Below are 144,179 nucleotides of genomic sequence, written 5' to 3'. Positions count from 1 at the left end.
CTGGGAACCAAGGTCAGGTTGAGATATGATGTGCTTTGTGCAGACAGTCAGACTTGTCTCAAGGTAGCGAGTCTCAAGGTAACCTGTGTATAGGCTATGTGACTTTAATCAGCAAAGTGTCTTGTTTATTGTTCAATAACCAATAGATAATAATAGATGTGTGAAGAATAACATTATTTGGAGTGTAAGGATTTGGTGAAGGACTCAAACAACCCAGAAGCCCAGAATTAGATAGCAGAGTGGAGTAGCATTGCACAGTGTTTCACTTGTACTGTAATTCTGTTCTCCTCTATCAGTCTCCAGTAAATGTTCCTGTTTAAGTCATCAGCATTTCCTTTACATTGACAATTTTAACGTGTCAGTGTTAAGCCAGTATAATGTTGATCATCTTAGTTTAGCATGCTAACGTTTGCTAATCAGCTCAAAACACAAAGTGGAGCTGAGGTTGAAGGGAATGTTATTAGTTCTGCAGGAATTTATGACATAAACCAAAGTATTGGACAAATTAATAGGTTTAATCCTCCTGGGGAACATGAATATGTGTACCAAATGTTATAGCACTCATCACACAATTGCTGAGATATTTCAGTCTAGACTAAAGTGTTGAACAGACAGACTGACACTGGCATTTCTTAAGCCATAAGCATGGCTAAAAATACAGGTCTCAGAAATATTTTTACTTTTGAAATGGCTGACATCCCATTTTGGAAAAACACAAAGTGGCCTAATTGCTTAATTTACAAAGATGTTGGGATGATGAGGAAATAGAATATATTTGGCAGCACTTAATCCTATTTGAAGACATTTCAAAGTCATTCCAAATAGAAAAAGTGACTAAATGAGTGGATCAGAGACAGAAATAAGAAATGGACTATAGACTGGATTATGTGTTGATGAGTGTAATAATATCCAAAGGCTTTATTTAAAAGGCAATTGCATTTAAGGCTAATTAACTGTTTTTGGCACAGAAAATAGTCAAGAAATAAAGAAATAAATGTTTGCAGATTCAGCTATGTGCCTCTTTTGGCAGAACACTTTATTCAGTGTGTTTTCTTTAGGCCTGAAGGTTGAAACTTGATGTCACTGCATCCTTTCTTTTTGTATATTTTCCCATCGTCTTTCTGCTCACTGTGAGTTGTAAACAAACTCAGCAGTTCCTTCATCTCGTCTTCCACCACTAAATTGCTTTGGAGCGTCATCCTGTCAGCCGTGAAAATCATTCCTGTGTTTAGATACAGCCTTGTGACATCGGCTTTTAGCACTGTGAGACCAATGAAGCGTTATCGGCTGTCCAGCCTGGTCTTAGAGCTCACAGCTACTCAATACACAGGCGCCAGCAGCGACGTTAGACCACACTTCTTTTTTGAAAAGAGTAAAAATCAACTCTGTTCCTTCTTGAATGTGATCAGTGAAATAAAACAGATTAAACACAAAAAGTCTTTTTGGCAAAATTCTGGAGAGCACATTACGTCCCCTTGAGGACGGGATGAAGGACGTGCTACAGTGCAGAGGCCAATCCGTCACGTAATGTGTCATGGTCCAAAATTCCTCTTTTGAACATTGATATAATAAAAACTCCAGAAAGCCTCCAGACGAGAACTAAGTGAGTAAGAGTTCCTGTTTGAGAAAGTGAGTGTGTGCTTGTGTCTCTCTGTCTGTGTGTGTCAGTGAGCGTCTCCAGGCTGTACAGCAGATAAGAAAGGGCAGTAAGAGGCACCAGGGTATCCATTACTCACTGGATGCCTATGGAGAGCAGGAGAGGCAGCACCTGAATCCAGTTTAATGGTGGAAATGGATGCACAGTCTCCCCGTGGAGTAATCCCCTTTATGGCCAACGCTCACCTGTGATATATGGAAAGAAGACAGATGCCAGCGAGGGAGGCAGTGGGACACAGAGGTGATTGAACAGATTCTTCTGGGTGATGCGGAGGCCGAGCGTAGTTTTGAACTCATGCCATAGTCCAGGGTCATGCTGGGGGTGATTGAGTGCTGCTACGCTCCCATAGGAGAGGAGAAGGATGAGAACTTATTTTCAGTGAGCCAACTGGAAGTTGCAATCTTAATGGCCATACCTCAAGCCAAGGTTGCTGCAATACACTCGGACACCAGCCTGCACTGCAAAAAATGCAACTGCCTTGAGTCACGGAAAACCACCAAGCACACTAACAGTAAATTGTGTAAAGTTGTAACACGGTATCCCACTGAAAAGTTGGAGCACTCATGATTGAGATAGTAATAAAAGTTAAGTGTAGGTAATAAACACAAAATGGAAAGGTGTGTATTGCTCATTGTGAAGAAAAACAAACTGTTAAATGGACAAGAGTTGAGATCCAAAATGTGTTTTTGATGTGTAGCTGTTGTAGTGAAGTAAATGTAATAATTGGCCAGAGGGTGGTGTCAGAATAAGTTCTGGCAGCATGAAGCTGAAAGGTTTATTAGGTTGTGAGCTTGAGTGTTAAGGCTGTGCTGGGCAGTACAGTATTACATAGTTTACTTGTGTCAGCATGGTGTAAGAAGAAATGCTAACAAGTGCCGTGTGAGGTTTTTCAAAAACATGAAAAACAAACTAGAGATATGTAACCAATACAATCTTTTTTCAATTTTAGGCATGTCTTTACAGTTTAAAGACTGCCTCTAGTCTTAGATGTACTGTACTTCAGTTGGACTTTCACTGTGCAGAATGATGTATGTGCAGAGTTTGACAATGGATGAATGTTTTCATATTCATCTACTGAAGCGGGGGAAGTTTCTCTCGGCTTGTACCTACAAGCAGGATTTGTGACATAAGGACTACATAGTTTGGAGCCAATCCTGGTCCAGTATGCAAGTTACTAAAGTGAGATGTGGAAATGTGAAGCCTCCAGCAAACATGCTGAGAGTGGAATTTTCATTGAAGTACAATCAAACCTTTTTGGAAATGAAAACACATTTGCATTTTCAGTGATGCTGGATTTTTTTTAAATGTATGTTTTAATGTCTGAAGAACATGTCTGAAGAAGATCTTTAAACATAATCAGTGTTTTGGTTTGTTAGCATGCTAACATTTGCTAATTGGCGCATTGCAAGTAATGTAAAGCTGAAGCTGATGGAAATGTCCAAAACCAAAGTAGCCAAACTAAAATTTTGATCTGATGATGACTCTAAATGAAAAATCAGGAAATTGTCGATCTGATCTGTCTGATCAATCTTCATGGCAATTAATCCAGATGTTGAGATATATCAGTCTGGGCTAAAATGGTCTCTATATAGCCTGCACAGGCAGATTTTGCACATATCTAATAAACGTTGCTTTTGTTTTTTGGTATAAATCTTTGTGGAGTGTTGTGCCTTTCCTTTATCAACACAGAAATGAATAAACGCTTCCAGTTGTTGTTTATCTCAATGTGTGTTAGCATTTCTGACCATATTACCTCATAAAGAATTTATAATAAGGCAATATAAAATATAACGATGAAGTGGGTGTAAAGACTCCCGCCTTCATGCTTTCTAAATATTGACAGACTACTGTAGGATTGCAATAAAGGAAATGGCCGTAATATTTAATGCAACTGGCAAGGTCCTGCAGTCCAATTCAAATTCAGTATGAAATGAAAACTTATATCCATAGTCAGCCATTCATGCCTGTGTTGGTGCATGGTGATGAGAAAACAGACAAATGAGCCTAACTGTTTAATAATGGATGTGTTTACACCATACCTGCTTTACATTTGCAACCTGATGACAATAAAAACTTTATATTGAAAAACTGATAATATTTATAATGTCAGCGCTATCAGAAGTAAATCAAACACTAACCACACACACACACACACACACACACACACAGACCTTGTTGTTAGTGGTTATGATCTGTCACAGGGCCCCCTCTTTCACACTAGAGCGTAGGGGGAGTCAGAGCACGGAGGACTCATCTACCAAGCTCTTTTATTGCTTTATTGCTTCCTCCCAAAGAAAAGGAGCACAAAGGACTGTAGAGCCCCCCCTTCCCCGACCTTCCTTCAGCCCCCCGTGGGCCCCCCCCTGCTGTGAAGAACAGGCCTGCGGTGGGCAGGAGGTCTCCCCTTTCTGAAGGTTGGCCTCTGAATAGTTGGCTGTGGTCATCGTTATCCTCCCAATTAACACTCGTTTGTCTCCAGCGAATTCAATTAGAGCCATATTCATGAGTGACCAGCAGGGGAGGCATGTGTGTGGGAGGGTGGGTCACTTCCCGACACCACATCAGAGAACTTTAGGTTGGCTCTTGTTCAGTCAAGACTTCCATACATATGCGAGGTAACCCCTGTTTCTGTAGAAAAGAACAAAACAGTGAGGAGCAAAGGATCATGCAGAGTTTATGATAAATAGAGATTAAAGAATGTCATTGAAGAACATGAAAGCAAGACAGAGAGATTTTTACCGTGAGAAAAGATACTACTGTTGTTTGCCATTTCCTATAATAAGCTACCGTATCTGAATTTGATTGGCAGTGAAAGTTTTAGACTGCTGTGCCACAATGATTTTGTAGGTCATGGTCTAGCTTTGTTCAGAATTTTGGTGAAAAAGTTTTTTTTAGACATTTCATGTACTATATTTCTATGTCAATCTGGTCCCACACACTGAAATATAAATTCTGTTGAAAGGATGGCAACATGTAACCTCGAGCTCTAAAGAAGACTTAGGCTCAGTGCAGTTTCACGTAAAGTCAATGGAAAGATGTAACCATATGCAAATTCAAAAAAACAAAAAGTCTCTGCAGAAATCTGAGTTCAGATGGAGGATGAGCTGAACACACAGTCACACAAACGTCTATGCATCCGTCACTAGCTAGATTAAAGCTATAGTTGGTACACTGGTTGGTTGGGGCGCATAAAACAAATGGCCCAGAGGATAAAAAATGTATTAGCTTTCTGTCTGAACACACCGTAAAGAGTCTACAACCATGCTAGTGCCCCTATGAGCCTTTACTTTAGAACAACTGTGCTTTGAGTCATATCGAATCCTAATGTGAGCGTGCTAACAAAATCACAATGTCAATGCTAATGGTTAGCAGGTGTAGTGTGAACTGATGTGATTTTAATTCTGCAGCCCATACATCAATAGAGAGAGTAGACAGGAGTCCAGGATGTCTTGTATTGAAAAGGTTTATTTGCTTGGCCAAGGAGAAGTGAACGAATGATCAGTACACGTTACATGCCCTGATGCCTCCTTCAATTCTGAAGTTTCTGTCCTTGGGGGATAGACTTTAAACCACTCAGATAATGCCCAAGGTTGAGCCATGCCCATATATACAGAATTTAGTCCACTGGTCTATAGAGAAAACATTGCTTAGACCTCACTCAGGACCTTTGTCCTACATCCAGCACTATATCAAACCTCTGACTCCAGTTGCCTTTACCCCATTCAGAGAAAACAGTCAAAGACATATCTGACCTCGGCTGCTATAGCAACACTATCAGAATGCCTCCTGTTGTCCCCAAAAGGAGCAGACTCACTGCTTACCACTATCTCAAGGGGAGACAGTGTCTAAACCTATCATTTGGTGAGGCCTTGCTATGACCGCAAAGCCTAGTTTGACCCAGTGCATATTAATGATGGAAAATTCCCTAACAGGAACTATGTTCATTAAGTTTAGTGTATTAGTATGCTGTCATTTGCTGTTGGATATCTTTGGTAATAAATCAAAGTTTTGGACTAATTAAAAGTTTTACCTGATGATGATTAAAAGTCACCAAAATATGAATAAAAATTTATCTGGGCAAACCATCCAATAATTCTCAAGACATTTCATTTAAAACCACAAATGTCAACCTCATGGTAGAACTAAAGGAAAAATCTGTGAATCACCGAAGTCATTAGTCATCATCTGAGAGCTATGAGAGCCAACCCATCCACTGCTGAGGTATTTCACATAGTGAAAACTATGGCCTGCTGGTTGGATCTAGCTTTCATTTTAATCATACTTTAAATGTCTTCTTACATTCTGTCTTGATGGCTTTTATGTTTAATGTATAGCACTTGTTGAAATGTGCTATACAAATAAACTTTACTAGCCTTGTCTAGATGAAAAGTACAGACCATGACTGTCTGTACATGAATTTCACGGCAATCCATCTAAAAAGGTGTCAAGATATTTCAGTCTGGACTAAAATGGTGAACCGATTAACAAATCAGCATTCCCATCCCCAGTGACGCGCTGCTACTGTGGTAAAAAAAATGTCTCTTTTCACACAAATTTAACTCACTGTTAACCTTAAACACAGGCAGAGGAGGAAAGACTTATGAAGCTAAATGTGTCTTCTGTATAAAAAAAACTTCTACATGCAAGATATTTTTGTGGACTAAGTGGAGGCATGTTAGCTGACTGTGGTGTAAGACAGCAGTGCAGAGCGAAAATGTTCCCGCTGAGTTCAGATTTCAGTCTGGTGTCTCTGCCTCTGCCCTCGGTGCCGCTGTGTAATGCTGCCCTCGCATGCAACGCAGACAGGATGTGTCAACAGATAAAGCCAAATGAAACACATCTGTCCGGTAGTCTGGACCAGCTTCTCTGCGGTCAACGCCGTGTAAGCACAGGGACACACTGCTCGCGCTAGCAGCTCCAACTCTCGACCCCCTGTCTCCATAGGGGGAAGAAGACATTTCTGAGTGGTGAAGTAGAATGAGTGCTTATCCTTCTATGTCTGACACTTGGGGGCGAGGACGAAATCAGATAAGATGTCACTGAGACTGAGCAACTCTGACGTTTTCATTGAGAGGCCTAGCTGCTGCTGCTCTACATGAACCACTGGATGGGATCAAGTTATGAGTTTTCACTTTCAGTCCTTGGCTTAAATCAGCTTAGATAGGTAACATGAATCAAAACATGCAGGGAGTCAGTGTCAAGTTGTTGTGAGTTTGACCACTTCTTCACCTACGGAACGCCTTCAGCTTCATTTCCTTGGGAGTATATGTGAGATTTGTATTCTGCAAATATATATCTTGCACTAACAGTACCTTACCTTCAACTACAATAATGACAAGGCAGACAACAAGCTGTAAATACAACACAAACTTATGATCATCTTTTAAGCTGAAGTCACAAACTTCTTCTCAAACTGTTGCCTATTCAAACATCCAGCAGAAGATTGTATTTGACCAACTACATGATCATTTGATAATGGAATTTTAATCAATTGACTTGGGTGGGCCTCTCTGGCACAGTGCTTCACTGGTTTTGCTCATACTTGTCAGAAAGAAAATGTTGTGTTAGTTTAGACGACATTTGAATGACTTGAACACAATGTTCCACAAGGACACATTCCAGCTCCTTTTCTTTCTTTTTTTTAATACATGCTCTCTCTGGGCAACATAATTAGTCAAATAACAATATTATGCTGATGATACACAACCATATATATGTGTTGCCAGACAGCTCCAGATCTTCAAATGCTCTTTTTACTTGTCTCCCTGATATCACTGATATTATATGTTTAAAAAAGGAATGAGCAGAAAACAAAATTAAAACTCGTAACTTCAAAAGCAGAAAGGCAGAGACGACAGCCAAAGTTTCCCAGCCTGTCCAAGCAAATTAAAACACATTTTACAGATCTTGGAGTGATTTTAGACTCAGATCTTTATTTTATTTGCCATTTTAACAAGGTTGCAAAAACATATTTTTTTCATCTGAGGAAAGTTGCCACAATTATGACATTTTTAACTCAGAGCGATGAAATGCATACTTTTATGACAAGCCAGTTAGATGATTGCAACACTCTTTTTACTGGTCTCCCTGAAAGTCTTTAAGATAATGACACTGCAGCAGCGTTTTGATCAATACAAGAAAAGATCATATTACCCCCCTGCTTGCATCGCTGCACTCACTACAGTACCTGTCTCTTTTAGAATTGATTTTAAGGTCTTTTTACTGATCCACAAAGTCTTATATATAAACTAGCACCTTCATAAATGAGCAACTGGTTTTCATTTTATGTCCCAACAAGAACTCTCAGATCTTCCACTGGCGCACTTTTAGAAGTTCCTAAGCTGTCCCACAACAAATCTGGTGAGGCTGCTTTTTGTTTTTTATAGCTCCTAAACTGTGGCACAGTCTCCTCTCTTTAATTAGGCTTTTAATTTAGATTAACTCTGGTATGATTGTTAATGTTTTATTGTATTGTGATCCTACTCTTTTGTTTATCTCTCACGTATTGCTATTGCACCTATTTTTTGGATTATTTTGGGCTGCATCTTTGCATGATAGGTAGTGTTCATACAAAGTTATTATTATTTTCAGAGTTGTGTTTCTGTCTATCTGGCAAGTCATGCAAGCTCAATCTTTACTCTCCTTTCAGCTTTGTTTTTGTTCTCCACCAACTCCTCAGGGAAATAATCTGGCTTTTAAACTGCTAAACACTCCACTATGTTTGCTAGATAGTTGCTAACTTTGTCTGTCATTTGGTGTTTGGCAGGTAGTGTGCAGTGGGAGTTTTTTTCCGCTGAAAACAGCTGCCTCCTGCCACAGAGAAACGACACTGATGAGAGCTGTGAACCAAAACAGTAAACTAGTCGGTTGAAAATCAAAAACAATGTGCTTTAAAAATGCAAGAAAACTCTGAGCTGAGCACAGCTGTCACATCTGTTACATACACATAGTCATTTGACCCATTGTTAATATTCAAAAAATTACAACAGCTTTAAAAAGGATCCATGTATAAAGAATCAGAACCAGGGTGTGGTCATACTGCAGGTTTTTGCTGGCTGTAGTTATTATCTCCACTCCCTTTCACTTGCATGGAGCCATGTAATACTCCAGCACCTAACAGCACTTTTCTGTTCAGCCAATGTGTGTGTGTGTGTGTGTGTGTGTGTGTGTGTGTGTGTGTGTGTGTGTGTGTGTGTGTGTGTGTGTGTGTGTGTGTGTGTGTGTGTGAAGGAGCAGGGGAACCTTGGGAATGTACAGTGGTGTGGTGAGTGAATTCACTTTCCCAGCCTCCTTCGTAAATGTTCTTGTAATTTTTATGAATTTTCCTGCATTTGAATCACACAATGTAACCTTGTGACTGATCCATCTCTCATTTCACATTTCTACAGTGTTTTTAACTTTTTTAGCTTGCCCTTCTTATTCATCTGTCTCCTTCTCATGTACAAATTGTTGATCTTTTCATGATGGAAGCCACATCTCAAAGATGTACTGTACAACGAAGCACCTATACTGTATATTCTCCTCAGTGATTATAACTACTGTAATGTATTATGTGCATATCTTATTATATAGTGCAATATTTGTAATGGCAGAGCTGTGTGACTGTTAAGATATGCAATAAATAGAAAGGGCTGAGTGGTCTGTTTAGGCTGCTTCCTAATGGCCTCATTCAGACTGAAGGATGATCAGGTTCACTTAATGTGACACTGAACTAAATCATCATGCTTGGCAAATTCTAAAGATATGATATAGTTGCCCTCTTAGAGATGGGTGTGTTTGATCATGTCGTTGTGTGTATACTTGTACATGTATCCATGCTTGAATGTTAAGCAGCCTTGGTGCACATTCATGTCATTAGCTTTCAGAGTTCGAGTGTGTGTGTGTGTGTGTATGTGTGAGGTCTGCAGGCTTGGAGACCCCTTCGGCCTACAGCCAGGGCACACAGGCCATTGTGTCTCCTGAAATCACCTTCATGTGGAGTGACTTTTTGCTCCACTGGTGACAGGGCAATCCCACTCTTCATTTAATGGCTCATAATCACTTCAGAATAGTAGTATAATGATTGCACTAAATTCAAGCTGAAGTGTTTAGGCCTCTTGTCTCTGGGATACAGGGCAGGCCTGGCGTTGGAGTGGGAGAGTTCCCCCACTGAGTCCAATGCAGCGGGCCGACAATCAGCTCATGTCTGCACTATTAGAAATGATCAGTAAAAACAGAATTTAACGAATTATATAAATTCTAATGTATATTTACTTTCAGCAAATGCCAAAATAAAGAATGACAAGTTTGTTTTCCAGAAATAGGATCAGTTTGGCTTCTTTTTACTCACGGCATTAAAAATCACGAATTGCATCCAAGAAATGAAATAATTTTGCCCAGTGGAATATAAGTGCCCTGAGACTAGAAAAGACGAGACAGTTTTAAGAGGCTGGAAAGTTTTATATTACTTTTTATGAAAACAAATATATTTCATTCTGAGAGACAGGCCTCCTGTGTTGTGCTTCTCTATCCTATAAAGCCCGTATTTCAGTATTTCTCAAATGTAACAAGGCCAGGATGTTTTAGAAAAAAGAAATAAAGACAGAAACAAGGCAAAAAAAATGTTCTTACAATGTTATGCAACTCCTCTTTATGTAGAGAACACACTGTTTGAAACCACCAGATGTGATTCAGCAGATGCAAAAGACAATCATGGTATAGAAGTGAGCCATTTCCTCTTTAACAATTAAGTTACTCTGCACTTTTTGTGGCTTAATAAGCTTCACTGATGAGTTCATTTATGTTCAAGTATGAGCTCACTCCATTGTTGGCGCACATGCAAACCAGTCAAAACACCAGGAAACTGGCCCAAAAACAAAAACAAGCTTGTGCTCTGACTTTTGGGGGTGTTCATGGGATCACACACCATTGCCGCTTTCTAAAGGTCACAAGGTTTTGGAAAAAAAGCCCATCTGGAGGAACCTATGACACAGGGGTGCAGAATATCAGGTAACACTTAGGTTGTATTTTTCCTACAAGTGTCAACTTTGGAAATGTTAAGCTCTTGTACGTGTGTATGTGTCTGACAGGGTTTCATATCTTAAGTTCCCAACAGGGTTGTCTTTGACTAACACATTACTATGTGGCTCAACCAGCATCACACTGTAGAAATGTATTTAAAAGGCGGTTTCTGCGGGTACAAAAATGTTATCTGCACTACCAATATTTTTGAAATGTTATATATCTTTATTTCTTTCTTAAATAAGCACTAACTCTGTAAAACAATATGAGCAATCTCTTTATAAATGTTTCTTTTATCTCTGTTGTGACAAATAGCTTTGGTAGCTGTGACAGCGAGCAGCTGAACAGGACACTTTGATTGTATGGAATTAAATGCAAGCAGCTGCGGGGCTAATCGAGGGATATGCCATTTGGCTTTAATTACTGAAATGTCATGAAAGAACCACACTAGCACAGTGGAGTTGAAAGAAAGGGGAAAATAAAAGAGCACATGAGAGAACCTTGCAGAGGTTGTCTCATGGAGATTTGTAGAATGTAGGAAAAGATCTGGGGTGTATGATTGGAAATGGAGAAAACCGCCTCTCCGTTCTTCTTGTCTTTCTTTATGACCCCAAACTGAGATGTTTTATGAGGTTAATGCATTCATTGTTCTGAGATGTACCTTGCTGTGCTGCAGCTTAAAAACATTAGTAAGAATATCATGTTTTTTCATGAATTATTTCACTGAGGGGTGGCCTTCAAGTTCACAGGAAAGGCACAGATCAGTTTTTTAAAAGCACCGTGGGAAAGAATGTCTTGTAGGCTTTGTACTCCAGAAATAATAGCTCAACTAAAGAAGATTATGCATGTAGCGCAGCTGTAATAAACTGCGTAGCTCTGTTCTGTGTTCCTGTGTCACCCCAAGATTGTCTCTCCATCAAAAACCTGATCAAAACCCTCAATTTCCTCCCTGCCAAAACATAGGTTATACATGATAGAAAGGTCGTATGGGAAAGAAATAGACCCAAAAAAAAAAAAAGTATGGCGTGTGAAGTTAAACAAGTGGGATTGTGGAATTACCCTTAAACAGATGCAGTGGATTAGGGGTGGAGCAGGCCACACCCGGTCAGGCACAGACTCATTACTCTTGATTGATTAGTGTATAATTAGGTTGGTCACTGATCACTGGTTGACAAAAATACACATCACATCCTGTGCAGTGTTGACCAACAGGCCACAGAGTATAAGGACGCAACAACAAACGGCTTCTATCCACACAGTAGCCTTCAGAAGGGTAAAAGTCATGTCTCTAAGCTTTCCCTTTTCAGACATGACATTTACCAAAGCGCAGGGGAATTCCATGTGGTTTTCTGTTGACAGCTGTAAGTGGGCATGGATCACGTAATGCTAAACAATGCTACTCACTGTTTCATGGCGGTGACTCAGTGCCAAGGTAAAAGGGTGTCAGATAATAGATAAGGATTCTGACCACGCTGAGAACATGTAGACCACAGATGAATGGTGGGTATCGTGGTTTGAATGTCCAGGTCAGTTCACAGTGTTGAATGCAATGATTCAGTGATGCTGGAGTGTCAAGTGTAGGCAGCTGCGTCACAGCTGGTCACGGTTTCCTCTATAAGAGTTGTGGCTTTGGCAGCCACTTGTGCAGAATGGTTATTGTGAGGGGAAGTAGGAGGAAAGGTTGACCACCCTTTCCAAACTAAAGCACAGTGCTCTTTTCTTAAAAATCAGCTTTTTAAAAAAAAAAAGTTTCTTTCTGTACTTACACACCCAAGTCATGCCATCCCCCGCTTTCACACGAAACCAAGCTGTCGTCACCAGCGAGGCCGTTCTTTCCTTTCTGTCTGTCACACATAGCCGGAGGTTAACCAGTCGGGTATGAGGGTTCCTGTGGGCCCAAATGGCAGGTGAGGTCCCGGAGAGCGCTGAAACCCTGGAATCCAACATCATAAATTAACAAATGGTTTAAATGTGTTGGACTAACAAGACCATGTGACCAACTGGAGTTTTCCACATTCCTCCTCAGAAACTGATTCCATATTCGCCATGAACAGGTCGAGCTTTTATTGCCAAACATAAACCATAGTAATGGCTCACCATTTTACTATACAGTATATCACCCATATAAACATCTTCAAAATAAACCTTTCAATGAATTCATGGGGTTAAAGTTACAAAAATGTTTCCATAATTAGATTAAATGGTTAGCATCTATGCTCAGACTCCAGTGTGTTCAGAGTAATGTAGCCTCATGCTTAAATTGAGACTTGCTGTATTTACTTTTGGCACGAAAGATAAAAAATGTTGATTTTTTAAATTGGCTAATCTCATAAATGTAATGCACATTCTAGGATTCCTGGGACAGAGAAACCACTGCATACTGTAGGTGTTCAGCAGCAAATCTGGAAGCTCTTATGAATCATTATTTCTATGAATTTATAAAACAGTTGCAGATTATTACTGCGTAGAATCAAAGGTGCAGAGATTCCCATACATTTTTAATGTAAAGCTCTAGATGGAGGACTGGGGCCTTGCGGCTAACGTGTAAGAAGTTAAAAGAAAAAAGGGGCAAACCACACACTCACAGTTCATCATGACCCTCAGTTAATTATTTCCTCCTTTACAGGCATGAATGTCTTACTGACCTTCTTGCACCCCCACTATTTGAGTACTCAACAACGGCACCCTGTAGTTAACATTATTTTTTTCTATGTGTGTGTATATTGTGACCACGGTTAGAAAAAAGAAAAAAAAACACACATCTCTTCCTTTTCTCCAGCCAAGTTTGTAAATCTATCAGTGAAGTATTTCAAGACCCCGCTTTGTTTTATGGCGGCTACATTTTCTTGCAGTCTCCTCTAGCTAACCTTGTCCTTACTTCCTGAAAACCAACCTTAGGTGAACAGACATTCCACATAATCCAGGGGGTCCAGCCACTTGCACCAAACACACATGCACATGCACACACTCTCACACACACACACAGTCGTGTTTCCATCACTTCAGAGGACATTACAATACAGTGATGCCATTCGGAGACTTATCCAAACCTTAACAACCATCTGCAGTGCTGAGCAGTATACTTTAATCAAATACTCATGGCATATTAATTATGTGACTTTAATCATTACTTAACAGCATAACTAATTAGCTATGTTGCAGTGCTTCGATTTCGTTACTCAGTCCAGCTACTTCATACGATTTGATATTTTTGGGAAATATGCTTGACCCTCTGGCGGAGAAGTCAATCAGAAGATTGATACTACCCATATTTGTCCTTAAAATATAGTATAATGGTACAGCCAGCAATTGGCTAGCTTAGTTTTTTGCAAAGCCAGGAAACTGTCCAGTGGTTACAAAATCCACACACCACAACCTGTAAAGCTCACTAATGAACATGTTATACTTCGTTTGTTTACTCCATACGAAACCCCCGGAAATTCCACTTTTCTTACAGTGCATAAAACATAAAAACAAAATTTAAAACCAAGTCATTTTGCCCAACTATTTCTTGGCTATGAGCAGTTGCAAAGTTACCCAGACTCTCATTTTGGGGGGTGCTGACCATCAACAGCTAGCTTAATTTTAGCCTCAGTCCTTGCACTGAATTTACCCTCAATTTTTGGTTTACCACAGGTGGACGTTAGCAAGCCAGCTACAGTAAGAACGCAAAACATATAAATATGACAAGTTTTGAGTTACCAGAAGTCACATTTCTCCTTTTTCAGCAGTGGCTTAAAGCCTCTCCACACCTCCAACCCCGCTAAACTAACACATCTTGGTCTCGTCTGTCAACTAAATGCAAAAACCATACTAATATCAACCTTTCATTAAACTCCACATAAGACAGCTAAGCTAAGTAATGGATAGGTAATAGACCTTTTTCATAGAATAAATGATGACATGTTGCTGAATGATGGTGTAATTCCATTTAGCTGCTTCAGTTTTAGGTCCTGGTATTGGTCATGCTGAGTCAATGTCTCACTATCATGGCGTTTTAGCAGCCTTGAATATTATTATTACTATTGACAAGTCAAAATGTCTGCAGTGAAAAAGGTCAATTACAAAATTGTAATCCCTTACACTGTTCATCACTGATAAAGTAATGCAGCCCAGTAAAGTCCTACGCTGCACATTACACACATTTGTATCACACAGTTACTTTATCAAAGCTGCAAAGATGCACTGTCAGAGCTAAAACATGAGCATAAAACACACTTAAATACACCCAGTGGGCAGTCAGCAAACAGACACATATTCAAGTAAACACAACTGTCTAGGGTCTTTTGGCAGTAATTCAGCAAATGTTCCCCAATTCCAGCACTAAATTGTTTCTAAGCCAAGAGTCAAGAGCTCTGTAATAGTGAACCTCTTTGGTCATGCAGCCTATGAATGTAGATGGAAAAAAAAAAAAAAAAAAAAAGAGGGAATAAATCTACTGTATGCACTTCATCCTGCACGTGTCCCACAAGACATACGATACTCGCAAATCATAGAGTGAAACAATGTGACACACGACTTTAATATCCCCTCAGTGACAACACATGGGAGCGTGATCCGAGAGCCTCACAAAGCTACGAGACCCGCACACTTTGCCGTTGAAACCTTTAGCGGCTATTCTTGTCTCCAGCGCCATGTAATTAAGTTCCTGTCGTTCTCCGCTCTCAAACATTGCTTAACATCAACGGAGGCCTAGCTCGTTAATTAGTTCCAGTGTGCGTTCACGAGCCGCTGCTCTCAGACGCTGAAATGAATCTACTCCCTCTCTAAGTAAGCACGGTGGTGGAGAAAGGAGGGTCATAAATGAAAGTGGAGCATCAATCCTGAGGATGCGATGGGACGGAGCCCATGTCACGTTAATGAAGAGAGCAAGGCAAGCCAGTTGTAATGCTGGCACTGACTATGGATGTGGTGACTTTCTTCATTAATGTTTCTATCCGTTCCTTTAAAGTTTTTGCATGTAATTGATTGTTCTCCAACAATGTAAGCAGGAACAAAAAAAATCTGTTAGGTGCTTTGAATTTCTATTTTTCGACAGCTTAAATAAAATGTGGTACTTTAAAATCTTTTTTTTGTATTTAAAAGTATTACAAACTATTTGTTTTTACTATTGTTAGTTTAAAAATGCTACTGTATGATACACACAACAAGTAAGCAAGGTTGTGTGCATGTTTTTTTTTCTGGGTGGAAGATATGCAGTGTCGTATCCATATTTGACATGAATCATATGTGACAAATCTGTGATGCGATGTATGGTATAGGTAGAAAGATGAAGTTCCTCGGCTTTCATCTTCAGATGCAATTACCACGCTATGGATGGGCAGTGCTGATTAATGCAGCCCGGTGATATACGGCACCACAAAATGGAAGGGCATATTTATGAAGTCCTTTAATCTCCCTTGACAACAGCCTCATATGAGCCAACAGGCTCATCTCCCATGGCCACATTAGGCCAACTGTTCTCCTCTCTGCCATGAATTACTGCTGTCACCTGTCGGAGATTTCACAGGACAGCGCCTCATTTGAGGTCAATTTCTGTCTTTCCCAGCAGATCAGCGGGTCCAGCTGAGAGGCAAGCCGATAGAGTTTGGGATTTTGAGGAGTGCGGATTATAGGATCAAAAGGCAATGGCGCTAATCCCTCCCCGTTATTAAAGATGATAGCACTATAAATGACAACACATGCAAAACTTCTCTCAACTCCAAACTCTTGGTAGCGTATGTAAGTACTTAACGGAACCAGGCTCAAGGGATGGGGCCGCCTGCAAGCTGGATTAACCAGGAGAGATGGGATGTTGATCCTATAGTTACTCTCTCAGTTCCCTAAGTTTCTTTTTTCACTGTCTCTTTTCTCTGGGAGGAAGTGCATGACTGTATGTGGAATGAGATGGAAATGCAGAAGCAGCAGTGAGTTTGTGGGAGCTCCTGTCTTCACTGTACACTACAATTATCTCCAGAAGCTCAGGAAGCTAATTGGAAGAGATGTGGGATAAATCCCAGCCTGGGGGAATTGTGCTAATTTTCCACTTTCAGCTGACCTAATAAGAGGGCCATCCACTGCCACTGGAGTGAGAGAGGGAGAGAGAGAGAGAGAAAGCGATGCCTTTCTCGTTCTCTGTTAACATGCATAGTTAATGACCCTCACACACTGCGATCTGACTACACAACGCAGATTATATTACATCTTCTGCGTTTGGTGCCTCCTTTCACTTATACAAGCATTCTGGTAATTCCCATGTGCATAAGTGCGTTATTTCTGGGAATTGAGCCCAGCACCTCTCCAGCTGAAACTGCCCTCATATTACTTTGTCCAATGAACATCCCAAACAGCACGGACACTCGCTTCACGGATTCCTCCTGAGCAGTGAAGTGTGCACAACCACAGTCAGGGCTCCTCTGTGCATATGACAAATCTAATCCTGCTCCTTCTGAGTTCTAACAGGGAAGTCTCTATTCAGACACGACCTTAATCACATTAACCCCCTTATTTCCACTGTGTGCCAGACCTGCAGCTTGAACTTAGTTCCAGGGTTCCTTACAGTTTCCACGGTGTTGGACTAAACCCAAGCTGAGGTTGTCCAAGAATTCAAGTTTCTCTACACCGCCAAGTTTATAAGCCACAATGTGTCACAGATTTTTTTTTTAAGCTGCTGCTTGATGGACACATAAAACAAATAATTATAGTGAGAAGAAAGAGTACTAATGTAAACTGACAATAGTGGAAATATAGAAAACAAAAGTTCATATTTTGTAATAAAACACACACAATACACAGTTATATGTATCTGTATTCAATAAACTGCTGCTATTTTATACACACCACTTGTTTGTGGTTATCTGGCTGACCATTGTTGTTGCCCATAATGAAACTGGGCAAGAGCAACGGATCTGTCCCAGTTTTGTCCACACAAACACTCTATAATGTCACAGTACTGGTCACACAGTCCTGCATGCATCTAAAGTTATTAATCTATTCCATTATTTGATTCCAGCCAGCTGCACCAGCTGTTCCCTGTACAAGCGGAACCTCGTTATAACATACAGTTAGTGTTTAGTAAATTGCAAGTCAAGCATTATTAAACCGGACAGCATACAACAACGGACATATTTTTTATGACAAGAATAATTGTCAGCAGCCACTACACGACATGCTACTTATCAGCTAAGGTGAGAGAAGAGATGTGATTATGAGATTAGGAAGTTGTAGTGGTAAAAAGTTTTGACACTTAAGTTCTGATGAGATTTCTGTCTTAATCATACACTCTCTAACAAGTTGCCCAATTAAACAGATAAATTGTACGGTCCATTAATGTAAATAATGACTTCCTTTTCAAGGATATTGCCATTCATTCATATGTAATTCAGCTTTAATGAACTTGAGTAACACGAGGGGAAACAGAGGAAATGTCGCCCACAAAAACAAAGAATTTGGCTACGGTAGTAAACTTGGGTTTTTGGTGAGGAAAAAAATGTGACAATGACTGTTGGAAATCGATTGTTTTAAATCAACAATGATGTTGCCATGCCTGCGTCTGCTATTCTACTGATGCACTCACTGTTATTATAAATGGCTCTGCTCCGTCAAAAGTGGGACCCTCAGAAATGAATGGATTTAAATTCAACAAATCAAGAAACGTTGAATCCAAAAATCACTTCAATTTCCTTGCTGCATCTGCAAGAGTTGTTTTTTGCTTTTTGATCAGATGCAACAGTTGTCTCTTCAGACTTATAAATACAGTTCAGTCAGGGAAGATACAAAGCTGACGTGAATTCAAAAGTTTTATTTGATAGTCTTTGGCATTGACTGTGTCGATTAAATGTATACATTGTATATACATATAGGAATGGAGCCCTATAGATAACATTCAATCAGAGTCCCCCCCCCAAGGGAGTCTTACACTGGGGGTTAAACACTGGGGGCAGCTGGGTAGTGGAGGTGCTTTAAATATTCCTCAGCTAAGATGATCATTGGATGAAAGGAAAGTCCATGCACAGAGCCCAGTGAAATGACTGGATGATAGCTGAAAGGCAGCTCAGTGTGATGACGAAACAGGCTGACAGCTATCTTCCTACGTACTTGAACTTGAGCTTAAGCTTCATTAAGCTGGTGCAACTCTTTCCAGAGCTTTTGACCCATAATGGTAAAGCACTGCAAGGCCACCAAACTCCTCCTTACCACCTGAACCTTAATCCCACTAGTGTAACCCAAACAACATGTGATTACAGGGTCTGTCATGGCTTTGGATGGCTCAGATCATGGGATGTACTTGATGTTAGCAGGAAGAAGCTTTGAAGTCTTTCCGAGAAATTAAAGATTTGTCAGCTTTGATAATCATTTTCCATTGAACTTGTCATTATAGTTTTATGAATAAAATGAAATTGTATTGAATATTTCTGTTATTTTTCTTTTATTTGAACTTGAAAGCTTGAAAAATACTTCACACGCTTCAGTTGTCTGGACCTTGTCATGTCATGCCATGAGGGTTTCCTCTTCACCTTCCCTTTGTTATTCTCAGTATTTCCATTAACTTCTATCACACTTTGGAAAAGAGTTATAGTATTTTGGAATAATCACAAGAAACAGGAGACCCCTGAAACACCCTTCAACAGATGCAAGCAATGACATGCAAAAGCCGTTCCAGAGGCCAGCTCATAATGCCTTTTAATGGTCTTGTTTAACAAGCAAGGGAAGTGGTTTACCCCCATTACCCACAAACCCCGAAATCTTGCCCAGCCAAGGACAGGGATATCCCAGAGTTCAGTGGGAGCAGCATCAATCTCCTTGTCCCCAAAGACATGTGCTTAATTCAATAGAGTGGGCTCGACAGAGATCTGGACCGTGTCAGAACTTGCTAAACACACATCACGCTGCCTTTGCTTTGCTGGCTTGGCCAAACCACTCGCACTAAACTGAAACGCCACTAGAACAATCTACTGTAATTAATGTTTTCTTGAGAGCAGTCTCAGCACCACTGAATAAATTTATCGAATCATCCCGCACGCTGTCTGGATTACCACAGAGGAACTTCAAACACTTAGATGGCATTATTCCCAAAATGTCATCTGAGTTTGCTCCACAGTGTGACAGAAAAATTTCATAGTGCAATAGATTTGAACTAAGACTAAAAATGTGTGATTGCATATTTTTGGTTTCTAGAATTAGAAAAACATAAAAACTTCTAGTGAAATCATTTTTAGTGTTTTGTTGAATAAATCTCGGCTAGAGCTGTTAAAACCTTCACTTAGCAAACAATAAAAATAGACACAATAGAATCACACAAGATTCAAGGGAAGTACACGTGATTTATATATTTCCACAAAGCCACCGTCTCTACCTGGTACTTCCCAGGAAATACAATGTTAATGTTAATTGTAAGTGCCTTACAGTGCAGCTTTAGTTGCACTCGTTCATTTTAATTGTGCATCGAGTTTAACTATTCCAGCACACCCACTGAATTTTCACATGATCTCATGAAATTTCCTAAATGTTGCGCAATGTCTTATTATTCCCATACATGCTTTATGATAGTGGTCTGACAAAACAATTCTTTTTCCTGTAAAACTGCAATTTCCAGTATCAAGAGTGAACTTTTTATGCTTAACTATAAGCCAACGCCAATGGCAAGAAGTCCCAAAAGTGTAATGGATGTTTTTTTTTTAATTTACAGCCACTGAGCTTGGACATCAACATATTAATCTCCATGACAACTGAGTGAACTCCATCCACTGATGAAAACTTGGGGGGGATATGGTTGAAAGTTTTGTAACAAGCTACTAAGTGGAGATTGTTTTGTCAAACTGCATTTTTGCCTGACAATGCAGCACACACACACACACACACACACACACACACACACACACACACACACACACACACACACACACACACACACACACACACACACACACACACACACACACACACACACACACAAACACACAACTGTGTTTATCCTCAGGCATATCAAATTATGTCTATCAGAAAGTTCAGGCAGACACAGTATGTTGATGATCTCAGAGGTTCAGGTAGAGTACGAACATATTTTGCTGCATCTCTACTTCTAAGAGGGTGTTAAAAGTTACTATTGGGATATAAAACTTGCCCCATAAATACCCCTTCACACTAATCCATCCTCAGAAATGCTGAAGATCTGAATTGACTCACAGTTTAAGAAATGACGTGGCATATAGTCAAACTCAGCTGTCCAACACCTTGCTACATTCACAAAGGATATAGCAGTTTGGAGTTCAACTTTTGCAATATCATCAGGGTAAGACCTTGCTTTTAATCTTTAGCCAGGAAAGGCATGTACAAATACTGCAAATGCTTCAGCCCACATCAAGTGATACCATACAGACTCACAGGCAGGTGGGGCTGGCACCACACTGTAGCTACGCTTTGATGCTGACTGGCATTTATGAGTGGAGTTTATACATTAAATGCTTGTCAGTTCACATCCTCCTGTTCACGGTCTGCCTGGCGGGTCAGGTCCACCTTCACTGCACTCCAGGAAGACATTAAATGTTTCAGAACAAAAATGGCTAAGAGGGGCCAGACCTTGCCCTGGGTCATAGTAATAAATGTACACGTGTATGTATAGTCCAGGTCTGCACATAAAGAAAATGTAGCACAGATCTTTAGGAGACAAACAGGAGAATCAGGGTAAGAAGTTAAATTCTATTATCAATATTTTTGTATAAGCAAGACTGTGAGTGAGGTGAAAGGAGGTGCTTGTAGTGAGAAACCCATCTTTTAAGTAATTGTTTTGGTTTTTCGGTCTGCAGTTTTACTGTTAGGTTCGCTCTCACTGCTCTCATAGTTGTTTAGCCGCAGCGAGCAGCTGTTTTCAGTGAAAAAGCTCTAAAAATCCAAAGTATGCCACATACCCAGCACCAAATGACGGGCGGACCAAGTTAGCAACTAGCTGGCAAACATAATGGAACGTAGAGCCAGATATTTCCCCTCAGCATTTGAGACCACAAACAGAGCTAAAAGAAAAGTGAATATTGGACTTGCTAGGTGGAATGAAACATGACTAAAAATGAATGCTAATGTTGCTCTGTATCTCCTGGATGTGTAAACAGGCCACTGGTAGCTAGCAAGTTAACCATACCAATTCAAAAGGTTTCTGCTGCCCCCGAGAGACAAAAATGTTTTCATTGTGGCTTTAAGGAAACGTGATATTTACGGAGATGCATCTGTTTGCTTTCATGGGGATAGTTAGATGAGAAGAACAATACTAGTCTCATATTTCTCTGGTAAATATACAGCTACAGCCAGAAACCGATTAGCTTAGCTTAGCATAAAGAGCATGGTCCTGTCTGAAGTGACAGATCTGTCTACCAGATTTCAAGACATCTAATAGGCTGTGATGTCTGACCATAACATGCCATTTTTACACTTTTTTGTGAGAATTAAACAAACAAGATATAACATTTTAATCAATGACCTTTACAGATAGTTAGATTTTTGTTACATAGAACACAGTCAGGCTAGCTGTTTCCAGTCTTCACTCTAAGCTAAATAGCGGCTGGTTGTAGCCATATATTTACCAGACAAATTAGACAGTGTTACCTTTTTTCTCTCAGCAAGAAAGCATCAAGCTAGCTATTTACCAAAATGCCAAACTATTGCCTGAAATGTGTTGTCAAGCCTAATGAATGACTGTAGATGGGAAAGTTCTGCATTTGACCTGTGGGAGTCCATGCTGCTCTTCTTTTTAGAGCCAGTGGAAGCAGCAAACCAAATCCAGTGTTTAATACTTTGTCCCAAACTACAAACGTCTTGGTTCAGCTTCACTGAGCAAAATAACATAAAAGCCAAGAGTTCACACTGCTCATAATCAGTGTGAGATTTTATAAACTCACGATATGCTTCCAATATGTAATATCCGCTCTGCTCCAAGGCAGCAGAGAAGGAAGGAGACATTAAAAACAGTCCCCTGTGGTTTCCTATAAGACACTCTGGACATTATTGCATTGTGTGCTGCTTTCCAGAGAAAATGCATTATAAAAGAAGCACCCCAATCCCTATTTCACTACAAATTAAAATGGTTTTAATGCTTGTGTATTATTTCATCTATTTGTGGCATTTTCATCAGGATATTGGCAATTACAGCACCAGTGTGCATGCTCACCATTCAAAATCTAAAGCATTTTGTGGTTCCCAGTAATTTCCTGCTTCCAGTGCAAAACTGAACATGCAATACTTGTTATATTCAGTTGAGTGTACTTTGACGTGGGAAACTGGATACAGAGGATACAATTCTGCTTATCACCACAAGTGTTTTCTAGAAAACACTATACTTCCATTACACCTATGCGTTTCACATTTCACACGCATAACAGCTCTCCTCTGTCTTGCTCCTCTCATTTGTCTCCTCTCTTCCTCCCATCCCTCCTCTTCCCTCTATCTGTCATGTTAACGATCCTCCCATTTGGGGTTCCTGATATCCCAGCTCCTCTCAGAGGATCCTGCTTGGCAGAAATAGAGTTTAGAGCAGCAGAGCTGTTTCCTCATTGATTTTGGATCTGACCTTCCTGTAACCTCACGTAAAACAATCGCCTGTGTGCCCAAAGTCCCCCCACAGCAGGAGGAGACCAACCAGCCAACTGCAGAGACAGTCAAACATAGAAACAAGCAAAGAAAGGAGAACTTTATCACACTTCCCTTCTGAGAGTAGTGAAAACACACGGGACACAATAGGGTCACACAACCTGAGAATAGGAATGGCTGCTCCATCCCAGAGCTGGTGGATCCCTGCTTGGTGTCAGTCAAAAAAATAGTGAATTCATACAACACAAGTAGACTAAAATTAAGTTGAATAGTAGGGGTTCTCCTCCTCTCATGGAATGAAAGATGTGCTGTATTCCCAGAGGAAATATATAAATTAAGCGGAGGGTAAAGAGGTGAGCCAGGAATATCCAGCTGTGTATTGGCCTGAAAAGCGTGACAGTGCCAAACCAAAGATGACAGACATCCTGTGGGTCATTACTCTGTGATTAAACACTCTATGTGCTAGAAGTCAAATCTGAAGGGGATGGTGAGGGTGGGGGGGGGGGGGTGAATACAATTGTAGCTCAGATGCAGTAAAGATATGCAGTGTGACCAGTGATTGCCCTCCTCCTTCTTGAACCCTACACTTCAAAAGTCCTTTCCCTCATGAAGCACTCACTGTAATAAATAAAGGTGTTAGCTCACCTTTTCCATTTGCAGCGTGCACTCAGCTCACCTTTACCCACATCTGTTTCTATGCTGCCATGTTATCACGGTCCTTGACCACGGTAGGGAGCTCGCTGCATAATAGAGATCACAGTGATGGATGAGCTGGAGTTTGGAGAGACCTCTGGAAAGAACTTTGTATCCTGCTTATGAAGTCTGACAGGAGTCCAAAAAGTCCTGGAGAGAGGCAGGAAAGGTGAAAACCTCAGACTGCAAAGGTTATAATCAGAACAAACCTAACTGCTCATTTTCTCACTTTTCCAGGGATTAAATGTTGTATTGCGCTACACGTGGCCTACACTGTGGATGTCACCAGCATCAGCAAACTGCACCACAAAAAATGTTATAACTACAATCTTGGTACTGTGTTTCTGGTTCAGCTATTATACACAAACACACATCTGCACGTCTCAATAGGAAGTCATTAAATTGTACCTGATGGAACGGGTTCTTTTTAAGGACACAGTCTTCTTTTTAAAGCACTCCTAAACTTAACTTTACTTTCCTGTTGTTGAGGTGAGACATTTTTTCCTCTTAAAGACTTCTCTTCACTGTGTTCACTTGTGTGTGTGTGTGTGTATGTGTGTGACATTCCTTTGCCCCGTTATTGTTGCAGCTCGTGGTCGTATTAACAATGGCGGGACAATGACTGGGACAGCTGTTTAGACTGTGTCAGCGGTGAAATACTGTTGCAAGCGAGGCCTGCTACTTGTTACGCACACAGATATATTTCATTACAGTTTTCAATGCTGACTGTCGTGTGTTTACCTTCATTGCCAGAGACTGTCTTATTGAAATCATTAAAGGTACTGATTCTTCTCTGGACCAGAAGGCTCATTTTTATATTTCCAGCTGGCTTACTGGAAACAGATTCTGTTTTTGAAACGGCTCCTCTGAATGAAATGCTGATATGGACCACACCAGTGCACTGAACATTTACGCTGGGTAAAGAGAACACAATTATAGCGTCACCTATTTACTGTAACATATGCAATCATAAATGGACACTTGTCAACAGTAACACAATATGAAGTTCACAAAAGTAGCATTTATTGCATAGATATAGTGTTGTGTTGCATTATATTGTACAAATGTTGCCTTTATTGTGCCCGTCGCCTGCAGATATGCTCAATTTATATAGCTTAAAATCAACAGAGAAGTTCATTTACATAGTAGTAGATGTGTCCATAGACGTATCTAAAATAGTTACATGCTATAGCTGAGGTTCACATTTATTGCTTCTCCTCAGCTACCCGAGTGTAATTTCTGCTTTTGTATAGGGCCTCGCTAAGGCTGTCAAAGGTCTGTAATGAGAAGTATTAGCCTCCTCACTGCTTGTTAATTGCTTTTCTTTGTCAAAAATGAAGGGATGGGAAATGCTCACTCGGCACATAAGAGATAGCATCTACTCTTTTTTTGCCCGCATCTGGCGTGCTGCACATGCAGTACTTTTGTCACTATTTCTCTGGGAACTACAGAAGGATCCCCTCCGGCCTGTGACTACGAGACAGTTAGCAGACAGACTTAGAGACAGTTAGCATTAGTAATGTGGTAAATCATTAATGACTACAGATAATCAGGGGTTTTTGAGAAGTTGGAAAGCTGGGAGGGGAGGGTTAGGAGTGGATCTAAACAAGACATTCCAATGTCTTATCAAGGGCGGGTCATGTGGCTGTAATGTGACGGGTGTGGAGGGAGGGGTGGGACCTTGACACAGAGATGCCCTTACCCGCGGCACAGTGCAGAATGTGAAAGTGTCTCCAACCTTACATAATGACAGCTCTGGGGTTAATGGTGTCATGGGTGTTCATATCTGTCATAACTGAGTGATATCTCATGCAGGTCATGTCATTAGTGGCAGTAGATCTATCAACAGTGTGTTGATAGATGTTAGCGAGTGAGTAGCTATGTGTTTGTATCTAAGAGGGTAAAAAACTCCAGCTAGGGTTCCAGTGAGTCATTTTAGTTTCTGCTTAATGTTTTCTAACCTTTGCTACTAGCTCCAGTCAGTAGCAAAGGTTGGAAAAGTTGCTACTGGTGCTCTGTCATGTGTACTTATTACTTGACGTCATTTTAATATATTTTTATCTGCATTTATAGGTTGAAAACATTTTAGAGGATTTTAGTAAGCCCCAAGCCATAAGTGTAAATTAGCTCAATGCTAACATAAGCATGCATATGATGACCCTGTTTGTATGTTGCTGTTTGGCTAAGTTAACTGTGTACACCGTTTTAGTTTAGCTAACATTTGCTCATTAGAGCTAAATGTAAGGTGCTAAAAGGTGCTAGGAAAGCTAAGGGATCACCAAGGTTATTACAGTCCATCCTGAGTGGACATGAACATGGGCACCAAATTTTGTGGCAGTCCATCTAATACTTGTCAGGACATTTACTACAAAACAAAAATGTCAACTTCATTGCACCAGAGAAGGATTCAATAAATCACTAAAAGTTTCATTCAGCAGCGGCCACGAATGTCTATACATCATCTCAAGGCGATCCGTTCAACAGTTGAATAGATATTTCAGTGTGGACTGAAAATATATCAAAACAAAGACAAGGAGGACACATTCTGAGCACCTGCTTGTCCTTCAAGTCAATCATTCTTGGATTTCAATATCTCGAATGTCCAAGTTAATTTTTGTCTTCATTTATTTTTTATTACATCTTATCTCTCCTGGGACTTGGAACCGTGTTTAGTCCACAGGTATTTCTGGCCAGGAGTAGATAAATACACTATCAGAGCCAAAGATAACAGGCGCTGGCTGAAGCCATGCTCCTGCTCATGCAGCTCAACCGTTTCATTGGTTGAAAGAAGTTTGCTGTAAATCGTTGATTAAAGGAATAAACTGTAGTGGTTGTATTTATTGCCGCACTGTGCTGTAACATCTGCTTTTATGGAGGCCACCCGCACGTGTGCGCACACACACATGCACGCACACACACACACATGCATACAAGCGTCATAACCACAGAAGGCCAAGTTTACCAGGCTTTATTTAGAAGAGTGTGTTCTGTAGATTTTTAGCAGTCAAGCAAATAAACCTCAGTTTGCTCATCTGAACTGGACCTCCCTGTCTGATGAATGAACCTGTGCAGAGAGTGCCAGGTCTGAAATTGGAGTTCATTAAAGAACAGTTGCACTCATAATCAAGGGCTGGAGATGAGGATTGTTCAACAGATTTGAGACGATTTGGTAATAAGACTTCAGGTAAAAAAAAAACAAGTTCTTCCTTATAGGACAGAGGAGATGGGCTCTTCTTCTACTGTAGAAACACAAACAAATCTACACAATATGAAGAAGGGATAGTGGTGTGCTTGAGAAGTCTTCATCATATAAAACTCAAGAAAAGCACAGGTGTGCTTGAAGAAAAGGGTCATCACATATAAGGAAAAACAAACTTCAGGCACTCATGTCTGGAGCAGGAACAACACTAGGACAAAGTTTAAAAAGCCTTTATTCAAAAACATGGTTACTTACTCTAAAAATGACCTTAATGATCTTCATTGGGGTACAGAAGGGTAAACAAACATTTTATAAACTTGTCACCCAATCCTGATTGATGAAAGAATACAGACAGGTGCAATGGATCATAATGAGAAACCATATTTAAGATGAAATCTACAGAACAGAATACTTGCACTGGAAAGAACATGATGACCTTACAGTTGTAAAAAGGCTATTTTTAAGAGAGCATGTTTTGTTCCTAATAATACTTGACTATGATAAAGGAAATCATGTTCATCTATTTCCCTTTACCACACTGACCACTCACCACCCTTTTGCTTCCTGCCACCCATTCTTTTTCCACTCCACCCTCACCTCGATTTGTTTTTTCCTTCCCTCTTTCTTTCCCTCTCTCTTAGCCCTTTCCATTTCCTGTCTTCTTTTCCATCCTCTCCCTCTCTGTTCTGCCTCGCTTCAAGACCTTTTTCCACTGCAGTCATATCACCTAACGCTAATGAGGGTTTTAATCATTTATACGGAGGAAGAGAGGGATATCACCCAGTGGCATAGGATACTGTGTCTGCAGAAAGAATAGAAAGAGAGAGAGAAAGCCAGAAAGAGAGAAACTTGCCACATACTCATTTGCACACCACAAAAACAGAAATATACCATCATTTAGACACACCCTGTTTACGGCTGCTGAATCTTGACAATTTACCTACAACAGAGAATTTATTTAATAGAGAATTCTTTGTAAGCAATGTACTGTAGGCTATCTTTCCATTTTTCTGATTCCCTTAGTTTACTTACAAACAGGATTATACCATTAATTCCTTCTGCCCTCTTTAACAGAGTAGCTTGCCAAAGAGACGACCTGAGGGCGTGATGGCAGATAACAGTTAAATGAACAGGTGTCTGAGTGGAAATGTAACACCATGCTGTCACCCAATTTGCCCTAGCTGGGCCTGGCCTGCAGTATTTATGCAGTATAATATGTGTGTGAGGCTTAAATCCATGGAGATCATCCAGGCCCAGACGCCATAGATCCAGAGCCAGAGCAGCTCTAGTGGCCCCTGGGCTCTTGTAAAATTAAAACTAGTTGGAATGTTGATGCCTCGCAGAGTGAGAGAGCTGGATCTATGGAGCGGCTCTGCTGGGACCAAGCTGGCGGGGAACACCTGTCTCTAGATTGGACTGGCCCGCAATCTCTGAGTCTACGTCATAAACATGGTGAACTAGGAACATGGAGCGTTTCAAAGCTTAAAGAATATGACTAGCAATTTCTATATTTTTCTTGACTTTACAATGTACAATGTAGCACAAAGTCAGGAGAATGTGATATGTAGCACAAGAAGCCAGCAAAACACTGTAAAAACTGTAGTTCTGCCTTACACAGAACTACTCTCCAGGGATAGAAAACATGATCGCTGTTATTAGTCTTTGGAGCCGTTTCTAACCAAACTGTGTTCGCCATATTCTTTGTGGTGAAGGAACATGCCACCCAGTGCGGCGGTGTGGTTCAATGAGGTGACTTTAATAGTTTTTGGACAACAATATTGACTGTAAGAAAAAACAGAAAATCGCCATTTGTGTTAAGAGTCCAATATTTCTCATAAGTGGAGACCAAAACAGAGCTAAAAGTGAATAAATGTCGGACCTGCATTCATCAGGTGGCTTAAATCAAGATTCCATGGTAATATTTATAAGGTGGTAATATGTCAATTTTGCATGAACCACTTCTTGCACTGCCCCCAAGTGGTCGAACAAATCAATGACTGTAGGTTTTGAATGCAAGACTCTTACATAAGTATCCTTAAATTGTGGTTTTACTACTTTCACTTTAGTAAAAGATCTGAATATTTCTTCCAGCACTTTGAGCTGAAATACAGAGAGAACAGATGAGTGCAATCTGTACATTGATAATCCCGGAAGCTGAGCAGACACGGCTTCATTGGCTTCAACAATTGACACATTTTCCACTGCTGTCGGGAGTGCTTCTGCCCTTCAGCAGTTATTGATTCCTGTAATTCTGCTTTTACTACTTTGGGGCTCAACATCATTTATTAACTTCCCACAAATAATGACATCTGCACACTGCAGAAATAGCCCACACGGCAACGCCAATAATGATTTAAAGCTGTAACCAGGGCAGAAAATATTTAAAGCTCAATTTATGTCTGTTTTTCATGGGGGGGGGGGGGGGGGGGCTTGTTGTGTTTATTATGTCACATTCTTTCACACGAAGTGAAAAGGCGGGAGTTTGGGAGTCCTTGCGTCCATTCAGTGGGGCATTACCATGTTCTTTGATGGACTTCATTGGGCCCAAAGGAGAAGGACGTAACCCTGTTTATTTAAATGCACAGCTTTGTGGGCCCTTAAATGCTGCTCTGTCTTCATTCCTCAGTCACTGTGCCTCCTTTCACGGCAAAAAACAAAAACCTTTGACCTCTTTTGTCTGCTTCATTTGTTGGCCCTTTCGATTGCAATCTTTGTCCTTCATAGATTTCTCAATTTAACAATTTTCCAGTAAAATGAGGTAGTTTCTTTTATAGACCTGCCTTTGGCTTTCCTGGCTGTGCTTCTGTGTCATTCTGGTGGGAATCTGCACCTAAAGACCTCTTTTGCTGTGATGTTCCGATGGGAATGCTTGCCCAAGTGACATTGGCATAATAGATTTCAGTCTTCCTGCTTTCTTCCTTCAGCTTGTTACAATTAAAACGGTAAGCAAAGACACAAAACAGATTCTCAGCCAAGCAGTCACTGGGTCTGGCCAGCTGTTCTTATTCCAGATAATGGCAGGATTAACAAATTCAGAAAGGACCATTATTTAAGATAATATTGAGCCCTTTCTCAATACAGTGCAAGCTTGACAGGTCAATCTCCCCATACTCTGGAAGATTATATTTCATTGCACAAAAGAGGTTTTAAACGTCTTAATTCAGCCCTCGACTTACTCCTTTTGTTGATTTTCGAGATTCGAAGCTCTCAGTCAAATCACTTCAGGGTAATTTATGGGTCACATCTTAAAGCAATGACACTGTAAGTGTTAAACTTTAAAAAGGCAGTTTTATGTAAAGTTTTTATGCAGTTAAGTTTAAACATTTATCAGTTTAAAGCCTATTTATTCACGTCCACTCTGTCGACCCTGCTCAGGTTAAAAGAACTGCCAGTGCTGTTAGATGTTCCTTAATACTTTGCAGTTAATGTGTTTGTGTGTTGCTTTGGATGCTTTATGTATCTGGGCAGAGCCAGTTCTGTTAGTGTCAGTTTATGAGCAGCTTTACGAGCTGGTCACAGCTCTGCTTGCAGAGAATGATGGAGAGGCCTTGAACAGTGCCATTGACTGGGCTAACTGCAGGTCGTCTACAGCCAGCTAAAATCAACACCAGTATTATACGCTTTAGTGAAAGACCTGCCAGTAAAACACTTCTCTGAGAAACACTGTTGAGGGCAGTCCCTTTGCGACTGCTAACTTCCTTCTTTCTGTACCAGCATTGCTGTCAGCAAAACTCTTTAACAACAATACGTGATATACTGAAAATGCCAGTACAATATTAAGACATGAACGAACACATAGGAGAGAGTTTGGCCAACTCCCTGTTTTAATGACCAGTACATCCAACAACCCTTGTGACACACGCCAATTTGGGTTTTGGAAGAAAATATGGTCTCCTGAAAGTGCCTTAAAAATGTGACCCACCACAGTGCGGGCGTAAAAAAGCCAATGTGAGGCAGAGACAGAGACAGACAGGGAAGTGTGGTAATATGAGGTGTTTTATGATACCGCCAGGGATAGCCTGATAATAGTGAAATATTGTAGCAGTGCTGGGGCCAGAAATTCAGCCTTCAAGATCCTGGGCAGTGTTTCTCTTAACAGGATCATAAATTAGTTTGGCAGGTGGGTTCTAAACTGCAGGCCACACAAGACAAGAGACAAGGAGAATTTAGCTTTTAAGTTTCAGACGAAAGCTAATGTGGTGGTAATTAGCCTCATTAGTAATATCTTCGTCTACGTGGAACATGTTAGAGAGGCTTTAGCTCAGGCAAGATTAAAGAGGTCATTATAGACAGAACTATTTGTGAGTTTTGTTATTACACCAAAAATTACACCAAAACACACTTTTTATATCTCAAAGAAAGACAAGATGTGTGACCTTCTCAGTGAAGATATGATTGGACTGTGTGTGTGTGTGTGTGTGTGTGTGAGTGTGAGTGAGAGAGAGAGAGAGAGAGAGAGAGAGAGAGAGAGAGAGAGAGAAGGGGACAGTTTTAGTAAACCAAGGGCTCATAAAATCACCAAGATTTATATGGAGTGAACAGTATGTCCAAAAACCACTTCTGAGTTATGTGTCCAACAGAGACTTGTCCTCAGACACAGAGCAGGGAGGGGCACCAGTAAAATCCAACAATCTGCTTTGTGTTTCAGTTCACCCGCTCGTAGCCTCCTAGTGGCAGCGTGCATTCACTTACAAAACTTAAAATTTAAAAAATCCTCAATAACGCATTTTCATGGTTAAAACATACAGAAAATATGTATATATGGTAGTATCACATATATACAGAATATCATAGATGTATAATGAAATATACATACATATTTGCATTATGCAAAGGGTTAGGTCTATTGCAGGAATTTGCTGGCGCAAGCAACACATTTATTGTAGAGAGATGAATTGTTTGTGCCATGTCAGTGCTGTTATTATATCAGACACAATTATTTTCAATTTCATTTTCATTTTAATAACATGGCTTTGGAAAATAAAAACTAGCAAAAAATAGTCTTCAGTGTCACTAGTTTATTTTCATTCATATTTAATGAAATTACATGAAACATAAACAAACAATAATTTTAGTCGAATGCAAAATAAATGAAATAAAAAGATGAAAATATTCCATGGTGGACATGGTGTTTCGAAATATTTGATTTAAAAATGGGTTTTTCTTGCTGTCTTATCACAAAAAGAAGGATTTTCCATGAGGTGGAAGGGTAGAGTCTCCTCCACAGGTGTGAATGTTAATGAGACTCACTTCTGTGTCTAACATGTGAAACACCTCCCTGCTGACTGTCCAACACATCATAATCATATTTTATAGGACTAAATAACTAGGAAAGTGATTACCTTGCATAACAGTTCATCACTAAATAATGATTAACTTAAACATGAGATATGAAACTGCTATGTTAGAGTATATAGTGACATCAGGTTTAACAACTCCTCCAATGTCAGCCTCATTGAACAGTATACTGTTTTGGTGCTGACTGTATGTTTCATTTACCACTTTTTAAGCATTTCAGATTTGACACAATCTTCATCCTGTGGTCTAACACATGGGCTCCAAAATGTTTGTAAGCATATTAATCTACTTTGCTGTTTCACAGAGCATTGATACAATTATGGATGTCCTGTTTTTGAGGGGTTGCAGTAAAATTAGATCACTGAACTGCATGTGCACCTTCACACTTCACACCAGCCAGGTTATTTGGGAGTGTTAAGGTCCTGATGAGAAACACAAATTTATCCATGCTGCAGTACCATGTTACCAGAGCGTGCAGCTGTCCAGCTGAACTTTGACTTGAGGTTTTGGATGAAGACCCTCCCTCCAAGTGGAGGAGATCATCTTTCTGAGCATAAATGGAAACACAATTTACATAAATGTTTGTTGCAGAGGGTTTGTCCAGTTAACCATCTATCATCCACTTTCTCATTTAGATTGAGATTTTGTGGAAAATCACATTTCCTGGTGCATTTCACTTGAGTTCACTGAGGACACAGTGGAATTTAATCAGTCACAATTTTTATTCTTTTTTTGGCTCCCAGTGACCACAAATTATTCAAGTAAATAATTTTAGGTCTTTAAAAACAAATATTTGGATTATATTTAGATTTAAGCAAACACGCCAGTTTCACCAGACCATACAGTTAAGTTATCTTCAAGTTTGCATGACATAGAGTTTTTAAAATTTTTATCAGTTGTTAGATTCCTCAGGAAGTCATTAGACATATTTGATCAAGTACATGATGCACATTTAGAGGAGATGACTGCTGGCACAAGATTCTCAAGATAACTCATAATTATACACGTAAATAGTACAAAGTGTGTTGTAGAACGGTGGACATGCCCGCGCTAGATAGATAGGTGGGTGTGTGGTGTGCAGAGTTCATGACAGTGAGGTGGAGCAGGTCACAGGGAGGTCAGTAGGACTAGCTTGGTGGTCTGCAGATGCTGAGAGTGACAGTTAAGACCGGGGATCTCTGAAGCTCAGTGACGGCGCGGGGTTATCGCAGTCACCATCGCACACTTCCCAGGTTCTGGTGACATGTTATGGCTATCACTGACAGCGGCTTAAAAGCAAGTTACATCAAATAAAAGGACTGCAGCCATGCATGTAAAAGCCCTTTGCTGCAACATATGAGCCAAATTAAATCTCTGCTCGGTTTATTTTCTGCTTGAGAGGCTCAATGTTATTTTTGCGCACATTAGCAAAGGTTAGTAAAAATTACATGGTTTGCAAGAGGTAAATGATATCTGATCAAGAATTATGTGAGGTTTGGATCTGATTGGCTAAATGAGGGATATGGTTTGGGGTTGCGGTAAGTCTATTCTAATTTAAAATTGGTGCACACACATGCAAATCGCACACATACACATCAGCTGAACCAGATCCAGGAGGTTTGTCCCCACTATTTGAAATCCCTGGGACTTTTTTAAGTTTGTTCCACCGACTAAGAATGAGTCATTGGCCTCACAATGGGCCACAGTGACAACCCGTCCTCCGTAGAGCCCTGATAGCAGGAGAATGCCACTCTGGGAGGGTTTAGATGCTTTATATTCTCTCCACGCCGGGGTCCTAACCCCCTGTGTCGGCCCCCTCACCCCTCACCTCCTGTCTCCTCTAATGTGGCTTTATTGACTGTGACACACTGAGCATGGAGACGATGACCAAACAATTAAAAGTGCCCCCAAAGGAAGGGCCATTAGAGTCACAAACCATTCCACAGGCTTTGTGCGCTTAAGCATGTGTGTGTGTGTGTGTGTGTGTGTGTGTGTCTGTGCGTGTTCCAACAGTGTGACAATACACAAGCATTAGTGGACAAGTGAGGCGGGTAAAATTCCTCTCACCACACCATCCCCCACCAGCCCATGAATATGAAACAGAGTTCTTAGCTTCCTAATCTAAACCAACGCCACTTTGGACACTGCTGTGGTGACCAAACATGTCCTTGCTTTTGGCTGAATTATCAGGAGAGCCCAAGAGATCAAGAGGATCGTATGATCATATAGTTCTATTGTTAGTTGATGAAAGTAACTCAACCCTGAACTCTTTAAACCAACCATTTTCATAGTGTTCTTTCCTAAGATTACTTTCCGACACATTCTATTGCACATCTAAGCCTCCATAAACTGGGTTATCAGTGAAATCAAGCTCACTAAAGCTCAAGCAAACATTGCAGAGATCAACTGGATTATGATGAATTTCAGTCTGGGGTGTATTCAGCTGCCACGTAAAGCTCACTCTCTGCAGAGATAGATCTCTAATGAAGAGGGAGGAAACAACAGCAAATGGCTAATGCTCTTAAAAAAGCGCATGAACGCACACACACACACACACACACACACATACTTGCATACATACAAAGATTGTTACTGCAGCATGTTCCTGTAGGTTTCGAGGGCCCTAATCTTGTCTTTGCTTTACTTCCAGATCTGGTTCTGTTCTGTCTGCAGCATGTAAATGTGAAGAGAAACTCCATAATAAGGCTGCTAATGGTCTGTATGACCTCTGACCTTGAGTTTCTGTTAGGGTCTTCACAGGGCCACAGGCCAGCCACATAATCGCTTCCATGAACTACTCATAGCCCTTTCAAATGTGACTTTTAGCCCTGCTGGAGAGCTAAATGTTAATTTTGTGAAATGCAGCTAATGCTCGCCTGTCACTTGTCATCAGGTTTGATTATGTTCGTGAGCTGTTGTTTGTCCTACTTTATTAGTTTATGCTGCGATGAAATGATCTGTGTTTCATTATGACCTCCTGGAAACAATCCTGTCGTCAATTTAAGCATGGGTTTTGCACCCACGGACACACACACGGACATGCACAGTGCAAACAACATTGAAAAGGATGAAAGTTTAAGAGGGAAGAAAATAATTTTTCTGGTGATATAACAACAGACTTCACAGACTATTTGTCTCTGGCTTGCTCTGATTTATTCTGTGTCTGGTATTTAAAAACTCCATCAAAGAAAAAATCATCTGGGAGGAGGGTGTTTAAATATCTTACCTATTCAAGTCAGTCTTTTCATTAGTGGCCATCTGTCCAATAAAATTTTAAACCAACATCTTTGTATCCAGATACACTTTCAGTAAATTTCATCTGTGTTAAACTTTTACCAGATCCCCCCCACCGAGACAATTTCATTACAGTTCTAGATGACATCAGGCCAAAACAACTGGCTCTTTTATCTTAGTTAAGAACAGTATCAATTGGATTTGCTGCCTTTAAAGAAAATTGGAAGAACATGAGCCTGAACAGAGTTAAGCCTTGAGAGGCATGGGCATGGTAACAGGTATGAAGAATTCATTTTCCCTTTGTGCATGTTTTCATTCACATAGGAAATCATTAACTTATGAAAACATTCTGCTCTTTTGTGTGTTCTTCATCTGAGTATTCACAGGTGAGCCACGGATGTAAAGTCTGAGGTCATTAAGAGAACAATTTCTGTTGCTGAGCATTAAAGTTTTGAAATTAAATATGAATTCATATGTAAATATGGGTGCCAATAGGTCTAACCATTGGTTTAGATATTGTACATTGAATTTCCTTAACAAAGGGTTAAATTACTACACATAAGGTGAAAGGGGTTGTAGTGGCCAACCCACAGAAAATCATCATCTGATTTTACAGTTCCAGTCAGTTGTCAGAGTGTTTTTGCATCATTCAGCTCATTGTTTTTGTTTTAAGGCCCACATTTTTTCAGTTCTGGTTCACTCTCACTACTCTCATAATTTCCAGTCACTGTAACCCCAGTGCAAACCTACCGTACACTATCTGCCCAGCACCAGAGGAGATGGGGGATGCAAGAAAAACAAAAAGGAGGATGACTATGGTGGCCAGAGATACGACTCCACTTGAATGCTAATGTTGCTGGTCTGCTGGATGTGTAGATAACCTGATTATTAGCAACTTGCACGCAAATAGTTTTAACGAGCATGTTTAAAGTGATAGTTCAGGTCCCTTAAGGTATTTGCCTGTAATGACATTGATGTGAAGACTAACATGATAGAACTGCAGCAAACAGGTTCAAGCTAAATATTTTAAAGCAACATTAAGCAATTATTCACCACTAGAGGGCAAACCCTGAAACACTGTCTTCTATGCAGTACCATTTATATTTAGTTTTTACAGCTAACTTGTTAACAAACAATTGCTAGCAAAACGTACTTCAGGCTCTTATCTTAGCAACTACTGAAAAAAATGAATCTTTAGCTTCTAAAGTTAAAGGCTTAACTTTCCTGAGTTGAGACCTGCCAGAGAAAACATGCAGCAACTAGTTGGCGTGTTTTGTAGCTTAAAGTGTTTGCATTAGCTCATCTTATGTGGCTGTGACGCTAGCTAACTGGAAGTTCTCCAACTATAGGACTCAATGCCTGATCTATCACATTACACACACCTGGGAAGACAAAGATTACTATAGGAAAAGGCTTACAGTGGATTCAGAGGTTATACCTCATACCCACTCGGTCATTACCTTCAATGTTAATACTCTGTTATTAGAACAAACAGAATTTAAGGTTTTTTTTTGAGGAACATATTTTACCAAACACAATCATTCATTTATAATTAGTACATCATCAGGACACAAAAAACTCAAAAACATATTTAAATCACAGATTACCTTGATTAATTAATACACAAATTAAAATAACCTCTACAATACAGAAATCTTGTTTAGACTTACCCACTACTACCATCTACTGGAGACTGTTGTGGTATTTTACCCGTCCATCACACTGTTAGAACCACCTGCAACGATGATCGAATTAAACCGGGGTGACCTTCTTGAGTTTCTAGTTTTGGTGCCACAATCAGCACTATACAAGGAATAGAAACCCTGAATACGCAGCAGAAAATTGGTTGACGTGAAAGAAAAACTCCCAATTACATTCTCAACACGCCGCTCAAGAGGATTGTTACTCCTACATCCAAACATGATCTCAGAACACTTGTGTGAGTGCGAGCGGGTTTAGCCAAAAACCAAGAGCAGACGGACAATAAAACAGCAATTGTGAGCCACACGAACACAGGAGCTGCTAACTGTGATGAGGTCAGGCCTCTTTGGACCTTCTCCTATTGCCAATGCCATTAAAATGAAAATCTAAAGAAAAAAGTCTTTCCCCAAGCCTCATAAATATGGACTGTATAATTCAGAGCTCAAATTTCTTCTTAAGGCATCAAAAATTAGGACCCGCAAGGTCAGTGTTTGCTCTATAGCTAAATGAGGCACGTTCTGCATAAAGCAATATCTCAAAGTGACATTTTGAGAGCACATTTTAAAGCCCTCACATGTTAGAGAAATACTGAAGTTTAATAACTTTAAACTTAATGAAACACAATCTGTTTGCACCTGCTGTAAGTTTGAGGTGTCAATGAATTGTAGTTTAAAAATGAATTTAGTTTATCTTTTACGTAAAGTGGATTTAAATTGATTTTTTAAAAACACTTTCATTAGTTGTATTATTATTGCTTTATATCCTGTACAAGATTACATAGAGCAATAACACATAAGTGGATGGTGGTGTTGTGAGGGCTGATGCCTTTTGAGACAGTGCCCCCCTCTGGAATAACTCAGAGAAATCACCCAAGACCTTAAAGTCTCTACAGGTCACACAAACACATATAGTATCTTTGTAGTCATGTACATGTGCATATGACTGTTGAAAAGTGTCTTTTACTGTTAAACATTAGTATATTATAACAGGTGCACATCTGTGGATAGCAAAAGTCAATGCGATTGAGAGCTATTACAAAATAAATAGCCCTAACTATCATAATAAATCCAGTGTTTTAGTGGAAGTTGCTGTTCACACCTTTCCCTCCCTGGTTATAGAAAAGATTAATACTACTCATAGTAGGCTATAATTTGGAACATCTGCTTAGCGCTAAAGAGGATGTGGATCCTGTCATAACATTCCTCAGATCGACAGCGTGGCATTCCCTAATCAGATGACTCCATGCACGTCCACTGGGATTTGAAGAAATTTCCAGTCTCTTCTCCTCACACCCAAAGACTTACATAACCCCAGAAGAATCTGCCTGAAAGGGATCCTTACGGAGACAAATGGCCGCAACAGGTCTTATGTGAATTCTGTCTAAAGGAGCCAGACAAAAACCAGAGACGCCTTTAGACAGACAGCAACATCCTGGACTCCAGAAGTCCAAGAGGGAGTCTGCACCTGCTTTCAGGAGCTGCATTGTACTGGACTACTACATATGTAGACCAGGACTAGCTTCAATCAGGGCTACAAAGTGAATACTCAATAGGCCTACATCTAGAAAGTTTTACATCTTTAAATTAGATAGTTTTAGGATATATGTTTACTATCTTTCTTTCAAAGAGTCAAGAAGGTCGATATAACTGTTATATTTTTCCTTTAAATATGACGCTAACATCAGCAGCTGGTTAGCTTACCATAGCATAAAGATTGGAAACAGAAGGAAACAGCTAGCCTGGCTCTGACAGAGGGTAACAAAATATGCCTATCAGCACCTCTGAAGCTCACTGAGTAACACATAATGTCTCCATTGTTTAATCTGTGTAAATCCGAAGTCTAAGAATTTGTGGAGTTACATGCTGGACTATTTCTTGTCCAGTGACATCCTGGAGTCTCTGTTGGTTTGACCTTATTGTGTTAACAATACTGTGAGCTTCAGACTGGAGATACTTGCTTTTTAACCACGTGATAAGGAGTTATTCACATACTTTTCCTTGTATCTTGCATGTTACTGGAGGATTCCACTAGAGGGCACACATTCTGTAAATTCAGCTAAAATTTGATAACACACAGTCCTCAATCCATTTTTCCAACATTTTCCGCCATGCATGGATTTAACTGTCATTTATTTTTTGCGGGTTTCCATATCAACTTCAATTGCTGTTGCTGCTGGCCATGCTGACAGATTTACTGACCCCTGACCCTGTCATAGCCCCATACTGCCCCTTCCATTATGTATGTATTGCATGTGTGTTGCGGAAATGCATAGTCAAAGCAAGTATAGCTCAGGCCTTAGTGTTTTATTACCTCTGGACAAAGCCAGGCTAGTTGTATCCCTCTGTTTCCAGTCTTTATGTTAAGCTAAGCTAACCATCTGCTGGCTGTAGCTTTATATTTGAAACATGGACTTGTATCACTTCTCTCATGTAACTTTCAGCAAGAAGTCTCATACACTGATTTCCCATAGCATTGAACTATTTTGAATGCTTTCTTCATAAAAACCTTGCAGGGTTGTCCTTTGCATAACCTTTCTGAACACCGACATGCTGTTTAGTATTGAACCCCTGCACTGCCACCAACCAGTCCACAGCCTGCACACCTTTTTTTATCAACCATTTTGGTTGTGGTACTGGCACCAAGCCGCCCAGACCTCAGCCCTTGTCATCTCTAGCGTACACAGAGGAGAGTGGTGAAATCACTAGCACATGGGCCCTAACACACACACACTCAGTTTGTGTTTGGAAAAATGGCATGCTCAGTGCCACACGCCTGACCCCTGACGTACCCAGACTATTCTTTAAAAATAATAAAAATAAATCCACCTGGGAAACATGAGATGAATCTGGAGATATTTAAATATTTAGAGAACAAATCTAGAGTCTGCAACAGTTTGTAGCAGTTTCTGCTGTACAAATTGTGGATGTAGCAGCAGAAATCTAATACAATGTATGTATGTGTGTGTATGTGTGTGTGTGTGTGTGTGTGTGTGTGTGTGTGTGTGTGTGTGTGTGTATGTTTGCTGGTGTTTGAGTGGATAGTGTTCAAGTGTGAGAGCATGTGTGAATGCTTACATGTTACACAGAGAGCTCTTTGTGTGTCACTCTAAACTTCAGGAGGCACCAGCAGTCAGCGGGCTCCAACTTTATGTCAGCAGCTTTGTGACAATATTTATATAATGTTTGCATAAAATTATAAATATACAGGTGTATTTACCTGTAAGGACGAGGGAGCTGCTCTTTCCCATGTCGTCTTTGAGACCAGGCACTGTGGAGGCGGTGTTGGACACATCAGCGCAGTGATTTGTATGTATTTGTTTAAGCCTCAGGTTTCAGGTTGAGCTGAGTACGTGTCACTTTCATTAACACGTTGGAGCTGCCGGCCATGTGACTGCAAGGTCACCTAAGACTTTCACTTTGTGGTTGCCAGCAGGCTTTAGTTTTTGCAGGCAAGAATAAATACAAGAGATTTCAGTCTGGAATAGCTTGATGTATATCATGTCAGTATTTGTAATTTAGTCATTATCCAAAAGCAAAGTTTTATTACTGTTATTGTTCTCTTCATTTATCGTTTGTTTTCATCAGTCTGGTATTTTTCCTCCATTTATCTTCATTTGAAAGCCCTGTGTATTTTATTTTATTTTATCTCGGTAATACAATCAATAAAGACATTGTTTGGGGGAGAGAAAAACCCAAATGTGCATCTGGAATGGCCTTCTCACTTCAGTGGCCTCAAAGCTGCACTATTAGCGCGGTTGCAAGAGATTTATGAACTCCTCACATCTCAGTATATTAAACCAGTGCCGCCTACCAATTTGCAGGGGTGTTGCAGGTGTCAGTTGGAGTGTGAGGTGAGCTCAAGCTGGTCAATGGCCCCATTATGAACCCAATATGTTCAGAAAAGTAAAAAAAAGAAAAAAAAAAAAAAAAAGAGGCTCTTGCCCATGATTGAACTACATCTGTTCAAGTATACAAACATGCTGTAAAATCATCCAACATAGTAGCCTATACATGACCTGCACACATGAAAACCTGAAAATGGTTAATACATCTGAAATGTTTCAGTAGCAATGCTATGTTTGCACATGCATACGAACTCAAAGTGGCACAGATGTTTGCAAGGTTGCAGACAATGATGTTGGTGTAGTTTGTAGATGACTCTACAACCATGCTAGCATCTGTACGAGGATGCACTTAGGCACTGCGGTACTTTGAGCTACCGCGCCAGCTCAGTACGCGGGGGGGGGGGGGGGGGGGGCTGAAAACCGATGGCGATGACGTGCTGCATAGTAATAGAAAACGTATGCAGCCCAACTGTCTTATCTAAGCCACATAGATACACCAATACATAAGAAACAAGTTACAATAACATACTAAGTAAATATACCTGCCTTACTAACACAACGTTCATTGTAACCCGACCATTAAAAAACAGATGGAATCCCGAATAACCGCACTAGCCAATCAGAAGCAAGAAACAAGCCAGGTAACCCAGAGCAACATAAAATCAGACGGCGCTGATCTGACATGTCAACAACATATGATCAATAACCACATTGCCAGCAAACATAAACAGTAGCAACAATACAAATGATAAAATAACCAGCTCTTACCTTCAGTAGAGTGTTTCAGGAGAGTCTTAACAGCATCTCCTTCCATTCATCTTTGAATTTCCGACTGAGGTCATTCTCAAATGCCAGCTGGATGAGATGGGCTTTCCGTCTATGCAACATGCTGTGTCTGTGCTCAGGACGTGGAGAATGAGTTGTCCTCTGGTAAACCACACTGCTGTTGCAAGTGCGATGACGGGCTCTCCGCTTCCGGTGAACCCAGCTCAGAGGCTGTGGGCAGCGGCGCGGCCTGTTCACTCTCCTTGCTGCGTGGCTGAAGTTCCCGCTGCTTCTTTCGACATACTTGGCCTCGGCAGGTGCTTCTCGGCTTCTCCGGTGCTCCTGCTGTCATGCTGCAGGGATGCCGACGGTGTAGTTTCTGGCCTTTTCAGCCATTTGCGAATGTCCATGCTGAAAGAAAATACAGCTGCTAGCTTGGGCTTGACAATCTGTTCACCAGACGCGATGAACGTGATTTTGTCGCGCAACAAATGAGAATCTGTTGCGCTGTTGCTTGAATTTTGACGTGACCATTTTGTGTACATTAGCGTCATCGCGCCCATTTTCACTACACAACAACAACTCGTTTTGTTTTGTTTTTTTTCTCGTTGCAGCGAGATGATGCACCCACGATCTTACGTCCATTTCTTATATACAGTCTATGCCCACGATGTAACATAAGCTGTGTGATGGGTGAGGTTAGCTTAAAGCGACTGTCACCTTTCTTGCATTTCACACAGTGGATCCACAACACACTCTACAACAGACTCTCTTCCGGGTGGGGGTGCGCGCGCGATTACGTAATGCGGAAGGGGAAAACAGGCAGGTCGCTCGGCCAATCACATCACTCGGACGGAATGATATGATTGGTCAGAGTTTTCCACAGAATATTATGAGAGTGGAATAATGATTAGTTTCTCTGCCTGGTGGATCTCTAACATTTTAGAGTGCGATTACCTTATTAATAGCATTTTATCCTAAACAAAAAAATGTAACAACGGTAAGGGTAGCTTTAAGGACAAACTTGGAATTTGGATTTGCACAGCTGTTCATTTTGGTTTTAACAAGTCAGTGGAGTTTTTTCCGAGTTCTGGGTTGTTTTGAAAACATCATATACTGAAAACAATTAATAAATACATTTAAAAAAAAAAATTAAAATACTACGTTTTGACTGTACCCCTCTTGACACTGGGACTGTGCTCACAATTAAAATACTAACATGCTAACATTTAGCTGGTATGCTTACTATATTGGGTTACCTTGTTAGCATGATACCATTCAATAATTAGCTATTGCTAAGGCAAATTTAATTAGTTTGCAAGTTTGACGGAAAGTTAGCTGATAACCAAAGTTATTACAACTCATTATAAGTGAGTGTGGCACCGATAGCATTCCATCAATAGTTGTTGAGACATTTCAAAACCATGTGAGCCTTTAGAAGAAAAGTCAGAAGATCCTCACAGTCCAACAATACATTCAGTAGATGGATGGGTGGCAATCTGTCAGAAATTTGTTGAGATATTTTGGTCTGGAATAAAAGTAGTGGATTGTCTGATGTTGCCTATCCTAGAGCCAATTGCTAGTGTCACTAAAAACAAAAGATTACTTAAAAGATGAAATATGCATGTTGAGAACCGAGAACTCTGAAACAGAAGTGTGGCAGCATTTGTTTTTTCCATTTCATTCGATATTTATAATAACAGCATTACAGATTGTTCAAGAACAAAGAGAGTACCGCGATGACAACACATAACTATGAAATATGGAGGGGTAGTGTGTAGGGAGGGCTTCCTTGTTATTGTCCATCAGTCACAGCCAAGTAACTTTAGCCTATGTGGGAGAGAGGATTAAAGAGGAGGACCGTCTCTCAGTTTTCCCTGTCTGGGGTTTCTCGTTCACTACCCCTCTGCTGGCATCTCCAAATGTCTCAGAAATCTTCCTTTGAAAGTAAAATTCAGTAGCATATTTCATTTCAGCTCTGGTAGGTTAGTGTTAAGCACTGAGCTGTCTAATCTAACCCGACAGTCAATTTTGGGGTCGTTAGCCATCAGAAAGTTAGCATTTAAGCGTTATTATGTCGATACCCTTTTGATGTTACGGACCCTGAATTATGAATCTGCTCGGTTCAATTTAATCTCACAATAACCAGGTGGCACTTTGAGAAACCACTGAAAGGTTAGTGCCAAAAAGTGTTAGTCCTAAATCCCACACATGAACGAAAGTCATTTCCATCTGTCACTACAGTTTCAGCTGTTGCAGTGTCAAATTGTGTTCCACCAGCTTTCCATCTCTGTAACAAAATCAAAATCCCTCACAGCGACCCAGATCTGCTCCCTGCTCCTCATGTGCTGAGGTGCTCATTCATTTTTGAAAGAATTAAGCTGCTTCTCACAAAAATTAATCGTCTTTACTCTCCTTAATAAAATGCCTTTATCACATCAGGTCTTGCAGCTGAACCCACGTTTGATTTGTGAGTTAAAGGAGCAGAGATAATCACAGAGCCTATGTCTTACATGACCAAAGCACTTTGTGTTTATGGGCTTGTGATGCAAGCCAGTGCAGCAGGCTAAACTGTTTTTAATTTGACCAACAAGGTTTTAGTTAGGGACCTGAGGAGTAGGCAAGAAAGGGGGAGGTAGAGGGGGTAGAAACAGCAATGAATCAAAGTGAAAAGTGTCACCGCAGGAGTCTCAAGGTGACCAAATGGAGTCGATTACCAGTAAGAACTCACTGTTTCTGGACTGGCCGGCGGGGGTTCGAGGTGTTAAGGTTGGATCATCAGACAGAGTGTGAAAGATGATGGTTAAATATACAGAAAAACAGAAAAAGAGACACTCCTGTTAAGAATCAGTGAAACTCCAGCTGCTCAGCCCAGACGGGGACTAAGTTTATTTGGATTTAAGTTTCCTTCATCTGCCAGTTATCAGACAGGGATGTAATTGCCTTGTTATGAATACCTCGTTCTTTACTTCTACTTTTTGGTTTGGTTGGCTTGAGGTTCCATAATACACAACAGAGACATTTGTATTAATTTTGTAGTTGTTCTTTCCTGTTAAAATGACCTCACCATTATTCTACAGAACAAGACACTTGAGAGCAAAAACATTTTTGGCTTTGATTTCAGCCCTGACTTAAACCTCAGAAGAACAACCTTAAATATCACTTTTCATTTGTTAACCGCCCTGCATGAGCCCAAAATGACCTAAACCTGACAACTGCAGCCAAGTCGCTCCAAATGTAAAGTGACATATCAATATATAACAAACAGAATAATAGAAATTATGTTTAACATTCCTTTAATTCTTCATGTGTAGTGTAAAAAATGACTTTGGCATTGGACACTCATCTGTTGGGGTCCTATTCAGCAAAGCACTTAACCTCCTGTGAGGCAGTGTCCAACAGAGAAAGACTGTGCAGCAAAGTGTGAAATAGGGCATTGCAGAAAAAAATACACTCACTCAACTTTTCATGGCTGAGCAAATGTTTTTAAAAGTACTCAAGGCCGACATCTGCTGCAATAATTAGATTAAACCCATCCCATACATCCCAACTGAGAAGAACAGCAGCAATAAGAGCAGAGCAGAGAGTCTCAAGTCTTGTATGGGAAGAAGACTGCATGTCAAAAAATGTGATCCGAAAGTGCTCGCCAACCTGAAGGCTACAATTTTGAGCAGAGCTACTAGCAGACATAATCATCCCTGACTGGAGCCTTAAGGCAGACTTCACTCTGCTTCTCCATCACCAGCACCCATCCTCTGCAAACACAGGATGGTACCAAAACAGCCAAGAGGAGCAAAACAGGGGTATGGAAATAATCAGAAAAATGAAAGAGAATCATTGAGGTTGGTTACGAAATATCATGAAACCAATGAAAATGTACTGATTAAAGGAACAGTTTGACATTTTGAGAAAATACATGTATTCGCTCCGGCTCATTTACAGCTCCTTTTTCTGTTTATCAATACACATTGTCCCTGTCAAATAAATACATGAAAAATGAAGAAAATTGATACCATTCTCATGTCTGTATGGTAAATGGGAAGTCCCCACCAGCAGCTGGTTAGCTTAGCTTAGCATAAAGAGAGAAAACCAGTGGAAACAGCTAGATTGTCTATGTCCATACATTACCTACAAAACCACCTACCAACACTTTTCAAACATAGCATACTAAAAGCAAAAAAAAAAACAACCTATTAATCAGTGAGTAGAGATTCTGGTATGTATATTTGTTACCTCTGGACAGAGACAGGTTAGCTGTTTCTTCATTTCCATTTATTGAGCTAAGCTATCACCTGAAGGTCACCTCGAGGCTCCCATGGCTCCATTTGTCATACAGATATGAAAGTGCTACATATCTTCTCATCTAACTCTCAGCAATAAAGTGAATAAGGATAATTCACAAAATGTCAAAGTGTTCTTTCAGTAGAACTTCTGCTCTTATAGGTATACGGTATGCACTGTGCGTTCAACCAAATAATATTAGGTTCCCTCATCATATTTTTCCTCTCTTGGGGTGAAAGGTGATATCATGAACTAACTCATGAGACGCTGCATGTGCAATGCATTTATTCAAGGCATTTTATACCTTCTATCAACTCTATATTCTTCTTTTTAGGGACTGGAAACTGAATATTGGCTACTTGATGTGACAGAGTAGTAAAGTGTGATTTATGTTTCAAAGGTCTAATTGGCAGGATTTCCTCTGTCTCCAGGCTATACTAGTCAGATTTCTGTCATATCTAAAAACCTTGGGAGACTTGGCCTTAAACTGTGCTGGCTGGTTGCAGATAATTTATCTCTGTCTTGAGCTACTGCTGAATAAAGAGCAGACCTGCTTCTGTGGCTAACTGTATTTCTCTTTGGAAATATCGATTTACGAATTTCAGCAGAACAATGTCTAGATGGAATTTTTTTTTTTTTAATAGAGAAAAAAAAACAATAAAAGGGTTATAAATGCAGTCACTTTAGGAACAGCTCATATAATTTTATCCCAAACTATATCCATTCATTCAACCATTTAACCATAAAATCCAAATATATTATGCTATAAAATATTATGTACTGTAATATGATACAGAAATGATTTCCTCGAGACATTTCTGAAAGAGCTTTGCCTGGACTCGTCACTTTTTAGCTGTGCTGGTGCTGTAGCTCTCTGGATGTTGGTCAGTCAATCAGTTCACTTTGATCTACACTGAAATATCTCAGTATTAGATGGATTGCCATGAAATATTTCACAGACATTCATGGTCCCCAGAGGATGAATCATAATAACTGTGGTGACCCCCTGACGTTTCTTCTTGCGCCATCATCAGGTTGGCATTTGGGGTTGGAAGTGAAAAGTCTCAACAACTGTCGAATGGATTACCATGAAATTTGGTTCAGACATTTACATTACCTTCAGGTAAAATTGTAATAATTATGGTGATCGCATAACTTTTCACCTAGAGGTCAGGTCAAAACTAATTTTCCCAATAGCCTACTTTAGCTTATGAATATTATAATATATAACTAAGATGGTGCAAAGGTTATACCTGCTGGCATTGTCATTGTGCACATGTTCTTAGCTCAAAGCACAGAGCTTTTAAAATGTGTAGTCAGTATGTTTTTACCATAATCATACTGAATGCTCTTACTATAAATGAAAATGTGTAATGTACAAAGTTCTTCGCCTTTTTAATGACATAAATGTCTCTTTAGGGTTCTGTAAAAAAAAAGTTTTTAAAAAGCACAGAAGAAATCCAATATTTTCATTTAGAATAAAAGTGCTATTCTAATGTTGAAATAGTTTAAAGGTGCCATTGATTATTTTTTACTGTTTGACTTCATAGAATTTATTGTTTTACACACTCCTTCATAATAAATGACAATTCCCACCAGAGTGACCAACGGTAAACAGCATCAGCGCTTTATTCATTGTAAGCTGTAACTTTTGCAGCTCTAATCAGAATTATTCACAGTTCTGTCATTGCTATGTTATGCAAACATACAGCACATGCCTGCCCCTTAAATCTCCATGCAACATCTACTGTAGGGAATTATCTTAACGCAGCGAGAAAACAAGCAAAGACTTTTTAGCTGTTGAGGCAATATTGATTTGATTTGCTTCCTAAAAGGGGAAATTTATAGATGCACGCTGTCCTCTCCAGAGAGCGATATTAGTTTCCCTCAGGACGAAAGGATACTGTCTGAGCGAGGCGTGAAGAATTGGGTCCAGATTCAGCAGGAGCGTGGGCCCCTTCGTGAATGTATAACATGTTATTAAAAGGGAGAAAGTTGTTACAGGACTGTTTCTCTTGAAGGTTACCCAAAGCTATCCAGTTCTGTGGTCATAGGAAGAAAATTTATTTCTCGCAGTACAGCTAGCACCAAGACAGCTGACGACACTAAACCCTCATCTCAGTTTCTCGGCCTTCTTCTCCTCTTTCTACGGCTTTCTTCTTCTTGCCACCTCAGCGATACTCTCATTCTTACTGTCACACCCCAGTTTCACTCTGAGAACAGTTTGTTCTGTTTGTTCAGCATGGTGGGATTATTCATCATCTACATTATGTTTTCATGCTTCATGTGCACAAATCCTTTATTGATTACCAACCAAAAGTATTTCATTATGTTTTGTTAGTATACTATATGCGGTGATACGCTGTCTGCTTTTACACTACACTTCCCAGAGATAATGGTTTAATCAGTGTCTTCTTGCATTTTATGTTAATCAGGGTGTGTTATTATTATTATGTTATTATGATCTGTTGTGCTTCTGTCAACTATACAATCCTGCCTTCAGAAAAGCAAACTAAGCACTAAAATTTCACTATAAGTTTCACTATAAGACCTTGTAAAAAGTAGTTTAATCTGATCACCAGGCTGATTTTATAGCTTGTAGTTTGCCCAGTTGTCATAGTACTATAAACACCTTTATAGTTTCAAATGTAAGACATCAGGACTGAGAAACGTGCTAAAAAAAAAAGAAAAGAAAAATTGAACTTCTACAATTTCTGGGCAAAATCCATCTGCTGCGGAAAATCATGTGATACACTGGAAAGCTCCAGATCTGCTACAAAATGGACTGGACTGTTTTAAGGCTGCCAACCTGTCTGCTTTCAATTTCCTTGTCTTTTTTGTGTGTGTGTGTGTGGTGAAGATTTATTATTCCTATTATTTAGTAGTAGTAGTAGTAAATGGTTTTGATATGTCTTCTCACATTACTGTGCTGTGTTCATTTCATCCGCAGTCTGAAAATATGCAACTGTTGGATTATTATTTATCAGAAAATGTACATTGGGTCCAGAATAATATAGTACTATAGCCCATGCTGGAAAAAATGACATTCTGATTCAATGCATAGATATTGCATTTTATTATTATTATTATTTAAATTTCAGGATTTTTCTATTTTTTTTCTCTTAAATTCAGAATATCTAGTTAACCCTACACATCTAGATATTGCAGTTATGTGTTATTATAGAGTCTTTTTTATTCTACTGTGTTGCATAATGGTGTCCTGGGAAATTACTTGTATACACACACACGATGTGTAGTGTATGTACATGGGCAATCTTGTCTAAATTTGTCTCGTTCACTCATTTTTTCGCTTAGTAGACATAACAGCTCGGCACAGTGCAGCTACAGCCCAGCACACTGACTGATGCATCTGTGGAAAAGGAAGTTTTTCCCAGTTACAGTCGGCAGTGGATGCTGATAACAAAGTTCCACAAGTTCAGTGCAAATCTGCGTTTGGGTTGACAGACACAATGAGGAGGTATAAGAGAGCTGAGCTGAAGTTGAGAATGTGTATCTACTCAACAGGCTGACACCATGTTGCAGATACTGGTCCTCCTGCTGCTTCAGGTAGCATATGGTGAGTAGAGGGGTGTGATAAAAGAGGAGTCAAACTGAGCAAAAAAAGTAGCACCATGGTTAATTAATACATAAATGCATATGTACATGCACTCAAATCAAGGTTTTTGTGTAATGTGGCACCCTTTATCATGTGTTTTTAGTTTTTGGCTGTGGCACACCTGCTGTCACACCCAACACCAATAGGGTGGTAAATGGAGAAGATGCTCGCCCCCATAGCTGGCCCTGGCAGGTAACCACCATGTTTTACATTCGCTTGAAGGAAATCTCTTATTTCATTATTTTTTCCGTTTATTCACAGTGACTGTTTTTTCTCAGATCTCCCTGCAGGTGAAGCACGGCAGCCGTTATCATCACACTTGTGGAGGAACTCTGGTTGGACCTCGCTGGGTGCTGACTGCTGGACACTGCATCTGGTAACTAACATTAATCTGTGAGGCTGAAACAGTAGTGGCTTGCTATGTGTGAGCTGTAGCAGACCTTAAGTATAATAATAATTGTAAATGTGCTCTGAAATGATAGAACATATGTGTTTTACAGGCCAGGAGATGTGTACCGTGTGGTCCTGGGAGAGTATGACATGAGCAAACAAGAAGGCACAGAACAGATCAGAGACGTCCTGCGCATCATTGTCCATCCCCTGTGGGACATTGACCGTGTGGCTGATGGGTGAGTTTATTCTCAGGGACAAACAAAATGATGATTTCTCCATTAACTTAGTCTTCCCATCCCCTGTAAGAACCTTGATAAGCATATAGCCATCGATGGTACGGCATGTTAATTTACACCTATTGCAAAGAAAGTAAAGCAAAGCAAATTAAAAAAGCAATGTAAGCAATTTAACCATAAACTGCAGCTTATTCAATGCATTTAATAATATCAGTGAATATCTACTATTTCCTCACAGCAATGATCTTGCCCTGCTGAAGCTGGATAAGAGTCCCATTATGAATGACAGCGTTGGCCTGGCTTGTCTTCCAGAGGCTGGAGAGATCCCCTCCCATGGGGCAGCTTGTTACATCTCCGGCTGGGGCAACCTTTACAGTAATGCCTCTGATTATGTATCTGTCTTCTTGTCTTTTCACTGATCACTGCAAATCACTGTCTTATTAAATTTGTATCAAAAATTGAATGGTGATTCAGGTACTTAATCTTGTCTGCATTGTACAATGATTTATTCATGTGTTGTTGACCAGCTACATTCTATCTGTGTTTCAGCTCACGGCCCCATGCCTGATAAGTTGCAGCAGGCCTTGCTGCCTGTGGTGGAGCACAGTGTGTGCAGCCGCAGTGACTGGTGGGGCATTAACGTCAAGACCACTATGATCTGTGCTGGAGGAGATGTCGTATCTGGATGCAATGTATGTTAGGCACCCATCAAGACTGAACTGACTATCAACATAATCAGCTGCTTTATACTACACTACACTATGTTAATGTCTCTCTGTCTCTTTCAGGGAGACTCTGGAGGTCCTCTGAACTGTATGGGTCAGGATGGTAGGTGGTACGTCCAGGGCGTCACTAGCTTTGTTTCCTCTCGCACCTGCAATGAGGTGAAGAAACCCACCGTCTTCACACGCACCTCTGCCTTCACCGAGTGGCTCAGTGAGGTAAGTTAATCAATACATCCACTCTGTTTGATTTATAGCAACATCTCACCTGTGTGTATCAAGAGGAACAGAATTGTACTGCACTCAAAGTATTTCATGTATAAATAAGTTATAAGAAAATTCTCCCTGTTCTCTCTTCAGGTTATGCTGAAATACTGAGGACCCCTCTGGATCAACTCTGAAAAATAATGTGGTCCCAAGTGCCAGTGTTGTCTTTATCTGGTGTCTGCTTATTTTCAAGTTTCGTATCAGTGTCAGAAATGGAATGAAAAGTCTACCAGTACTAAAAATCAATAAAAGGGTAATAGGATACAATATATTTAAACTGAATTAAAAAGTGAAATACTTGAAATTCCAAGTGTTTTAATTGAATATGCTAATATAACACTTATTTGGAAATGCTTAGAGTCACATCTAAAACTTCATTCATACAGTACCACAAACTGGGGTCTTATGAACTGTTGCGTTTTAACAAAGTCACATAAAAAGACTAAAATCCTTTATGACAAAGCACTGCAGCATGCAGAATAAAAGAAAATCGGCATTTTTCATGTCTTAATAAAGATGCTAGAAAAGTGTAGAAAGACACACCACCCCTGTCTAAATGCACCGTACCACTTGATATTTCATCCTCTCCTGTTGTGTGATAAGGAAAATGAGGAATGGCTGCCCATCAGTGGGCGCGGAGGACTTATGCATCAGTATTTCCTATCAATCACCACCAAGGTCGGCTAAGAGTCAGCCGCAGTGAACACACTGTACGATACATCCAGGTGGGAGCTGAGCTGGAAAGCAGCATTTCACATCAGATAAATAGCAGCAATAGGTTACCTTGATGCATGACCTCAGCAATCTGCTGCATCAGATAACAGCTGCAATCTGAGACACTTTTTCTGACAAATATACAACTAGTTTCCAGTTATTTTACCATAATAGATGATCACAATAACACAATGCAACTGGTATATAAAAAGTTGTGAAAATGTCTAAATTTACTTTTAGAGTATCAATGCAACAAATGCCTATAGAAATAGCATTAACTGTAGCTGTATGCTGAGAACAGTTAAGTTTGGTAGTAAGTACAAAGCTACAATATTAATATTCAGATGATCACATCTGTAATAAACCTGCATTTTCTGCTTGGCATATAGATACATCTATATATTTATTTGTTTATATTTCTATCTCTAATCTGTCTTCATCAGAATATTGCCATTCACACTGAAGAATATCTTGCTTCATATTTAAACACCCTATAAAAACTAATTCATCTTTGATTTATGACTTTTACTCAATTTCACATCTGTAGAGAGAAACACACATCTGCCTCACTAAAAAAACAATAGTCACATCCAGACTCACTTTAAACATGAGAGTTAAAATTCAAGTCTGTGTAAAAGTAAAAACAAACATTATTGGTCTCAGCAGCTCCAAGAGATCAGGCTTTAAATAAATCAGTGCTTGAGAGTTTATAATCTCTAGTTTCAAGTTTTTGGAGAGAATTTTTGTTGTAAATATTGAAGCTTAGCCTTACACAAATACACTATCCACTGAAAGGAATATAATCTGTGGCTGGGTGAAGTTTTGCTTCAAGCATTGACATGAACACAAGCCTTTTGACATTTGTTATCCCCATCTGCTGGTAGATGTGGGAACCTGCTCAAGCCTAATAGCATCACAGCAGCTCCACTCAGTGGAGAGAAAAGGAGCAGAGAGACCATCTACAGTGATCTCCACTACCCACATTTGAAATGAAACATGTGAACCTTAATAAAAAGCCATTCCTGTTTAGTTACTCTTCAATGTCATTACAGTAATGCCATTAGACTTCTGCCACCTAACTAACTCATATGTATATTGTCAGAGTACTGTTGCTCCTGCTGTATTGTAACCTGTGAAAGACAGTGAAATGTTTGAATTCTTAAACTGTTAATGATCATTTTCTCACTTGCACAGTTTCTAAGGAGGGTCACAAGACCCCAACTGTTACTTAACACCACCTTTATGCTTCAGTTCACAATAAACTATGTAACCTATAACACATAGAGTCAATGTGCAGTCATCCACATACAATTTTCTGTACTCCATCAAGTATGATGGACAGTTGTGCAATATCTTTTCTCATTGCCTTTGATATGTTGGATTTTAAAAGAATGGACACTGTAATAGCCTACATCTCACTCATCTTGACAAGAACATTATACATCATTGTGGTATTGTACGAAATCAAGAGATGTGTCATGTTGCATTCTTTCTGAAAATATGAAGTCATTTTGTGTGAGGTGATGTGTTTTCCCGTTATTTCAACACATCCAGATCTCAAACTTTACCCTAGAATCTTAAGGAAAATGGGTTTTCCATGCTGCTATATGTCAGGCTGGGTGTGTTATCATTACTGCCTCAAGATATGCACATCATTTATTCTTCTAAATTTTTGTTTGTTTCAATCTTTTAAACAGTCTCTTTACAGTATGAGGATCAAACCTGTAGAAAGACAGAATGTGTCTCAGTATGTGTATTTTATATCACATCCCACACACACCGTGACACCGTGGTCATAACCTTGATGGCTGCTCAGTCTCACCGCCCTCAGAATCTCAACCAGTTCTAACAGACTTTTATGGTTTTATGGAATACAGCACAGCCCACTAACAATGTAGTACTACAGGGTGGCTGCCGGCAGTAACATGAGGGCAAACTGCTTGACCTCATGTGGACTGTGCCAGCTTGGCAGATAGATGGCATCAACTCAGTGGCCCTGGAGGCAATCATTGACTCTGATACCATAACAATTCCTATAAGAAAACATAAACACTGAAGATATAGAACAGTATATAGGGCAGATAATACAGTATATTGATTTGAACAAGGACAAGAGTGGTATACAGACTTTAAAGCAGATCTTGCAGGTAAATAAGAAAAAGAACATCATGTCCAAATGTATTACCCTAAAATAAAACAATTAAAAATTCTGCTCTTTTAAAAACAAGCTTGTAACAGTTACAAAGTATTTTGATTAGCGTGTGGGCGGACAATGAAAGCAACATTCCAAAGGTTAAAGGTAAGCCTTGGATGAGCTTTCTATCGTATGTGGGTCTCCTGAAGTCACATGGGGGGAAAAAAACCATTGCATCAAGTCTAATGGGTTAGTCAATAAATAACTAGGTGAATTGTAAAATACAGTCACCTTATGATGCTTCTTTATACTTAACTGTGAGTCTTTAGTCTTGTCTATGCATACATTGTGCCACGTTACTGTGGACACATTGTAGAGGTCAAGAACACAACTAGAAATGCAATTAGAACTCGAATAACATGCATACGTAATATTACTGGTCATAAATGCACAGAAGCCTTTGGCACAAAATTATCAGCGATTATCAGCAACTCATGATAAATACATGGACCTGAATATCAACTGTGAATATTAGCCTTAACTTAGTCAACTGCAGCAAAAACTACATTTTATTGCACATTTCTCAAAGAGTCAATGTGAATCGTTGACCTAAGCAGAGCCATGTAGTGTCATACAGTTTGTCAGCACAATTTAATATTTGGGCATCAACTCACACACCAACTAATGTTTTTGTCAATGTATGTTTTTATTCACCCAGATATATGGCAGCTATATATTGCTCAGTTATCTTTCTTTTATGTCTTTTATCTGTAAGATAATTAGTGGCTAATAATTAATCCCACTGCAATGCAATTATGCAACATTTCAAGAAATTATTAAATCATAGTGATTCATAATGATTTATTACACGTAACGACCAATGTCACAACTGGAAAATGTTAAGAATTATGTTGGATGCAATTAGTGTACTGAAATGAGAGATGATATTAGATCAAACTAAACATGTTCAGACACTTTTTAATGTGATGCTACTTGTCATGTTGTTCCAATTATAATGTCTATAAAGTCTTTTGGAAAATTTGTAAATGTGTTTTCTTCTCACTTATCAGAATGCCATAAAATAACACTCAAATTATTAAAAGCATAATAGTTTGGTTGTTGGAGTTAATTCATATTTAAATCTGGATCCAAATTTTGATACATTTTTTAAAAAAAGTAATAGACTCTAGGATCAGTTCTGCTGCTATAATCAATAAAATAAAATATTTGAATTGGTTAAGAAATGCAGTTTTCTACTTTTTTTTTTTTTTTTACTATTGTTGTCTTCTGATAAAACAAATATGAGAGGGTTATTTATTATATTTGTTGACTGTATTTTTGTACCTGTAATGGGAGCGCAGTGTTTTATCATGTTGTGTTTTGAATGTTGGACAGTGGGAAAGTTTTATATATGGTTCACCTAATTTTATACCAGTTGTTAAACACTGTGAACTTGATGTTGCCTGACCTGCCATCAGCTGATTGTTTGTGTTGTAGCCAAGTAGTAAAATATAATGATTGTTGGTTTGGAGCTGTTATTTTGAAGCTAGACAACATAGTAACTGTAGTTAGAGAATATCAGTTTTTTTCATCTTTTAGGTCATATGAAGCAAATCAAAAAGACAGATACATTATGTTTTTTGTTTGGTAATTTGATTTATGTGAGCAGTTATTAAGGAACGCATAGAAATGTGTTTTTAACTGATATATTTGGGTATTAAAAATGAAGAAAAAAAGTTGTAGAAGCTGATATAAGAAATGATTTAGCACATACAGACAGATCCAATCTCAGGTCTAAAACCTGCTCTAGTGACAACAGCAGATTGAATGTATGATGAGTGACTCGTAAGGCTGGAGCTGATTTTCAGAGACTGAAGTCCTTGGAGTTGTTTCTCAGAACAACATATAACCTCAAAAGATATGTGAGTGAGTCTGAAACACCCACGCAAAGGTCCAGCATTTATCATCCAATCAACCACTGCTCTCAAATAACCACTGAAGCAAGTATTCCATACCAAATATGAATGATGATCATTATTACCAATCATCATTAAACATTCCAAATAATGAACTAAATATTAGCTTAATGAGACATAGATCTGCTTTGATTTTTATTCATCTGCATCAACTCAGTGAACCCTTTTTTTTATAAGCCCAGCATTAATGATTTTTTTATTGCTGTTTGAGGCATGGTTCTAGTTTAATCATTAACCATATTCACACCATTTATTTGATATGCAATATGCTATGTTGTTACAGTCAAATCTCTGCTATAAACTTTGATTATTAACTAATATATATGTGCATATACAAGCATCTGTGTATGTGTGTGTGTGTTTTATCTAAAAAGTTGTAAATGTGGGAGGCTGTGTGTGTGTTTGATTAAGAGAGGGAAAAAGATCGAGAGTGTGTATGTATGGCTACCTATGTAAAGAGAGTGAGAATAGATAAAGCAGAGCTAGTTTTATGCATTATTGTAGCTGCTTTAAACAGTATTTATATCACAGTTGAGCTTGTGATCAATTACATATTCGTCCAAATTACAATAAATTGTACATATACTGAAATGACCAACACAGAAAAGCTATTACTTTAGTGGGTCACAGTGCGAGCCTTTGGACTATGAACATTAAAAAACGTGAAGAATTTCGTATGGCCTTGAATGACACAAAATATAACAGAGGATCAATATGATGTTGGCATGGTTCCCAACAGTTTTGGCTTCCCTTGAAATTAGGTAATGGACTTCTAACCCCTGATCAAAGGTTATATCTGCTGTGGAAAATGAGCATGAGTGATGTTTTGAGGAATTTGTCAAGGCCTGAAGAGATGAAGCTATGTATTTCACATGAAAAAAAAGTCAGAACATCTTGGAAAAAGTACACATTATGTTTTGGAACAGGAGTAGGCCTACTTGGTGACCCCCTTATACTTCTTCTTGCAGTCCTTTGATGAGAATAGCACAGTTTAGTGTTTCACTTACAACCACCAGGGGGCAGCGTCTTTGATTTCATCATTGCATTATACACATGTGCCGTGTGTTACACCTGTTGCTAAGAATAAACCATAAATACAAGTGACCTATAATATAAATCTTCCATACACAGGCTAGTTATATATTTCAGCTATTCCACCGTCATCATTAAGTGTTATTAGTGATTCATAACATGTAAAAGAAGGAACGTGTGCTGTATGCGGCAACTGTCCTACTTCTTCTCATCCAACAATAAAAGATTCTGTTAATATTAAGTTTTACAGCAGCTCTTCAATTAATTTAGCCGGTGAGCTTTTATCAAACAGCTCGCCCCACATACAGACTCTTTCTCCAGTCAGTCGTACTCTGCACATGTGTGCACGACATGTGTGCACGACCTTTGAACTGAGAGCAGCGTGTGTGCGCTCTCCTCCGCTCTATAAAAGCAGCGCTCAGCCTCGCTCTGAGCAACAGGTAACCCAGGTGAAGCTCCGGAGAAACAGGTGCGTAGCCGACCATCACTTTCGAAGTGAAGGGCAGATACTCGCGTACTGTCCCGACATGTGAAATTATTGTAATCGAGGAAAAGTTTTAAAACAAGTAATTCTTTTGAGGGTGGAGAGATTTTTGGGGAGTGTGAAATAGAATTGCATGTGTTTTGTTTTGTTTTTTGTTTTTGGGGTTTTTTCGATGTATTCTGATAATATGGTATTTCTTTTTTTTCTGTGCGCTTTTTTAACGTGTTACTTTCATTCTTTCACAGTCATTTTTAGAGATGTAATTCCATTATTGTCGTAATGCTGAGGATGGTTAATTATATTTATTGCGTTTTATAATGCTTTGGAAAAAAAGTTTTTAAAAACTACCTAATTCATGCACATAATTTCCACTTCCAACGCTTGTTTGTTCTTTTAGCAACCCCTCTGCCTCTAACTGTATTATTTTATGAGTTCATGTATATGAAAAAGTTTCATCTGATTTGTAGCTATTTGTTTTGATTTTTATCACTTGTCCAGATAGCCATGGCTCCTAGACCGCAGGTGACTGTGGAGACTGATTCCTCCCACAATCTAAACAGTAAGTCCTTTTTCCTTGGCATACTTCAACTTTTCACAAACTGTATTGATGCCACCTTGTTTTCTAACATTGCCCTTCCTTCCTCCCTCAGATGACAACCCTCAGACTAAAGATTTAGCCATTCTGCCGGCTTACTCCACTGTGGACCTGGTGAATGAAGCTCCAGATGAAAATAATCCCTGGGATATCCCAGAGCTGAAAGACACTGGGATCAAGTGGTCAGGTGAGGCAGCTTGACAATCTCACTGCACAGTGTGGACATCTTTGCAAAACTTGACCCTGATTCAGTATTTTTTTTTTTGTGTTTTCTGACAGAGTTGGACACAAAAGGAAAGATTATGAGAGTGCTGACTGGTATAGTGAAGTTCATTCTTCTGCTTGGATTTCTCTATGTGTTTATCTGCTCTCTGGATGTTCTCAGTTCTGCTTTCCAACTAGTTGGAGGTAAAAATGAATCCATAGAATTATATTTAATATTCTAGGTCATTATTACTACAAAGTGTAGTTGCATCTGCTTATGTAATGTGTATGAGGCTTTTTTTAACCTGAGGGTGTTTGTGTGTGTTCAGGAAAAGCTGCTGGTGACATCTTCCAGGACAATGTTGTGTTGTCCAACCCTGTGGCTGGGCTGGTGATCGGGGTGTTAGTCACAGTGCTGGTGCAGAGTTCTAGCACCTCCTCCTCCATTGTGGTCAGCATGGTATCCTCTGGATGTAAGTATGGACATACTACACACAGAAGATGCATACATTTGCACTTACACCCACAGAAACATAGAGCTATAGTTTATTACATTTTATGAACATCATGCTATTTATATTTTTTCAGTGCTGGATGTCCAGTCTGCAGTGCCGATCATCATGGGTGCAAACATTGGAACATCTGTCACCAACACTATTGTGGCCATGATGCAGGCAGGAGACAGAAATGAGTTCCGGAGGTAAATCAGATCAAACAGTGATACAAATGGAAAATTGCAGTATAGTAGTAGAACAAAACCTCTGAAACTGATCTCTAGAAATGGTATTTGGTACATGTTCAAGAATGTTGTCCCCTCTCACTTCCAGGGCATTTGCTGGTGCCACGGTCCATGACTTCTTTAACTGGCTCTCTGTGCTAATCCTCCTGCCCTTGGAAGTCGCCACAGGTGTGCTGTACAAACTCACCCACCTTGTAATCGAATCCTTTAACATCGAGGGTGGAGAGGACGCCCCCGACCTGCTCAACGTCATCACGGACCCTCTCACCAACTCCATCATTCAGGTAGAGACACTGAAATCATCATGAAATTATGCAACATTAACAAGAAATGTCTTTTTAAAAAATGTAATAAAATGTGTTAACATTTGTCTTCCACTAGCTGGACAAATCTGTCATCACTGGAATTGCTACTGGTGACCCGGAAGCCAGAAACAAGAGTCTGATCAAAATATGGTGCAAAACCAAAACCAACACGGTAAGAAATCAACAAGAACTGCATCACATACATTAATTATCAGTTTGCCACACACTGAACAAAACAGTAACAGTAAAAACATGATAAAGCTATAGTTAGCTCAGGTGTTCTTCTGTTAATGACTGATATTGTCCTTGTTGTATCATGACCACAGTGTTTCTGTCATTAGGTCATACCTTCAAAGCTGTGTAACATTGTGTGTGATCATAGCTGCTTTGATTTCTTAATCATTGCTAATGCATAACTAACGCATTGTTTTAATGCTATTTTTTGTGGATTCTTTTATCTTTATCTAAGACTTTCTGGAATACAACAGTGGAGAACTGCACTGCCGGTGCCATCTGTTGGGAGGAGGGAAACCAGACCTGGACTGAGATGAACATGACTTTGATAGATTACCAACAGAAATGTAAGTGTGCCTCCTTCATGTGAATACCTGAGGTCAAGACAGACGAAAATTCTTTTTACAAAGCAATTAGGTTTACCTGATCCACCAAAGCTCAGTGAAATATGAGCAAGGCTTTCTGCCACAACAACCTCCTTCATCCAGACCCTCTGATGTGTGGACAATGACTACCTTTGAGTTGTTTTAGTGACTCAGCTAGTACCCTCCCTTGACCCCTCTGCCTGCTTAATAGATCTATTCACTCACTGAAGCACCTGGGTGCCACATGACCGTAAAGTATGCTGCCCCCAATTAAAGTAAATGTTGTAAAATCACTCCAGTTTGATAAGATCAGAAAGCTCAGTACTGGCGGTTATACCGTCCTCAGTTATGTTTTAAAACTACAGGGATGTTCTCAGAAAATCATCTATCTGTTTTTATCAGTTCCATTTATCAAAGAAGGTTTGCTCTGAAGTGACTCATGCACATGAGGCTATTTTTATCTGTCACGCACTGCAAGCCCAGAGATGACACTTTAATGCCAACCATCTCTTTGACTTGTCCGTCACAGGCAAACACATCTTCGTCTACGCTAATTTGCCAGACCTGGCAGTGGGCCTCATTCTCCTGGCTCTGTCTCTGCTCATCCTCTGCACCTGCCTCATCCTTATCGTCAAGCTGCTCAACTCCATGCTGAAGGGGCAGGTGGCTGTTGTCATCAAGAAGGTGCTCAACACAGGTAAACAAAACAAACAAAAAAAGCGAATCTCCTGTTTGATAGTCAGCACATCTGCTTCGGTGGTGATGCTTGATGAGCAACACAGGTACAGCCATTCTGTTGCTTCTCCTGGCTCGCTTCCAGGTCCAGCAGTCCTGTTGGGGCGGCGGAGAAAGCTCAGGCACAAATGTACTGTTTTGACAGCGATGCTTGTTTCCTCTGGTCACGTGGTCTTAATGTGTGCAGTTACACCGTGCTCACATCATCAGGTTTATTGCTCACTTGCTGTGTTTCTGTTTGACTACAGACTTCCCCTTCCCCTTCAGCTGGGTTACTGGCTATATTGCAATTTTTGTGGGAGCGGGAATGACTTTCATTGTTCAGAGCAGCTCCGTCTTCACCTCAGCTATAACTCCTCTTGTTGGTGAGTTAACAATTTACACAATAATGCCACTCAAAAAGATTTTTTTTAAATTGACTCCAGGACTTATATGTTGTTAATCTTCTTTCACCAGGTATTGGTGTCATTAGCCTTGAAAGAGCCTATCCTCTGACACTTGGGTCAAATATTGGTACAACCACTACTGCTATACTTGCTGCTATGGCTAGTCCTGGAGAAACGCTAGCTAACTCCCTGCAGGTAATAAAGTAAAAAGTTTCCCTTCTCTACCTGTTTGTTTGAACTGTATTTGCAGGATTTGATCCATATTTGCGGGGATTTGTGAGATCTAACAGTATTTGAATGTCATCTGCTTGTGTTTTTTTCTAGATCGCACTTTGCCATTTCTTCTTCAACATCATGGGTATCTTATTGTGGTATCCGATCCCCATCACCCGGGTGCCCATCAGGTTGGCCAGAGGGCTGGGGAACCATACGGCTAAATACCGTTGGTTTGCTGGCTTCTACCTCATCCTGTGCTTCTTAATTCTCCCTCTCTCTGTTTTCGGGCTGTCGGTGGCGGGCTGGCAGGCGCTGGTTGGCGTCGGTGTGCCCGTCGTCGTGCTGGTGGTCTTTGTGATCATTGTAAACGTGATGCAGTCTCGCTGGCCCCAGCACCTGCCCAGCATCCTGCGCACCTGGGACTTTTTGCCCAGGCCCCTGCGTTCCCTTGGGCCCTGGGACACCATGTTGACCTCGGCCTTCCGCTTCTGCGGCAAGCACTGCTGCTGCTGCTGCAGGTGCTCCAAGTGTTGCAAAGTGGTAGAGGACGAAAAAATACGGAGAAGCAGCATCAAGAGTCTGGAGATGTACGATAATCCAGCCCTGTCACAAGATGAGGATACAAAGGAGGCCGTTAAGGCAACTCATCTTTAATATTAATCCATTAATTGTCTATCTATAAGCTGTACTCAATGCAATAATGTATTTTTTAACACACTTGTAATTGTCCATCACTTCTTAGGTTGTGGTATGTTGATGATTTCTCTTTACTGTATGATATACTAAGCACTCTAGTAAATTGTCACTGACACATACATATGAACAGAAGTTTTGGACACAATGTTATGAAGCCAGGAACTGCAGTTTCTGGGTATGTGACATTTGTTTTATGTTGTTTTCAGACTCACTCCACTGTAAACCAGCACTCTGCCTTCACTCCGAATGTTATGATTTATTTTTATATTTTCATGATATGTATAAAAGAATTTAGATTGTATTTTCAACTTTGAACTTTTAAACTCCCAATGTATAATGTAGCATTTAAATATTATTATCCTTCAGTATTTATAATATTTGTAAATAAAAAATTATGATTTTTAAAGTATGGTTGTATTGGCTTGTTGTTATCATCTTGCCTCATCTGTTTAATGTAGATAATACATGCTTGGTATGTATGGCCTGAGGTCAAAGTTATTTATAGATATTGATAGGCACGTGCATAGATAAACCCCAAAGGTGGCTTGCGGACGTGCCCATGAGGCCTCTTAGAAAGAAAGTGCAATTTTTGTGGAGAGTTTTTATTAATACATAAAGAAATTCCTGTTATTCCTGCTAAATCCAGCATGACAAAACAATATACTCAATACCTCATCTTGTTGAGTGTTGCTGACTGAGAATTTATATTAGTATATGTTAATGTGAACAATTTGCTGCAAGGTAAAGTGACTGTAGTTGACAGAGCTCAGTAGAATGGGACTAGTATTCAGGGGGACTATTATTGTCATTGCACATCCTGAGACTGCATAGATCTATAAAGGGAAATGGATACAGATCAGAAGCCATTACTATGAAAGTTGTTCAGTGGTGCCTGAAGACAAAAAAGGTTGATTTCTGGGTGTAAAATTAGCTACATCTTTCACATTTGTGCAGTCCATACAGCATGTGCATTAAAGATTTCAGCCAACCGAGAAGTTTCTTGAACCAATCTCAGTCATAGGTTTTTAATACCCCTTTAACAGAGTTGCAAAAGTAGTCATTCCAGGTATATATGCAATCAATAATTTGCAAAAATGGCCTTTTATGAATCTGGGCTACCTCTTAAACATCCTCTTCACAGCCCTGGGTTATTGATATGTCATTTTGATCAAGTCATATGATACTTACTGATAGTCCTATTGGCAGTCATGCATGCATTTTGCACAACAGATCAGAGGATTCACTTTTCCCCTGAAGCAAATAGAAGGAAGAGTCTTACTTTCTTATCTGATGTGCCTTTGAACAGTAACTTTGCGATAGAGGGATTTCAGGCTGAAACACCAGACAATGTCACTGCATAATTGGAGCCGTATTTTCCAGGTACCTCTTGATTCCATTATGTGATGCAATTCTTACAGTTTTTTACAATTGTGTGAATACAAAAAATGTTCTAAACCAGAATGATTTTATCACACTGAACACACACATGGGCATATCTCTTCCTGTTGGCTGCTTTCGAATAAAAGGAATGACTGGTTTGTTGATTTTGAAACACGGTATCTAGTTTGGAGTTGAAGTTGGTGGGACACCCTGTATGCACTGTGGTCTTCTGACCTTGTAAGTCCAATTAAAGTTTCTGCTCCTCCCACAACACCCACACTGCTGAACCTGGATGCAGCCCTCCTTGTGTTTATGAGATCCAGAGGCACGAGTGGAATTAATCTGTATCACACGACGCTTAAAACAAAGTGAGGATTTAACCATACATTTTATTGTTTTATGTGTTACTTATTCATTGCTAATCATTACTAACAACCAGGAAGTGTAATTTATTATCACATTGAACAATGTTGACATTGTTAAGTATCTGATTTCAGGAACAAGACTGTATGCCAAAACCTAGTATATGGCTGGATCATGTATGAAATGCTAGACAGAGAGATGCAGTATATTATGTTAGTCAATCTGTAATGAAACTATAATAAAAATCCAATCTGTTACGTATCTTATTTAATAAAATTAAATTTAATATGGATTGATCTCTTCATTTTGATACATTTATATCTACTGAAATGTAGTGATATCTATACAGAGCCGCAGAGCAGCACTGTTGTTCTGTCCAGTTACAACATGAAGCTTCACTTCAACTCACTTCAAACTCATATGGCAGCTGCAATTGTTAGATTTCATCTGTGAGACCAACATTTATCTTCCAAACTGAATTATATCACAAATCAAAATGCTGCAGAGACATTAGAGCCTGTGGTAATAAATCACCAAAGAGCTGCACAGATCAGTTCATCAGATCATGTTCTTGCTAGGATGACAACTTGTTGCCCAGCCGTTAAACTCAAAGTCATCCTGCTAGCGGCTGAGGTGACCGACTGGTCCCACCTGACCAGCTGCTCCTCACATCGCCGAAAACATTGCACCAAACTTCCAATTAGGAATTACTTGGATATACTGACCACATATTGGGAATCGCAATGGTTAACTCCTCACCTGAAAAAAATATTAAAACTTAATAAAGACATATTACCAGTCTTACAGTGAAAATTACAAAATCTCTACCATAGCTGTTGGTTGATGCAAAATGCATCCTGAGATACTGGCTGGCCCAGGCTTTGGGGGCCTCCGGCTGACCAGTGGCATAACTTCATCACTCAGTGACTCAGTCAGTCAGTCACGGACATTTGCATTTGTATGACTGGCCCCGCTGGTGCAGTCAAGCCAAAAACCTCAGTAGGAGTGTGTGTAGGATTTTTTCTATATCAAATGGACCATTTGTTAGTAATTTCAGATCAATCAAGACTGGCAGTGCAAGCCAATTCTTTGTAATAACCCATCTATCGATTCAGCACATATATCTTAATATTTAGTTAGATCATATTCACATACTGATTTAATCAATCAATACTGATTTATTTGCCCACTTTGATGAGGAGCTTTTATTTTGTCACACAGCAATCAATCAGAGTCACAGTTTTCTGCACTGTGTGCATAAAGTCGCAACAGAAATTTACATGCCTTGACATTTTATCTGTTTGAATAATCGTCATACAGATGGATCCATAAGTTTTGTATTTTTGGTCTGACGTTACCCAAGTTGCCAGATCATCTATGAAACATAATTCACACACGACATACAGCACAATTTCAACCCATCTGTCACCACAAACCGATTCAAGTAGCGTGTGCACAGCTGCTCTCTGTGTACGCTGTCTTTCCTCCTATCCTCTGTCATCCTGTGATTCACTGCCTACAGGTACCTCTGGTAGAGAGGAGACTGCCTTGTCTCAGCCAGCAGCTATATTTATAATAATTTGCCAAATTTTAAAGCCACTGGAATCTTGTCTTGAAATAGTAAAAGTACATATATGATATCAAAGTTGACTATCTCATTAAGCATCCACAAAAAAACTAGTAGAAAACCTAGTTCAGAAAAAAGCTTATTTGGCTGCTCACACCATTCTACAGTGTTGTGTTGCCTTGATCAGGATATGCTTGACAGCTTCCTTTCAGCTCAAGTACCATTTTATTCATATTTATTCAATCACTAAAACATTTGGTGGCATGGAATAAACTGCCAAATCTATCAAATGGACTGTATTTGGTTAAAAGCTTGACTAATCAACTAATCTAAAATTATAGGATAGACCACCCAAATCTGTTTTTGTATTTAAGTATACCTCCAGGATAGGGTGACCAGACGAAGTCCCAAATAATTCGGAGCAGTCCCAAATTACAAGCAGTTGTCCCAAATCCTGAATCCTGTCCTATTTTTCCTGAAAATGAACCATGAAGATAATAGTAATAGATAATATGAACAAGCTAAAACAAGAGATTGTGTATGCTGTGAGACTCGCCTCGACTTTAGACACAACTGCTGAGGAGACCTGACTTGTCAACACAGTAATTCTGAAAAATGCTGCAGTGAACACATTGTTGTGTGTTTTGGAGCGCTGCCAAATGGTCATGAATAAATAATAACATAACAACCTGCTGCTGTCACCACAATAAAATGTAGAGGACTAAATTCAAATGAGAGAATTATCAATTAGTCTACATGAATTTGTAGCTCAATGGTTCTTTTAAGCCTGAATCTATGAAAATCTAAGCTATAATTTGTGCTTTTAGTTATTAAAAATGTCTTTAACAGGTATGATGATGTGTTTTCACATGTCTGTTGCACTGATTAGGCTATCATAAATAATTGTCGATGTCATTTGCAGTTTTTGCTAATTTTAGTTTTAGTCTTAGTTTTGTTAACTATAATAACCCTGGTGACAGAGAGTGCAGCCGCCCCTGCAGGAGGAATTTGTGATAAGCTTAGACAGCTTAATGACAAACTTAGCTTCTGAAAAAGTGTTTAAAATGACTGTAACATATGTGTCACCTGTGCGTAATAGTTCATGCATCCACAAAAAGGACACTGTGGATCATATCATCCTCACACCCATCTATTTATCTATCTATTCATATTCCATCTGCATGTGCAAACTGATCTTCATAATATTAGTTCAATAATATCAGTTGGAGTCTGATGTTTTATATGTATGATGTATTATAAATTATTCTATTCATTTGAATCTTTCTGACATTTAAAAGCCACCTGTTTGAGTCATTAGCTCAGTTTCAGCATGAAAATGTGAGTGACAGCTATAAAATGTAACTGGACTTTGTATAAACACTGAGTCAAATGAACTCAGAAATACTAGATTTGTTTCCAGTGAGGTATTATTGAGCTTAAATAGTGACTTTCTGAGGTACACATAACTATTGCTGCTTTTTAAAAATATATATTAGGCCTACTTGTAATCCTGCCCTGGATTTATTCTTAGTTAAGAATAAATGTAACAGAAGTTGCTGTTGTTGTGAGGACAGGGGAGCTGCAGGTAGCCACAGAGAACGAGTCATCTGAAGGATAGGTGACTTCATGAACATCATTACATTAATATATAAATAAATATATTTGTTGTATTATGACTAATATAGTTGTATTATGACTTTCACGTTTTACTGTTAGTTGACACTGAATGTAGTGTAGTGTACTGTAGGCAGCACCCACCACAAACTGTCCTGTCCACAATTTCTTATTTGGTCACACTGGTTTTAGCATTTTCCATTAATTTACATTACATGGTTAGCTTTAGCTTTTCTATGCAAAACTTTTAAGCTTATTAAAACCCTTGTAAGACCCCAGCAGTCAACCCGGCTAACTAGCAGACTAGGGTAGACAACACATCTGTATTTTTATTTAAATAGGCCTATACTCCTGCACCAAGAAGTGTTTTAGCATCTTCCATTCACTTACACAAAACTGTCTGTTACACCTCTGAGCTGTCAACTACATAAATACTATAGATTTAGTTGGTGTTCTTCAATCTGCTAGTTAGCTTAACACAGTAGCTTTTAAACCATGTCAGGCTAATTTGAATTCTCAATCTAGCTAAAAGCAAAGAGAATTGCAGTGCACTGTTTTCCCATGGGGGAGATAATATTAAGTGCTGTGAGGTCAGCTTGGTTGAATAGTCACATTATTCATGTTTCTCCTAAATATGATTGGGAACGTATTTAGTATGTGATTAATGTCCTTGCTTAGCCACACCTAACCACAACCCAGTAATGAGGTAAGGGAGATAGAATTACAGAGCTACTGTATGTTCTCATATTTTTTAGGTTTACTATATGCATATTAGATTCAAAATGACATAATTAAGAGCCAATTATGGATTTACATTTCCAGGGGCTTTATATGATATGTGGTAAACTAAGATAAACAGTTAGACAGAGAGCTTTCAAGTTATTTGCTTAACTAGCATGCTGTGGTTGTGTATAACATGGTGGATAGGATGCTGCAGGCAAAGCAGTTCAAGAAATTGTTAGTGCTTGATGAAAAATGTGCTTTTATAAAATACTTACTGGCTTCTACAGTAATGTGCATTTACAGTAATGTGCATAGTTTTCATTTACTCAAGTAAACACAAAAATATCCCATATTTTGAAACCTAAGTGTTGGCATATATGGTAAAAAATCCCCCCCCCCCCCCCCCTACACGTAATCAAAAAAGAATCCTGTATTTTGAAATCCAAATGTTGGAAGGTATGTGTTTGACTCCTCTGTAAACAAATTTGACCTGCTAAAAGTTATAATAATAAACAGAGATAATCAGTGTGCAATGTAGTTGGTCTGTTGGTTGCTACTCCTCACGTTCAAGATCCTTCACAACCTGGCAACATCATATCTCTCTGAACTTATTCACATCTATACACCCTCTCAAACTGTCTCCGATCATCCTCTGCCAACCAGCTCTTCACCCCATCTACCAACTTAACCACCATGGGGTCAAGAGCTTTCAGCCGATCTGCCCCCCGCCTATGGAACTCTCCCCCACCAGACATTCGCACTTCGGACTCTGTCTCCACCTTTAAATCCCGTCTGAAAACGCACCTATTCAGAGTGGCATACTCTGTCTCACACTAACTATGCAATGTTCATTCTTGTTTATTTATTGTACTAATGCACTTTGTAGTCACATTCATATTTATTCTTTATCTTTGCACTAAATGTTACCTGATTTATATTGTTTGATGTACTGTTGTTGTGTTACATGTGCCTTGTAAGGTGTCCTTGAGTGCTTTGAAAGGCGTCTTTAAATAAAATGCATTATTATTATTATTATTATTATTATTACATTATGGAGTTCACGTGAAGTGTAAACCCAGTTTAATCTTCACTTCTCTTTTGCCATGTTTCCACTTCGACCACAGACACGCATGGTATCAGGTAGTTTCACAAGGCAAAAGGTAAATATAGAGAACAGTGGAGCACTGGAAGCACACATTCAAATACAATGAACATATTTTTCTGTGGAAGACAGCAAATATAACTAAGCCAAAATAAGCTTTATAGTGCAGATTCACCACACACGCTCAGTGCAATGGAAAGTAATACAGACAAAATTATCTCTAAGGGGGGCATATATTTTTTGCAGTTTCAAGACCGCCATGAATATATAATAACATGAAATGACGTCCTTATCATTTTCACTTGAAGCTTATTAACTCTTTAGGTTAGTATAGCTACAGTACTATACAAGCATGTTTGGTGTTTTAAAAAAAAGCAATAAGTATGAAATATAAATCTAGTTATGGTTTAAGGGGAAAAATCCAATTATTTCTCATTTAGGGTGAAAGACTACCAACTTCTTGGAGTTTGAATCATGTACAGTGTTTTAGAACATACCTCCTCAGGGTTTACAAGCTCCTTGTTCTTATGCTCCATTTGCAATAAACTAAATTACCAACATTCAAGGTCACATTAATCATTATGCTTTCATCATTTATATCTTCACTTGGCAACAAAAGGGCTCAACTGCACACAATAAAACCGCTCCAGCTGTAGCAGGATTATTCCAAATTACCATCATTTCACTGTAAAATGAAGAATTAGAACACTTGATTTTTTTCTGTTGTATATTATGTAAAAAGTATCTAAAAATGTTATGACCAGCATGAGATACGGCTTAACAGACTTCAGTGAAAAAAGGTCAACTCACAGACCCTGATTACACTTGGTCTTGAGCAATCAGGTCACAGGTGGACAGCACTAAATACAAGTGTAAACAACTACCTAGACGTATTGTGATCCAATACTCAAACCACTTGCTGAGGCGGTCTGGGATGCATTTGACCACTTATCTTTTGTACTGTGAACCCTAATGCATTCTGATGCATCTCTGACAAGCACATAACAGGAAAATGGGTGGTTGTTTTGATGAAAATGCCAAATGACTTTGACCAGCCAACCTCATGTATACATGTATTTTAGTTCCTGAAACATTTTATTTTTTTAAGCTAGTGAAACTGACTGGAGACATAATGAAATGTAATAATGATGTGCATAGGCTTTTGATCTTCTAGCGTAACTAACATATGCAGTAGCGAAATCTGAACACAGGTGGTCAGCTGGACCCCTTGGAGACGCATGATAGACACAGGTGTTAAAGGCTGTCCACTTGTGTTCATATCACCAAAATACATTTTAAAACCAAGTGTTAACGGCCTCACTCTCACCTTCAGGCCAGAAGCAATTGAGTTATTGTTGTTGATTTTGTATACTAGATCTGAGAGCGGAGGAGCAGCCGTACAATCTGACTCCAAATCCTGATGGTGTTTTTCAATTAACACTGCGGGCCTTTCTCACAGGAGACATCACGAAATGTCAGAGTGACAGCAAGTGTAAATGATAAACTTAATGATGGCTCAGTTTCATTTAATTGGCTGAGTTTCAGTCTCCTGTTATTGCCCATGCTGGCTCACTGTCACACCAACATAGCTTACTGGGACACGGAACGGAGCCATCATTAATGTTATCTGGTACTACCTGTGCTTACAACACTTTGATAAGTCATGATATCAGCTGTGAAAAAGCAATATTAATTCAATTAACTTAACTATTAACTACCAACATCATAATTCTCCCATCTGTATGAGCATTGCAAAAATATGGCTAGTATATATATTTACATAACACAGACTGATGATAAGCCAGATATATGACGTCATATTAAAAGATCTCTAGTGTACGCCCACACAGGGTTATCCATTTACTCTGGTTGATTATAGCTCCTGGTATGTGGAGCAATACTAGAATCTAATAAGGAGTCGTGAGGAGGCATAAATTCTCGGAACACAACCCGGAAAGGTCAGAAATATGGAAATCAAGCACAGTCTGTGCACATTCCCACTGTCATCAGGAGGAGACTGATCAGGCAAAAAAAAAGTGTTAACATGTGTGGGAGTAGATTCCCAAAATAAAATCCTTGTGTTAAAGATAGAAAATGGTGCTTCCTATCTTTTTGGCTTGTGGCCCTTAAAATAAGCAGTGTCTAGTTGGTTCTCCTTGTCATGTTTTAGATGTAATTTTATATGTGAGTTGTTTGTACTTTCAACAAAGAGATGAATCCTCTTTAAATTTCTCAGATGATTTCATTTAAATTAATATTTGAATCCCAAAGAGATTTTAAAAAATCCTATATTTTACTACTCTATTGAACATCTCACGACCACCATATTTATTTTGTGAACCTTTGTAGTGGCCCTGACCCTTAGGTTGGGAAACTTTGGACTAAAAACACTTAACTTATTAACTGAATATAAAGTGGGCAGAGTGAGTACTTTTACTTTTTATACTTTAACTACATCTTGCTGATAATACTTCTAGCTACTAAGTAAGATTTGAAGATATATTGGTATTTTTACTTAAAGGATCTGAAAACTACCTCCCCTGTTGTCTGTATTATTAGTAGATTTGTGTTGCTTCATCTAAGAATACATGTCATCACAGATAAAGTTTTGCACATTTATATTTTTGTATACCTTTTCCTCAGGAACAATTCACCTGGAGCTGGAGAGCATGAGACACTAATATATTTTGTCATGTGTTACCATTGCCAACCAATATAGACCACATTAAATCAAACCTAACATCACACATTTGGTTTGAACATTGTGATAGATTTATAAAAATATCCTGAGAGTATTTTTTTGGTTCAAATCTGGTCATAATATACATAAGCAGACATGTCTAAAAGATACATGGACTTATTACATTCTTGCTATGGTTTCATGTGACTGCCCAGGTAAGGACAGAGGTGTAGTGACACAGTGTCTCTTTGCTCAAAGCATTAACAGCCACATGGCCACCAGTCTGTTGGGAGGCCAAGTTAATCTGATTATTAACGGTAGTACTGATGGTTTTACAGCAGTAGGCAGGCTAGTGTGTAATTACTGGCTGCTGACGGGTGAAGGTCCACTGCAGCCAACCAACACTGAGGACACACAGCGACTGTGGTCAGACACAGCCAGTTCTTCATTCTCAAGGCTATTGCAGCTGGAATGTAAAATATGTAAACTTCAGCAGTGGCTTTGTTTGCTGTTATTGTTCAGACATTTTCAATGTACGGCAGACATTCAGCCAGACAATATGCTGTAATAACCAATTACACCAGTACCAAGGAGGGATTCAAAAAAAGAAAAGTGGAATAGAACACTCAAAATGTTTGTAGGAACTTCTCAAACCACCATTTCTCCTGTTTCTTTTCTCATTTGTTCAAAACCATTAAAATGTACATATTTTTTACATGTCTGTAGTATGATCAGTTGTTAACAAAGGTCACGTTGCAACTACTTTTGCTTATATGACTTGTGTAGAAGGCCCACTCTAGAAATAAGTGCTGTATCTAGCTATATTTCAGTTGAAATATGGTTTAAATACACAAGTGATTCCTCCCACACTCACATATATTCAAACAACTTCCTTCATGATATTGAGTCCAATTACTTGGTATAAAATAAAAAGACCATCAGCTGTATTCAAACTCTGTTAGAAAATGAGACTCTCTCTACATTTTCTAAGTTTATTCTTTTCTATATGCAAGAAGAGTATAAGCTGCTATGCATGTACTGGTTGAGTCTTGGTGCTAATTAAGGGCCCAATTAGCATCTTTTAGTCCTCACGAGAGCAAGCAAAAGCAAACCGTTAAAACTGAATCCCAAAGTTGAACTTAATGTTGTGAAATATTACAGTCACTGTCTGAATTAGTGTTTGCTGGTGAGTATTGGTGTGCATTTGAACTGTAATGTGATGGCTTAAGTTAGGAAAAGATTAAGAATTGTTGAGTGGTTAGAGCGCATGCTACATATGGAGCCAACCCCAGTTCAAATCCCTGCCGGAGGTCCTTTGCTGCATGTCACGCCCCCCTCTCTCTCCCCTGTTTCCTGTCTGTCTAGTGCTAAATAAAGGCGTCTATGCCAGAAAAAAACAAAAAGAATTACATTGTCAGTGACTCCAAATCATTGAGCTGAACAGAATGATTTGAATCATCTTAATTCACACTAGAGCAGGGCACTAATGTTAAATGTATGGTTATTATCAAAATACCAGTTATGTGGTTATCAATATTAGTACTTGTAATTCATTTTTCAAATTTGATTTGTTGTTGATTTATAAATTATGGTGTGGAGTTCTGAAGGCTCTAATTTATAGTAATTCCACTTTATTTTTTTGACTATTTTAATGATATACTTTACTTTTATGAAGATGACACAACAGCTGAATCAGCTCTACTGTGGTATGTCGTTCCTGTAAACTGCTCATAGTCATAGCATTTTATAAGCTAACCACATGCTGCCAGTGATTTCAATGGAAACATTAGATGTTGTATTCAGTGTGGACACTTGATGAGCTATTGTGACAAAGTGTAGCTTACTTTTAGCAGTGTGATTGATGCCTGTTTTCCCCTCAAGGCTTCCCATACAAAGATGCACTCAGTGTGAACAGGACGGTGTGTGCTTAGAGAACATTCAGTACTTATAATAGCAGATAACATTTTTAGGAAAAAGTGGTATTCTGACCTTGAGTCAGTCAGGATTTGTATCATTTCAAACTGTAGATGTTGTGTAAAACAAGCTTTTTCAGCAGAGCACCAGAAACCCTGATAACATACCTGAATCATTTCACAATGTGCCAACGTTCACTAACTCACATTGTGGTGCTATATTTACACACATATTTTATATTCATGGAATTCATCGCTGTGCGCAGCAGAAACTGACCATGAGGGACCTTACTGGCCAGCTAAGGCTAATGGTCAATAGTGAGATTCATTGGTTGCCTGCCTCAAGTGCTGCCAGTGGCGAATAATGTCAGTTGGAGTGTGTGTGTGTGTGTGTGTGTGTGTGAGTGTGCCAATATGCTTATGTCCTCTACTTGCACAGTTATGGTTAAACTGATTATTTTGGTTACTGCGTTGTATGTAGAACTGTGACAACCATTTCTAAAACACAGTCATGGTGCTGAGTTTGGCAAATATATCCTATATATATATCTACTGACATCCTGCAGTTGCTATCCCAGTCCTTAACTGCTGCCATTGTGGTGCACAGAAAATAAGCTTTTCTCGGTCCTGCTACCTGTATGTGTATTTATCTACTGACTGCTGAGGTAGCCTGTTTCACCTAAGATTATTTTCCTCACAGGACCAGAGTAAAAAACTACACAAGTAACTGAACTACACAACCTAAAGTGGTAACACTTTCTAAGCAGTGTATTAACAAATTTAACAAATGGTTTATAACACACTACAATGTAGGTATGAGTAGACATTGGTCCTATTTTAAATAGGACTAATCATACACCTTTCAAACTGTTCTATATTTACTGTATATTCTGGGGGCCCTCAGTTCAGCCTCTGTCTAAAACTGGCTATTTTAGCTCTTGTCTCTTTAAGGCCCTCTTTTCCTGTTTTTTACTCAAATTATAAACACAATATGTGCATGGACAGTGTGAACAAGCTGTGGAAAAACCTTAGCAACAAAGACTTTGAAACAGATGGCCATCTGTGGGTGAGCAATCTGATGCAGTGTGATGGGAAGTAGAGATAACATCACAAACAAATCACTCAGTGTAGGCTGAAGCCCTGGCTTTTGACTTGCAGGGAGCATTCTACATACATTCGCCTCTTATTTTGGAAGTTCATCCATGTTTATCATAGAAATCTGACAACAGTTTATAAATAAGCATATGTCCCTTTTAAATGTTTATTAATGTACATTTACATTATCGATTATATTGTGTTATAAACCATCTATTAATTGTTGTTGGAGAAAGCCAAAGATAGCTTTGGTTGAACTTGTTTAAAGTTGTGACTTCTAGGCGTTGACAAGGCTTTGCAGAGATCATTAGTGCAATGTGTCAAGAAATTTACATGTGCAATTACTCACAAAACAAAAGATAATTACAGTTTATAGCATACATAATTATCTGTATTATCAGCTCATCTCATTAGATAAGTGACTGTGCCAAAAAAAAAACCTTTTGCAGGTGTTGCTTAAGCTATTCTTTGGTCAAATGCACTATAGTAGTATATAATGTTCACTTTGAGCTAATTAAGACAGGCACAGGTACAGGTGCAAGCAAGTATGCTTCATTGTTTGGGGGGTGAACCTGAAACAAATATTTAGACGTTCTAATAAATTCTATATTTTTACATTAGTAGCAGCTTGTTATATTTATGACCTTGTTTTTATTTCCTTTTATTGCTTGTTAACAGGTATATGTGCTATTGTTTAACAGGTTCCTAGATATAGATGCAGACAAAGTCCAGGTCAAGTTACATGACATATATGCTTATCTTAACATTGTACCTGTTTCAGGTGGAAAGGAGCCCCATTTGACAGATTCTCAAGAAAAAACCTGATGATGTATCCATTCAATATGGCCATGTCAGTTGAGGATCTCAAAAGACTGACTGAGGTGTGTGTGTGTGTGTGTGTGTGTGTGTGCATGTTTGTGTGTACTTGTATTTTGAGAACCAGCTGTGAGAACCAATTTGAGTTTTACACCTGTGAAGTGGGGATATATCTTTAGCCATATCTCACTTACTGACACACTTTCATAGGCCAGTGTGAGACTTCAGACTTGGTTTTTAGGGTGAAAGTTAGAATCGGGTTAAAGTTCACTTTAGGGTAAGAGTTAGGCTTTTAGTTGTGACAGGTAAGGTTAGGAGCTAGAGAATGCATGGTGTCGGGGAATGTCCTCGCTAATATAGCTAAACAACCGTGTGTGTGTACTGTACGTTTGTCTAACCAAGAAAGACAAATCACTGACTACCAGCAGCAGTTCACGCGCCAGGCTAAACATGCATGTAACATGTTTTGTTTTTGCAATGCAAACTGAGTGCATACTTTCTCAGACCATTTGAAATGTCACTTACTGGCAGTGATTGGTTGCAGTGCTCATTGTTAACAGTGAGGTAACCTTGACAGACAAAATTGCATGTTACAGCAGCCATGTGAAAAGAAGTGAAATTAAATTAGATGGTTAGACACACTATCATCAAACTCTTTGATTAACAATTACAGAGACTAAATTGCAATCTGCTGTTGTGGAACAGCGCAGGCATGATTGTATGTGTGTACTTTTGTGACATTTGTGCACGTCATAAAAAAACGTGATGGCAGTTAGTTTGAAACCACAAGATGTTGAAACATCCAGAAATCAAATATTAGGCCTTTTCTTTTTCACGGCAAGAAGTTTTTGTCCCTCTGCGTTAATCAAATATTTCCGAGGGTTCAGCAAGTGTTTATTTCAACTAGAAAAGAATGAATATTGTGAAAGCTGTAAATCAACTGAGCAATTCTGTCAGTGTCACGTCTGGTCAAAGTGTTTGCTAGCAATGAACTGAAGTACAGTGCAGTTATTCAAGTTCATATCAGTCAGTGTGTTATCAACTCATTAAGCTATCGAATGGAAACTGAGTCTTTCCATCACATAAAGTAAAACCATTACAGTAAGTCCTGCCTACTTCAGATTGAAATAGTTTTATTGTACGTGACTTGAATCACATAAGAAAAAGTTTTTCAGCACAATATCAAATACTGACTTTAAAACTAAGATTTCACAATTAAGAATTAATTGTACTTGCATGTGGCTGCCTCCATTAACCACTACACATTTCACAACAAAACCTCAGTGGGTTATTTCCTGGCCGCAGCTCAGCCTACTGGTTTTTAGTAAACAATAGTTGGTAAACAAAGTTGGTGGTTTGTGGGTCAGGGTCAGGCGGTTTAGTGTAGCAGAAGCCTCTGTTTGTTTGTTCTGGTGTGTGTTTGTATGTGAGCATGGGAATGGGCAGGTGGGGCTGACTGACTAATAGTGAGAGATGCTTTGCTAAGTGCAAAAGACATCACGCTTGCACTGACGGAGTGCGAGTGCGTGCTCATTCAACAGACGAAATATCTGCAACTTACACAGAGCGCTAGGCATTCTGAAACATTTATGTTGGTTTTTGTAGGTTTTTTTTAGCAATGCTAGCTGTGTGGCTCTTGCAAGTCTACGTCTGCATGTCTGCGGTCAATCAAGACTGATCTATCTCAACAACGACATGGAGTGCCACGAAATTTGTCATGAATTATTGCAATCCTCTGACTTGTCTATCACGACTATCTGAAATTTTACTTTGTCCAATATTCTGGTTCATGACCAAAAAACCTGCAAAACTCAAGACATTATATAGTCAGTATCAGCTTTACTTTGCTTATGTTTTAGTACCATAATGCCTGATTGCCACCTAACACAGCTGCTAGCATGGCTGTAGACTCTCAGCATGTCTTGATTGTATATTACTGAAAAATGTAGTGCTGGAACATTAATTCTTCCTTCCCATAGCATTGATACATTTTTGAGGACCATTAACCTCAACTACAACTGTGTTGACTCAGATTATGTCTAACATCTCCATGTCCTTTTGAGATTCAGTGCAAAGTCACTTTGAGCAGATTTAGAATTTTGTCTTTATAATATCATCCTTAATAGGTAATAAAACATACTATCATATAAACATTACAAAATCATTACATTGCACATGTGTAACAGTATGCAGTGTTTTTGTTTGTTTTGATGGGGACCTTTCCCTTTAAATAAAAGCGACAGAGACAGGAGGGACAGAGATAGAAGAAAGAGGACATCATTATTCAATCCCCAAATTATACACAGACTTCACACCAAGTGCCTAACTGAGAGCGAGCTCCTTGTGGTGCTGTTTACACTGTGAAACTCCTTATTTAACTAATGACAGCTCCACAAATACCAGCCAACAACACTCGCCGCTATAAACTGCACATCATCACAACAGTCACCCGGAGCTGTAAATAACAGTTAAGAACTGAGTAACACTGGCTTTTTCTCATATTTGTTGGCAAACATAGAAACAAAATCCTACCTAGAAATAAAAGGGTTCTGGCATTATGTCATTTTTTAGAGATCAGTGACAACAGCACCACAGAGGGGCATTACTTCTTGAGTAATACCTCCACAAGGGCTGTAAAGGTATGTTTGAGGTGTCCATTGCTATAGTAACTTATCCTTTGAAGCCAGACTTCGCATTGTTGTCTCACATAGTGATGGGTAAAACTGATACTATCTTATCCCATGTATTGACCAGGAGCAGTCACAGACTAAATCGATACCTTCTGAAATTCCATGGCACTGGCCTTGGACAAAACACTGAAGTGCCCCCTGCATGCTGTTGTTGCATGTCCAGTCTCCTGTGGGACACTTATCATCTGTATGTCAGTGACAGAGCCTGGAACAAGCTTTAATAGCTGACCTATTAGGACACAGCTTCCGCTACTACATCACCCAACCCATCCATCACTGAGGCTCCGACTACTTATTTTCAGCTTTTAAATTACAGGCACTGCAGTTTTTGTTTGACAGTTTAAACAGTGTAATGCAACCATCCATCCCATTTCATCTAATAAATAATTAATTAAATTTAATCAAACAATGAATTATCTAAGAAACGACCAAATTCAGAAATATTTCTTTATTGGGCTTATAGTACACATTGGATGAAAGAAGCTTCTCTGTCTTTCCTTGGCACCACCTCTTCAAGACAATATACACTATAGGTCAGACTCAGCATTAATTAAATGAACAGCATGATAAGCATTTTATTTTCTTCAAACAAGACAGTAGAAATATGGCTACTGCAGAAACATTATCAACTCTCTGATAAAAAAAAGCACACTCACATTCTGATCAGCACTTCTCCCCTTCCTGTCTCATAAGTTAAAATGAGTCACATGCATCCCAAACGCAAATAGTGCTGCAACTCATCCGCTAAATGTATGCTCTTACAATATGTAGTGTCTGGGGCTTTTGCTGTGGCTATTGGATCACTGTGCTGGGTATTGTAAGTCATAAGAGATGATAGAGGAGTGTGATCCAGAGAGTACACAGACACACGCCCGACACAGTCACAGCCAAATCGCTGACCTGCCTGAGCCACTGCTCGCCATTCAGTATGGTAAACCCAAGATTTCCTGCCGCTCTGTAGGTCCCTCTTCTGATGCCATCTTGCACTCTATTCAAGTTGACACCATCTTGGCTGACAGATGAGGTCCTTGCCCTCAGTGCAACCGCATGGCGACTGGAATTCATTTGTCCTGTGTTCATTTGCAAATGAGGATGAAAGTTACTTATAAGAGTATTATTCACAGAGTGATTATTAGTAGCAACATTTTTCATGGTGAACAAACATGACAATCTTAGCTCTTTATGCATTACAATTCAGAGCATGAGGTGTTAAACCAAAATGTGAGGAAACTGCACCATCTTGTGGTAAATGCGTGCAAGTGGCCGCAGAGAAGAAGAAACAATTACTCACCAAAACACATCTGCAATGGCACAGTGACAATAATGACAACGACAGACAGCAGAGATGCATATGCCTATTGAGAAATAAGAAGAATGACGTAAATAAATGATCACATTTTCACTCTCAAAATAGCAGTCCTTTGTGTCTTTAATATCTTATTCATGATGAAAGTCCAATTTGCATTTCCACATATTTCAATAATTAAAGGTATATCACACTATCAAAGGAGGTTAATATATTGTAAGAGTGCAGCTTGCAATGTGTTGTTTTTTGTTGTTTTTTTTCTCTTTCTACATGTGCGTTGATTGCCTTATGCTTACCAAGAGGAGCTGTGCACCATTCTGACTCATTTTCCTCAAGGCTTTTCCCATCTGGACTCCAAGCAGAGCTAAAGAACAGGGCGTTACGGTGTCTTCGTCCTCTATCTCCACACATCTTTGAAGACAAAACAATAAAAACTGTGTTACACGTAATAATCACAGTAATGCTCATGTTCATTATTCATTGCTGCGGTTGTTTTCTGGACATGAAAATAGCACCTTTTTAAGATCTTCTCCACCACAATCTTCTGCTCATCTTGATGTGTGACATTAAACAAGCTGTGGACGCTCAGTGGAAGAATGTGCCCTTGTTGTGCCAGAATAACTAGGTTGTACATTCCCTGTGTGTGAGAATGAAAGCATAACGGGGGGCTGATGAGTTATTCACTGAGAAAGTCTCCAAATAATAACAATGTATAATTGTGTTTGCTGTTTTTATTGCAGCGGGCCTGAGCCCATGGAAGTTTAATTAAGTTTATCATAGGGTGATGAGATTACAGCCCGAGTAAATCTGTCACCTGAGGGCTGCCTGTTAAAGCTGCTCTGCTATACATCGATATGGCCCGACCAACCAAGGATAATGAATCTTCTCTTTGTGCGCTCGAGGAATAGTAGTAGTAGTCTCCGATTTTCAGCAGGGCTATAATAAAAAGATAAATACAACTGTTTATCGACCAGATTGACGGGGCAAAGAGAGAGAGAGGTTAAGGCAAAATGAAATGAGAGGAACTCACCGGACGGATGAGGATCGTAGTTCAATACAGAGTAGTTATGATATCTCCAATGACAATCATAACCGAGATTCAGTTCCTGCATTTGGGAGAATGAGTGCAAGGAGAGAAAGAGCACAGCAATAATGAAGGCTATGTTATAAACTGCTAATAATTTCCCTTAGGCTTGGCTTCCTTGTTTTTAGTATGTGACTGGAATTTTGTGCCATATTATTTATCAACTATCTTCACACCGCCAACGATTTTACATTGATTTCTGGACAGTTGTTATTTTGTGTAAGGACAGACAAAAAAGAACAGAGAGAGCGTGCCTTCACCTCACACAGGTAAGCAACATTGCTCTGGGCCAAACCCAGACCAGTTCCAGCTGCCAAAACATACTTCACAAAAGCTTCCTGCCTGTGTGAAATGAAATAACAAAAACATAAAGAGGCTGAGAACTTACAGTAAAGACCAGGGAAAATGATTAAAGGAGGACAATTGAAAAGTAATTGAAATTAATGTCCCTACCAAGAGCCCTGGAGGTATGCTTGGAGGGCCTCTCTGATCATAAATCCAAGGTGTCCGTTCTGTTCACAGACCTTTTTTAGCATTCTGCACAGAAGGATGATGAATGAAGGATGGATGATGAATTATGGAATATAATTTACACCGCATAATCGGGAAAAATATTTTAACACAATCTAAAAATAGTCTCTGATTTGTTGAGGTCATTCTAAAAAAAGCAGCTAAAAGCAGCAGCAGGGGCTTCTTTAAATTCATAAGATACTAGAGTAACATCGGTAAGCAGAATCTCTCTGTGCCAGACAATAATGCACGCACTGTGGCTCTTATTTTTAGATATGCAAATACTAGGTTCTGACCTTGAATTAGCCACTGTCATTGAAATTAGATGCCACTGAGCTGCAGGCAACAGTGCAACAGCCCATAACAAAGCTTTCTTCACCAAGCTAATGAAAGCCTCTTACATCACAGCCCTCTCCGCATCCTGAGACATCCCTTCCAGGCTTCCTGTCGAAAGGTACCAGGCTGCCTCCACTGTTGCGCCTACATGACCGAGCCGAGATGCGCTCAGAAACTGCTGGAATGCAGCTGTCTGTGGATCATGTATAGAATCAGCTGATTGATACATGTTTATAGATTTATTAAATATTTATTTTCATAGGTTGTGGCAGTCAAACCTCATTCCTCCGTGGACTGTCTGGGCTTTTCCCACCAAGATGATAAATTCCCAGGTTAAACATGCCATCATCACTCCCATTTAGCGCTGCTTGTTCAAAGTATTTCATGGCAGTTTTGTGGTCGTTCAGTACAATCCCGTGGTACCAGCCTAAACCATTCAAGGCGCTAATTGAGCCCTAAAGCAAGGAAACAGAAAACCTGTATTCATGCTACAGGAACATACTATAAACACTCAGATTGATTGCTACAAAGTACAAACATACCATTGCTGCTGCTTTCTCCATCAGCTGAAAACCTTGGGTGTAATTTCTTTTCACTCCCCGGCCCTGAAGGAATCAACATCAATCAGTGAATCAATAACTGTCAAAACACAGACACACACACAAACACACACACACACACAAAATATCTAGCGTTCAATTCAATCTTAAAAAAGGTTGAGCTTTTATAATCTCATAGCACCTTCATCAGTAGGATGGAGTAGTCGTACATCGCCGAGGGATCCTTCATCTGCATCGCACTTCTCTCAAACCATTTCACGGCACTGGCAATGTCCTTTGAGATTCCATGTTGGCCCCAGTACAGCATGTGTCCCAGGCGTTTCTAAAGATAATAGAGTGTTTATTAGTCAGCTCTGAACACAACCTCGAAAGGAGAGGGAGAAGTTTAAGCAAGTGCTTTTACATCTGCCTGGCATGCTACATCAGATGTTCCCTATATAACACATACTGTACCTGAGATTCGGTGTCTCCTTGCACTGCTTGAAGTTTCATATATTGGAAGATGTCATTTGTGTTGTGTTTCAGGCTGTTAATATCCTCTTGATTGCTTAGATAGAAGTGTTCTAGTTTGTATTGCTTTTGGGAAGAAAAACAGAAACATTAACATACTCATTTATAACCTCTACAATTAACATATACTACCTATTTAGACGATGTATCAGTGCTAAAATTTCTATGAATATTATTGGTGCTGTTATTACTACTTCTTTTATTACTAAGAATCCATTTTTTTAGATTTGTTCTTAGCATTTTTCTGTCTCATCTCATTAGTAGCTGATGGAGAGATGTTTTCTTTAAAGCCCCTGAAAAGTAGCTACAGTATATCAATAACTTTAAATATTCACGACTCAATATTCTGTCAAGTTGTACTTAAACAACTCAGCTAGTCTGCTTCATCATGGCTGTGTGGGTTAGGTTTGATCAGCTTTGATTGACAGCAGCGTGGAAACATAAGCAAACAACCCACAAGCTGTCACCACATTTTGATTCAAATGTTGCTGATTGGTGCTCAGAGGTAGCACCTTTTTTTTTTTTCAAGAGATCTCGGGTCTCAGCCCACATCAAACCAAACAGGAGGGCTCTGATAAAATAGCACAGGCAGAAATCTCTCATGTGAAACAACCAAAATTGTTTTAACTTCAGCAGAACATTTTGCAGTCATGTGGGACCCTGTTGCTTATTGTAGAAAGCTGACTGAGAAAATTGATTTTCAGGGGGGCCTTTAATCAATACTGGAGGTACATTTTTCTTTATTGTACTCTCATTTACTCTGACCAACAATACGTTTCCAGGTTGGCCATGCATGAATTGGTATAATCTTACTTACTTACCTAGCCTTATCAGACCACAGGATCCAGCTTGCAACCTCTACTCTAGAGACGCAGCTCATTTAAATATTCTAAGAATAAACAGGAAATCAGTCGAAAGTACAGATCCTCTCATAGCGGGCTCCAAAGCCTCCCTTATCTTCGGAGGATTCTCCTGCTATTCATCAGCACGGCTAACTCATTTACATTTTAAAATTAAGATTTAAAATGTACCTATTCTGCTTCGACTCAGGCTTCCTCTGATCCAACTAATCTGACCAACAAACAATCTATTAATCATATTTTGGGGTGCAATTCCTTTTGTATCACTGTTGTTGTTGTTGCGTTTGATACATTATTTATATCATTATGCATTTATAGTTTTATTTTCTGTTCATGTTTCTTTTAAATGTGCTAAGATGTGCTGTATCTAATAGTTCACCCTAAATAAATACCATGACATAACTTCCAATGTATTTCCTCTTGTTCCCACTGCAACTATTTCTACCATCTCCACTATTTTCTACTAAGTCACTATCTGTATCTGTATGTATATAGGAAATGTATTTTATAGTTATGGGTACATACCTTATTTTCATGCATCTTGTAACTGTCAATATTACTCTGTGCCCCAACATTGGAGTAGTAGCTATAAGCCATGTCCATGTCTTTTGGAAAGCCATCAATTCCTAGTGCATGCTTGTACCCTGCTTGCATCAGCGCGAAGCGGTTATCACCGGACGCGCCAATCAAACTATAGACATGACCCTGAAACACACGGGGGTCAATATTATCAATCATCATTTCCAAAGTGACAGTATATATGATAAAGTAACAATTAAGTAACAAGGAAGGCATTGACTCTACCAGTGTTTGATTGACTGAGTTCCCCAAGCCGGTGAGGTGGATCATGGCCAACAAGAGGGACGCTTTGTGATTTCCAAAACAGGAGGACACTTGCAATAATGAAGTTAATTTGGACGTGATTTTAATTTGTGCCTGATCTGCGGCGAACACTGTACCAGCTGCTTGTTCAAACAAAGCACTCCCGAGCTTCTTCATCCCCAGCGATCCTACAGAAAATCACAGCTGTGTTAGTAGTATTATCACTTACACCTACAATATGTGGTGAATGTGATAAACAACTATTTATGACACCTGTTCTGAGTTTTTCCTCATTTGTGAACAAGTACTGAGACAGTGTGCTATATTTAAGTTGTGTTTCCAAGGTCCATGTTTGTCTGCAGATTTTCTCACCAAACTCACTCCACAGGTTTATGAAGTGAGCGGTACAGAAACCTGAAATAAATGTAGAAAGCAATCTGTCACAACATTCCTTCCATACGTACTAGGTCCGCAGGTTATATTGACACCCTTGGTATTAGATCTATATGAGGTTGATCCCTGTAGAATGGTTGCAGCGCCGCTTTAAAAGTACTTGTCATAATAATATTTCACCTGTTTTGATTGGTGATGGGAGGTGACTCTGGGTTACTCCCTTCATGAAAGCAGCTGTAAAAGCTTTTATTTCCTGACACTCCTGATGAGTTTTATCCAGATCTTGTAATGTTGACTTGGGGTTAAGTTGATTTTTCACCTGTGACATGGACAATATTCTCTTTAAACACACTGGGATTAACAGTAATAAAACAATATACAGTCATTTGATAGATGACTTAACACTTTACCTCTTTAGTTCCAAAACGATAGTATTTTATAGCCCCAAAGTACCCACGGATGCCTGGTATGTATTTGCTTCCTCCAATGACAAGGTATCCATCAGTGTCATCATAATGGATACTGTCCCGAAATCTATAAGACATTTAATAACACTAAAGCAAGTGATCATGATCTTTCTGTGTGCTGACATCTATATAATTTCTTTTAGTTCACTGGATATATATGTGGTTTGTATGAGCAACAGTTGACATATAACATAAAGCATCTCTTAAAAAATCCATAAAATGTCTTACTTATATTCGTTTATAATAGTTTCATCGTCCCATGTTGTATCCAGCCGCACCTGAAAGTCAGACATAATAACATATGAGCTCACGATACACAGAAAAAAACCTACTCAGCTGTGAACGACTCCAAATTGCAGTACACACTGCAATCGCCTGGAGTTTCCCAGCTGGAAAGGAACCATCTTTCAGCTTCATACAGCTGTTCCAAAAGGAAATCAAACACTGCAAAGCCAAGGCACCAAATGAAACTCAGATGAGAAAGGATGACTATAAGATCTTGCCTGGAGCTACATTTTAATTTCTATTTCTTATCCCGTCTCCCAGAGGCGCACAATAAGGTTCTATACCTTTGAGTCCTGTATATAACAGTCTAGTCTAATCCATTTCCACAGGGGCATCTTCACACTGGTTCGGAAAGCTTCATCTTCTCCTGTCGTCACACGTGCCTGAATTATGATGTCCCCTACACAGGAGATATGACAGTCATATATTTCACCGCAGGAGACCCAAAGCTCTTTATTAATATATAACACAGTCTGTTCCACAGTCTCACTAAACACACATCATCACTCACAATCATCTCATGATACTTCAATCTAATCCTTGAAACTGGTATCAGGTGTACACACAAGCTACTGTGACCCACCTGTGTCCGTAAGCAACATCAAAACGGAATCGAATGCATTTCTCCCATCAATATGATGGACGATCCCACAGAGCCTCTTGTGACACCATTTCAGTAGGTAGATCCACATAGATATGGTGACGCTGAAAACCAAGCAAAGAAACATGATTTGACATATCATTTCTGGGGCTACTGAAGCATGAGTTTGGATTTAGAATGCTGCGCTTTCTGCTAAAAATGACTGACCTCGCTGTCTGCCAATGACCGTAAATAAAAAGCTTATATGCTCTGGTGAAGAGGCTTCATGAAGCCTGTTAAGTCATTTATAATGATGATAAAGTAAAAGTGGAGTGTGTTCTAACAGCTGCCACTTGAAAGGGAAACAGTCACTGACCTGTGACCCATCAATCTGCTGAGATCAACGCAAACCTCTCAACCACGTATTTAAAAGACATACAGAGACAAGCATATACTGCACTTTTGATTTATCATGTGGTGGTTTGTCACACTTAATTGGTTTTATCGTACACCTCGACAGCCGATCTAAAATATTCTGCAATTTTCAAGTGATGAATATAACATTTGGAGACTCTGATGGACATTTTTTCATGTTGTACAGTTAAGCTTCATACAGAATAAGCTCTGGCTAAAATGGACTAAATGAGAAGTCAATGTGTGAAGTGTAAGTCCAACCTGGGCTGTGTCACAGCATGAAGACGGGCTCTCTCCAGGGCTCTGTCGATAAAAGGCTGGAACCTGCGGACCATTCCAAAGTGCTCACCGGTACTTGCCAGGGGGAACTTTAGCATATCAATTACATCTATGTGCAAGTAAAACAGCAAACAATGTGTGTGTTAGTAACAGTGTCCTCTCCTGAACAAACAATTTTTTCATGCTTCCATTAAAAGGTTTTTTGTATTACAAAAAAGTCTGACCTGACTCATGCGGACACTGATGGATTCTGTTTCTGGTCATCTGCCACATCAGTTGAGCCGACCATGAAGGGCACTCAGTGGGAGGTCTAGTTGGCCGCTCAGAGAGTGGCATTATCTGTAGCACTTTGTAAATCCTCACAATGGCGCTATGGTATGTCCCGGGTTCACTGCTGTCATGAAGATGGTCTAACCAAGCACGAACTGTCACACTCTGGGCCTCCAGAATGTGTCTGTTGAAAAAGCTGTGTTGATATAAAATGGATGGAGGGAATCTGAGCTGCACCTGGTGGAATCTGTTGACTCGGGGTGCACTGCTGATCCATTTCCTCCTGAAGACCACTAAATCTGTCTTCCTTAATGTGGACATCACCACCTCCACGGCAAGCTGACATTGCCCGGAGCATTGATACCGCACACGAACCACTGAGCCATCTACCACTTTGTCAGGGACTGAGTCAAACTCTATGAAATTGTCAGGTGGGCTCTCATCACTCTGGGATGAGGAGGTTGAAATGGTGTGCCCCTGAGTGAAGTGAAAGATATGTAAATAGAATTAGGTGAATGTGTGAGAAGCGAGCATGCTGTACTTTTTAAGTCAAACAAATTAAGTAGGAAACAGAAACTGACAGAACACATATTTTTAAGAGGATGTTTGCTTGCTTAAAGAAAAAATAAATTCATAGAAAAGTCAAGTTTCAAATTTAACCATCGTCATTGTAAATACAGTAAAGTGTAATAGTGTTCCTTACCATTAAAATAACAGCAGTGAAGACACATCCAAGAATAATGGTGTGTAACACCTTCATTTTGCAGCAAGTACTGTGAGTTTCTTAGTTTAAGATGAATTAAAAGAAAAATGACAACGTGTAAGCCTCGAGTTCAAGTCTATCCAATCATCAATTTAAGTTAGTAATGTGTCGAACGATGTTGGCTCTCAGCAGAAGACACCTGGCAGCATAGTTCCCAAACCAGTGTCAGTTGTTTTTAGCATACACCCTTTTGTTACACTAGGATTACCTGATATTCTGGTGTTACAGGTTGAGATATTTGTATGATGCAACTTTAAAGGGCTACCTACCTAAAAGGCTTGGCTAGATTTACTCTGCTGTGTTAGGAGCAAACAAAAATGTTGCTTGATTCATTTCATATCTGATTCTTTTAGACAACGTACCACTGGAGTGATGCATCAAAACGTCTAACTTAATTTGGTATGCTCGAGCCAAGGCTTTGCCATCACCCTGCGTCCTCATTGGCCTACGCCCACGCAAGACTTTGAAGAAATCTGATCTGAAAAACAACCTGATACTGCATCCAAAATTAATTACCCATGGGCTCCTGACTTTTATGCTTCCAAGTGAGGGGAATGATTCATTGCTAAGGGGTTACTTTAGATGACCACATGTAGATGAACGCTGTCTTGTTGTCTATATAAAGGGTGACCCCTGTTTAAAGACATAATCTACAACTCCTGGTGACATACAAACTTTTTCTCAGACAATTGATGGGAATATTTTTGATTGGACTTGATTGAAGACGTTTTCTTGGGCAGTAAATAAGAAAACTGAATCATAGGTCTGAACTGAGTATTCAATGGCTTTACAGGACCTATGCAATTTCCAGGACATCTGTCTGGACAGTACAATCACTGAATCTTCTTCAGCGCCTTTTGGAAAGAAAACTGGATGTAACTATATGTCTAGTTTGCCGTTCAGCAACAGGACAAGTCTGTTTAATTTTTATACACCAGTTGCGGAGTACCTTGATGAGAGTCCGATACAGTTTGGACAAATCAGCAATGTCCAGAGCTCCATCTCATTCCAAGACCCCATCCTGTCGTCTCTCTCCATCCCCACAGGCCTTCCCATTGCTTCCTCTCAGTCTGTGCCTCTGCCTTTCCCCATGGCTCATGGCACCACCACCCTGGCTTTCATGTTTCAGGGTGGTGTATTGGCTGCGGCAGACACTCGTTCCAGTTGCTCTGGCCTCGTGGCATGTCCAGCATCCCAGAAGATCCTGCCCATTCACAGCCACTTAGTGGGCACCACCTCAGGTACTTCTGCAGACTGTGCTCTTTGGAAACGGATTCTGTCTCGAGAGCTGCGGCTCTATCAACTGCGCAACGGACGACGGTTGTCCACAAGAGGAGCTGCCAAATTGCTTTCTCACATGCTTCACCCATTTAAGGGGACTGAGCTGTGTGTGGCTGCCACTTTGTGTGGGTGGGATGGAGGAGAAGTAGATGACCAAGGAGGTACAGAGATTGATAGCCAGAGAGAAACAAGTCAAATGACTGACCCAGGAGAGAGTGTTAGTACCAGTGTTGAAAAGGTTTCATTAGCAAAGACAATAACTCAGTGGTCTTCACCAACGACTAGTGGTCAGAGGTGCTTAGAAAGAAAGAAAGTGAGTTTCTCTGGACCCAGTCTCGTTTACGTGTGCAGTGACGGCACTCGTCTGCAGGGAACACTCTTTTCTGTGGGTTCTGGATCCCCCTATGCCTACTCCATTTTGGACCAAGGGGTTCAGTGGGGACTGACAATGGATGAGGCCATTTCAATAGCCAGAGAGGCGGTATACAGAGCAACACACAGGGATGCATACTCAGGAAACTGTGTAGACATCTATCACATCTCCTCAAAAGGATGGACTCGCAGGAGCAGAGAGGATTTGAAAGAGGAATATTACAGAGAAAAGGAAAGGAGAAGACAAGAGAGGAGGGAGAGACAGGATGTTACTTTGTAAAAGAAATGAAACAAATAAAAATGGCATGGGAAAAGAATGGCAAACATTGGGAGAGTATTTTGGAGAGACGTGATGGCATATTTGCAGCAGATACTAAATTAATGAACAGGACAGGCAGTTGCATCATTCAGGCTATTTCTCAAATGATTTGGGCATGCATATCATTCTCTATAATAAACATCTGATGTTTTGTTTGCGCTGATGATAAAATGCATTCTAACAGCGCACTGCTGGCTGGCATTTTGATTTAGACATTAAAGTCATTATGAATCATTTCAAGTATGTGAGATAATTACAACGAACCCCTGCATGTGTTTGATTCACATAAAAACAAAGAGAAGCAGAACTAACCAGGCAGTACAATAATACATAGAGCGAATTGTGCAAAAATGTAAATGTGTGGAGCAGTTATTGCATGTGAAGGTCATCATGTATTGCTGTATAAGGGAACACATTCAGCTATGGTAATAAATGATAAGGAGTTGAAAATTGATTTGTGCCTGCTGTCAGAACCCTTCTGAAGTTTCTTTGACACTTCAATAAATTAATGAGTAAATGAAATTTTGCTGAACTTGCCTGTTCATTCTGTTTGAGCAGTCTGGTAGTAAATTAAGCATACTAGTAATTATTGGAGTGACAGTGACTGCAAAGGATATTAGGGCAAAAGGTACAGAGCTGTTCATCCTCATCCTCACTCTTCAGCTCTGTCTATTTAAACTTTAGTAAAGGCAGACCAAATGTATTCGTGAAAGGTTTCAAGGGCAAGTCAGTCCACCATATGGAAGGAAACTTTAAGAGCATATGGGTTATGCAATATGTCAAAATGTTGAAGTGGTGCTTAAGGATGTGTTTCTACAAGCTGATATGAGCTTATTTTCAGACAGATAAGTGTTAGTGTTAATGTGTTCATACTGTATGTGTGGAGTAAGCCTGTGTATGTCTCATTCATTGTATGAAATATAGTACAGATATGCGTGATCATGCTCAGCACATCTCCAGTGGAACATCAGAGTGTTGAGTGTCTTCTCAAACCAACTCTAGTGGTATGATTGACTGTTGCTGTGAGAGAAAGTGGGAAAAGCCTCCCATCCTCCCAAACCTCATCCATAATTCCCATCTTAGGAAGTTCATTAATGACAGAATTATTGAGCGAATGGAAAACAAAACAAGTGGAGACCAATTAAGTGGTCCACATTTGACAGCTTGCAGGGACAGACTAATAAGTACAAAGCATGTTCTGAATGGCAGGACAGAATCGTGACTGTAATAAAAGTTTGAGAGCCTGCGAGAAGAACTGTGACTCCAGAGTTCAGGGAGCAGTTTATCATCCTTTGCTTATCCCCTTCAAAGCTTTTTGTTCTGTTATAGCAGTTACAACCCCACACATTCAAACTCCAGCTGAGAGAAGAGCAAACTCCACTGGATTTGACCAAGAACTAAAATATCATACACTCTGCCTTCTAACTTCCATCAGTACATCTGGGGCCTTTCTTTTATCTAAAATAACTTTGAAAACATTTGGCCCAAACAACCAGAAATTCACAAAAACTGTTTCACAGTCCCCTCTCACAGTTTGAGCTCGGAACAGTTTTTCATTTGTAAATCTGTCCCTGCATGTTTTCAAACCCTGAATTGCAGATTGATTACTGCTCAGTGATGTTTTGTGCTGGCTTAGTAGTTTTGGCATTAATGAACCTCCGTACCCAGCTGAGGAGTCGCCTTAGGATATGTTAGCTTGCTTTCTAGTTATATCACCGAACACAGAGGTGTATTAAGTGATATAGAGGCAGACATGTATTTCAAGAATGATCAAGAAACATCAATGTTCGAAGCTAGACTGCACTCTGAAGATGAATGATGCTCACAGCATGTGATTCTCCTGCTGTGCATCAAAAGATCATATTCTCTGCCGCTTTCAAATTTAAAAGTATGAAAAAAACATGTGGGTGGGAATCCCAATGGGATTTGGGATAAAATTTGTCAAAATGCAGAAATATATTAACTTCACATTTAGATTTTTGGTATAAAAATTTAGCAAATACAGACACAGATGTGGATACTAATTTTTCTTGTCTTGTTAGAAGTTGTTGTATTTTGTTTTTTTCCCCAATACAAGATTGAAAATCGGATTCAAGTTTAGACATACTGAGAGTCTTAAATACAACAATGTAGTATACAGCCTCCAAATTATCCATTATTTCCACAAGAAATACATAAATGAAACCATTCAACTCACTGGAGAAAATATCCCATCTAAGTGGAGAACATTTAGTAATTACAGTCTTGTATTTTAGACATGTTGTCAGTGAGAGAACACCACTGCTGAAATTTCCTCTTTTAATGCATTTCAGAGTAGCAATTATGAGGTCTTGACCTGTATGCCCCTGGGTGGAACAAAATGCACACATAGTGAAGAGAAAAGATTACAAAACACTACATGGCTTAAACGCTGATACATGATCCAGCCTTCTAGAAGATACTGGTGTGGCTTAAATGGAAGCTATGAAGCTATAACATGATAATGAGATATTTAAATGGGAAATCCTAAAATGGTCATTTGTTAGTATGGGGTGTCTTTATGCTACTCAGTTACTATGCATGCTTAAAAATAGCAGGCTTTTAGGGTGGCTTTCATTGTAAGATTGTTAAAAACTAATGAAGGGGAAGAGAGAGTGAGGAGAAGAGACACACGGAGAGAGAGAGAGAGAGAGAGAGAGAGAGAGAGAGAGAGAGAGAGAGAGAGAGAGAGAGACTGGGCTAAGGGGACAGACCTCACGTTGAGCTCAGATGAACCTCAGCATCCTTTCCCACGTTGGATCATTTCAGCTCCGTTAAACCAGAGAAGCACCGGAGCAGAGCCGCAAACACACGGTAAGCTCTTTTCTCCTTTCACCGAAGGACTTTTTTTTTTTTAACATTTTTTATTTCTATCTTCACGAATGACTAGTTTATTTAAGTGAAGCGTCGTTCAACCACACAGACGTGACAAGTTTCGTTCGATATCGTTTAGTTTTTCAATTTTGCCGGCTTAGCCACGGTGAGGCAGTTCATAACTGTTTCACTGTCAGTTTGGAGATGTTCGCCAAAAAAAAAGAGAAAGAAACAGAAAGAGAGGTAAACCTTTCTCAGTATGCAGCCAGGAGCATATGTGTGTATGTGTGAGCAGTTGAGAGTCGACTGAGGGAAAGGTTTTTGGAAAAGCAAACCCCATGTTTTGGACGGCTGAACTGAGCGCCAAAGCTTTTGACATATGATACGGATAATGCAGTGCTTTCCCTTCAAATTTTCTGGAACCGCTCGTGCCTTCACACGCGCACATACTCACCTGCCGCGCGCACTTTCACACGGGCACGCTCGCCTGCTAAAATGACAGGGTCGCTGGATCAAACAGCCGACAGCAGTATTTTTGGGACATTGCATTCATTATAATAGTTAGCCCAAGTGTACAAATCACATTAACATGCATCAAGTAGGTCATTTTTCTGGCTTCCTCTAACAAGACAAGGTCACGCTCAGGGCTGTTTTCTCTACTAGATAGGCTAATAAGCAGGCAAGATGTGTGTGTGTGTGTGTGTTTGTGTGTTTGTGTGCGTGCGTGTGTGTGGTTCTGTGTGTGTGACTATGTGTGTGGCTGTGTGACAAAGCCCAAAAAGAGGCAACATGAGCCATCATGTTCTATGAGAAATGTTATTATGTCCTCCTGTTTTTACAATGCAATTTACTGTGGTGAAGAAAAAAAAAATCATCAACAAGCACTGTGCTCTCTTTATCTCAGCCACACACACACACACACACACACACACATACACACACACAAATAGAAACAGACAGGACAGAGCACTTTGTAACCACTGAGGCATTTTCATATAACAAATAAGTACATGGCCAAACACTTGCTCAGCACACTGCTTCCGCTGTGGTTTCATTTAAGCTGTCTGAGTGTCAAACCGTGGCCATAATGAGGTGACTGATGTGCTGAGTACAGTGGGCCTCTCCTCACCTGTCTGATTTGGAAAGACTTAAGCGATGTCTGTGTGTGTGTGTGTGTGTGTGTGTGCACTGAGCAGGAGAGAGCCAGCGAGAAACGCACGAGAGGTCCCCGAGCATTAAGACGAATGGGCAGAAGCCGAGAAAGCAAGAGATGCTGAAATGGAATAGAATCTGTCCACGTCTTGGTCATTTAAGCCAGCCCGGGCTGTACCCTCCCCATGTACTTTCACCACCACCACCACCACCACTACCATCAACCCCCTCCACCACCCCCCCCCCCCTACCTTCTAACTCTCTGCCTCCATCTCCCATTTTTCCCTATGTAGAAGGCCTGACATGCACAGGCTATTTTTAATAAAAATGAAATAGCCTTGTTGCAGTGAAGCGACTCGATGCAGAGTGAAGTGAGACTGAAACAGCGATTTGCAATTTAGAGCTATGTCACCACTCATCATGCCATTCTGAGCCCGGCAACAGCAAATCGTCCTCACGCTTTCATCCTCTATCCCTGCCTTACATTTCACACATATCTCATACGCACTCATAGTCTAAAGACTTCAAACAACCAGTGAATGACATGTACTGCTGGCAACGTGGTTTTGGAGCAAAGCTGGCAGAGAGAAATGTAAGCCGTAAGCTCAGTCTATGCTAATACACAATAGCTCCGGAAGACAAAAGTGTGATGAAGGAACCACTTCTTACATTTTCATAGATTTAAGATGATGACAAACAGATGCATCGGTTTACAGTGGCTGAACATCAAGCATTACATATGGATGACTTGGTATAATTGGTGTGCAAAAAAAGGAGGAGAAAAAAAAAATTTCAAGGCTGAGTTTTCTTTTGAGAAAAAGAAATGACGTAAAGAGAAGAGAAATGACTTCATTTTTTTTCCTGTGATCAAATGCTCAAATTGACTCTCTTCTCAAGCACACTCTTTAGAAAGTAGGTCAGTATCTGTAGAAAAAAAAAAGAACATTGGTTTCATTTTCATGTGTCCCTTCTTTCATATATAAGCATATCAATTTGGATATATCAGAAAATGATTTGGTTCGTATTTTACAGTGTCATCAAAGGCTTGTGAATTCCTATAGGCCTACTATGTGCCCATTTGCATGTAAATGAATCAAAGCACATTTTCACTGTACATTTATTTAGTCAGAAGCACTCACTCATTTATCTCCCTTTGCCACAACGTTGATCACGTGTGAAGTACGGCAGGGAAGTCTCTTCAGTTCTTATAGAATTTCAAAACTTCATTGAGATTTATTTGAAGACCAGTTCTGGTTTGCACCGTGCACGTGTATAAAGGTGCGTATAGATGCCCACACATTTCGATTTGTCGCAGGAAATAGTGAAGCAGAGTGATGGATGCAGCTAAGACTGAGATGGAAAAACTGTGATTACATAGTTTCAGTCTTGTTAAGCTGCTGACACTTTTCAGTACATCAAGTTTTAAAGATCAATGGCCAGGATCTGGCTCAAAACTAATGAAAGTCAGATCATTAAACTTTTGGCAAATGAGGACAGTCATTGATTCAATTATTTATGAGTCTAATTAATCTCTTAAGGGGAACTTCTCTCACCACTGGGCATTGAGGCATGGGGAGACCATCTTTAGGGATGACATCAATCACCTGATGTCCAGGCAATTGTGTGTGACAGCGAACAGTAAAGTACCTGAGCTCCACCTCGTTGCCAGACCCAGAGGCTCCAAATTAATTGAAAAATTTTTAAGATCACACTAAACTTTGTGAGAACGCCTGAATACTCAATAAAAAGAAGCCAGACAGGATTCCTCGTACAGCGGCGGAGAGAGTGATATATATATAACAGCATCTGGTAGGAAGTGATCATCCCTTTTTTAGGAAATTTCTCATCAGACCGTAATGTTCATATTTTCTGTGGAGAAACTCGCAGCTATTTTTTGCAGCAGATGGCAGAGAGTTCAGATTAGCAAACAGAGCCGCACAACAAACAGTATAAAATGAGATCTACAAATTTGTCTCAAAATATCAAACGTCCTCTTTAGAAGATAACGAGGAAGACGTCTGTTTGTCTTCTTCTCTTCTGTTTTTTTTAGCCTTGTATCTTGAAGCGCTTGTTTCCTATTTTAATTTATGCAACTAAGATTAACTAATGATGTCTTCTCTCAGGTGACGCTGTGGAGCATGTGTGCCGCATGTGAAAATGTGAAAAAGGAAGACAACATGAAGACTCAGTCTGAGGAGAAGAAACCTGAAGCAGGATAGAGCAGAAATCACTCTGAATAAACATTTTCTTTTAAAGCAAAATGGACCATCATAAAAACCTGCATGTGATCAGCTACTTCTCATCTATTCATTGAAATAAACTGCTCAGTGAAGCTCAGCAATGGCAGCACATATTGTGCTACTTTTTCTTTTGTTGTGTGACGGGGAAAGGAATGGCATTTCGGTGGCTGCTGGCTTTTCAGAGGAAGTTCAGGATCTGCAAGAACTATCAAGCAAAACACAACAAGTTTTACATCATCCAGAGTCTGTGGGCAGCTCTGTTTTCTTCATGAGAGGCAAAGAAGAGGATGATATAAAACCCCCTCTGAATGTTGCTTTTAAACTAAATGACAGAGAACATAATGATTCTGACTTTAAGAGCATCTTGGCGGGGCAGACAGTCATACTTGAACATCCTGAACCTCCTGTCAAATCCCTAATACCTAAACATAACCCTGAACTCAGCTTGAACCGCGAGAAAAGGAGCAATTTGACTAATGGAGAGGTTGAAGGTGTAATTAACGATCACAGCCGAGCGCCGAGTTCAGAGGAGGAATCCGCTCTCCAGCCGGAGCTCCATTTGGAGACAGGTGTCGGCGTTCTGCATGAGCGGACACAGGAACGCTCTAAATGGGTCACGGAGTCTGAAGGCGGTCGGTCAGGGCCTAAAACGGGGCCCCGCTCTCGCCGCCGGAGGAGCTGGCTCTGGAACCAGTTCTTTGTGATCGAGGAGTACAGAGGGCCAGAGCCTGTGCTCATTGGACGGGTAAGGCCCGTTGTCACAACCTCTCAGTGTGTGCATGTGTTTGCAATTGTTGTGTCACATACTTCATGCGTCTTTTCACAGCCGCCACACCAGCAGCCTTCAGCCCCTGTCGGTGTCGCAACACGGGAAGTGTCAGAGATGATTTAATCCACAACACACCTGAACTACTCCGGTCCCAAGGGTTTACTTGTAGCATTCCACAGCCAGGCTCTCCACACTAATGCAGCTGCTGGCATGCACAGTATACTCAGAGTAGGATTATATCAGCTGTAACGTTAACGGGGAACGCTGCCAGCCACTTTGTAGCGCGCAGTATACTTTATAGTGACAGTCTAGATTGGATTCTTACCAGTGCAGTATACACTTCATAAATGTTTAATCTGCTCCCCTGCTTGTTATTGATACAGTCAGGGGCGGGTTTTAAAGCAATCAGTAGACACACGAGACCGTTCATTCCTCTGCAAGCACAGTCTGGGTGTTGATATTCATGTAATAAAGCCATGCCTGCATTGCGATTGGTTGGGGGGGGGGGTTAGAAACATTTTCTCTTAGAGGCAGCTCAGTTTGTTTGCCAAAAATAGAGAAATGATTATGTCAAATCCATCGCTTGTGGAAGGCTTGAGGTGAGCGATCAACAGTTCAGATCACAGGTGCCTCAGCCCGTACGAAAAAGGAGGGAATTTCACTGCCAAAGCAGGCTGTGCGAAGGCAGATACAAACCCCGGAGGTGGATGTACTGCATGAGTGAGAGGAGGGAAAAAATTCAGATTACAGAGTAGGAGAGAAAGTAACAAAAGGAATTGGAGGAGACAATTTCTCCTTCTTTCTGCTTTGCTTGTACAGGGTGGATACATTTCTTCCCCACAGTGAGAGTGTTTTTCCATGCTGACTGAAGCACAGCAGGACTGAGCCAGAAAATTAGACAGCGAGGAGAGGAGGACTGGATAAAAAAGAGAGAGAGAAAGAGAGGATGGAGTGAGGTGGGGAGGAGGGAGCAAAAGAGCAGGGGAGTGAGATAGGCACAGACTCTGACAAAGATGTCTCTCGTGGTGAAGTGTGGGATCAAAATCGAAGCTAGCTTTAAGGAAGAAAAGAGGGAGAGGGATGTGGGTGTAGGGATGAATAAAAAACCCTGAGTCCCTTATCTAGCAAATTGTAGGGTATGCTATCACGAGTTTCTATAATCCCCAACTTTATCCTCCCAAACACATACACCCCACACACACACACACTGAATGTATACTAATCTTATGTTTTTCTCCTGGTCTCCGCTTGCATGCTTACGTACCGTGTGTGCGAGCATAAACATATGTTGTTAACATGCATCATGTCAGAATATATAAGCACTCTCAAATGAGTCGGTATTAAGCACAAATGCATTCACTAATTCTAATCATGAAGCGGTGAAGGCAATTACATTTCAACACATTTCATGTCACAAAAATTAAAAAAACCAATGCAAAAATATATGTGAAATTCTCACTAAATGTGTAAACAGTCATTGTTAAGATTGAAGCTTTGAGTATGTAAGATCCACAGCACAGCAGAGGTTGTGAGTAAGCCTTGTGTATTATGAACATGTGCAGATGTGCCCTAAGGGTAGAGAGATGTGAAAGTTCCTGGTCAGAAAGCTCAGAGTGATGAAGGCTGAGTAATCTCTTTAGCTTTTCTATTTCTGTATATCTGGCCCTTTACCTATCTAGCTTCCACTAATATCCTCTCTACCATTAAATACCATACAAGTATCTTGCACCAGAGAGGAAAACAGACCCGGGGTGGAGAGAGGGGGAATGAGAAATGTGAGCAGATGGGCTTTCTGTGTAAGCAAAATAAGTTGATGAAAAAGAAGGAGACGCGAGGATTGGAGGAAAAGGTGGTTTTAAAAAGGTATAAGGAAGTCGGGCAGATGGATTTCCAAGAAGGGGAAGGAAGGGACAGATGGATAGAGGAGATAGAGATAGACAGAAAGATTTACAGATGGATACTGGCTGTGTTAGCGGAATGCATCTGTGAACATACATGTAGGACATTTGCAGGGGCCACTGTCCACACTGATGTGGTTTTGCCCTCAACAAACCCCCAATGGCATGTTTGGTCCAGTGAGTTAATTAGCTGTATGCATCAGTACTCATCCTGGTCCCATATGTATCTTCCACACCTGGTGCCATTCAGTGCAGATTCACTGAGCACATTACGTCTTAACATAAATCATCCATTTTCACGCGGTCATGTTTGCAGTACTTGCTAGATAAATAGATGAGCTTTAATTAGACACCTGAATCGGCATGCTGTGACGTCGCCTTGAGGTGTTGCAGTAATTTGCTTGTGTGTGTGTGTGTGTGTTGTTGTTGTTTTTGTATTCCCCAGTTGCACACGGATATGGACAAAGGAGACGGCCGCACTAAGTACATGTTGGAGGGAGAGGGGGTGGGCTCCGTGTTTGTCATCGACAGCAACACAGGCAACATACACGTGACCAAGTCTCTGGACCGAGAGGAGAAGGACCAGTACCGTCTCATTGCTACAGCTACAGACCGTCAGACTGGCCGTGCCCTAGAGCCCTCCTCTGAGTTCATCATTAGAGTGCAGGACATCAATGACAACCCACCTGTCTTCCCCAATGAACCCTATGTTGCCATGGTACCGGAGATGGCCAACATAGGTACAGTACTTGAACAACATTAAAGTTGCACTCCACCCCAATATATGTGATAGCAGCAGCTGTCGTCAGCTTGGATTTAATGGCAACAAGTTTTCACAGCAGATCAGAACATGACTCCAGCTGGATGTTTGAATACGAAGCATCTTGCATCCAGAAGTTACATTTTTGAAAGGAATAACATATATATATTCATAGATTCTGCTTTTTTTTTTTTTTTTAAAGAGGCAGAGTAGATATAATTTAAAGAATGAAGTTAGCTGAATGAAAACATGTCAGACTAGTTTATAAATAGTATCATAAGACATGCCTAGAGGGGATCTTTGCTTTGAGCTGAATGCTAACGTCAGCACGCTTACATACTCACAGTGATATTGCTAACATGCTGATGTTTAGCAGGTATTGTTCACCACCTTATTTTGACATCTCAGCAATTAAAGCTTTAAGTCCTTCTATTTAGCATCTAAAAGCAGTGTGTACACATTTAAAAGGTTTATAACGTATACTAAACACAAATATTGTGCACTTAAAAATAAGACTGTCTCAACTGACTTGCAGTCCCTTACAAGCCATTTATTAGATGTTCATGAATGCTAAATAAGGAGACTTGAAGTAAAGTGTTTCATAGCAGTCCATCCAGTAGTTATTAGAGTAAGATAAATCAGACTTGACTGAAGTGGTGGACCCACTAACGGATCGACACTGGCATAACTGGAGCCAAGCTGTGACTAAAATAAATGACAAGAATCCTTTAAAAACTTCACAACCTGCTCCTGCAGCATAATCAACATCCCCCTTTTCATCCATATTCTCAGTATCCTTGAAACATCCCCCTTTCCATCCATATTCTCAGTATCCTTGAAACAGTCACACTTCAGCCCAAATTTGGCAACTCCACTGCATTTGGCACATCTCCAGAGTTTGGGGTATTTAGTCACATTTTGTCTAAAGGATGAATGTGTGGAACATACTGCATACACGGATAGACAGCAGAGAAGGGGATTATCCTTTTAATCCTACAGATGTAAGTATTTGATATTCAAAAGATAGATCTTGTGTTGAGTATCCATTTGGAATAGTTTATGAACCCGCCTACAGCTTTAACTACCATACTCTGACCCGTCACCTCCTCCCTTCTTTCACAGGCACGTCTATAATCCAAGTCACGGCCAGAGATGCAGATGATCCAACATATGGAAACAGCGCCCGGCTGGTGTATGCCATTACTCAGGGCCAGGACTATTTCTCTGTGGATCCTCAAACAGGTCTGGTCATATCGCCTCACGTGTCCCACACATGACTTATGAGCTGTTTACCATGACATGATTGCCTCTCCAGTTGATTTCACTTCAAACTGTAAATCCCAGTGGTGTGGTTAGATATCCCAGATTATATCTCTGCTGCCATATGTCCACTGTGGATGAGAACACTTTCACATACATTTAATATGATCCGTTCAGATACAGAAGTGGCCCGCAGTCATTTGTTTTGCTCTGTCCCAATTCCAAAAAGTTTGCATTTGCGTCACTTTGATGCTAATTTCAAGAGACGTGGTGCCACTGTGAAATCTGTTGTGATTTTTCCTCCATGTCCTGGCCTCCTCTCCATCAGGCGTCCTGCGGACAGCAGTACCTGACATGGACAGGGAGACTCAGGATGAATATCTGGTCCTCCTCCAGGCCAAAGACATGGGGGGACATTTGGGCGGACTATCAGGGACAACAACAGTCACTGTGAAGCTGACTGATGTCAACGACAACCCCCCTCACTTCAGAAGGAGTAAGCATAACTGTTATCAAATCACCACGTAACTGTCAGCTGCTTTCAATCTCAGGATATATGTGTGTGTTTCTGTGTGTGTTTCTGTGTGTGTGTGTGTGTGTGTGTGTGTGTGAGGGAAGATTAAAATGATGAAACGTCTTGTAATGGCATCTGTGACAGCAGTCAGATTTTTTTTTTTACGTCCTTTGGGTCCAAGTTGTCTTGACAGGTTTAAGATAAGATCTACGGCATTAAAGTAGCTCCAGTTAAACGACTTGTCAGTCCAATATCCTTTTTCTATTTAATGCACTCGCTCTAATCATTGTTCAAAACATCGATTGCAATAGTGTAACCTTTGCCAAGATGACTGGCATTAACATTCATAAAAACACTCCCATTTGGTCCCCGAGGTTCAAATGGACTGTGCCTTGACGTAGAAGAGTGAAAGATCATGTCCGCTCTCTTATCCGAGCTTTTCCCTGTTCCATGCTATTAATATTTCATCTTAAAGTTCAGTGCTTTCTGCTTCAATAGACAGTAAAATCACTGCAGAGTGTGTCTAACACTTTGAGACATATACTGCATTTCTCTATATACTATCTCTCCTTTGGTTGCTTTTTCCCCTCCTTCTTCCCTACTTTCTCTTCCTGACAGCCTCTGCTTCCCGCCGTTCATCTTAATGTTTAAAGCCCCCCTCACCTCGCGTTGATAGATTGTGGTCCAATACAATGCTTTATAGAAGCAATTTAATATTTCCAAATGCCAGCGGTGTGTTATTTATTCACTGGTAATCTGCCTGTGTCTTCCTCCCTCACCGCCTTACTCTAGGTCATTATTTTCTGTTTGACAATAATGCCACTGTTTAAGCAAACGGCTCATTTAGTATGCTCTTTGAATGCGAGGGGTGTGATTTTTAAATGTTCCTAATAATGTGCAGGATGTGAATGATTAACAATCAGCAAGGAAGCGTCGCTCTGATTACATGAAAATATTTTTCTGAGTTTGCAGCTTGTTGCAGTGAAACATCACATGTGCCAAGGAAATGACTTGACCTGCCATAGATCAGTGGCTGCCTTTTCACGCCTGGACAGAATGGAATCCAAGCAAAACAATAATATCAAAACTGATGATTTTAGCAAAGCTTTTATTCACAGTTTAATAAATACAACTCTACATTCATGACCTAACAGTATCGGACAGTAAAATATCAAGTAATAACAATAATACAAAGCTTTATATAGCTCTGCTCAGTAGGTCTGCAGCTAATGATTATGTCATTGATTTATCCGTTCACGTCACATTCTTCATCATTTTCTGTGAAGCTGACTTCTGCACATTATTTGATCTGACCAACCAGCTGTCAAAAACTCTAGTTTAAAGTGAATCTGTGGAGCAGCAGCTACTGTGGCTGCAAGTAGCAGTTACAGAGTAATGTTAAATCATAATGTAACAGTAGCACATCAACAACAGTTTCACAGCAGAATCTAACTGAACTTAGCTACAGTAACTAACTAGCTACCTTATATCAACCACTATAATTAGATATGTTAAATATTCACCAACACAATATATTGTCACTGTTGGCCACAGTCCTTGTATGTCCAAAAATACTTTTACGGAAATTAAAATATCCAATGGATCCAATGTAGTCACAAGCTGTTTTTAATACTTTTCATTAGTTAAATGTGTGTAAAACCCACAGACAGACATTAAGGGTCACCACTGATTTATGAAAATAAATAAAAATGATGAAATATGAAGATACAAGGTTTCTGCCTGACAGCAGCTACAGTATATGAGTACATTGAACTGGGAAAGAGTGCATTTTATTGCTACTAAAGGACTCCATTTTTAATGTGTTAGAGGAATATTGTCATTTCATATTCCATAAATTACTTAGACTTGTTTTACAGGAATATAAAACAGAAAAGTGAAGCTGGAAGCTGTTTTTTAAGTGACTTAAACAATAATTTCAACACATAAAAAGATATTTTTGACTATTAATATTCTGTCACTCAACTAGATGAATAATTGATGAATCCTTTCAACCGTAATTGTATATTTGTAATATCAGAGGATTATTATGCAACAACACATATTTAGTCTACAAATTACAGACATGCCCATCACAAACCCCCCAAGTAGTGTCTTCAGATTACTTGTTTTGACTGACCAACAGTTCAACATGTTAAATTATGATGAAAGACAGAAAAAAGGCAAAAGAAAGCAACGATCAGATAGTTGTGGATGTATTTTCTGTCCGTTGACGATTCAATAAATCAGCTATCTGTGTCAGCATTAAGGAAAGAGAAAATGTCTAAAATGTAAAGTGCTGAGTTGAGCATCATTAGCATCAACAGGATTGATAGCAAGCCATTAGATGCAGTAATGTTGTGGAGAGATGAACTTTGTGTTTAGTCAATGCGCCTCCTGCTTCTCTGCTGCTGGTGCTGCTGCTGGGTGTATGCTTGTACTGATCACTTTGTTTTCTTCAAATTCACACACTAAGCATTTGTTTTTAACCTTTAAAAACTGTTGTATTTTAACATGCATGTGTAAAAGAATAGTATCAATATCTATCAACATTGATGTTATCGAGGGTACTTGGTATTGAACATATGATTTATAAGTAGAACGAGGCACTACTGAAAGAAAGTTGATCAAGAAGTACGTGAGTGAAGCACTGTGTTTGCAGCCATAATAGCCACATGTATTATGTTAATAACTGCTGTGATTTCACTGCGAGTCTCATCAACATTCCACGCTTGTGCTGGCGCTCAGAGCCATTATATTCATTCCTTTCTTCTCTGCAGGTGCGTGGTCGTTCTCTGTATCGGAGCTAGCGGCTCCAGGTGTGGAGGTGGGCCGTCTCACTGCCACGGATCCTGATCTGGGAGAGAACGCACAGCTGGAGTTTACTATCCTGGATGCTGAAGAGGCTGAAATATTCAATATAACGGGAAGGGACCAGGAGGCTGTCATTGCGCTGAACAAGGTGACGAGTGACGAGACACGTGACAAAACAATCTCGTTTTATCACCAACAAAAGTTTTTTATGATAGCCGACACCACATGTAGGCGGTTTTGCTTCGATGGCCGCATAATGAGAAAAATATGTAAAATATGACATTTTAGGACATTAAAAGAATGTTCTTTGCTGTGGGGTTGCAAATTAATTTTATTTAGTCATTTAAACACTTCAGTAGTCCTCTCAAACACGACAGATTCAGGCTCCCAGATTCCCAAGGCTCTGCAGTGGGCAATTAATGAGTAACAATGAGCTAATAAGCAGCGGGTGAGTGATTGCAGCTCGTTTAAGGTGAGCAGGCCATGTAAAAGGCAGCCAATGTGAATTTTTCTTTTCACTTTTAAGGGTTCTAACAGCATTGGGCAGTCAAAGATAATTATTGTAGTGTGGAAACTTAAATTAAGAGAGTGCAGAGGGCGAAGTAAGAACAGAGCCTGATGAATTTATTAGAGTGCGATAAAAGAAAGCGCAAAATGGAAAATGTGAGTTATATTGACGGATAAAGAAGGGTGAGAAAATACCTTGGATGAATAATGAAGTACACGGGAAGATATATACAGCATATACAGTACATTTGAATCATATATGAAAGGCCTTTAATAAAGTATATCACGAGGATTGAGGCAGTTTTATTCTTGACCCTTCAGCTGCTGGATTATGAGACCCGCAGTTCGTACTCTTTCATTGTGGAAGTTGCCAACCCTGTGGTGGATGCTCGCTACTTAAGGAAAGGTCCCTTTAAGGACCAAGCAACAGTTCGAGTAATGGTCCTTAATGCTGATGAGCCACCACGATTCTCCCAGGCTCGCTACCATCTGGATGTATCTGAGAACTGCCCCCCTGTCTGCTCTGTTGGCCGGGTCTATGCTGTGGACCCAGACACAGGACAAACCACCAACATCAGGTGGTTATTACATCATCACTCATTTATTCAGTGCCTTACACTCACTCACTCACTCACTGACTCTGCTCGCTCTTTTTTCTATCTCTTTTCCCCCTTTGTTCTTGCTCACGTCCGTTTCTGCATCTCAGGTACTCCATCGATCCCCAGTCAGACCCTGAGGCTCTGTTCCGCATCGCTTCTGACACCGGTTTCATCAGCACAGTGATGGAGCTGGACCGTGAGCAGGAGCAGTGGCATAATATCACTGTCATTGCCACACAGAGGGGTATGTTATCCCCTCTGCCCTCTGGGTGCTATGAGTAACAGAGTTTAGTTGGGTCATATTTCACCATAAGCACCGCCTGGAGTTCGGAATACAAATTGCGGCAGTAAAAACGAGAGAATTTAAGTGATCATTTCAACATTGGTTTCTTTTTCTTTCAGACAATCCAAATCTTGTGTCAAGGGTTGTGGTTGCCATAGAGACACTGGACCAGAATGACAATGCACCAGAGTTGGACAGACAGTACGCAACGTCTGTATGTGACTCCAGTGCTCCCGGTCAGGTCTGTTCTAGTTTTGTTTTCCACCTGATATTACATTTAATTTCAGGTTGTTTTTCTGTTTTTATCCACTCTGTCTTGAACTCCTTTAGAAAGTATTGAATTTTTTGTTCCTTTGCTAAAAGAAAGGAGTCCAGGGATGGTAAACTCACCTAATCTTTGTTTACTCAGCTTTACATTTCTAAATAATATATCAAAGACTTTTGATTCTAATAGCAGTTGTGGTGAATATTAACACGCTAAAGGAGCTTTCAAAAACATAACTGCATTAAAATACACTGGAAAAAACAAAGTGGTAGTATGACTTCAAGTCTGTTTCTGCAGTCAAAGATTGTTACATTTTGCATATAGCATCAGTGCCACCAAAAACTGTCTGAAATATATAAGAAAATGTTAATTATCCTGCAATCCCTCACATTAATCTTTCTACCCCTTGGAGTGGTTTTGACCTCTAGATTGAGAACCTTCCAAATAGAGCATCCTGTTCTGTGTTATTCAGGTTGTTCAGGTTTTGAGAGCTGTCGACAGGGATCAAGGAGGGCAAGACACCCCCGTCCACTTCAGCATCCCTCCAGAGTCCAGCTCTGCTCTCAACCTCACCATCAGGGAAACCGGAGGTAGCGCAATTTAACACACGCTCCAGAAACATGACACCAGCTCGTTGCGTTGTGTTTTGATGTTGTGTGTTTGTATCATATTATCAGGTGTGACAGCCAGCCTGGTGCTCCAATCAGCCTTGGACCCCCTTCCTGGCTTCTCCTCATCCTTACTCACCCTCTATGTGCCAGTTGTGCTGCGCGACGGAGCCTCCGGTCTTACCAACACTGGCACGGTCACTGTGACCATTTGTCCCTGTCTGCGGGGGGGTATGCAGACAGAGGATAGGGGGAGACAGAGGGACCAAAGATGGGAGAGACACATGGTTTGTCTGCCCATGCCGTCCGCCTCTCCATCTCTCATATTCAGTTTAGTCACCTTACTGGCCATGCTGGCTTGTGTCACCACTCTGCTGGGTAAGTTTGGTCACTTTTGGTCAAGTTTCCGATGCACCATATATAAAATGTTGACTTTTTTGAAAGATGCTAAGCAGCTCTGTCAGGTCACTGTTTTAATATCTAAATAGAATGTGGTCATGTGCCTCTGTTTTGCCCTTTAGTGGTGTGTGCACTCTCGCTGTCATTGCGCCATCAGAAGCGCGACTCCCACTCACCCTTCGAGGAGGATGATGTCAGGGAGAACATCATATCCTATGATGACGAGGGGGGAGGGGAAGCAGACACCGCAGCTTTTGACATTACAGCGCTGCAGAGCATGCACAGAATACAGCACATGCACAACAACAGAAACATGTGAGTCGTGTCCTGAAAAAAATAAAAAAGTTTATCCTTGCGATGGTGTCTTATGTGCGTGTGTGCCTCTCTGATATTCATCTCTCGTCACAGATGGTACACCCAGCAGAATCTGCCCAGGGCCAGAACGTACAGCTGGAGTCGTAACCCGCGCCCAGGCCTGGACCCTCATCAGCGTCCAGGCTCTGCACCGCTCTACGGACGCCTCTGCTATGGCATCCACACACTGCCTGTTCTCAGAGATTACCCGGTCGGGCCTCTGGAGGCAGGTTTGCAACTAACTCAGCTGACCCATGGGCTCACTGGAGGTCATATAGCCAATTCCCTTGTCATCCAGAACCAGAGCACCTTTGAGCCTCTGCTGCAATCTCCTGAGATGAGCCCTGCTAGTTACGAAGCAGATCACATGCTGGCAAAGAGCAAAATTACAGAGAGAAATGAAGGCAGTGAAGCAAACGCTGCTGACACAAAACAGAACGAGGACCAGGACAAGGTCAGATAACAGAGCTGATATGAAAAGATAATGACATGTAGCAATTATATGGAAGCAATGACAGGCCTTGAGAATATCACTAACTGTGAAATTTAATCACTATGGAACATTTGAATATGATTTATGACATTTCAGATGTTTTGCTCTGAAAAAACTAATCATTTTTGTTTTAATTTATGCAGTTTGAATTTCCCTGTTTTGAATTTTCAGAAGGTGGTTTCAAGTGGTGTGAAGTATATTTTTGTTTCAACAAATTCAAACATTCAGATAATTGGACACAATGGACAATTTAAGGGTCCAGTACTCAAAAAGCTATGTTCAAGTTGCTCAAATTCAGTTCAGATCTTAGAATTCAAGTCAGGTCAAAAACTCTTGGTGCTAAAAATGGGTTCAATTGGTTAAATTCAAAAAAAGTCTACCAAAGATAAGAAATCTAGTCTGAACGAAATCAATCAGACCTTTGTCCATCAAGTTATGATATTCAACATGATTTAAGATGGAGAAGTTCAGATGAGCAACTGGTAACCGCAAGCATTCGTCAACCCATTTAAATAAAGTTCTTGAAATTGCGATGATTAAATAATCAAATTCAAACTGTTTTTGTCAGATGGTTTTCAAAGTAAAATATTTCAGTGCAACCATTTCATCAATATTAGAATTAAAACATTAAGAATTTAGTACTGATTTTCAAATTATTTGTAGTTGTTATCTTGGCGTCTCTTTGCTTCCGTACAATTATCTCTGCATGTCTCTTTCAATCATGTCATTTCTCCCTTCTTCATTTCTCATACAGATAAACTCGCCAGAATCAGAGTCGACACCAGCCAACAACTCTGCAAATCTGACCTTCTGTGACCCAAATGAGTCTTCGTGCCAAAGTCACACCAGCTCCTCATCAAACCAACAAGAGGGGCGTCCAGGGTCATCACAGACTCAAATCAGCACTGGAGCTACCAGCTGTACAGTGGATGATTTTGATACTGATTCATCTATTCCTTCTGTCTCAGAGCAAAATTACTCAAACGTCAGTCAAATCAGCTCTGCTACCCCTCCTGCTCACCTGAAGGGAGACACATACAGTATTGTGGGCTCCCTGAATCCAAATAGCAGAGGGATATGTATGAACGGGACTAGCAGCAGTGGTTTGTATCCAGCGGGGGCACAGCTACTGAACATGTGCAGACTCCAGAGAAAGGATTTGACCCCACAGCCTTTGCCCTTACCTGGGGGGATGTTTGGTAACAACAGAGGCTGGGCGTGCGGGGTCGAGCCTGCGAGAACAGAAGCCGCCAACCCGCAGCCTCTCCGAATGGAAGACCTCCTGAATTTCCGTCTGGACCAGGTCACCTTTGACCTGTCCCAGCCGCCCTATGACTCACTGCAGACTTATGAGTTTGAGGGCCGTGACTCAAGGGCTGAGTCATTGAGCTCGCTAGAGAGCGACGCCGAGAAGGACGAGGGCAGAGTGGTGGGAGGGATGGAGGAGTTAAACCAGAAGTTTCAGAGGCTGGTGGAGATCATCAGGGAGAGGGAGAAGGAGAAGGAGAAAGAGAAAGAGAAGGAGCAGGAGCAGGAGCAGGAGGGAAAACCAACGGAGGGTGGAGAGACTGCAGAGGCAACTCTCAGTGAGACTCATAAACTAACGGAGGAGAAAGAAAAAGAACAGCAGAGATGGGATTTCTAGAGGACCTACACTGCAATAAAAGAAAAGTTAGAGAGAGGAGGGCTCTCTTGACAGTGATGGATTTAAAACACAGCAGGGTGGCGAGATACTCAGCCTCTGACAGAAATGTTCTTGTTCTCCCTCCCAAGGAAAATCCAGGAGGTCAAGATATGTGGTGGAATCAGTGCACGGCGTATAGTTTTCACCCCCACTGTGTTTTTAAAATGGATATGGAATCTGTCACTTTACACACTGCTCTTGTAACTAATATTAATAATGCACTTGGGCTTTCAAAGCTAAAGTTATGAAAAATTTATTTTTTCTTTTTTTAAAAATTGATTCCAAGCCCTGAAAGCTGCATTGTTAGAAAATAGGCCTCATTAAATATTGACTGTAATTGTAATATTTAATATTGACACTCTAATAGGGGCACACTCACAAAAAAAAAAAGTCCTTGGAATTTGGAATGCAACATTTGCATCAGAAGTGGAGAGTCTTAGAACCGCACAAGCATACAATACTGTAGGCCTGCACTGCCACATGTTCACAGAGCCTCTCCGGCGAGTCTAACCGCATATGTTGCTCTGTATACATTTGTATCCTGTAGAGAGACTCCAGCAATGTAGTGACCATTACAGTAGCAGAACCTGCTCACTATGCAATTTGCACAAACACGTAGAAATGATTAGATTGTCACTGTTAAAGACTGTTGTGTACTGTTGTGAAAGTACAGTAAATGATGTCCATATGTAGATAAATATCAACCTCTTGCTATAGTGGTTATTGTTCAATAGGGGACAATTGCTGGCGGTGGAAGTGGGAGGAAGCGGGGTATTTAGTTGAATTCACACAGGAAATTAAGCATTTGATTTTCAGTTATTAAACTGTTGCAGCCATAAGCTCACAATTTTCCCCCTAATTTCACCCACGCAAGATTATTTATAATTCACACTTCTTTTTGCATTTGCTCATCTTGAATTATCTCCAAAGCCTTATTTGTCTTGCACCTTTTAAAGAGACAAAATTGGGCGGAAGCCTTAATGCGGTGCGGTACACACAGGCATTGTTTTTGTAATGAGTGCCCCCCCCCCCCTCCATCCGAACACAAGAGGCAACAACAACAAAATCATTTGCTTGGAGTCTGTAATGTTACTCAGCCAATCTGTCATTTTGACAATGACTACTTTCTATGGCTGTTTGAAAATTAATTTATTATTCAGAACGTATAAGGATGAGTTATTAAAATAATGACATTATTTTCAATAATATGATAAAATGCTTTTGACTTTCTGCAATTATTCCTGCTTTCTATCTTCTTCTACATTGGGAATTTAGGTCTTAATCAAATGGCGCTCTAATGAGATTGCAACGCTGTCAAACTAAATTTGACAGTAAATCTTTGGACTATGGACAAGAAAAATGTGGTGTAAAAAAGACTGTACTCCTCAGGCAAGAGAATGAAATGCAGCGGAAAAGAGTGCTTTATTACATCAAGTGCCAAATGATGACTAGTCGTCACCACACACTGCGTATTGTCAGTGTGCTGCTGCTGCTGCTGCTGTGGAGATGTCATTGCGAGAGTGATAAAGAACAAGACGCATCCTCACCTAGAGATCAGGAACAGATTTAATCTAACTAAATATAGGCACAAGTTAGAATATGAAGGACTCTGTTTTACCACTTCAAATATAGTCAGACAATAATAAATAAAGTAACAGTAAAGAAAAATATGTTTGAAATTCAAATGTTAAAAATGTGCATTGCCATTCACATGCACTTAAAAGAGCTCTAAGGAGAATACTGTGAAATAGGAGACATCAGTGTCTTTTTATTCCACTTTGAAACCACAGAGACCGGCAGTACAATGGTGCCACCTAAAGTTACATGTATGGATTGCATTTGTGCTATAGAAGATTGTAAGATACCACAGTTGGGAATATTGTTGCACACAAACAGGAAAAGGAGGTTCAGTTTAAATAGTTATTTTTAATCCATGATGACAAAAGACAGTCTGATTCATTTGGTTTTTAGTTGGACTTGTTGTCACACTGTTAAAGCTTCACATATCTATCAAGTCTTCAAATGGAGCTTCTAAAGGTTAATAGTTTCTTACTGCAGCACTGGGTTCCAATCTAGTCGAGGAGTCACAAGCCAATTCACAGAAAACTAATACTTTCCTGACACACTTTTCCTCTATTTTTTTTTTCTTATGAATTACTTGATCATTTTTATACATCGTTAAGCTTCTGAAATGTATTGATGGCCTTTTCAGGTGTTACAAGCCAAACCATGTTGGGAAGATGGAGAATCAGGAAAAGATTTTTGCTGTAAAACCAGCTGTGTGTGTGTGTGTGTGTGTGTGTGTGTGTGTGTGTGTGTGTGTGTGTGTGTGTGTGTGTGTGTGTGTGTGTGTGTACATATGCAAGCCAACACATTTGGAGGGCATCTACATAACAGGATATAACTTGATGCAGTGCAGAGACAGTGAACATGTTACCCCATTTCTCCAAATGGTCTGCAGGAGGCAGTATAGAGTCAAACACTTAAAACTGACCACAGTTTGCATATAATCTTGAATTGAATTTTATAATAATGCTGAGTTCAGATTAGGCGCTGTTGAACATTTGAATACACTTTTGTATAAAATTTTCTCATTGGTCACCAAAAAATCAGACATACACTTGGAACTGATTTATTTATTTTATTTGTAAGAGGCGATGTGCAGTGTTAAAGGTAAATGTTATCATTTGATGTACTGTACCAGAGTTAGCTCATGGCTAATTTTCTTCTGCAGTCCCTTCAGTCACAATTAAATATATAATAGCACAATATCAAACAGTGTGAACCAAAAAGCACACAATACAAAATTACACACAGTAACACATTACACTGTGAGAGAAGCTGATTACTTTCATGTTATTAGTGTACAGTTTATTTCATGATGACAAATATCCATGCACAAGCAAATAGGATGTGTCTGCTCACTGTTAAAACAACTCGTGTTAAATGTGCCCAGAAATATTTTTGCCAACAACTGCAATAATGAGCTCGCCCACAGTTCAATTAAACAATAATTGCATTTTTATAATTTAGCATATAATCCCGCCAGAGGCTGCGGCTAATCCCATCATAGACTTCAGGGGGTTTTCCACTGTCAGACTGTGTAGTCTGTAAAAAGAAAGAGGATGACAGCAAACAAACAGACAGCCAAAGGATCCCCTCACAGCAGACATCACCGCTGGGCCATCGCTTTGACAGTGCTTTGATGTCAGCTCAATTATTTAGCTTGATTAAGTTTCACTACATCAAAAATCTGTCTAATTTTGGAAAAAATTGCAGGCTAGATACAATAAGCAACTTTAGCCCAGCTCTTACACACAGATTTTGCGGTATTTAGCTGTTAATCAAGCATTGTTTCAAACAGGACTACGTTCATGCTAGTTTCCATCTCAATCTGTTTGCTGAACTCGTCGAATGAAATAAAATATTTGTCAAAATTGTCGGAACATTAGCCGGATATTTCAAAGAGAAGCTCACAGAGATAGGATACTGTAAAATAGTCATACACATATTCCCTCTTAATTTACTGTCCTTCCACACATACAAAATACATACTTTTGGAAAATGAAAGTATTAACATAAAAAAATCTTTTTAAGGCAGCAAGTTATCAAAGAAGCATTCAGAAAAATTACATCTGCAAAAGAAAAAAAAGTGAAGATCTATTAAATCATTAACGTTTTAAATTTAGCTAAAAGCTAAGTTAAAAGCTAAACTCAAAAGATCAAAATTGTAGTGTAACAAAAATCAGCATGGAGCAGCTTAGTAATCCTTTTCTCTTATGACTTACATGGAAGAGTTTTTACTGAAGCATTTTACATCTGTGTCAACCGCTCATCGTCTGAGAATGAAATGTTATAAACACCAATCTGGCTCACATGAAGAGTGCCATTTTCCATCGTGTTCACCTGTGCCTCTTCATAAACAGCGTCATCTTCTGTTTTCTCATTCTTCTTCCTAATATAAAAAGCCAGAGAGGAGAATGACAAGCTCAATAATCACATCTACAAAATGAGAAATGTAATACGTCTGTGTGTACAATCCTTGCTTACCGTTTCTTTTGGACCACAGAGGACACAAGCAGAGCGATGATGCCAGCACCCACAATACCGATGACTACGCCAAACACAATGAGCCATGGAGGGGTGGCAGGGTCATATGGTGCTGCCAGGGTAGGAGGGATGCCAAGGAACTCCAGAGTTTGATCAGTCAGCAGAAAGGCACTGTTGATGCGAAACCTGGACTGTCTAATGGGCACAAGCACAGTGTTGAATTAAAATGGACATCAACATTCTGCAAGGAAAACACTAACTGATTTAAATCCATAATGGATTTCCTGCCATGTTTCTCTCAGTCTTTATTTTTTCCTTTACTTTGACTTCTGTATTCCATTTCTTTTGCAACACAGCTGACAATACTGCAACGTACCTGTAGCATGAATACTGACTATTTCCAGGCTTACAGGAGGCTACATGTGGTTTTTACATAAAGTCACATTTTCTGCTTGTGTCTCTGAGCACTAAAAACTGATTAGGTAAAGGTTATGATATATATAAGACTGCCTCTTTTCTCCAATCCACTTTGCAGGTGGGTAACATTGTACCCTTCCTTGAAGAGATCCAATTACTGCAGGATGTCCCAGATCCATTTAAGGTAGGCAGCCGGGAGGCATTCTTACCAGAGCTGCACAAACAGCTTTAACTGGTTTCTCTCAGTGTGAAAGAGTAGTGACTCAATACCAAGATCCACTACATTCACCAAGCCTCTCAATTACCTTCAGTGAGTCCTGAGGAGAAACACCATCCTAGTTAACATGCATATCTACTTAAGTCACTATCAAGAACTTGCTGAAGGGCGTCACATGGAACAAAGTTTGACTAACAGGACTGAGGGTTGCTTTACAGTTCAGCTCTGCCTTCACTAAAATCATACTGACAAAAGGCCTGCAGCAGATGTCTCTAAATGTAAGTCCATCTGACAGTCCCTTTTACCATCACTCATTATAAACACAACAAGATACCTGAACTCTTCTACTGTACCTGACGTTGCTACACTCCTTTCTGCCTGTGTTTCATGAACTACAGAACACATGTACAGTGGATTTGCTATTTCATCAGATCCACCATACTCCATACTGTAAGCCAGTACAAAAAGTGCTTCTTCTTTTTTTTTTAGTTTAGAGATCCAAATCAGTTGTTATGTTTAGTTGAGGTTTTGAATATTGTAATTATTATATTTATGTTATATATAATTTAGCTTTGTTTGATCGGTGGATTAAGAGGCCTCTTCAGATTAATGTTATATTGCTTTAGAAGGGGAAATCAAAATGTTGATCTTCTTCATAAAAGTGAAAAGCTGAATTTAAAATCAGTACAAAGCACCCTCACTTAGTGTCAGTTTGAGTCCTCCATACTTGTGCCTCTGTTACTGTTACTGGATTTGTATATTCTTATTGAGGCCACAAGGGACACTGTTAAGCAAATGTCACATACCAGTAGACTCTTTACTTTAACTAGCTAACCTATAGGTTCAAATTAATTAGCTAGTCAGCATCAGCTAAACTGAACTATTATTATTGTATTATTTTAGTATTGTAACTGAACCAATATGGTTTATTTTTTTTGATTTATTATCAATAAATCTTTACAAATACATTTTACTTACCGTACAAAATACAGTTATCCACATATAAATACAATATCACTATTACACATAACATTTAGCAAATAGGTGTCGCACACATACCACACACAAAGCATTAAATAGCTCAGTTGACAGAATGTCAAAGTTGAATACGACCTCTGACCTCTCTGTGAGTGGCCAAAGGAAAAACTGTTATTTCTAACAGGGGTTTAAGAATGAGTAATTATATGATTTGATTACCTTACAGCCTGCTCCACCTCCCCTTTATCAATAAGGACTGAAGGATTATCGGGTGACATCACCACAAACCAGAAGGACACTCTGGGAGTCACATCGCACACAATAATGTTGGACACGCTGTCAAGTTCCACAAGACAATAAAGAACATGTCAGTGATGCTACATGTTCATAAAACATTAGTCATGGATTACATTATGGAAAAAAAAACAAGGAAGAGCATGCAAAAGTTTTCTTACTTAAATTCCTGCCCTTTGAAGTGACTCCTCATGGCAAAAGCCAGAATTGATCGGAAAAGGAACATTTCATTGTCGTCCCAATCATACTGAAACGACAACAGATCATGTGCTGTTTTCAGTAAAACCCTTAACGGTTAGTTGATCACCAGATGGACTTTGTACCTCATAGTGAGCAATCACACACCCCTACAGTGAATCCTGGACAATATTCAGTACATTTACATTTGTAAGTGTGGTTGAATGATGAATAATTTGGGGCAGTAATGGTATATAACACATCTTCAGTAAGTCTTCAAACTGTTACTCATGATCTGATGCTTTGATGCTTCTGTGCGGGTGGATGAATATTTAAATATATACGTACAGCTTTATCTCCCAGAGCAGTTTTGATGCTGAGTCGAACTTTGTAGCCATCTGAGGCATCTGTAAAGATGAAACATATTTTACTGTTTTTACCACCCACTGGATTTTTGTCCAAGTTATTAAATAAAGAGCACTGCTGCAGAATATCCACACTGTGCTGATAGAGCTGGCCTATGTGTACACAATAAGATTGATTTCTTGGTCAAACCCAAGCATGATCTCTTATTCCCACGTAGGGTTTTAGAATTTCTCCTATAAAGACTGGCATGCATTTTAGGATCATTGGCAATGTCTAATAGAGGCCATTGTAATCAGGCAAACATTTGAGCTATGTGTCTAATCCGACTTTGTTCCAGTTAACAGATTGGAAGCTGCTTTTCACACTGGCTGGAAAGGCAACAAGGACACACAAGTAGACTGGTGCCTCTGCTGTAGCTACTTCAGAAGCACTGTGTTTGCTCATAATATATTAGCAGAAAAATTATGTAGGATTCAAAAAAATTACACATAATATTGTACCAAAAGTTTTAAATTCTTAAAGTTTTCTTCTATATGATGACTTACCTGGCACACATAGCTGTTGTGCCAAAGCAGATGACAAACAGAGCAGGAGTAAAACCTTTTCCAACATTTCCCCCAGAGAGCGCGAAGCAAAATAAGGAAATGCTGCTGAAGCTCAAAAGAAACTGACAGTCTAGTGGTTTCAGGAGGTCAGCAGACGAACCTCATTGGATAAGGTCTGAGTTTAATGGTTAAACTGGGACACACCTGAACTAATCTGCCCTCCTGAGAAAAGGAAAAAAAAAAGCTACAGTCTAGGTCGCCCTGACAGTATGGCATGGAAACTGTAAAATGGGTGCTGCAGTTAAAGTGCTACTGTTTGTTCAGGCTTCCAAGGAGCCAGATAGGTTTGCTAATGTAAGAGAGGCAGACCTTCCCGACAAAAACACAACAGCTCAGTCTGGGTCTGTTTACTCAGCACAGAACAATATATGACCTCGTCATTCAGCGTACTAGGCACTTTTATATTCAGTAGCAATTTAGCCTTTTTTTGCCTTGATTTGCTTAATGAAAACATGAACACACAGATAGTACCAAATCAAACTGACTGGAATTGAAGAGTCTGACTGTAACTGCTTGTTAGTGAAGTGCAGCCGTTATAGTCCTTGAAGGGCAAAAGGCTGGTTTGATAGACAGGTTAGAGGATGCTGTCAGTCTGCACATATCACACTAATGTCATTTTTGTTTAGTCCTTGTTTTCATGACAAGGTGTACTGTACCTACTCCATATCTCTCCCTGACTTTATCTGTCAGCTGGCCTGTGCGATGTAGACATTAAAATGTTGACCATCTCTCCCATATTAAATTTCACCCAACTTGTTCAGTGTCTAAAAACTGCTGTTCTTAAAACCTTTCTCAGTCCTCACCAGCACACATTCAACAAGCAATGGTGAATAAACTGCAACAGATAATATAAAATTCCAATGTAAATTCCTTTGGATCCCACATGAGAGATATACAGTAGTTAAGGTTAATCATCCATTCTGTACTGGTGACCGTGCTTACATTGTGGTTAATTGTTCAACCACTACATAGTGAAGGATGCCTGACACAGCCATTAATGAGAAACTACGTTGACACAAGTCACTTGAAAGGTCTGATAGTGTGTTTACTTTTTAAATCTCTCTCTCTTTGGGAAAGAGATAAGTACATTTCCTCAAGTACTTTGCTAAACAGGTGTGAGTCACTAACTTCTTTGTAGATTAAGGTTTGACATATAAAACATACTGTATTATCAATTGTTAAAATATAATGTATTGCTATAAGTATAAAGCAGTTCAAATCAGCTACAACTACAACACTAAACTATATACATCAATAATAATGATCCAACATTATAATACTATACCACTGACAGAGGTGTTGTTGTTAAATGATCTGAATACTTGTTCCACCACTGATCATCATTGTCATCATTAAAATGTGCACTTGGCCTACAATAAACGATCTTTTGCACTCAAACAAAGTCATAAAAGTGTTTTTATGACTTTGTATACCCACGCTTAAACAATATTAAGAATCAAACGTGTGCAGAGTGCAGTTTAAACCCAGTTTAATAACTTCCCATAAAGTCCTGCTTTATGACTTTCTGCATTACAGGAAAACAGGACAGGTGACGAGAAAAGATCTAAATCAAATTGGGTTTTTTTGTTTTATTCAAATTACTTAATTATGTAAAAAAGACAGAATGGAAAGTCTTACGTTCTCCCAGGATTTTAGGGTCATGATAATGTGATGAAGAGTAAATCTGGATTAAAAAAGGTAACATGACAGTATAACACTTTACATTGCTCTTTGGGGATTATTTTTTGAAAACATTTCCACTCAGTCTTTTTGCCTTTGGTTTGCCCCCAGTACAGTCGCTGCAAAAGACTGATTTACATAAATTGCTTTTGGAATAATAATAGCAGTTACTGCAGATATTTTCCTGAGTCGATGGAGGCATTAGAGGCACTATAGGGACACTGGATAATTTGAGAGAACTAGGAAGAATGAAAGCTATTTACTGAAGTCACCAATGAGCCTCATTCATTCGTTATTCCCCTCTTAAAACAGTCTGAAAGATATAATGAAGTTCTGTCTAGGATTTGTACTTCCACAGCACCGTCTGCTTTAGATAACCGACTGGTTTCAGTATTGTCTGTCGGGCTTTAGGTCTTGTACCATTAATCATGATGCTATAGTCACTCATTCAGTCTACTTGTATTAATGACAAGCAGTGGTGGAAAATGATTATGTATATTTACTGAATATTGAGGTACTTGTTCTTTTCTTTCAATTTTATGCTATACTTTATACTTCTCGTCCACTGTATTTCAGAGGGAAATATTGTACTTTTTCTACAATTATCTGACACCAGAAATGACTCAGTTCAGATGGATATTTACACGAAGGAAATATGATGAGTTTATAAAAGGAAATGCGTTGCCAATGATTAATCCAGTTGTTCCCAACCTTTAGACCTGTGACCCCCTCACAAAACAGCAGTGTGAGTCACATTACAGATGTCAATTAGTTGGTAGCCTAACCCTAACACTTTTTTTTTCTTAATTGTATGTTTTTATGTTCTTCATTTCCAATTCTTACTGTTAAATGTTTTGTTTTTATGTTTTTATGACTGATGTACCTCAACCAGGTACATCAGTAAAATGCTGCTTTTCTAATGTCACATATAATAAGGTCCACTTTTCTGCTGAATGAGCACCCTTTTTAAAAAAAAAAAAAAAAAGTAAATGTTGCTGATAAACTTCTGTACTCAAGTGAAATTTTTGACAAAGGACTTTTACTTAGAGTATTTTTACATTGCCGTACTTACTTCTGTAAAGGATCTGAACACGAGTACTAACTATCTAACTGCATTTACTTCCAAAGTGGAGTGATTCACAGATTCAAGGTCCACCTTAACAGAGTTATTTATGTGTTTATTTCTGTGTTTTATATGATTTTTATCACTGTACAGTTATAGTGTAAAGAAGCTGATCTGAATGATTATTCTAAGCATAAAAAACATCAAATCAATATTTAAAAAAACACACAAAATAACCTGTAAAAGAATTATCCACTGCAGGAAAATGGAACAAAAATAGAGCTGTTATGTTATTATAGGGGGTGGAGGGGGGGAATCAGCCCCTGATTTCATAGACAAAGCCTCCTCTCCTCTTCCTGTGCTCTAGCGCCCCCAGCAGGCGTAGGGCGGCGGTGCTACAATCAGCCATAATAGGCGGTAGGAGTGGATGAGCCTGAGCCGAGCAGGCAGTCTGTCTTCACAGGGGAGCTATATACTGTTGTCGGAGGTGATACCGTCCTCCGCTTGCCAAACACCCTCTCTTCTGACTTGAAACCGGATCAGGATGTATTGATCTGCTGCTTGTCGTGCTTCTCCGGTGGATCATCCATGCGTCAGCGCCGGGAATGGATCAGGAATCCGGTGTGGCGTCTGCAGGGAGTTTCATCCCGCTGAATGAACATGAACAGAGATATTACTCAGGTCTCCACAGCGTTTGCCAAGCTGACACCTCAGGAAAACTGTCGTCCAGCAAAGTGGCAGAGCTGTTCAAGGCGTCTCAGCTACCTCCTGAATCCCTGCATAAAGTGAGTGTCGCCTGTATATAGCACATCTGCGCCTGCTTGGTCATCACATGTTATCAAGTGTGTGAGAGAGAGAGAGTGAGGGAGTGAGGGGCTGGAGCTGCGGCTGCTGATCTGCAGGGAGACACACACACACACAGCACCGTCTAAATGCTGAGCCTGTGCTCTCCAACATATGATAATGAGCCAGGAGATTTCCTTTGTGAATTCTCCTCCTGATGCTGTTTGTGTGCATGTGTGTATGTGTGTGTGTGTGTGTGTCAGAGAAAGGTCGTCCAACACCTGCTTTCTCTTTACCCTTCTGTCACACTAAAAGGCAGCCCCATTACTTCCTGCAGCAGCTGTACATTGGTCTGTGTGTCTCCCCACTACATTTACATACTCTATATTAGATGCTCAGGTTTAAGGTTTATTCTTACTCTACTGGAGAGAGGCTGATAAATATCATTTCACTATCCAAGCCAGTGTAGTAAATGTGTGTGAAACTGTCCATCATAAAAATATAATATATAATATAAAAGTTTTTATAATAACACAGAGCCTGGTTACTACCATGCTGAGAAGTACTTCCAATGTATTGAACTTTGTATTGATGTTGACATTGAATCAGCTTAGAGGTTAAGGTTGGCAAAACTACAAATGACATACAGTATGCTTTACATTACAGCCAAAACAAAGGGCTGCAGCTAATGATTATTTTTGCATTAGTGATTGAGCTGTTGTCAGTCTTCTCTTATTTTGTCTATAAAATGTTACAAACTAATGTGACAAACTGATGTCATGCTGTTCCCCCCCTAAAACTACACTGTACATTAAAGTAAGACTGTGTAAATAACACAATTCTTACTCTTACACATGTAAAGTTGATTCCATGATAATGCACCTTTTCTCAATTCAGTACACTCAGGGGATTTGCTGCTATAGCTACTGCTCTGGTATGAGCAGTAGCTTATGGTGGCTAATTTTAGCCAGATATAGCTGTATAATCACATTTGACATTGTGGCTTTTCTCCATTTTTGAACCAATTTTAAAAATATCTAGTAAATGTTGCTTGTGGCTCTTAAGCAAAATGTGCATAGTCACTTAAAGTCTGTGTTAATGTTTGTGAAAGTTAGATTGGTGGTATGAGGTAATACTTTGCCACATTTTTCAAATCAAACTGCATTACCACACAATGATATTGTGACTGTGACATAAATTAATGCAGACTTGATGTTCACTCTGATGGATTATTTCAAAAGGCTACTAATAGCATTTCTATATGACACAGAAATGAATGGAATAAGAAAGATATTATCATATATCAGACTATTCATCATTTGGAAAAAACAGCAAAAAGGTTATACATGATTTGTAGGTGAGAACTTGTAAAAACACATGAATGGTCCTATTTTACTCATTGGTACTTTCAAAACCTCAAACCTGGCAAAACCATGCCAGACATAAATGAAGCCTATGAGATTTTTCGGCCAAGTCTCATAAATATAAAAATATTTCCATCTCTTTTTATATAATTTATTTTCTATGAATGGTGTGCCTGACAGTACATGTATTATTAGGGGTAAACCGTTTTTTATTGACTCTAAAATTCAGTAGAATTACTAAGTCAGAGTCATTTTGCTGACCCATCATAGAGATATAAACACATTTTTCCAGCTCAGATGAACACAGCAGGTTGCGCCCTCTGTTCACACCACCCACGGTCCTGAGGGGTCGGCTCCCAGCGACTGCAGCCTATTGTGTCTCTGTGTGGTGTCAGGAAGTTTGGCATTGAGCTCTGCTTCCTTCCTGTCCAGCTTGGATCGCCGCCACCACACGGGGGTGATTGACACACAGCCTTCTGAGCTGTGTTTGGCCCTGCTGCAGGATGCCTGCAGGATCACTCTTGGACTGGCTGCCGACTTCTGGGTCATTATGTCAAGCAGTACCAGAGAATTGTAAATAGTGCTTTTCCTCCAGGTTGTAAGATGGGTTCAAAGTTTCATCATGATCTGACTTGGCCTTTTTAAAAGTTTTGTCAAAACAGGGGGAATTTTCCATCATCTACTGGATGTAGAAATGCGTTTTGCTGATTCATGATTGACCTAGTTTGAGCAGCATTTCCAGAAAAAGGATAGTTACTGTGTGTCTAACCTGTGTTTACCGCAGATAAGTAGTAAAAGTATGCACTTTTTCCTGTTAAGCTGTCATTACCGTCTGAGAAGCCACTAGTCATTCAGAGAAAGGCACAGCTTCCCACACATTACATTGCTATGGAATCAATTGTTACGCTGATTACATAGACTTGGAGTACAGACCTTGGGTCATGCTGTTATTGACTGAGATTATTCTTGCTGCCAACCGAGCACATGTTTCTCATAACATTTTATCACATGAACATAACAGCCACAGCAGCCATTTGGACTACATAGAGGAAGACTGAATGTTTAGTGTGATGCAAAACACTTGAAATAGTGGTGATATGAGGTGAATATCCCATAATTGTCCGTGCTTGAGATGCAGTTTTCCGGTATGTGTTGTGTGTAGTCACATATTAAGGTGCTGTTGTTGACAGACATTGCTGTGGAACCTGTCTTGGTTGACTAAGGTGTGGCCTCACAACTTGCAGAAGGATTACAGTCCTGCACACAACTTCATGGTGTTGTTAAATCCAGATCTGACAGTGCCAACTCAAATATATTGTTTTCAGCCCTTTTTAAAATGGATGTAGCAATGATCCACCACTTGAACTCAGACTGAAATATCTCAACAACTAGTGTTTGAATTGCCATGATGTTTTACGCTGACATTCGTGTTAGAGGGTAAATCATGCAGACTTTGGTGACCCCTTGACTTCTAATGCTACCAGAAAGATGGTGTTTTAGCCTTTTACTGAAATGTCTCAACAACTATTACATGCTTTGCCATTAAATTGGTGCATGACCCGTGTTGGCATGGGAAATCATCTTTGTGACTTTGGTGACCCACTGACTTTTCCTCTAGTGCCACCATGAAGCTAACATCTCTGCTTTTGACTGAAATGTCTCAACAACTATTAGATGGACTGTTGTGAAATTTGTTGCAATCATTCGATGTCTCTTTCAGGATCTACTGAACACTTTTTCATAGTGCTTAGTGCCCACATCAGGCCAAAATTGCCATTTGTCCAATATTTAATTTAACTACTGTAAATACTTTACTGTCAGCCTCAGTGGTAGCAAATGTGAGCATGCTAACACGCTAAACTGAGGCTGGACAGTACAAACTTTATACCTGCATAGCTTCAGCCTGTTAGTAAGTCATTGTGTTCATGTTAGCATGCTGACGTCAGCAGTTGGCTCAGAGCACTGCTGAGTACAGCATAGTTGCACGGCTGTACACTCTACTTTCCAATCTGGTAAACATAAAATATGTGCCATCACGCTTCTGTATGTGGTATAGTTTTGCTTATTTGTTATTTTGCATTCTTAACTAGCAGAATAGTTGTTTTGCCATAGTTTAAGGTGATGTGCTAAACAGGAAAATGTGTTTAAAAGTGAATCTGTTGCTCATGTGTGTCAGATAAACAGCATATTACAGTAACATGACTAATAATCAAACTTAATTTCCTCCCTCACTTTATCAAATGGATATATGATTAATTCACATCTGAAACCAGTGGTGATATGATGTGAATTGAAATTTTTCTGGCAGTTTGCCATTCTCTTAAAATAACTTTCCCCCTCAGGCTAAAGATCTGGTCGGCCAGTCTGGTTCCTCAAGGCCTTCCCTGAGCTTCCTGAAATAATCTGGTCTCGTCTTTTCTCTGCTGACCTCATGCACACTCACGAGCACCGCTGACCTGACCTTCACTGTCTGCCCGCACTCTCACTTGCCTGTTTTTTTTTTGCATCCCATTTATCTGTGAAAGCTGTTGAATGAATACAATGCAAGTCAAGCAGAAATAATGTCTCATATGGCGATATGAACCGCACACACTCCACCCTCCCCTCAACCTCAATTAGACAATGGGTATTAACAGCACTGCTGTCATTCATATTTCATAAATACATACCAGCAAATCTGTCTACTAAAAAGTGTGTCAATATAGGTTTGTACAGTAATGCACTGATTCACTTAAAATTTGACTTTTGGATCTTGTATGTTAATGGAAAAATGTGTTAGATAAGCAGTGCTGATCTGTTGTTGCCAAAAGAAGAGCAGGAGCTCCTCATGTTGAAACTTAAACAGTGCAGATGACCTTTTATGTTGTCAACAAGACTTGAAAAATCTGACTCTGGACATATTGCTTCTAGTTTTGCTTTTCTTTGAGTCTTTTCTTTTGAGTCTAAACAAATTTCCCTATGGAGGCAATAAAGTGTAACATACCGTATCGTACTGTATTCTGAATGGCTTGCAGTTTTAGTGGTAGTAGTAGTCAACAACCAACTGGGTAGAATTGGCAACTGCTCCAAGGTCTCATGTTGTCTTCGCATCAAATACATCTGGGTCATTTTAATTAATTTAACTAAAGGAATAGTTTAATATTTTGCCAATTAGACTTTCTTGCTTCTCTGGAAGAGTTAGATAAGAAGATTGATCCCACTCTCATGTCTGTATTGTAAATATGGTACTGCTACTGTACCAATGTGACACAATCTAGCCACCAACACATTATATAATTATTACTTTTATCATTTCATTTGTACAAAAGTTGAAGTGCAAAAGTCACAAGTTGTATTTTCACATGGGGTTATGTGTTGGACAGTTTCTTGGTGTGGAACAGTAACTTCCTCTATTCTTGTCTTTATCAGAGTCTTTATTGTTGATCAGTTTCAGCTTCTATGAATACTTCTGTGAGGGATTCTGTGGGATTACCGTTATTCAGAGTTGCTTTGTTTAAGTATTGTATTTATAGTAAGAACCACATTGTACCTTCTTATTGTATAAAAAAAAAAAAAAAAAACTTGATTGTCCAACATAATCCTAATCTTCTTTGCTCCCCCAAAGCAGCCATAGTACCTCTAATCAAAAGAGTGCTGCTGCTGGATAAACAGATCCTACTGTTCTGCTTATCCCTCTCATACTGTTTCTTCTAGCTTTATTCTGCTAGTGGAGTCCATGATGTTGTTGTATATGTTATCTCGATCACTGTGTAGCTTACTTCACTAGATTATGCTCCTGAAAAGAGGCAGACACTGCAGGCAGTATGATGAGACTCGATCATCAGCGTGAATCACTTTGTCACAATGTTAGAACACTGTTTAGGAGACTTTTGTATATTTCAGTAAAAAAAATGTTACTATTTGTGATTTAAATATTCATATAAGTATGTACAATTCAATCCCTAGTCGATCGTGTTTCCATCCATCCATTCTTCTGTTTTTAAAAGGAGAAAAAACAGTTTGCTGATTGATTTCTAAGAATGTACTGTTAAATATTATTTATACAACAGAATCAGTGTGTATTTTCTAATTGTATACAGTATATTTTGAGCTGGGGTATTTTCCAGGAAGCAGGTTTGTTATCTGGATGTCTTTGTTGAGTAAAACCTGGAACCTCAACAAAGATATATAATGGCCTGATCTGACTTATCCAGATAACTCAATAAATCAGAATCATGCACTAATGCATACTTATTCATAGTGTTGAATTAATATAGTTGTTAGTTTGCTACTAGTGAAGTTAGTAAGTAACTTTATTTAAATGTGTCCACAGATCTTAAACCCAAAGGGAGAGAAACCCAAAGTTTAAGAGCCACAAGCCTCAAAAGCTCAATCTTGTTTAGTTTTAGTCCTTAACATGAAACAGCTTCTGAGTGCATCCTCATCTGCATACTGTGTAGAGCACAAGCTGTAACCTCTTGACGCGCAATACGCATGTAGTCTTTACATCATTTCACTCACTTCAGGAAGTGATGTCATGTTGATGTGATAAAATAGCGAATTAGTCTTCTCTACATTTCTGTATTTTTATTTTTTTTAGGATCACAATATGAAAGAGAGGCTTCAGCCAAGCTTGGTCACAATTTTCAAGCAACAACCAGCAAACCCTGATCAGAAGATCTTTGAAATGGATTCTGAATTTAATGAGGAGCAAGTGATGGGTGATCAGAATCTGTCCCATGAGACCTTATGGAGGACATGGTCAAGAGAAGAGTTCTTAGCGGTAGCATTTTGGACCACTTGTAAACAATTCAGGCATGTTTTGCTGAGCCAGGTGAAAAGAGATTTACATTAGTCACGATGAGACAATATAAAAGCTTGAATTAACATTTCCATCTCAGCTCGAGACATAATGGTCCTGAGCTTTGCAATGTTCCTCAGCTGGAATAAACAAAGTGTACACTATGTGTACTTTAATACTGAGAAATACTGATGAAATTATCACTATAGATAACTCTCGTCATCTTTAACTCAATATATGCTGCTAACTGTCACTGAGCTGATTTCATCTTATATAGAACTCTGTGAAATTTGGTGGAAACATTCACTGATGCAAGCATATTCACACAATGTGAATTTCAAACTGTAATGAGCAAAATTAAACAAAGTAGAAGACAAAGTGTGTTTGAGAAAAAAACCCATTCTGTTTCACATCTTATCACTTTGAAGTTGTGCTAAAGCTTCATCAAACGGAGTGAGTGGGAAGATGTAAGGACGCGGAGGGCCTAGGGAAAAGACGCTATCTAATTGCATCATGGGTAGTGGGAAAAAGAATGTCCTAACACTTTTCTAAACTTCTAACCTGTTTTTCAGGTGACTGAGGTGTGTGGGGCGAAGCGTCTGGGTTACTTTGGTACAGCCCAGTTCTACGTGGCCCTGAAGCTGCTCGCTGCCGCCCAGTCTGGTCTACCCATCCGCCTGGAGAGCGTAACGGCCAGTAAGTCTGCTGCTCAGAGAGGAGACGTCTTTGGAGAGCAAAGGGGGATCAGGAGATTATCTTTAACATGCCAGGATTTGGTCTAATCTGGATGAAAGGGGAGTCGCGTGGAAAGGGCTAAGTGGGTTTGCCCTTATTACAAGAGCGTACACAATCAGTCACACCTCGGCCAAAGGGAAAATCTGTTTTCTACATAACACATGATAGCCTGGTGGATTATTAGAAAAAGTATGTTCAAAATTGAATGTTCACCATGGTGTAGCTCAACTCAAGCGAAGAAGATCTGTTAAGATCCTGATTAATTCCCTTAGTCTAATTCTAATTGTATAAAAGGTCATCAAACAGGAAGCTTCTGATCAGACAAGATCAACAAATTCTTTAAATACTTTTGTACATTTGAAGGCACGTATTGTTATCAGGCTTTAGTATTAATATGTTTAGGTAGCTCATCAACTGTAAGAAAAAATCACAATCTATCAAAGATTTTAAGAATCACAAAGCATCCTAATGTCTCTCTTGTAGATCTACCTCTACCCAGATTTGTTGGGCTGAAGAATGAACCAGAGATGCGATACTCCACCGTCCCTCCCAGCATAGATGGTCAGGGGGCTCAGAGTGGGACCGCACCGGGTCCTGTCACCTGGACTCCAGCAGACAGAAGCACCTTCAGACACCTGGAGACCAGCATAGAGAAGAAGGTAAGAGAAGAGCTCTCCAATCAGCTCAACGTGTAGTTGCGACAAGTTACTCTCAACACTTGTAGAAGACACAATGGATCATTGTTAAGATGTCACAGAACAACATTCAGTGGGTGTGATTATACTAAGGAAGTGTTTAGAGTTGAACAAGAACGATGCACTGAGCAAACACATTCCAGTCTGCTGTAATCATTAGAGCAGAAAGGCCACGTTGATAAGAGATTAGAGAAGAAGGACGAGCCTCCTTTAAGCTACCAGACCGGCCACAAGCATGCAAACACTCGTAAGCAGAAGAGGGACTTAATGAAAACTCAATGGAGATGCCATGCCAAGTTGCTCTGCATCATCAGTCACATGATCTGATGATGCACTGAAGAATGAATGAAATACCATCTAACTTAATTAATAGCATTAATGGCTTTTAGTGCCCTCTCTCTCTCTCTCTCTCTCTTTTCATTTGCTGTATGCATGTTAGCTGTCAAATAAAGGAAAATTGTGAAATGTGGTAGATAAGGGGAAAATGGCCTCAAATAAAACAGCTTACACGAAGATAACAGTGTCTTTCTGTTATTTTTCCTCCACCCTCACAAGATCTCAATGGTACATGACACTTTTTGGCCTGAGACGGAACAGGCATTAATGTGCCACTAAAAAATGTGCATATCTCATGTTGGTGTGTGTGTGTGGTCCCAGCAACTTGTCAGACAGGCCAGGGAGGATTTGTTCTTCTTTCTATGCACATCGGCTATCTCAGGCTTTGTGTATGTGAATTAACAAATATTCTGTCACTGTGCCGGAAGGAGCCTTGGTCTCCCCCACGATCACCGTGCAGTACACCGCCTCGCTCTCCACTGGCTTACCGCAGCTACCCGTACACAAAGCAGAGGACTGAGGCAGACTCACAAATAGGTATGACAGCTTTCATTTCAATAATAGCAATGCACACTGCAAAAAAACCCCTCATATTTGTATGTTAAATTTAGAAGATTTGTTTTCTTTTTATTTAACATAAGTTTTTTTCTTTGAGGATATGGTTATTCAGCATTTTTAGACTAGTGAAATACTGCAATAGACTAAAAGTGCAAGAAGATGTGTTATAGTAGCCATGCATTATACATTCCAAATGAATTGAAATGAAAAAGATGAGATTTTACACCATCTCTGCACCTGTTTAATCCTCCTTTCTTTCCTCTCACTTTCCTCTCTCCTGGTCCTGATCAGTAAAGCTCTAATTCTCTCTCATCATATTTTGGAGCTGGTGTAATCAGTAGGAAATGATTGCATGTTCGCCTCAGGTTTCTCCCTCTACTAAAGCTGTGTTTTCTTTTCCATCCTTCAGCCTATGAAAGCAAACATTCCTCACGGCCGATCATTCAAATGGAGCAGCACTCTTCGCCCAGTAACTACGGGACCAAACCCACTGTGGAGCATCCTGCTATGGCTCGGGTACAGACAGAATTTTTTAGAGCTCCATGATCACATAAATGATTCTTTATGTCATTAAAAAAAGTTTAAATTATGACTCTGCTTCCTTTTCATTTTTTCCGTGTATCTTCCCAGGCTTCCTCGGCAGAGAGGCTGGACCAGCAGGGTGTGGTAGACTACTCTGACGATGACCCCTGGAGGATCACAGAGGAACAGCTGGAGTATTATACTAATCAGTTCAAAAGTCTGCAGCCCGACCTAGGGGCTCTAATCCTAGGTATGGATAGCCCTCCTCAGTTCCACTTATTAACACAATGAAAAATCAAACTTTCACACTGTTTTATGACTCAGATGACTCTTATTGTTTTCCAGGAGCTGTTGCAAAGAATTTCTTCACAAAATCCAAGCTCCCAATACCAGAACTCTCCCACATTTGGTGAGTGCTGACTCACAGTGTTGTTTGTCCTTGCTCTGTTCTGGGGTCAGTAAGTTAGGTTGTTGTAGCCTCAGCGTGCCCACTGAGTCAGACACAGGCCTCATTTTAAAAGTGCAGAGTCTTCCTCAAAATTGGCATTTTGTTTTATTGTTTTTTGCAACAAAGTTGATGACTGAATAAGAGAAATAAAATTTGATTGGAAAATTTAATTAAATATGCTCCTGTATTTAGAATTAGTCAATCTTAGGAAATCCTCTTGAGGCATTATTAAATGAAAAGACTGATAACACTCATTCCTGAAGCCAGTTAGCTTTAGCAATGAGTGGGAAACAGCTAGCCTGGATCTGCCCAAAAACAATAACATCCAACTATCACCATACAAACTGACATTTTTACACGTTAGTTTTCGTACAGATTAAACCAACTTGATATAACATGTTTATTAGTGAGCTTTAGAGCTGCTGCTTGGTAGATTTGTAATAAGCTAGGCTGTTTCCGCTGTTTCCAGTCTTTTGCTAAGCAAAGCTAAACAGCTGCTGGCAGTTAGCTTAGAATGACATGAATGAATTTACAACACTATATTCACTTTATATTATGTCTATTGTGCATATATTATGTATATTATGCTGTGCTGTTAGATTTCATTATTGATAAATGTTGAATATTAGCAAGTCAGCACCACTGTAACTTCTGCATTTAAAAGTTGCTAAGGTGTTTCTATGCTAGCCTTTATGACAATGAGAGTTTTTGTGTATTTGTGAGAGGCTGAGTAAAAATGATGTTTTATGTGATGTATTAGTGATAATAGAATTAAATAATGAGTGCTACTGTAGGTTTTGCAGTTGTTCTTCATCTTTTCCAACTGACTTTTTAAGGGAGTTGAGTGATGTGGATAGAGATGGAGCTCTCACTTTCTCTGAGTTCTGCACAGCCTTTCACTTGATTGTGGCGCGCAAGAACGGTTACCCTCTCCCCGAGAGCCTTCCTCCGACCCTGCAGCCAGGGTTTACAGAGCAGGAAGAGGATGTACCGGATACTCCTGAAGTAAGGGAAACAGCCATGGGTCTGCTTTCTGAAGCATGCATGTACTATTCTGTCCTTTTCACTGCTTTTGTTTGATAGTCTTATATCAAAATTATGCTCTGTTATTTTGCAGAGTGCAGAGGCTCTTATTGTCTTTGAGGATGCTGAACTAAGGCCCAGTCAGATGGTAAAACGAATCCCCATTCTCTAGTGCCATTTTTTAAGTTATTTCATCTGAAGTCCCTCTTTGTTGCCTGTAGGGGGCACTAGCAAGCTTAACATGAAACAGCTTCTGAGTGCATCCTCATCTACGTTTAGAGCAGAAGCTGTAACCTCTTGACTTGCAGTATACGTGCAGTGTTATTTTTATTTTTTGACTTGCAGTTTTTTTTTCTTTATCATATCAATCGTACAACATATTGTACATAATGCAAACTGTTCCCCCATGCAAACATCCCCTCACCCCATAACCAGGAAGGGTCAGTTACTTCTTGAGTGGTCTTCTTCTTACATGCAGTCTTTATATCATTTCAATCACTTCAGGAAATAATGTCATGATGATGTGAAACTGTAAAATAGTACATTTTCATTTTTTTTTAGGATCGCAGCATGATAGAGAGGCTTCAGCCAAGCTTGGCCACGACTAAACAAGATTTGAATGAAGAATCCTGTAAACAAGGTAAAATTACATACATCATTTTCATGTCATTATTGTTAAGTAATCCATTCTAAAGCAGACTTCAGTAAATGTGTGAGAAATAACATACCTAAATGCAAATAAGCACATTGTGTTTTGTTTTTATATAATTTTTATGCACAGAAGTAGACTCTGGTGCATCTTTTGTTTCTTAAGAACTTCATACATGATGAAAACCTTCAAATCTTCATACAGTGTCTTACAGTTGATGTGTTCAATACTGTGTCCACAGAGACACCTGTGAAGAGGGTGACGACGTCTCAAGAGAAACGAACTCTACAACTTCCTGAGAGGCCAGGTGATACTAAAACTCCCATCACGTGGGAAAATTAAAACAAATCCTTTATGTGTCAGGTTTCAGATACACAAACCTCCCATTACTCTCACTGTGTGGAAAGTCTTTCCTCTTTTGTCCTGGAAATGCCTGATTAACTGAAGTGTGATTTACTTGATAATATACAGTGTTCTGTGTTCAATGTTCACGTGGCAGCATGTCTGAATGATTTCATATATTTTTGTGATAAAAATAGCTGCAAAAATGACAAAGTGTGTAGTGGTGATACAGTACTTTCAACATGTGAAGTCACAGTTTGTGGTTCATGTAGGGAAGTAGCTGCTTCTCATTTACAATAACTCACGGTCACCTCATTCATGTAATGTATACTTCCTCACAGACGCTATGCCGCGGCCTCTGGACCTCGACCCACAGATGAAGACAAAAACTAGACCGAGGTGAAAATCAATCTGTGACAACACAGATGTTAATTAAATAGTATCTTGTGTCTCTGAGCTGCTCATTAACCTCATATGCTTTGTTTTTCCTCCACCGTGGCCTCACCTTTAGGTCTTACTCCAGTACGTCTTTTGAAGATGCGATGAAGAAGGCGGAAGAGCCTCCCACCCCTCCACCTCGACCTCAGAAAACTCACTCCAGAGCCTCCTCGCTGGACCTCAACAAGCTCTTCCAGCAGGACGCTCCAGGTACGCCCCCCCCTCTCCCCCTCCTCTAGCCCCGTCTTCACTCAGCTCTTCTCACAATATTAGTTTTCTAACGCAGTATGAACCGCCTGGAGCTGTGGAGTGTTTTGTGACCAAGGTATTGTGTTTGGTTTATGACAGGGGAAATGTTTTTTTTTTATTGTTCAATCTGAAACGTAAGAGGCTCACTTGAGGATTAAAAATAAAAGGCGGTGCAAGTCAGACTCTGATTATAAAAATATGGGTGGTGTATTTGTATTTAAAGATTGCAATGTGACTCTTGCAGCATTAGTTTATCGCTTAGTGATTTTTTTTTTATTCTTCTTGATTTTAGGGGTGAAAAGTGGATGGTTGCCTCCTCCTCCAGCTCTCCCACCTAGACCATCAACTTCACAGGTACATCTGATTTGATTAAACTATTACTGAAACAATGTGATATCAAGTGAACAAAGCCTCCATTGTTTCTGTGGCCTCAACCTGTACAAACATCTTATTAATGATAAAAGAAAGCTTTGGTTAATCAGTACCAATCACCTCTTTTGTCAGGTTCCTCATTTTATCAACGCTTCAGACAAAACTCCTCAGAAAAAAGTGCAGCAGCCAAACTTTGCTGACTTCAGCCGCTTTAGAGAAGAGGTGAGCACAAAATCTGCTTTACTTCCAGATTTTTAACTTGGAATTTTGTCGTGGTTGAAAAAAAAACAAAAAAAAACGATCCCTGCAAAAGTGAACTTCGAATTCCAGGCCCGGATTGTCAGCGTTTTCCATCCCCGGATTTTCCACCTTCCATCTCAGACGTTGCACTGTAAATGTGTCACCTACAGGTCACGTTAGTCATGTATACGGGCCTCTATTTCAAGACACAAATACACTCAAGGGCTATGACAGCGGTGTACATCAAGGCCTGTACCGCTGTGGACCGCAAGCAAGTGAATATGTGGAGGATTTATTTATGGCTGAGGTGGCAAGTCGTGCATTTAGCTCGAGCTCTTCTCAGGCTCATTCTCTTTGTCCTTCGTCTGCCTTTCCTGACACTTCTTTCTCCTGTCTGTTGGGTGTGTACTTGTATCCTGTTACATTGCACAACAATCTAGCACATGTTTAGGACTAGTGGACATTTTAAAGATTGCAGGATATATCATTGTCCACAGCAACAAAGCAGTAAGATGATAGGATGGAATTTAAATGTCAAATAGAAATGTATTTGTCATTTACGTGGCGCTCTCTATGAGTCCCAGCGGACATGTGCTCTTAGATTTCTAACCCCATTCACCTTTTGCCGTATCACCGTTTCTCCATCCTCCCACAGGATAACTTAGTCGTAATTAAAACCAAGCAGTCTGGATGATCCCAAATGTGGTAATATCTTATGTGTGTATATATTTAACTTAGTAAGACAAACAGAAACTCATACCAGCCAGAACTCTTCGGAGAGAGAGACACGAGTGAACTATAGACGTAGTTAAAAATAGCTTCCTTAACATAAAATATGTCAATCTTAAGTTAAGGGTGAGTATCTGATACCAGCTCTTGCAGCGCACTCTAGGGAACATTTGAATTTGCAGTTATGTCGAGTAGAAAAACACTCTCACATCTGCAGGCGTTTACTGTTCATCCTCTATGGTTGTTGCAAGGCACAAGAAAAACTTGCATGTGACCTGTTAAGTTGAACAAACATTGTTTTATTATGCTTGACTTCACTTTCCTTTTAATTTACCTTCACTTCAAGTTACTTCACTTGACTTTGACTTTTCAATCAGTCCTCTTAACTGAACTCTTCACTCTCCATTCAGGGTTGGGAAGGTTACTTTGGAGATGTTATAAGTTACAGATCACTAGTTACCCTATTTAAAATGTAATAAGTAATATAACTATTTCAATTACTTAATCAAAGTAATGTAACTTATTACATTTGATTATTTATTGATTGCTTCTCTAATTTTCTAATGAATGTTTTCAACTGTTAGGGTAAGTGTACCCATCAAGCCCACCAAAATCAATATAAGGGAGATCATTTCTTATGAAGCAAGATTTATCTCTCATTTGAAAATGTATTCATTAGTTCATGTAGATTTTGGAATATAAAATAAAGATAGTTAATGGAAAAAGTCAAAAGTCTGGCATAAGCCCATGTGATAATTTATTTATAAAACATAAAATAATATTGATTTCAAAGAATTAAAAATAGTATTATATGTATTAAGTGACATGTTACATATTAAAAAATGAGGACAAAAACCTCCTGGGCAAAAAAGGGCTTAAAGGTCTGACTTCAGATGTAACCCCCTTTGTAATCATCAACATTTTCATAAGTAACTGTAATTGAATGACACATTTTTTCCTCAGTAACTGTCACAGATTACAGTTACATTTATTTTGTCACCTAGCTAGCTTGACTTCATTTCAATGTACAGTATTTACCTTCACTGAATTGATACACTTTCTTTATTTAAGTTCCATTTCCTTAATTTCACTTCGTTTCATTTCCATATATTCTTCACTTCACTTTACTTGTCTTCACTTAGCTTAATTTATCCTCACTTAATGTAACATAACTCGACTTAACTCCACTTCGCTTTTCCAACCGCAGCAGTAAGAAGAAACTATAGAGCAGTTGGTGAGACGCTGGGCATGCAGCCAGAGAGGATGCTACTGCAGCTATGACCTACATGCCTCATCTTTGTATTAATTTTTTTTTTCAAGCACAGCAAATCTAAACACATGTATCTGTCAGTCATACCACCGTCCACACTCAGCAAGGCTCACTGGCTCCTCTAGAGATTGGAGAGATTAAGCATTAATCCAGCGGACAAGTTAACACAGTCAGACTGAGTTAAACAGAAGCTAAATCACCTCTTCTCTTATTTCTGATGAGTTCTCATTGTGCGTATTTTAGTACAGTCACCACGTGGTGTCGATACTGTACCTTCGTATCCGCCGGTTACTCATTTCAGTTAAATGAGACCAGCTGTGACAGTGACTGCACGTCTTCAGTAACACCAGGCCCTCATTGCATTGCTGCAATGAAACAGGCGTGACCTTCGGCTGATGTGACCACACACATGCAGTCGATGGAGTTCCTGCAGTTTATTCTCACAGTAGCAGCACGGCTCCTACGCTACCTAAAATGTTTCCATGCTGTGCTTGTGTTTCAGATCCAACGGTGCAGCGAATCCCGAAGGCCATTTGTTTGTGTCTGCTCACGGTCGTGCTGGTTGCATTGCTCAGCAAAATAGATTTTTTTAAGGTTTCTTGGGTCCAGTTTACAGCGGCAGCATTTAAGCAGCCTGTTTAAGCCATCAGGAAAGCCGAGGCATTTCAACTGCCACCGCAATGGAGACAGCCAGCTCTTAGAAATGAGTGGATCAAATTCACTAAATCCAACATTAACAGATGGGAAATGTTGCAGTGTAGAAAAACCTACAGAAGGTGCTGCCTAGTAAAATTAAAAAAAAAAAAAGCCTTCAACTTTCAAAGCGACTAATCTTGCTGTGTTGCTAAGTGCTGAAATTAAGAAACTGACCTCCACGTGTAGGACCAGCGTGGAAGGCTTTATAGACTCTTGCACTATTAACCTCTCTGCTGAAGGAAAGCAGGTGGCGATATGTTATATATTATGTCCAGAGGAGAATAATGGCTGAAATGCAGCAAGGAGATGCAATAAAAGCAAGTTACAGTAATCCATCATGGCTGCCCCTGAGCAGACAGGGAGCAGAGGCTGGAGAGCACTAGATCGTGGTCCCTGTAGGGAAGGTGCTGATTTATCCACGATCAGGGCAGGCACATATCATCCTGCCTGTATTCCACTTCTCTTATATCATTTCACCTCATCGTGACATCAATGCACTTACCTTTGCCATCGTTTAAAGTAAAAGGAGTTACTTTGGGTGCATAGTTTATGTGTAATTTGTGCTGTCTTGCAGGAGGAGAGCAGTATAAAACCTGAGGAGCAGAGTCCACGTTCTAGATTTGGTCAAAATACAGAAGACTTGACAAATGCTTCGAAACAGGTCCGAATCACTAGGATAGACATGTTAGAATGTCTGTGTTTCTGTTTCAGTGTGCAAGTGAATGTTTTATTTCTGATAACCTTTCATGAAGTGATCACAGTTTGTCACACTCAGGTTCCACAGAAGCCGGTCCGCAGGAAATACCACCCAGACAGCCAGAACCTGGAGCCGGTTCCTCCACCTGCCGTGCAGTTCCCTCCCCCTACCAAACCCACTCAAAAGTCAGTCAAATATTTGCCTCTTTAATCCTAAAATACAAACAAATTCATTTTTTCAACTAAATCTGATTCAGTGTGAGTAGCTTAAATGAGCAGCTAATGCTAAAATTAATCTGAGCCAGGAAAGAAAACTACATATTTGGAAAGTGGCTTATGTTAAAGCTGCACTAAGCAATATTTCTATGTAAACAATGACTCAACTGACTGTATAATATGAACGAGGTCGCTCATAGTGATAAATACTAGAGCCTGACTGCATATTTGGGGCCGATGCTAATACTGACATAAGGGAGTAAAACATTTTTGATATCAATATATAGGCCGATAATATTATAGGTAGAGAATATATAGATGAACACTTCTAATGAGCCCTCAAATGTAATAATATTTACAGTTAACATTAAACTTGATTTTATAAAATGACATCAGTGCACTAAAACAGTAAACCTCTGGGAATTAATGATAATAATAATAAGAAGAAGAAGAATTAGAATTAGAATTAGCTATGAATTGTTAAAAAAAATGCATTTATTAAATTTGACTTAAGGAAAAAGGTCAAATATACATAAAATGCAGCCTATATAACTTTAAATCGGCACATTTTTACTGTCTTTAACTTATTGTTTTGGCAAATATACTGTTTTTAATCACTCTCACCGCTCTTATCAGCGTCATTCTTAGTCGCAGCAGGCGGATGTTTTCACTGGAGCAGCACCAAACGACAGACAGACAAAGTTAGTAACTGGCTAGCGAACATAGTATAGCAGTTGGCAGCTGAAAAAATAAGCTATTTTCCAGTTTGTTGCTTTTTGCTGCTTTTTTTTCTTTTCTAAATGCTCCTAATGCTTGTAAAAGTAAAAAAACTGGTGTAACGCAAACAATGCTAAAAGTTGGTTTAAGTTTAAACCAATTGTATCAGTTGATAATAAATGATGAATATAATCATTATGTTTACAGCTTGATTCGTAACACCTATGTGGCCTTTATGTAGGTTTAAGAACTTCTTAAAATGTGTTCTCCGTTTTATGTGTTCAGACATGATCGTTAACCCCTGAAAGCCATACAGACATTTAGGCACTCCTTAACCCCCCGTAATGACTCCAGCACATGTGCCTCCGTCTCCTTATTGAGCAGACAGCTCATTGAAACTGTCAGTCAGCATAGTAGAAGGTGACCATCAATAATAGTAGTGACTGCTAGAACTGGCTGGTTGATTGATGTAAAGCCGCAGTGCTTTGTTCTGGTTCTTTTGGTTTCCACTGTCTCTAGGCGCTCTAACTCATTGTTTCTCAACTCAAGACTTAATCCTATCTCCAAACAATGTCCTTACACCCCCCTGTAAGATTGAGACAAATAAGAAAGATTGTTGAGGAATTGGTTATATAATTATTTGGACATTCCCTCAGGTTATGCTTTGTACTGGGTTGTCTATGTTACACTAATTTGTCTGTCTAAAATTCATTTAAAACTCAATAAAAGTGGATTGATTCATCTTTCAGACCGCTGTCCAAACAGAAGAGGGAGATCCAGATGGCGATCCGAAAAAACAAGGAAACCAACGCGGTGTTGACGCGTCTCAACAGCGAGCTCCAACAGCAACTGAAGGTCAGCCCGTCTTCTATTTCTGGGAGAACGAGACGAGTTTGTAGATGCTGTACCGATACACACACATCATTTTGCTGATGGTAGTGTGTGTCCATCTGTGTGACGGGTGTGGACTACATTAGCGGCTCACCACATTGACTTTCTGACATTCCCTGGCCTGTGCCTCCTCTGGGACACCGTGAAATGGGAAAAGCAGCTCGGCAGGGTTCAGAAAACACACTGACAGGGTGCATATTTGGCGTAACAGATCACAGCTTTGAAATCTGACAGCTCGTGGAAGAACAGGAACTTTTCACCACATGATAGTGCTCATGTTAGCAGTGTTTTGAAAGTTCTTGATTGCGTGTCAGAAGTCGAATTTGACCGGCTTTCAACTGAGCGCGACAACAAATGCTCCCAACGGTCCAACTTGGTGAAAAACCCCTGAGCTCAACTGTCTGCTCCGCTACCCATCACTCAGAGTTGAACTAATGGCACAGACTGAGTTGTTTGCATTGGGGATCTGCCTGTGGCACACGTATTCACATTTGGAACACATGCTGCATGCCTGTCATTCTCCTCGTAAATGATCCAGTAGTGAAACCTGCACGCTCACATGCAGCACTTTTATAGCTTCAATACAACTGAGACTAAAGTTTAAAAAAGAGAATTGATGTAGCAACTCGTAGCCTATTTAAGGACGTTGTCAAATATACAGCAGAGTATAAAAATACTGCATATAGACAGCTTGATTTTTAGGTTTTAAACTCTTATAATTGCAATCTTCTCACATTTGTACTCTAAATTAAGGGCTAATTCTACTAGTTTCTTAAAGCATGTGTGGAATTTTGCGGAGAAAGGCGTATGTGTCTTTATATAGACTCAGCCCTTGTTGAAATACCAAACAGCCATTGGCATTCACAACTGTCTTCTTCAAAATAGAGCCTAGGACTGTAAGGCATCCAACTACAACAGTGTGTGTGTGTGCGTGTGTGTGAGAAAAGAGGCTGAATGAAAAGGAATAGTTCTTCTTTAACTTTTCATGAGGTCAATTTAGAGTGATTAAGCTATTAAGGTGGAGTTAGAGAGAGTTAAGAGAGCTATTCTGTACCATTTCACAGGTCAAGAAATTCTTTTCAGATCTAAAACGGACACCTTTGCCCTTTAATCCAAAATTGGTTTTCAACTGTCAACCTTAGATTAGCTTTTTTGGGGGGGGGGGGGGGTGGGTTTGTGTCATCACTCCCCACTCCCTGCTATGCCGGACATTGTGCTTGAATGCTGAACATATTCTACATTCACACAGTAGGACGAGTTGTAAAACTAATTTTATTGTGGTATCCTCACTGCCCATTCAACACTGATGTGCTAAATTTGATGCTTAACACTGAACATATTCTACACATATTATTCCCATTATTCCACATGAGTTGGCTGACTCAACTGAACATGTGGCCTTTTCTTTAGTACCACCCTTAGGGCAAATTTGACATTTTTGTATACTGCTCAATATGTTGAGTGCTTTCATATTTTGGGGAGTGATGAACATTTCAACCCTTTTTTTGTATAATTAAGTAGCATCTAATGAAATGGACTTGGCAGAAATTGAATGTAATGTTTTATTTAGTGTATAATCACCTGAAACTAAGAATAATTGTTTTTCTCAGCTTATAAGGAGCTCTTTATATCTACATAGGGAGTGGGTCTTCTTCCAAGGAGGCCATCATGTTGCATCACCATGTTTCTACAGTAGCCTGGAGTGGACAAACCAAACACTGGCTCTAGAGAGCACCTTTCAAGTTCTTCACCAGTTTTATAAGTTCTCCTACATGCTGGGAAGTGGAGGGTGAGGGGAGTGGTAGTTGGTTGCAACCTCACTGCTAGATCCCAGTAAATCCAACAAGGGCAGCTCGGAGGGGTTTAGTCTTGTTAAAAACCACCGTTACCATGGCAAACAAAGCAAACAATTTAATTACATGCCTGCGGTGTGTCTCTTGTTCAGAGTTTATGTTTTCTCGTTGGCTGCAGGTGGTTCACCAGGAAAGGGTCACCTTGGAGTCCCAGCTGGAGCACCTGCGTCCTCTGACCTCGACGTGACTGAGCCTGAAGTCTCGATAGAGTCGCGCTCACAGTGCTTCACCGGGACAACTGTACAGCAGTATCAGTGAATGTTTAAGCAAGTTGTTTCTTTTGTGATGAATCCAGAAAAAATGTAAAAGGGCTGCTGACGGGAGCAAAAGTCGACGTACACTCAAAAAAATGTGACCCATCAAGCCCCACATTCAAATGTTACTCTGTAATACTTTTAATGATGTTTTGCAGGATTACACCATGCATCTTTTTTTTAAATCACTGTATGATATGCACATGTAAAATATCCTGTTATTGACTGTGACCTTCTAACTTGTTTTTCTCTACTGAGTTACTGAACCCCCCCCCCCCATGAATCTTACCTTGCTTACAACATATGTCACAGTTGGTGCACATGTAACCATGACTGCTTACGTTCTGTGTTAATGATGGAAAGTAAAGAACTCTAATTTTTCAGTTTTTGTATACAGTGCGTATCATGCATATCAACATATGGTCTAAAGCAAGAGACGGTGCTACAGATGAGTTTTTGAATCCGATACATTTTTGCACTTAAAAAAAAAAGAAGCACATTTGCAAGGTTGAACTTCATATTTGCAACATTAGATATGACTTGAATTGGATTTAGCAACATCTGCAGCCAGCACACATGACTTGTTGGCTGTTGACAGACTGTAGCACTGGCACTTGTAGCTATGAGGACACTTAGGAATGTCGACACTGGATTTGTATAAAAATATGTATCTTTTACTTGAAGATTTGCTCCATCTGTAATCGAAAACACTGTCTGTTTGAAACAAAAACTGCTGATTTTTAAGTAAAATCCCCTCAGAGTTATTTTCACACTGTATCCATACTTTAAAAAAGAGCCCCATTAAAAACCCAACCAGCGTTAACAGTACAAAAAATCACTAGATAAAAGAGCACAATATTCCTCCCATGTTTTGCAAGATAGATTTCAAAACAGCTGATGTCTGGATGAGCAGAGGAGGTTTTGATTTCATCTATGCACATTATTGGTGCTGCTGAAACTTCCTTTCCTTTCCATTTTTTCCCTTTCGCATCCTAATTATTAATGATGGTAAATGATGGGAATGATACTTGATACTGCATGTTTGCTAAAATGATGTGAGCATTGGAGAATGAATTAATCTTAAATTGTGCACAATGAGCTCTGCGCTGAAGACAATAATCAAACTAATAAAGTTGTCTATTTTTATTGCTTGTAATCCTTTTATTACACTTTATTGTAGAAGAGAAGTCTATTTTCAGTTTCAGTCACTAACTGAAAATGAAATCTTACTCTTTTTTAGCACAGGAGACATGAACAGAGATATTTTAATGTGTTCAAGGGCATAAACTTCTCAAGTTATATATTTCCTATGTGCAAAAAGAGAAACCTCTGGACTATACTCCTAAAATCATTTACTTCTTTTCATTTTAAAGGCCCAAAAGTAGGCGACATATAAGTTTGGAAATATTAACAGATGTATGAGAAGTCATTTTCACGTCCTGTGTGTGAGGGCAAAAACAAACAAAAAAAGATGAAACTGACTGTAGCCATAACCCTCTGGCTCTCACAAAGCAGCTGTGCTTTCTCCGACACAGACACAACAACCAAAGGTCAGGCTGATCACCACTGATGGCTGTATTCCCAGACCCTCCGCCACTGCCGTCCAAAAATATCCACTGACACACTTGGCTCCCATTTATACACCTCACACACTGATATGCCTATTTCTCACTCCATTCATGCTGCGTTCAAGTGCTGTAACAAGCTACTCTGATCAAACCAAGTTGTTTTCATGTTACTCATGATATATTCTCCTCATTCTTCCTGTAGAATGGCAGCGTATCACTCATATTCAGGATGTGAGGTATTCTGTTAAACTAAATTGAGCCTAGCGGAGGCCCGAAGACAAGCACAACTGTGTGAGTCCTTGCGGATGATTGAAATCGCAGGACATTTTTCACAGAAAAAGCTAAATGAAACAGATTCTTAAATCCAAGCCTCCAATCCAAGGAAAACATCTGAGTCCAACAAGTCGATCCCACATCTGAGAAAATGAATGAGCCGGAATGAATGAGTTCAGTCTGGTAGACAGACACGAGATGCCAGACGACAACAAGGCGCTCATAACTCCTCTGTGCCATAACCAATAATATTTGGCACAGGCCAGCGTGTCACTACCTGCTGCTTCAACTTACAGTACATCCTCCCCTCACTTATTTTATCCTATGCATCAGGAGCGGAGTGTGTGTGTGTGTGTGTGTCTTATTAGATCAGACCACTTAACAGGGAGCCATTCTCACTCAACTATAAATACCACTTAAAAGTGTTTGGTTTGCATTTTAAGATGACAGCTGCACGTGATGAAGAAACTATACGTGTCAGCTATGTGTTGTCTCTAAGTATATGCCTGGTTGATATAATTGCCATCTAGCTATGTCGCACAAAGCCAGCAACAGGTTTATTATTATCTACAGCACATTACAGTTATTACTATTAATGATTCTTCTAGCTGGAGACAGAGATACTTGATGCTCTTGAGCAGAAATAGACAAAATTTGAATGAAGTTAATCAAATGAACTCTACACTGACTGGAAAGAGAGCTGCAGAACACGTTTTCAAAGCCCAGTGTAAATAAACTATAAACCTGCAACAGGCTTTAATAACTTGGATCACCCGGGTGGCTAAAAGTTAAAGCTGACTCTTCTGACAACAAAGATTAACAGTTTTTTGTCTGTTCAAGTTAGGCCTTTGTTGCAACACCATTACTCAAAGATGACGACATACGCCGCGTCTCTCGTCTCTCCTTTGTCCCCCGCCGGGGCTTTGCAAAGGTTGCACTTCTGGTGTGGACATTGGTTAGGCCACAGGAAGGGCTTTAGGCTGTCACCTCTGCTGATTCTGGCCCCGTCAGCTGGGATTTAGCTAAACACTCATTCAGCAAATGTGAATGAAGCTCGGCCTAAGCTGTCAGGTCTATGCGTACAGAGGTGAAAGCAAAGATTAACCTAGACAGGGATATGGCAAAGTAACACAGGAATCTTCCACAGTTTCATCACACATTAAGAATGAGGCAAATATCAAATGTTTGTTTCCACTAATGCAGCAACTAACTAAAATCAAAGTCCTCCAAGTTGCAGAAGTTGATGATATTGAGAGAATTTATAGCCTCAGATATCCTGCCTGTTTTTGTCTGAACTACTTTAACTCACACACACAGACGGAGAGAGAGAGAGAGAGAGAGAGAGAGAGAGAGAGAGAGAGAGAGAGAGAGAGAGAGAGAGAGAGAGAGTCGTGTTTCCATCACTCTAAAACTAATTTATGTTAAGGGGATTTGCTTTTTGTCCACATAAGGGAGGTGAGTCCCCACAACATGAGGTATACCTGGACCACACACACATGCAAGCACACACACACACACACACACACACCCACACACACACACACACACACACACACAATAAGGCAAATCCAGACTGCACCTGCTGAATGACTTTAGAAACTGTCCAACCCTCTCCATTTACACATCCAATATACCCATAAAACAGGGCGGGGGCTCCACTGTGTGAAAAACAGAAGCAGTGTGATGTCTGTCCAGGATACATTACATAAACTCAATTTATAAACAGTTGTGAACTTTGAAAATTAGATGACATTTAAAACTAGTACTGCAACAATTATCATATTATTATTACTATCACTTAATCTGATAATTATGTTCCTGATTGATGGATTAAGGGTTAGTCAGTGAACAGTGAGAAATGTTTCACAGAGACTAAGGTTACATGTATAAAAAATGCCCTTTGTCATCTTTCTGACAGTCCAAAATACCAAAGTTTTTATCATAACTAAGTTACTAATATTCACATGTAGAAGCAGAATGGAAGCTAGAAAACAACTGACTGTAAAAATGACTTAAACCATTCATTTACTATAAAAACTGCTGTTGATACATTTTCTGTCAATCAACTGATCAATTAATAAGCTACTTTTTTTTAGTTTTCCAGACACAGTGCATGTCATCAAATGATCATTTCATATCCACATCAGGTTACCAGTGAAATATAGCATTGATTTTCAGATTCTTTTATCTGTTTTTAAAGTTGGATGGTTCGGCACCAGCCTTCATCTCTGATCTCCTCAGTCCATATTCTACATCCAGACCCCTCAGATCCTCTGATCAGTTACTTCTCTCTGTTCCACATCGGCCAGAATTAAAACGTGACCAAGCTTTTTCCATAACTGCTTCCTGACTGTGGAACAGTTTGCTCCTCATCATCAGATCTCCCCATCTATCACCACTTTAAAATCCCAGCTGCAGACCCACAATTACAGAACGTCTGTTCACTAGCCCTCATTTTTACTTAGAATGATAAAACAGTTAACTGTGTCTATTGCTATTTACTTATCCATTTATTTTGTTTTGACAAATGATTTAACTTTATTTTACTGTATTTTTTCTGTTAAGCACTTTGGTAACTCCTGTTATTTTAAACATATC

At 39.7% G+C, this 144,179-nt stretch overlaps 7 protein-coding genes across 7 annotated transcripts; 5 read left to right on the top strand and 2 right to left on the bottom strand.

Moving 5' to 3' along the window:
* Positions 1-49,740: 49,740 nt before the first annotated feature.
* LOC128361438 (proproteinase E-like) lies at positions 49,741-51,551 on the top strand. Its single transcript, XM_053321900.1, has 8 exons — positions 49,741-49,783; positions 49,926-50,014; positions 50,101-50,198; positions 50,323-50,451; positions 50,690-50,826; positions 51,001-51,143; positions 51,240-51,392; positions 51,534-51,551. The coding sequence occupies exons 1-8, from the start codon at positions 49,741-49,743 to the stop codon at positions 51,549-51,551; spliced, it is 810 nt and encodes a 269-aa protein (XP_053177875.1).
* Positions 51,552-57,750: 6,199 nt separating this feature from the next.
* Positions 57,751-62,513, top strand: slc34a2b (solute carrier family 34 member 2b). Its single transcript, XM_053321826.1, has 13 exons — positions 57,751-57,765; positions 58,279-58,339; positions 58,431-58,562; positions 58,655-58,783; positions 58,909-59,052; positions 59,168-59,279; positions 59,407-59,602; positions 59,700-59,795; positions 60,093-60,204; positions 60,752-60,919; positions 61,206-61,322; positions 61,414-61,538; positions 61,668-62,513. Exons 2-13 carry the CDS (start codon positions 58,285-58,287, stop codon positions 62,211-62,213), a joined length of 1,932 nt encoding a protein of 643 aa, XP_053177801.1. The 5' UTR covers positions 57,751-57,765; positions 58,279-58,284; the 3' UTR covers positions 62,214-62,513.
* A 16,507-nt stretch (positions 62,514-79,020) lies between these two features.
* Positions 79,021-87,375, bottom strand: LOC128361915 (protein sel-1 homolog 3; the record flags this gene model as incomplete). Its single annotated transcript, XM_053322499.1, has 23 exons — positions 79,021-79,268; positions 79,490-79,553; positions 79,801-79,915; positions 80,020-80,141; positions 80,319-80,440; positions 80,535-80,610; positions 80,849-80,930; positions 81,042-81,125; positions 81,500-81,627; positions 81,713-81,889; positions 81,977-82,039; positions 82,176-82,316; positions 82,448-82,570; positions 83,890-84,069; positions 84,169-84,374; positions 84,460-84,600; positions 84,760-84,898; positions 84,990-85,113; positions 85,275-85,324; positions 85,616-85,731; positions 85,915-86,036; positions 86,587-86,713; positions 86,829-87,375. Coding segments are annotated over 23 exons (3,297 nt in total), but the record flags the coding sequence as incomplete, so codon positions are not given.
* A 1,145-nt stretch (positions 87,376-88,520) lies between these two features.
* Positions 88,521-89,570, top strand: psmb11b (proteasome 20S subunit beta 11b). The gene is made up of 2 exons (XM_053322343.1): positions 88,521-89,109; positions 89,167-89,570. Exons 1-2 carry the CDS (start codon positions 88,521-88,523, stop codon positions 89,568-89,570), a joined length of 993 nt encoding a protein of 330 aa, XP_053178318.1.
* Positions 89,571-96,101: 6,531 nt separating this feature from the next.
* On the top strand, positions 96,102-109,656 carry LOC128361787 (cadherin-24). The gene is given in 13 exon segments (XM_053322342.1): positions 96,102-96,578; positions 98,946-99,240; positions 100,383-100,502; positions 100,849-101,016; positions 103,812-103,993; positions 104,674-104,930; positions 105,059-105,237; positions 105,354-105,475; positions 105,972-106,089; positions 106,177-106,485; positions 106,629-106,781; positions 108,463-108,824; positions 109,585-109,656. Coding segments are annotated over 13 exon segments (2,814 nt in total).
* Positions 109,657-111,672: 2,016 nt separating this feature from the next.
* On the bottom strand, positions 111,673-116,148 carry cltrn (collectrin, amino acid transport regulator). The gene is made up of 6 exons (XM_053322318.1): positions 116,082-116,148; positions 115,519-115,577; positions 115,155-115,240; positions 114,919-115,035; positions 113,088-113,282; positions 111,673-112,992 (listed from the first exon to the last, which is right to left on the bottom strand). The coding sequence occupies exons 1-6, from the start codon at positions 116,146-116,148 to the stop codon at positions 112,851-112,853; spliced, it is 666 nt and encodes a 221-aa protein (XP_053178293.1). The 3' UTR covers positions 111,673-112,850.
* A 3,341-nt stretch (positions 116,149-119,489) lies between these two features.
* reps2 (RALBP1 associated Eps domain containing 2) lies at positions 119,490-139,673 on the top strand. Its single transcript, XM_053322479.1, has 19 exons — positions 119,490-119,669; positions 126,384-126,507; positions 127,030-127,205; positions 128,006-128,114; positions 128,545-128,650; positions 128,747-128,907; positions 129,003-129,066; positions 129,942-130,110; positions 130,223-130,280; positions 130,688-130,768; positions 131,019-131,084; positions 131,461-131,518; positions 131,631-131,767; positions 132,099-132,160; positions 132,311-132,401; positions 135,674-135,774; positions 135,862-135,995; positions 137,492-137,597; positions 139,605-139,673. Exons 1-19 carry the CDS (start codon positions 119,490-119,492, stop codon positions 139,671-139,673), a joined length of 2,052 nt encoding a protein of 683 aa, XP_053178454.1.
* The last annotated feature ends 4,506 nt before the right edge of the window (positions 139,674-144,179 follow it).

This window comes from Scomber japonicus, chromosome 7, assembly GCF_027409825.1.
Source record: "Scomber japonicus isolate fScoJap1 chromosome 7, fScoJap1.pri, whole genome shotgun sequence".
NCBI lineage: Eukaryota > Metazoa > Chordata > Actinopteri > Scombriformes > Scombridae > Scomber > Scomber japonicus.
The sequence above is the reverse complement of the archived record's forward strand: the minus strand, read 5'-3'. Positions and strand labels throughout refer to the sequence as shown.

Coding starts and splice junctions, on each gene's coding strand:
- LOC128361438 (XM_053321900.1), top strand. CDS start 49,741: ATGTTGCAGATACTGGTCCTCCTGCTGCTTCAGGTAGCATATG. Junction 49,784..49,925: donor GCTGCTTCAGGTAGCATATG/GTGAGTAGAGGG, acceptor ATGTGTTTTTAG/TTTTTGGCTGTGGCACACCT. Junction 51,144..51,239: donor ATGTCGTATCTGGATGCAAT/GTATGTTAGGCA, acceptor TGTCTCTTTCAG/GGAGACTCTGGAGGTCCTCT.
- slc34a2b (XM_053321826.1), top strand. CDS start 58,285: ATGGCTCCTAGACCGCAGGTGACTGTGGAGACTGATTCCTCCCACAAT. Junction 59,053..59,167: donor CAGCATGGTATCCTCTGGAT/GTAAGTATGGAC, acceptor ATATTTTTTCAG/TGCTGGATGTCCAGTCTGCA. Junction 60,920..61,205: donor CAAGAAGGTGCTCAACACAG/GTAAACAAAACA, acceptor GTTTGACTACAG/ACTTCCCCTTCCCCTTCAGC.
- psmb11b (XM_053322343.1), top strand. CDS start 88,521: ATGTCTAGTTTGCCGTTCAGCAACAGGACAAGTCTGTTTAATTTTTAT. Junction 89,110..89,166: donor TGATAGCCAGAGAGAAACAA/GTCAAATGACTG, acceptor AGGTTTCATTAG/CAAAGACAATAACTCAGTGG.
- cltrn (XM_053322318.1), bottom strand. CDS start 116,148: ATGTTGGAAAAGGTTTTACTCCTGCTCTGTTTGTCATCTGCTTTGGCA. Junction 115,036..115,154: donor TTCAAAGGGCAGGAATTTAA/GTAAGAAAACTT, acceptor GGAACTTGACAG/CGTGTCCAACATTATTGTGT. Junction 113,283..114,918: donor GAGGTGGAGCAGGCTGTAAG/GTAATCAAATCA, acceptor TGTGCCCATTAG/ACAGTCCAGGTTTCGCATCA.
- reps2 (XM_053322479.1), top strand. CDS start 119,490: ATGGATCAGGAATCCGGTGTGGCGTCTGCAGGGAGTTTCATCCCGCTG. Junction 119,670..126,383: donor CTCCTGAATCCCTGCATAAA/GTGAGTGTCGCC, acceptor CCTGTTTTTCAG/GTGACTGAGGTGTGTGGGGC. Junction 130,769..131,018: donor TGAAGAATCCTGTAAACAAG/GTAAAATTACAT, acceptor CTGTGTCCACAG/AGACACCTGTGAAGAGGGTG.